The 143,143-nt window shown below is 42.5% G+C and overlaps 2 protein-coding genes across 20 annotated transcripts; one reads left to right on the forward strand and one right to left on the reverse strand.

Annotated features, from left to right (window-relative positions):
* The first annotated feature begins 32,748 nt into the window (after positions 1-32,748).
* On the forward strand, positions 32,749-103,835 carry LOC129205725 (ankyrin repeat domain-containing protein 26-like). 19 transcript variants are annotated; one of them, XM_054823812.1, is made up of 43 exons: positions 32,750-33,181; positions 36,913-37,027; positions 37,271-37,444; positions 37,557-37,663; positions 38,183-38,320; positions 39,107-39,255; positions 42,815-42,865; positions 45,708-45,741; positions 45,824-45,893; positions 47,148-47,208; positions 47,554-48,524; positions 49,236-49,371; positions 50,553-50,581; positions 50,685-50,751; positions 54,494-54,555; positions 55,539-55,650; positions 57,045-57,073; positions 57,178-57,244; positions 60,989-61,050; positions 62,034-62,145; positions 63,536-63,564; positions 63,668-63,734; positions 67,287-67,372; positions 70,844-71,106; positions 71,952-72,101; positions 73,052-73,085; positions 73,316-73,454; positions 75,340-75,553; positions 77,733-77,916; positions 78,412-78,555; positions 79,282-80,235; positions 80,960-81,112; positions 82,084-82,259; positions 82,461-82,554; positions 83,607-83,684; positions 84,858-84,992; positions 86,039-86,151; positions 87,714-87,849; positions 89,684-89,965; positions 90,673-90,908; positions 91,683-91,929; positions 99,694-99,739; positions 101,189-103,835. In XM_054823812.1, the coding sequence occupies exons 1-43, from the start codon at positions 32,979-32,981 to the stop codon at positions 101,335-101,337; spliced, it is 6,858 nt and encodes a 2,285-aa protein (XP_054679787.1). In that variant the 5' UTR covers positions 32,750-32,978; the 3' UTR covers positions 101,338-103,835. The 19 variants fall into 19 exon arrangements, 17 of the variants coding, with proteins under 17 accessions (XP_054679812.1, XP_054679869.1, XP_054679787.1 ...); XM_054823805.1 differs by having other exon boundaries at positions 32,769-33,181; positions 45,821-45,893; XM_054823822.1 differs by having other exon boundaries at positions 32,769-33,181; positions 45,821-45,893; positions 89,702-89,965; positions 101,189-101,343.
* Positions 103,836-111,182: 7,347 nt separating this feature from the next.
* LSM8 (LSM8 homolog, U6 small nuclear RNA associated) lies at positions 111,183-117,920 on the reverse strand. The gene is made up of 4 exons (XM_054812601.1): positions 117,765-117,920; positions 116,388-116,428; positions 114,826-114,953; positions 111,183-112,729 (listed from the first exon to the last, which is right to left on the reverse strand). Exons 1-4 carry the CDS (start codon positions 117,793-117,795, stop codon positions 112,639-112,641), a joined length of 291 nt encoding a protein of 96 aa, XP_054668576.1. The 5' UTR covers positions 117,796-117,920; the 3' UTR covers positions 111,183-112,638.
* Positions 117,921-143,143: the final 25,223 nt, after the last annotated feature.

The raw sequence follows: 143,143 nt of genomic DNA on the forward strand, positions 1-143,143 counted from the left end.
TGTGAAGGTCACCTTTGGTTTGGGTGCACAGCGTGTAAAACAATGTGAACCTTCTTCATGGTTGAAGGAACGTTTTTTAAGGAGTTGTTAGAGTTTGGGGTTTTTTTCAATAACACAGGTGTCAGAACCATCTGGATTGAACTAAGCAAGAAGCAGAGTTTGTTTGTAGGTGGTGCGTTTGCACTGTATATCCAAAGCAGCATCTCACCACCTTTTTTTCTCCCTTCTTTGGGCCTGCTGTAACTTGCTGTCCTTAAGCAGCTTTCTTGCAAGTGAATTGTAAGCTGCTTTCTGAGGTGGGGACCTCCTTTTGCAGTGTTCTTACAAAAACTGAAGTATAGAGGCCTCACAGTTCTGAAACAGAGATCATCTTAAATCTCCTTATGAGGGAGCTGTGGGTTCATTTTAGGAGAAGGAGGAACTTTTCTAATTCCTGTTTTCATGGAGGAGCAGACAAGTGGATACAAAGAGTGTCACAAGCCACTGAAAGGGCAGCAGGAGCAGTGTCGGTGCTTAGAACCGTGCTAATAGGAAATCAGTGGAGGGATGGGAGAGGCCGGTATAAAGGATGATGAAGTAACACGGTTTGTGTTCCTTTGCTAGTAGAAGAGAAGGTTTGAATGTATTTGAAATGATTACAGCTCTTTGAGTAGAGGGAATGTGCCGATATATGCAGCGCTTGAATTCTTCAGCAGCAGCTGACTCCTCTGTATAAGCTCACCTGACTACTCTGGATTCCTACTTTGATTTTACAGTTGCAGGAGTTGGAAGAACAGCGTCTTCAGTCTGAGCGTTGTGTTCGTGACTTGAAGACTGCCTTGGATAATAAGGAAAGAGAAGTCATAGCTTCTTCCCAGAGACTGCAGGACCTCCTGTTGGCATCTTTGGGGGCTAATACTACTGTAAAACAACTGGAAGAACACGTGCAACGGTAAGAGAGTAACACAGCGAAGCAAGGTGTCTGTCGCTTTCTGGGATTGTTCAAAACCAGCAGGATAGCCTTGTTGCATTACAGCAAGTTAAAACACAAATTTGAAAGATGCTTTTGGTTTAGATGATGTTATTTCACGCTGTTCTTTCAGAATTGGTGCTCTGGTGGATTTGCGTAATAAGACCTGTATTTCTTTTTAAGCCTTGAAATTGAAAATGCCAGATTGGAAGCCACAGTCCAGCAACAGAGCAGTAGGATTGAAGCCCTTCAGAGAGACCTGCAAGCTTCTGCCTCAGTAAGCTGATCATAAACTTCCCTTTTTTGTGAACTCCTGAGCCTAGTTACCTGTTTCTGTGGGGAAATCTTAAGATGAGATTTTCCTGGAAAGCCTAGGGAAACTCAGTTCCTGTGTGCCATATGACATCATGCTCAGCAATAAAAGCTGTGGGGAAGAAGGAGGAAGGGGGGGATGTTTGAAGATATGGCATTTGTCTTTCCAAGCAACCATTACATGTGAAGAAGCTCTGCTTTCCTGGAAATGGCTGAAAAACTGCCTGCCGATGGGAAGTAATGAATGAATTCCTTCTTTTGCGTTGCTCGCTTATGCAGCTTTAGCTTTACTTAAGAAACTGTCTTTATCTCAAACCACCAATTTTCTCATTCTTACCCTGCCAATGCTCTCCCGAATCCTGTCGGGGGGGAGCAAACAAGTGGCTATGTGGTGCTTAGCTGCCTAATGGGGTTAAACTATGACAGATGGATAGGATGGATGTTGGGGGCAGGAGGGAGATCTGTGGTTGAAAGCTGAGAGAGGAGACTGGACTTGGGAGATCTGTGTTGCTTTGTCACAGCTTGCCCTTGAGACCATGTGAAGGGTCCCTTTCCCACCTGTGAACAGGCGATGGTTCGTTCCTGCCACACGGTGGGGCAGAGGTATAGAATAATTAGGTGAGGTGATGCTGTACAGTAGCAGGCAGAGCATTTTCTTGCTCTCAGATGATTGTACAGTTGCTACAGAAGTCGTGAGGGTAGGGTATTTTCTGTGGTGGGCACTAGAGGAATTATTATTTTATAAAGTAGGTATCATTATGCACTCTGGAGGACCTTTGGAAGAAAGTTGTAGGGTGATTTTGTGTGTGTGTGTGTATGCGTGTCTTCTTATCCCCCAAAGCTGTAACCTCATCTTATCGCTTTTAGAGTGTTCATTCTTTCCTCCAGCTTCCACTCCTGTTCTTGCTTATGTTTCCCGAGGTGTGTTTTAGATTTTGGATGGGGAGCAGAGAGCTTAGGCCTGTTTCTATTTCAGTTACTGCATTCTATTTCAGAGTTGTCTTTCCGGTCACCTTAGGTTTTTCTTTTGCCACTGTTGCTTTCACAGATGCAAAAGCAGAATCTGCTGGCTTGGACATCAAAGGACTCACACAGCACGTGGGAAGAGCAATTGAAGTCAAGATACTACCTTGAAGAGCGTGCTGCTCAGAATGACAGGGAAAAGGCTCAACTTTTGCAACAGGTGAGCCCAGAAAATTCTCCAGATGCCTATCCAATATCCAGGAGAACTGTGTTCACCTTTTTGCCGAGTTCTTACATGCTTGGCTTTTTCTGTTACCCCTGCCATTCAGGTGCTGAGTATCTTGTCATTTGGGGGTCACACAGGAAGCAACAGAGAGAGACAGCTTCTCTGTTGAGAACGCTAGATGCACAAACCACACGTAGATACTGTTTTTATGCTGTGTGTGTCATGGATCTTTTCTATTTTGAAAGCACGACAGTAAAGGATGGCCAGTGAAGAAGCTGATAGTGGGGATATGCAGAGATGAAGTGCATCTGTGTGAAGAACTGAGAATAAACTTCAAACTGCAGAAGGACTGTGAGAGGTATGTGTTTTTCGTATGGTGAAGAGGTACCCCTGAGTAGAAGTCAAGCCGTATTGAACTTTACCGTAAAAATAGGTGTACATAACTGTTTGTGAGCAAATTCAAGCCTCACGTTAGTTCTTGCACGGCACTTCTGTGCATGAGCCTATAGTATTCAATAGCTGCTAAATGAAATGCAAATACAGGTTGCCCTGCAGACATCCTGGGGGGAAAGAAGTCTTTTATTCCTCTTTTCAGGTGTGTGTTGGGTTTGCATGGCAAGGTTTTGGCAGCGGGGGCGCTACAGGGGTGGCTCGTGACGATAATTAGTGAATGATCTCTCCCTGTCCTTATCTTGACCCACAAGCGTTTCATTATACCTTTTCTCCCCTGTCTAGTGAATGAGGGGAGTGAGAGAGCGGCTCTGGTGGGCACCTGGCCTCCAGCCAGGATCAACCCACCACAAGGTGAAATTTGGATCCTCTGAGTGATTTGTGGCACAGGAATGCTGTTTTTTCTCAGTCATTGCTGGTGTATCAAGCACATTAAAGATCAAGCAAGCCACATCTGCGCTGTCATCATAAGAGTATGTGAAAAAGGCCAGTTGTTCCATTGCTTCATTGTTTTCTTGACTCATTTGCTGTGTAGGTTGATTAGCCTTCCGAGCAGAGCTATGAAGAAACTGAGAGTGTATGAGGGGAGAGAAGTGGAGGCCCCCCCCCCATTGTTTATAGGAAGAAATGAAGAACAACTGCTCTGAAATGGTCACTGAAGGTGGTAGATGAAGAACAAAGGTGAGCTCTGGTTTGTTTGGAGTTTTCTTGGTGATTTTCTTTTGTTGTGGGGTGTTTTTTCCTCTTTTGAGACCTATATTACCCTTTTCCTAGACTTTTTTGGTATAGTCAATTATCTGTTCTCTTCTTGATGCTCTTTCTGTTGTAGTAGTAGTGACACTGCCGTAGTTGTCATCATGGGTAAAAATGAATGTGCAGAGCAGTATCTGCAAAGGCACGTCAAGGGCGAGCCAAGAGTTGAAGCAAGGCTGGCAGGGCCTGTGAGCTCATGGGCCAGGGAGCAGTCCCACAGGCCCTCACCCAGAAGAGCAGAACAGGTCCAGTGACAGTCAGCGGGGCCAGCCAAGAGTGCAGATCGCCAGGCCCATCCAGAGGGACAGGCAGGTCTGCAGTCCTACCAGGACATCATGTCCGCAGGTGAGGGTCAGGGCTGAGAGCCATGTGTTCCAGCACAGGCCTGGCTGCAGCTTGAGGCTGTGGCAGCATCTTCTAGGCCTGACAGATTAATTCCTTCTCTGGAAGAGAGGCAAGTAACACCATCATAACTCGGAACCACTGTATGAAGTTGGCTTTGCTCAAGATCAGCCCTTGAGCCCCGTCTTAGGCACCAGTTGAGCAGGAGGCAGCTCAGGTGTTGGTTTTTTAAACAGTGCCATTGCTTCCCAGGGCACGATACGGTGAGGTGATGCAGAAAAACTTCTCAAACTTACTGCTCACCAGTAGCTGCTGTCTCAGCCCATCTTTCCCTTGTTATGGGGACCCAGAAGCAGAGTTCCCAGAAGTGCTGTTGTGGTTGTTCTGGCTGGTCAGTAGCATGTAACCTTTTATGTACTTCTCTGCTTGTTACTCAGATGTGTTGCTAAAGCAGCCCTGTTGCAGAGCTACTTTCATTTTTAGAAGGTATTCTTGTGGAATGAGTCAACTGCCTCTCACTGTTTTCACAGCTGACGAGATGGCATCATTACCCATCAGAAGATGCTGGAGCAGAGAAGTCCCAACTCCAGAAAACAAGGAGCGGTTATACTGAGAGGAAAGGTTTCCCTTCCACCTGCTAATTTAGGGACTGGAGTTGCCAGGCAGTGAGGAAGAGCAGCCATGGCCACCACACTGGCAGGAAGATGACAGTTTTGTGCTGCTACCACCATCTAATGCCAAATATGTTGTTCCAACTTGGTATTTAATAAAATGTGTAATCCAGGATGCGTCTTTATTTTCTTCCGTTCCCCCTGCTGGTCTCGCTTCTCCCGTTCCCTTTTCATGTGGCTGTACACTCTTACTGCCTCCGCTTGCCTCTGGTACAGACAAGGACCCGTCTGATTGCTGCAAAATGGTGATGGCTGCTAGAACTGTTGTGACATTTTAGCAGAACTGCTGCATTTTGTCATAGAATTTGAGTTCTTTGGCCCTAGCTGGTATGGATGATGAGTCATATTTTTGAAGGCTTATGCAGGCTTTCTTCCTAAGCAGGCAGTTAAGACTTCTCTCTCTGACCTTGGTCTGAGTGAAAATCAGTCGCGCAGACATCTTCGCTTGTGAGAGAGAAGCAAGGCCATAAGTCCAAGCAAGAGCTCTCCTCTGCTCACTTCAGCTCTGTTCACAGCTGCAGCTCGTCCTGGAGGCCAGGCAAATGCCCAGCACACATCTCTCTCCTTTTCCTCCAGGGAGGCTTGAAGCACAGTTGTGTGGACTAGAGTTGAGGAATTGCTAATTATCAGTTCCCAGGCTCTTCCTCTGGTTTAGAGCAATCCTTCTTGTGGTCGGGGCAGAAGGTAGTGGGTGAGCTTCTGCTAGCCAGGAAACACTGGCAAATCCCACAGGTTTTGATCCCGTGGGAAGCTGACCAATTTGTAGCCCACAGAGGGAAAAGGCATTCAGATATCTCTCCAGCCTGCACCACAGCAGTCAAAGAGAAGTTCAGCTTTTGGTACTTTCTAGCATCTCTCTGCAGAGAAAGCAGGTGCAGAACATCTTGCCCTTCACTTTGAGTTGTCCCTGTGATAAACTCAGATGTGACCTGTTTTCAGCTTTGCTCCTAACCTGCCCTGTGCTGCCATGAGGCTGAGGCTGTCAGTCAGAGGGGAAAGTTCTTGGCTGGTGGAGCCGCAGAATGGAAATTCAGCATTGGCATCTGGCATAACAGGTGTTGATACCAGTTACAGTGGGGTGGGGGGTGAGGCAGTAGAGAGAAGTCCCGTCAATTTTTTCATGTTAAAGTCCATCTCCAGTGTCACTGTGGGGACTCTTGATAATCTCAGAGATGCCATGGCAGTTGGGGGAGGCTCCTGAGGCCTGGAAGACAAGAAATGTCCAGCACTGATGTGGGGATCTTCACAGCAAACTGCATTGTGCCAGCAGGAGGAGCAGAGCAAGAGGAAGATGCTGAATCTCTCAGGGATTTCGAGGCACTTTCTATGAGGGATGCAGTGGGGTCCCCCTTGGTTCACTTGCTTTTGGGCTTACTTACCTCTGAACTTGTTGACCTCTGCTGCTGCTCCTGCAGCAGTTACATTTGTAAGTGGAGACCCTTGAAATACTTGTGCTCTAGCCAGCTTTTCACGTAGGACTGGGACGAAGGCAGGTCAAGCTAATAACCTGGGTCTCATAGCAAATGGCCTTCGAGTCGGATTTCTAGTATAGTCTAGAAGCGGTGAAGATTCCCCCTGCTTCCCCTTGGTAGCATAGCGGTGCTTAGCTGAGAAAGATGGGGAGACAGAGGTCATCAGTTTTGCAGGTGCCTGCTGGTGGCAGGCAACAATTCTTGTCTTTCAATTCACTCTGAACACTGACCTAACTACGTAAGCTAAGTAAAAGCATGCCTCAGTCTCATGTTCTTACCAAGTTCTTCATGCTCGTGTAAAAACATTTCTTTAGGACTGGGTCACACAGCTGCAGCAGAAGCTTGCTGATGCTCTTAAAAAGCAATCTATGTCAGAAGCTTCACTGGATGTTACTACGCTCTACAACCGTGACCTGGAGGAAGACAATCTGTGCTTGCAAAAGGAATTGGACACGGTTGAAGCTGAGGTATGCAAAGCCTGTCACTATAAGAATAAACCAGTGGGTGGCTGTTTCTTCCTGTACACTATGAAAAAGGCCAAAACAGTATTCTGGCAGCCAGTAGGAGAGAGATCTAAGGAAGTTAACAGGGATACCCTGTCATAATTCACAAAGCCAGTGAAACCTTCAGCCAAGTGGCCTCCTTTTCCTCTTCCAGAGTGCAAGACAATATTACTTGAATCATCAAAAAGCCACCTGGTTTCTGTTGCAAGTAAGAGACAATCTTGCTCCTCAACCCCACAGCAGAAGCTCTTGTTCAGGCTCTGGGGTACTATTGCAGCAATGTCCTTTCTCTTCCCTTCTTCCTCCCCTCCCCTGGTGATAAAAGCAACCTGCCCTTTGGGGAGCTCCTCACAAACTGGAGGGGCAAGGCAGTACATTAGGAGCAGCCTTATGGCAGCTAGGTACAAACAGAGCAGTTCGTTCTCTCTCAAAACTCACCTCTGCTCTGAGGCATGATTTCCCTGGTCAGGATATTGCACTCTCTCTATATTCTCCTTATATGTAGCTTGCTAAATACATGTGAAGGTCACCTTTGGTTTGGGTGCACAGCGTGTAAAACAATGTGAACCTTCTTCATGGTTGAAGGAACGTTTTTTAAGGAGTTGTTAGAGTTTGGGGTTTTTTTCAATAACACAGGTGTCAGAACCATCTGGATTGAACTAAGCAAGAAGCAGAGTTTGTTTGTAGGTGGTGCGTTTGCACTGTATATCCAAAGCAGCATCTCACCACCTTTTTTTCTCCCTTCTTTGGGCCTGCTGTAACTTGCTGTCCTTAAGCAGCTTTCTTGCAAGTGAATTGTAAGCTGCTTTCTGAGGTGGGGACCTCCTTTTGCAGTGTTCTTACAAAAACTGAAGTATAGAGGCCTCACAGTTCTGAAACAGAGATCATCTTAAATCTCCTTATGAGGGAGCTGTGGGTTCATTTTAGGAGAAGGAGGAACTTTTCTAATTCCTGTTTTCATGGAGGAGCAGACAAGTGGATACAAAGAGTGTCACAAGCCACTGAAAGGGCAGCAGGAGCAGTGTCGGTGCTTAGAACCGTGCTAATAGGAAATCAGTGGAGGGATGGGAGAGGCCGGTATAAAGGATGATGAAGTAACACGGTTTGTGTTCCTTTGCTAGTAGAAGAGAAGGTTTGAATGTATTTGAAATGATTACAGCTCTTTGAGTAGAGGGAATGTGCCGATATATGCAGCGCTTGAATTCTTCAGCAGCAGCTGACTCCTCTGTATAAGCTCACCTGACTACTCTGGATTCCTACTTTGATTTTACAGTTGCAGGAGTTGGAAGAACAGCGTCTTCAGTCTGAGCGTTGTGTTCGTGACTTGAAGACTGCCTTGGATAATAAGGAAAGAGAAGTCATAGCTTCTTCCCAGAGACTGCAGGACCTCCTGTTGGCATCTTTGGGGGCTAATACTACTGTAAAACAACTGGAAGAACACGTGCAACGGTAAGAGAGTAACACAGCGAAGCAAGGTGTCTGTCGCTTTCTGGGATTGTTCAAAAACAGCAGGATAGCCTTGTTGCATTACAGCAAGTTAAAACACAAATTTGAAAGATGCTTTTGGTTTAGATGATGTTATTTCACGCTGTTCTTTCAGAATTGGTGCTCTGGTGGATTTGCGTAATAAGACCTGTATTTCTTTTTAAGCCTTGAAATTGAAAATGCCAGATTGGAAGCCACAGTCCAGCAACAGAGCAGTAGGATTGAAGCCCTTCAGAGAGACCTGCAAGCTTCTGCCTCAGTAAGCTGATCATAAACTTCCCTTTTTTGTGAACTCCTGAGCCTAGTTACCTGTTTCTGTGGGGAAATCTTAAGATGAGATTTTCCTGGAAAGCCTAGGGAAACTCAGTTCCTGCGTGCCATATGACATCATGCTCAGCAATAAAAGCTGTGGGGAAGAAGGAGGAAGGGGGGGATGTTTGAAGATATGGCATTTGTCTTTCCAAGCAACCATTACATGTGAAGAAGCTCTGCTTTCCTGGAAATGGCTGAAAAACTGCCTGCCGATGGGAAGTAATGAATGAATTCCTTCTTTTGCGTTGCTCGCTTATGCAGCTTTAGCTTTACTTAAGAAACTGTCTTTATCTCAAACCACCAATTTTCTCATTCTTACCCTGCCAATGCTCTCCCGAATCCTGTCGGGGGGGAGCAAACAAGTGGCTATGTGGTGCTTAGCTGCCTAATGGGGTTAAACTATGACAGATGGATAGGATGGATGTTGGGGGCAGGAGGGAGATCTGTGGTTGAAAGCTGAGAGAGGAGACTGGACTTGGGAGATCTGTGTTGCTTTGTCACAGCTTGCCCTTGAGACCATGTGAAGGGTCCCTTTCCCACCTGTGAACAGGCGATGGTTCGTTCCTGCCACACGGTGGGGCAGAGGTATAGAATAATTAGGTGAGGTGATGCTGTACAGTAGCAGGCAGAGCATTTTCTTGCTCTCAGATGATTGTACAGTTGCTACAGAAGTCGTGAGGGTAGGGTATTTTCTGTGGTGGGCACTAGAGGAATTATTATTTTATAAAGTAGGTATCATTATGCACTCTGGAGGACCTTTGGAAGAAAGTTGTAGGGTGATTTTGTGTGTGTGTGTGTATGCGTGTCTTCTTATCCCCCAAAGCTGTAACCTCATCTTATCGCTTTTAGAGTGTTCATTCTTTCCTCCAGCTTCAACTCCTGTTCTTGCTTATGTTTCCCGAGGTGTGTTTTAGATTTTGGATGGGGAGCAGAGAGCTTAGGCCTGTTTCTATTTCAGTTACTGCATTCTATTTCAGAGTTGTCTTTCCGGTCACCTTAGGTTTTTCTTTTGCCACTGTTGCTTTCACAGATGCAAAAGCAGAATCTGCTGGCTTGGACATCAAAGGACTCACACAGCACGTGGGAAGAGCAATTGAAGTCAAGATACTACCTTGAAGAGCGTGCTGCTCAGAATGACAGGGAAAAGGCTCAACTTTTGCAACAGGTGAGCCCAGAAAATTCTCCAGATGCCTATCCAATATCCAGGAGAACTGTGTTCACCTTTTTGCCGAGTTCTTACATGCTTGGCTTTTTCTGTTACCCCTGCCATTCAGGTGCTGAGTATCTTGTCATTTGGGGGTCACACAGGAAGCAACAGAGAGAGACAGCTTCTCTGTTGAGAACGCTAGATGCACAAACCACACGTAGATACTGTTTTTATGCTGTGTGTGTCATGGATCTTTTCTATTTTGAAAGCACGACAGTAAAGGATGGCCAGTGAAGAAGCTGATAGTGGGGATATGCAGAGATGAAGTGCATCTGTGTGAAGAACTGAGAATAAACTTCAAACTGCAGAAGGACTGTGAGAGGTATGTGTTTTTCGTATGGTGAAGAGGTACCCCTGAGTAGAAGTCAAGCCGTATTGAACTTTACCGTAAAAATAGGTGTACATAACTGTTTGTGAGCAAATTCAAGCCTCACGTTAGTTCTTGCACGGCACTTCTGTGCATGAGCCTATAGTATTCAATAGCTGCTAAATGAAATGCAAATACAGGTTGCCCTGCAGACATCCTGGGGGGAAAGAAGTCTTTTATTCCTCTTTTCAGGTGTGTGTTGGGTTTGCATGGCAAGGTTTTGGCAGCGGGGGCGCTACAGGGGTGGCTCGTGACGATAATTAGTGAATGATCTCTCCCTGTCCTTATCTTGACCCACAAGCGTTTCATTATACCTTTTCTCCCCTGTCTAGTGAATGAGGGGAGTGAGAGAGCGGCTCTGGTGGGCACCTGGCCTCCAGCCAGGATCAACCCACCACAAGGTGAAATTTGGATCCTCTGAGTGATTTGTGGCACAGGAATGCTGTTTTTTCTCAGTCATTGCTGGTGTATCAAGCACATTAAAGATCAAGCAAGCCACATCTGCGCTGTCATCATAAGAGTATGTGAAAAAGGCCAGTTGTTCCATTGCTTCATTGTTTTCTTGACTCATTTGCTGTGTAGGTTGATTAGCCTTCTGAGCAGAGCTATGAAGAAACTGAGAGTGTATGAGGGGAGAGAAGTGGAGGCCCCCCCCATTGTTTATAGGAAGAAATGAAGAACAACTGCTCTGAAATGGTCACTGAAGGTGGTAGATGAAGAACAAAGGTGAGCTCTGGTTTGTTTGGAGTTTTCTTGGTGATTTTCTTTTGTTGTGGGGTGTTTTTTCCTCTTTTGAGACCTATATTACCCTTTTCCTAGACTTTTTTGGTATAGTCAATTATCTGTTCTCTTCTTGATGCTCTTTCTGTTGTAGTAGTAGTGACACTGCCGTAGTTGTCATCATGGGTAAAAATGAATGTGCAGAGCAGTATCTGCAAAGGCACGTCAAGGGCGAGCCAAGAGTTGAAGCAAGGCTGGCAGGGCCTGTGAGCTCATGGGCCAGGGAGCAGTCCCACAGGCCCTCACCCAGAAGAGCAGAACAGGTCCAGTGACAGTCAGCGGGGCCAGCCAAGAGTGCAGATCGCCAGGCCCATCCAGAGGGACAGGCAGGTCTGCAGTCCTACCAGGACATCATGTCCGCAGGTGAGGGTCAGGGCTGAGAGCCATGTGTTCCAGCACAGGCCTGGCTGCAGCTTGAGGCTGTGGCAGCATCTTCTAGGCCTGACAGATTAATTCCTTCTCTGGAAGAGAGGCAAGTAACACCATCATAACTCGGAACCACTGTATGAAGTTGGCTTTGCTCAAGATCAGCCCTTGAGCCCCGTCTTAGGCACCAGTTGAGCAGGAGGCAGCTCAGGTGTTGTTTTTTTAAACAGTGCCATTGCTTCCCAGGGCACGATGCGGTGAGGTGATGCAGAAAAACTTCTCAAACTTACTGCTCACCAGTAGCTGCTGTCTCAGCCCATCTTTCCCTTGTTATGGGGACCCAGAAGCAGAGTTCCCAGAAGTGCTGTTGTGGTTGTTCTGGCTGGTCAGTAGCATGTAACCTTTTATGTACTTCTCTGCTTGTTACTCAGATGTGTTGCTAAAGCAGCCCTGTTTCAGAGCTACTTTCATTTTTAGAAGGTATTCTTGTGGAATGAGTCAACTGCCTCTCACTGTTTTCACAGCTGACGAGATGGCATCATTACCCATCAGAAGATGCTGGAGCAGAGAAGTCCCAACTCCAGAAAACAAGGAGCGGTTATACTGAGAGGAAAGGTTTCCCTTCCACCTGCTAATTTAGGGACTGGAGTTGCCAGGCAGTGAGGAAGAGCAGCCATGGCCACCACACTGGCAGGAAGATGACAGTTTTGTGCTGCTACCACCATCTAATGCCAAATATGTTGTTCCAACTTGGTATTTAATAAAATGTGTAATCCAGGATGCGTCTTTATTTTCTTCCGTTCCCCCTGCTGGTCTCGCTTCTCCCGTTCCCTTTTCATGTGGCTGTACACTCTTACTGCCTCCGCTTGCCTCTGGTACAGACAAGGACCCGTCTGATTGCTGCAAAATGGTGATGGCTGCTAGAACTGTTGTGACATTTTAGCAGAACTGCTGCATTTTGTCATAGAATTTGAGTTCTTTGGCCCTAGCTGGTATGGATGATGAGTCATATTTTTGAAGGCTTATGCAGGCTTTCTTCCTAAGCAGGCAGTTAAGACTTCTCTCTCTGACCTTGGTCTGAGTGAAAATCAGTCGCGCAGACATCTTCGCTTGTGAGAGAGAAGCAAGGCCATAAGTCCAAGCAAGAGCTCTCCTCTGCTCACTTCAGCTCTGTTCACAGCTGCAGCTCGTCCTGGAGGCCAGGCAAATGCCCAGCACACATCTCTCTCCTTTTCCTCCAGGGAGGCTTGAAGCACAGTTGTGTGGACTAGAGTTGAGGAATTGCTAATTATCAGTTCCCAGGCTCTTCCTCTGGTTTAGAGCAATCCTTCTTGTGGTCGGGGCAGAAGGTAGTGGGTGAGCTTCTGCTAGCCAGGAAACACTGGCAAATCCCACAGGTTTTGATCCCGTGGGAAGCTGACCAATTTGTAGCCCACAGAGGGAAAAGGCATTCAGATATTTCTCCAGCCTGCACCACAGCAGTCAAAGAGAAGTTCAGCTTTTGGTACTTTCTGGCATCTCTCCGCAGAGAAAGCAGGTGCAGAACATCTTGCCCTTCACTTTGAGTTGTCCCTGTGATAAACTCAGATGTGACCTGTTTTCAGCTTTGCTCCTAACCTGCCCTGTGCTGCCGTGAGGCTGAGGCTGTCAGTCAGAGGGGAAAGTTCTTGGCTGGTGGAGCCGCAGAATGGAAATTCAGCATTGGCATCTGGCATAACAGGTGTTGATACCAGTTACAGTGGGGTGGGGGGTGAGGCAGTAGAGAGAAGTCCCGTCAATTTTTTCATGTTAAAGTCCATCTCCAGTGTCACTGTGGGGACTCTTGATAATCTCAGAGATGCCATGGCAGTTGGGGGAGGCTCCTGAGGCCTGGAAGACAAGAAATGTCCAGCACTGATGTGGGGATCTTCACAGCAAACTGCATTGTGCCAGCAGGAGGAGCAGAGCAAGAGGAAGATGCTGAATCTCTCAGGGATTTCGAGGCACTTTCTATGAGGGATGCAGTGGGGTCCCCCTTGGTTCACTTGCTTTTGGGCTTACTTACCTCTGAACTTGTTGACCTCTGCTGCTGCTCCTGCAGCAGTTACATTTGTAAGTGGAGACCCTTGAAATACTTGTGCTCTAGCCAGCTTTTCACGTAGGACTGGGACGAAGGCAGGTCAAGCTAATAACCTGGGTCTCATAGCAAATGGCCTTCGAGTCGGATTTCTAGTATAGTCTAGAAGCGGTGAAGATTCCCCCTGCTTCCCCTTGGTAGCATAGCGGTGCTTAGCTGAGAAAGATGGGGAGACAGAGGTCATCAGTTTTGCAGGTGCCTGCTGGTGGCAGGCAACAATTCTTGTCTTTCAATTCACTCTGAACACTGACCTAACTACGTAAGCTAAGTAAAAGCATGCCTCAGTCTCATGTTCTTACCAAGTTCTTCATGCTCATGTAAAAACATTTCTTTAGGACTGGGTCACACAGCTGCAGCAGAAGCTTGCTGATGCTCTTAAAAAGCAATCTATGTCAGAAGCTTCACTGGATGTTACTACGCTCTACAACCGTGACCTGGAGGAAGACAATCTGTGCTTGCAAAAGGAATTGGACACGGTTGAAGCTGAGGTATGCAAAGCCTGTCACTATAAGAATAAACCTGTGGGTGGCTGTTTCTTCCTGTACACTATGAAAAAGGCCAAAACAGTATTCTGGCAGCCAGTAGGAGAGAGATCTAAGGAAGTTAACAGGGATACCCTGTCATAATTCACAAAGCCAGTGAAACCTTCAGCCAAGTGGCCTCCTTTTCCTCTTCCAGAGTGCAAGACAATATTACTTGAATCATCAAAAAGCCACCTGGTTTCTGTTGCAAGTAAGAGACAATCTTGCTCCTCAACCCCACAGCAGAAGCTCTTGTTCAGGCTCTGGGGTACTATTGCAGCAATGTCCTTTCTCTTCCCTTCTTCCTCCCCTCCCCTGGTGATAAAAGCAACCTGCCCTTTGGGGAGCTCCTCACAAACTGGAGGGGCAAGGCAGTACATTAGGAGCAGCCTTATGGCAGCTAGGTACAAACAGAGCAGTTCGTTCTCTCTCAAAACTCACCTCTGCTCTGAGGCATGATTTCCCTGGTCAGGATATTGCACTCTCTCTATATTCTCCTTATATGTAGCTTGCTAAATACATGTGAAGGTCACCTTTGGTTTGGGTGCACAGCGTGTAAAACAATGTGAACCTTCTTCATGGTTGAAGGAACGTTTTTTAAGGAGTTGTTAGAGTTTGGGGTTTTTTTCAATAACACAGGTGTCAGAACCATCTGGATTGAACTAAGCAAGAAGCAGAGTTTGTTTGTAGGTGGTGCGTTTGCACTGTATATCCAAAGCAGCATCTCACCACCTTTTTTTCTCCCTTCTTTGGGCCTGCTGTAACTTGCTGTCCTTAAGCAGCTTTCTTGCAAGTGAATTGTAAGCTGCTTTCTGAGGTGGGGACCTCCTTTTGCAGTGTTCTTACAAAAACTGAAGTATAGAGGCCTCACAGTTCTGAAACAGAGATCATCTTAAATCTCCTTATGAGGGAGCTGTGGGTTCATTTTAGGAGAAGGAGGAACTTTTCTAATTCCTGTTTTCATGGAGGAGCAGACAAGTGGATACAAAGAGTGTCACAAGCCACTGAAAGGGCAGCAGGAGCAGTGTCGGTGCTTAGAACCGTGCTAATAGGAAATCAGTGGAGGGATGGGAGAGGCCGGTATAAAGGATGATGAAGTAACACGGTTTGTGTTCCTTTGCTAGTAGAAGAGAAGGTTTGAATGTATTTGAAATGATTACAGCTCTTTGAGTAGAGGGAATGTGCCGATATATGCAGCGCTTGAATTCTTCAGCAGCAGCTGACTCCTCTGTATAAGCTCACCTGACTACTCTGGATTCCTACTTTGATTTTACAGTTGCAGGAGTTGGAAGAACAGCGTCTTCAGTCTGAGCGTTGTGTTCGTGACTTGAAGACTGCCTTGGATAATAAGGAAAGAGAAGTCATAGCTTCTTCCCAGAGACTGCAGGACCTCCTGTTGGCATCTTTGGGGGCTAATACTACTGTAAAACAACTGGAAGAACACGTGCAACGGTAAGAGAGTAACACAGCGAAGCAAGGTGTCTGTCGCTTTCTGGGATTGTTCAAAAACAGCAGGATAGCCTTGTTGCATTACAGCAAGTTAAAACACAAATTTGAAAGATGCTTTTGGTTTAGATGATGTTATTTCACGCTGTTCTTTCAGAATTGGTGCTCTGGTGGATTTGCGTAATAAGACCTGTATTTCTTTTTAAGCCTTGAAATTGAAAATGCCAGATTGGAAGCCACAGTCCAGCAACAGAGCAGTAGGATTGAAGCCCTTCAGAGAGACCTGCAAGCTTCTGCCTCAGTAAGCTGATCATAAACTTCCCTTTTTTGTGAACTCCTGAGCCTAGTTACCTGTTTCTGTGGGGAAATCTTAAGATGAGATTTTCCTGGAAAGCCTAGGGAAACTCAGTTCCTGCGTGCCATATGACATCATGCTCAGCAATAAAAGCTGTGGGGAAGAAGGAGGAAGGGGGGGATGTTTGAAGATATGGCATTTGTCTTTCCAAGCAACCATTACATGTGAAGAAGCTCTGCTTTCCTGGAAATGGCTGAAAAACTGCCTGCCGATGGGAAGTAATGAATGAATTCCTTCTTTTGCGTTGCTCGCTTATGCAGCTTTAGCTTTACTTAAGAAACTGTCTTTATCTCAAACCATCAGTTTTCTCATTCTTACCCTGCCAATGCTCTCCCGAATCCTGTCGGGGGGGAGCAAACAAGTGGCTATGTGGTGCTTAGCTGCCTAATGGGGTTAAACTATGACAGATGGATAGGATGGATGTTGGGGGCAGGAGGGAGATCTGTGGTTGAAAGCTGAGAGAGGAGACTGGACTTGGGAGATCTGTGTTGCTTTGTCACAGCTTGCCCTTGAGACCATGTGAAGGGTCCCTTTCCCACCTGTGAACAGGCGATGGTTCGTTCCTGCCACACGGTGGGGCAGAGGTATAGAATAATTAGGTGAGGTGATGCTGTACAGTAGCAGGCAGAGCATTTTCTTGCTCTCAGATGATTGTACAGTTGCTACAGAAGTCGTGAGGGTAGGGTATTTTCTGTGGTGGGCACTAGAGGAATTATTATTTTATAAAGTAGGTATCATTATGCACTCTGGAGGACCTTTGGAAGAAAGTTGTAGGGTGATTTTGTGTGTGTGTGTGTATGCGTGTCTTCTTATCCCCCAAAGCTGTAACCTCATCTTATCGCTTTTAGAGTGTTCATTCTTTCCTCCAGCTTCAACTCCTGTTCTTGCTTATGTTTCCCGAGGTGTGTTTTAGATTTTGGATGGGGAGCAGAGAGCTTAGGCCTGTTTCTATTTCAGTTACTGCATTCTATTTCAGAGTTGTCTTTCCGGTCACCTTAGGTTTTTCTTTTGCCACTGTTGCTTTCACAGATGCAAAAGCAGAATCTGCTGGCTTGGACATCAAAGGACTCACACAGCACGTGGGAAGAGCAATTGAAGTCAAGATACTACCTTGAAGAGCGTGCTGCTCAGAATGACAGGGAAAAGGCTCAACTTTTGCAACAGGTGAGCCCAGAAAATTCTCCAGATGCCTATCCAATATCCAGGAGAACTGTGTTCACCTTTTTGCCGAGTTCTTACATGCTTGGCTTTTTCTGTTACCCCTGCCATTCAGGTGCTGAGTATCTTGTCATTTGGGGGTCACACAGGAAGCAACAGAGAGAGACAGCTTCTCTGTTGAGAACGCTAGATGCACAAACCACACGTAGATACTGTTTTTATGCTGTGTGTGTCATGGATCTTTTCTATTTTGAAAGCACGACAGTAAAGGATGGCCAGTGAAGAAGCTGATAGTGGGGATATGCAGAGATGAAGTGCATCTGTGTGAAGAACTGAGAATAAACTTCAAACTGCAGAAGGACTGTGAGAGGTATGTGTTTTTCGTATGGTGAAGAGGTACCCCTGAGTAGAAGTCAAGCCGTATTGAACTTTACCGTAAAAATAGGTGTACATAACTGTTTGTGAGCAAATTCAAGCCTCACGTTAGTTCTTGCACGGCACTTCTGTGCATGAGCCTATAGTATTCAATAGCTGCTAAATGAAATGCAAATACAGGTTGCCCTGCAGACATCCTGGGGGGAAAGAAGTCTTTTATTCCTCTTTTCAGGTGTGTGTTGGGTTTGCATGGCAAGGTTTTGGCAGCGGGGGTGCTACAGGGGTGGCTCGTGACGATAATTAGTGAATGATCTCTCCCTGTCCTTATCTTGACCCACAAGCGTTTCATTATACCTTTTCTCCCCTGTCTAGTGAATGAGGGGAGTGAGAGAGCGGCTCTGGTGGGCACCTGGCCTCCAGCCAGGATCAACCCACCACAAGGTGAAATTTGGATCCTCTGAGTGATTTGTGGCACAGGAATGCTGTTTTTTCTCAGTCATTGCTGGTGTATCAAGCACATTAAAGATCAAGCAAGCCACATCTGCGCTGTCATCATAAGAGTATGTGAAAAAGGCCAGTTGTTCCATTGCTTCATTGTTTTCTTGACTCATTTGCTGTGTAGGTTGATTAGCCTTCTGAGCAGAGCTATGAAGAAACTGAGAGTGTATGAGGGGAGAGAAGTGGAGGCCCCCCCCATTGTTTATAGGAAGAAATGAAGAACAACTGCTCTGAAATGGTCACTGAAGGTGGTAGATGAAGAACAAAGGTGAGCTCTGGTTTGTTTGGAGTTTTCTTGGTGATTTTCTTTTGTTGTGGGGTGTTTTTTCCTCTTTTGAGACCTATATTACCCTTTTCCTAGACTTTTTTGGTATAGTCAATTATCTGTTCTCTTCTTGATGCTCTTTCTGTTGTAGTAGTAGTGACACTGCCGTAGTTGTCATCATGGGTAAAAATGAATGTGCAGAGCAGTATCTGCAAAGGCACGTCAAGGGCGAGCCAAGAGTTGAAGCAAGGCTGGCAGGGCCTGTGAGCTCATGGGCCAGGGAGCAGTCCCACAGGCCCTCACCCAGAAGAGCAGAACAGGTCCAGTGACAGTCAGCGGGGCCAGCCAAGAGTGCAGATCGCCAGGCCCATCCAGAGGGACAGGCAGGTCTGCAGTCCTACCAGGACATCATGTCCGCAGGTGAGGGTCAGGGCTGAGAGCCATGTGTTCCAGCACAGGCCTGGCTGCAGCTTGAGGCTGTGGCAGCATCTTCTAGGCCTGACAGATTAATTCCTTCTCTGGAAGAGAGGCAAGTAACACCATCATAACTCGGAACCACTGTATGAAGTTGTGGAATGAGTCAACTGCCTCTCACTGTTTTCACAGCTGACGAGATGGCATCATTACCCATCAGAAGATGCTGGAGCAGAGAAGTCCCAACTCCAGAAAACAAGGAGCGGTTATACTGAGAGGAAAGGTTTCCCTTCCACCTGCTAATTTAGGGACTGGAGTTGCCAGGCAGTGAGGAAGAGCAGCCATGGCCACCACACTGGCAGGAAGATGACAGTTTTGTGCTGCTACCACCATCTAATGCCAAATATGTTGTTCCAACTTGGTATTTAATAAAATGTGTAATCCAGGATGCGTCTTTATTTTCTTCCGTTCCCCCTGCTGGTCTCGCTTCTCCCGTTCCCTTTTCATGTGGCTGTACACTCTTACTGCCTCCGCTTGCCTCTGGTACAGACAAGGACCCGTCTGATTGCTGCAAAATGGTGATGGCTGCTAGAACTGTTGTGACATTTTAGCAGAACTGCTGCATTTTGTCATAGAATTTGAGTTCTTTGGCCCTAGCTGGTATGGATGATGAGTCATATTTTTGAAGGCTTATGCAGGCTTTCTTCCTAAGCAGGCAGTTAAGACTTCTCTCTCTGACCTTGGTCTGAGTGAAAATCAGTCGCGCAGACATCTTCGCTTGTGAGAGAGAAGCAAGGCCATAAGTCCAAGCAAGAGCTCTCCTCTGCTCACTTCAGCTCTGTTCACAGCTGCAGCTCGTCCTGGAGGCCAGGCAAATGCCCAGCACACATCTCTCTCCTTTTCCTCCAGGGAGGCTTGAAGCACAGTTGTGTGGACTAGAGTTGAGGAATTGCTAATTATCAGTTCCCAGGCTCTTCCTCTGGTTTAGAGCAATCCTTCTTGTGGTCGGGGCAGAAGGTAGTGGGTGAGCTTCTGCTAGCCAGGAAACACTGGCAAATCCCACAGGTTTTGATCCCGTGGGAAGCTGACCAATTTGTAGCCCACAGAGGGAAAAAGCATTCAGATATCTCTCCAGCCTGCACCACAGCAGTCAAAGAGAAGTTCAGCTTTTGGTACTTTCTAGCATCTCTCTGCAGAGAAAGCAGGTGCAGAACATCTTGCCCTTCACTTTGAGTTGTCCCTGTGATAAACTCAGATGTGACCTGTTTTCAGCTTTGCTCCTAACCTGCCCTGTGCTGCCATGAGGCTGAGGCTGTCAGTCAGAGGGGAAAGTTCTTGGCTGGTGGAGCCGCAGAATGGAAATTCAGCATTGGCATCTGGCATAACAGGTGTTGATACCAGTTACAGTGGGGTGGGGGGTGAGGCAGTAGAGAGAAGTCCCGTCAATTTTTTCATGTTAAAGTCCATCTCCAGTGTCACTGTGGGGACTCTTGATAATCTCAGAGATGCCATGGCAGTTGGGGGAGGCTCCTGAGGCCTGGAAGACAAGAAATGTCCAGCACTGATGTGGGGATCTTCACAGCAAACTGCATTGTGCCAGCAGGAGGAGCAGAGCAAGAGGAAGATGCTGAATCTCTCAGGGATTTCGAGGCACTTTCTATGAGGGATGCAGTGGGGTCCCCCTTGGTTCACTTGCTTTTGGGCTTACTTACCTCTGAACTTGTTGACCTCTGCTGCTGCTCCTGCAGCAGTTACATTTGTAAGTGGAGACCCTTGAAATACTTGTGCTCTAGCCAGCTTTTCACGTAGGACTGGGACGAAGGCAGGTCAAGCTAATAACCTGGGTCTCATAGCAAATGGCCTTCGAGTCGGATTTCTAGTATAGTCTAGAAGCGGTGAAGATTCCCCCTGCTTCCCCTTGGTAGCATAGCGGTGCTTAGCTGAGAAAGATGGGGAGACAGAGGTCATCAGTTTTGCAGGTGCCTGCTGGTGGCAGGCAACAATTCTTGTCTTTCAATTCACTCTGAACACTGACCTAACTACGTAAGCTAAGTAAAAGCATGCCTCAGTCTCATGTTCTTACCAAGTTCTTCATGCTCATGTAAAAACATTTCTTTAGGACTGGGTCACACAGCTGCAGCAGAAGCTTGCTGATGCTCTTAAAAAGCAATCTATGTCAGAAGCTTCACTGGATGTTACTATGCTCTACAACCGTGACCTGGAGGAAGACAATCTGTGCTTGCAAAAGGAATTGGACACGGTTGAAGCTGAGGTATGCAAAGCCTGTCACTATAAGAATAAACCAGTGGGTGGCTGTTTCTTCCTGTACACTATGAAAAAGGCCAAAACAGTATTCTGGCAGCCAGTAGGAGAGAGATCTAAGGAAGTTAACAGGGATACCCTGTCATAATTCACAAAGCCAGTGAAACCTTCAGCCAAGTGGCCTCCTTTTCCTCTTCCAGAGTGCAAGACAATATTACTTGAATCATCAAAAAGCCACCTGGTTTCTGTTGCAAGTAAGAGACAATCTTGCTCCTCAACCCCACAGCAGAAGCTCTTGTTCAGGCTCTGGGGTACTATTGCAGCAATGTCCTTTCTCTTCCCTTCTTCCTCCCCTCCCCTGGTGATAAAAGCAACCTGCCCTTTGGGGAGCTCCTCACAAACTGGAGGGGCAAGGCAGTACATTAGGAGCAGCCTTATGGCAGCTAGGTACAAACAGAGCAGTTCGTTCTCTCTCAAAACTCACCTCTGCTCTGAGGCATGATTTCCCTGGTCAGGATATTGCACTCTCTCTATATTCTCCTTATATGTAGCTTGCTAAATACATGTGAAGGTCACCTTTGGTTTGGGTGCACAGCGTGTAAAACAATGTGAACCTTCTTCATGGTTGAAGGAACGTTTTTTAAGGAGTTGTTAGAGTTTGGGGTTTTTTTCAATAACACAGGTGTCAGAACCATCTGGATTGAACTAAGCAAGAAGCAGAGTTTGTTTGTAGGTGGTGCGTTTGCACTGTATATCCAAAGCAGCATCTCACCACCTTTTTTTCTCCCTTCTTTGGGCCTGCTGTAACTTGCTGTCCTTAAGCAGCTTTCTTGCAAGTGAATTGTAAGCTGCTTTCTGAGGTGGGGACCTCCTTTTGCAGTGTTCTTACAAAAACTGAAGTATAGAGGCCTCACAGTTCTGAAACAGAGATCATCTTAAATCTCCTTTTGAGGGAGCTGTGGGTTCATTTTAGGAGAAGGAGGAACTTTTCTAATTCCTGTTTTCATGGAGGAGCAGACAAGTGGATACAAAGAGTGTCACAAGCCACTGAAAGGGCAGCAGGAGCAGTGTCGGTGCTTAGAACCGTGCTAATAGGAAATCAGTGGAGGGATGGGAGAGGCCGGTATAAAGGATGATGAAGTAACACGGTTTGTGTTCCTTTGCTAGTAGAAGAGAAGGTTTGAATGTATTTGAAATGATTACAGCTCTTTGAGTAGAGGGAATGTGCCGATATATGCAGCGCTTGAATTCTTCAGCAGCAGCTGACTCCTCTGTATAAGCTCACCTGACTACTCTGGATTCCTACTTTGATTTTACAGTTGCAGGAGTTGGAAGAACAGCATCTTCAGTCTGAGCGTTGTGTTCGTGACTTGAAGACTGCCTTGGATAATAAGGAAAGAGAAGTCACAGCTTCTTCCCAGAGACTGCAGGACCTCCTGTTGGCATCTTTGGGGGCTAATACTACTGTAAAACAACTGGAAGAACACGTGCAACGGTAAGAGAGTAACACAGCGAAGCAAGGTGTCTGTCGCTTTCTGGGATTGTTCAAAAACAGCAGGATAGCCTTGTTGCATTACAGCAAGTTAAAACACAAATTTGAAAGATGCTTTTGGTTTAGATGATGTTATTTCACGCTGTTCTTTCAGAATTGGTGCTCTGGTGGATTTGCGTAATAAGACCTGTATTTCTTTTTAAGCCTTGAAATTGAAAATGCCAGATTGGAAGCCACAGTCCAGCAACAGAGCAGTAGGATTGAAGCCCTTCAGAGAGACCTGCAAGCTTCTGCCTCAGTAAGCTGATCATAAACTTCCCTTTTTTGTGAACTCCTGAGCCTAGTTACCTGTTTCTGTGGGGAAATCTTAAGATGAGATTTTCCTGGAAAGCCTAGGGAAACTCAGTTCCTGTGTGCCATATGACATCATGCTCAGCAATAAAAGCTGTGGGGAAGAAGGAGGAAGGGGGGGATGTTTGAAGATATGGCATTTGTCTTTCCAAGCAACCATTACATGTGAAGAAGCTCTGCTTTCCTGGAAATGGCTGAAAAACTGCCTGCCGATGGGAAGTAATGAATGAATTCCTTCTTTTGCGTTGCTCGCTTATGCAGCTTTAGCTTTACTTAAGAAACTGTCTTTATCTCAAACCACCAATTTTCTCATTCTTACCCTGCCAATGCTCTCCCGAATCCTGTCGGGGGGGAGCAAACAAGTGGCTATGTGGTGCTTAGCTGCCTAATGGGGTTAAACTATGACAGATGGATAGGATGGATGTTGGGGGCAGGAGGGAGATCTGTGGTTGAAAGCTGAGAGAGGAGACTGGACTTGGGAGATCTGTGTTGCTTTGTCACAGCTTGCCCTTGAGACCATGTGAAGGGTCCCTTTCCCACCTGTGAACAGGCGATGGTTCATTCCTGCCACACGGTGGGGCAGAGGTATAGAATAATTAGGTGAGGTGATGCTGTACAGTAGCAGGCAGAGCATTTTCTTGCTCTCAGATGATTGTACAGTTGCTACAGAAGTCGTGAGGGTAGGGTATTTTCTGTGGTGGGCACTAGAGGAATTATTATTTTATAAAGTAGGTATCATTATGCACTCTGGAGGACCTTTGGAAGAAAGTTGTAGGGTGATTTTGTGTGTGTGTGTGTATGCGTGTCTTCTTATCCCCCAAAGCTGTAACCTCATCTTATCGCTTTTAGAGTGTTCATTCTTTCCTCCAGCTTCAACTCCTGTTCTTGCTTATGTTTCCCGAGGTGTGTTTTAGATTTTGGATGGGGAGCAGAGAGCTTAGGCCTGTTTCTATTTCAGTTACTGCATTCTATTTCAGAGTTGTCTTTCCGGTCACCTTAGGTTTTTCTTTTGCCACTGTTGCTTTCACAGATGCAAAAGCAGAATCTGCTGGCTTGGACATCAAAGGACTCACACAGCACGTGGGAAGAGCAATTGAAGTCAAGATACTACCTTGAAGAGCGTGCTGCTCAGAATGACAGGGAAAAGGCTCAACTTTTGCAACAGGTGAGCCCAGAAAATTCTCCAGATGCCTATCCAATACCCAGGAGAACTGTGTTCACCTTTTTGCCGAGTTCTTACATGCTTGGCTTTTTCTGTTACCCCTGCCATTCAGGTGCTGAGTATCTTGTCATTTGGGGGTCACACAGGAAGCAACAGAGAGAGACAGCTTCTCTGTTGAGAACGCTAGATGCACAAACCACACGTAGATACTGTTTTTATGCTGTGTGTGTCATGGATCTTTTCTATTTTGAAAGCACGACAGTAAAGGATGGCCAGTGAAGAAGCCGATAGTGGGGATATGCAGAGATGAAGTGCATCTGTGTGAAGAACTGAGAATAAACTTCAAACTGCAGAAGGACTGTGAGAGGTATGTGTTTTTCGTATGGTGAAGAGGTACCCCTGAGTAGAAGTCAAGCCGTATTGAACTTTACCGTAAAAATAGGTGTACATAACTGTTTGTGAGCAAATTCAAGCCTCACGTTAGTTCTTGCACGGCACTTCTGTGCATGAGCCTATAGTATTCAATAGCTGCTAAATGAAATGCAAATACAGGTTGCCCTGCAGACATCCTGGGGGGAAAGAAGTCTTTTATTCCTCTTTTCAGGTGTGTGTTGGGTTTGCATGGCAAGGTTTTGGCAGCGGGGGCGCTACAGGGGTGGCTCGTGACGATAATTAGTGAATGATCTCTCCCTGTCCTTATCTTGACCCACAAGCGTTTCATTATACCTTTTCTCCCCTGTCTAGTGAATGAGGGGAGTGAGAGAGCGGCTCTGGTGGGCACCTGGCCTCCAGCCAGGATCAACCCACCACAAGGTGAAATTTGGATCCTCTGAGTGATTTGTGGCACAGGAATGCTGTTTTTTCTCAGTCATTGCTGGTGTATCAAGCACATTAAAGATCAAGCAAGCCACATCTGCGCTGTCATCATAAGAGTATGTGAAAAAGGCCAGTTGTTCCATTGCTTCATTGTTTGCTTGACTCATTTGCTGTGTAGGTTGATTAGCCTTCCGAGCAGAGCTATGAAGAAACTGAGAGTGTATGAGGGGAGAGAAGTGGAGGCCCCCCCCCCATTGTTTATAGGAAGAAATGAAGAACAACTGCTCTGAAATGGTCACTGAAGGTGGTAGATGAAGAACAAAGGTGAGCTCTGGTTTGTTTGGAGTTTTCTTGGTGATTTTCTTTTGTTGTGGGGTGTTTTTTCCTCTTTTGAGACCTATATTACCCTTTTCCTAGACTTTTTTGGTATAGTCAATTATCTGTTCTCTTCTTGATGCTCTTTCTGTTGTAGTAGTAGTGACACTGCCGTAGTTGTCATCATGGGTAAAAATGAATGTGCAGAGCAGTATCTGCAAAGGCACGTCAAGGGCGAGCCAAGAGTTGAAGCAAGGCTGGCAGGGCCTGTGAGCTCATGGGCCAGGGAGCAGTCCCACAGGCCCTCACCCAGAAGAGCAGAACAGGTCCAGTGACAGTCAGCGGGGCCAGCCAAGAGTGCAGATCGCCAGGCCCATCCAGAGGGACAGGCAGGTCTGCAGTCCTACCAGGACATCATGTCCGCAGGTGAGGGTCAGGGCTGAGAGCCATGTGTTCCAGCACAGGCCTGGCTGCAGCTTGAGGCTGTGGCAGCATCTTCTAGGCCTGACAGATTAATTCCTTCTCTGGAAGAGAGGCAAGTAACACCATCATAACTCGGAACCACTGTATGAAGTTGGCTTTGCTCAAGATCAGCCCTTGAGCCCCGTCTTAGGCACCAGTTGAGCAGGAGGCAGCTCAGGTGTTGGTTTTTTAAACAGTGCCATTGCTTCCCAGGGCACGATGCGGTGAGGTGATGCAGAAAAACTTCTCAAACTTACTGCTCACCAGTAGCTGCTGTCTCAGCCCATCTTTCCCTTGTTATGGGGACCCAGAAGCAGAGTTCCCAGAAGTGCTGTTGTGGTTGTTCTGGCTGGTCAGTAGCATGTAACCTTTTATGTACTTCTCTGCTTGTTACTCAGATGTGTTGCTAAAGCAGCCCTGTTGCAGAGCTACTTTCATTTTTAGAAGGTATTCTTGTGGAATGAGTCAACTGCCTCTCACTGTTTTCACAGCTGACGAGATGGCATCATTACCCATCAGAAGATGCTGGAGCAGAGAAGTCCCAACTCCAGAAAACAAGGAGCGGTTATACTGAGAGGAAAGGTTTCCCTTCCACCTGCTAATTTAGGGACTGGAGTTGCCAGGCGGTGAGGAAGAGCAGCCATGGCCACCACACTGGCAGGAAGATGACAGTTTTGTGCTGCTAACACCATCTAATGCCAAATATGTTGTTCCAACTTGATATTTAATAAAATGTGTAATCCAGGATGCGTCTTTATTTTCTTCCGTTCCCCCTGCTGGTCTCGCTTCTCCCGTTCCCTTTTCATGTGGCTGTACACTCTTACTGCCTCCGCTTGCCTCTGGTACAGACAAGGACCCGTCTGATTGCTGCAAAATGGTGATGGCTGCTAGAACTGTTGTGACATTTTAGCAGAACTGCTGCATTTTGTCATAGAATTTGAGTTCTTTGGCCCTAGCTGGTATGGATGATGAGTCATATTTTTGAAGGCTTATGCAGGCTTTCTTCCTAAGCAGGCAGTTAAGACTTCTCTCTCTGACCTTGGTCTGAGTGAAAATCAGTCGCGCAGACATCTTCGCTTGTGAGAGAGAAGCAAGGCCATAAGTCCAAGCAAGAGCTCTCCTCTGCTCACTTCAGCTCTGTTCACAGCTGCAGCTCGTCCTGGAGGCCAGGCAAATGCCCAGCACACATCTCTCTCCTTTTCCTCCAGGGAGGCTTGAAGCACAGTTGTGTGGACTAGAGTTGAGGAATTGCTAATTATCAGTTCCCAGGCTCTTCCTCTGGTTTAGAGCAATCCTTCTTGTGGTCTGGGCAGAAGGTAGTGGGTGAGCTTCTGCTAGCCAGGAAACACTGGCAAATCCCACAGGTTTTGATCCCGTGGGAAGCTGACCAATTTGTAGCCCACAGAGGGAAAAGGCATTCAGATATCTCTCCAGCCTGCACCACAGCAGTCAAAGAGAAGTTCAGCTTTTGGTACTTTCTAGCATCTCTCTGCAGAGAAAGCAGGTGCAGAACATCTTGCCCTTCACTTTGAGTTGTCCCTGTGATAAACTCAGATGTGACCTGTTTTCAGCTTTGCTCCTAACCTGCCCTGTGCTGCCATGAGGCTGAGGCTGTCAGTCAGAGGGGAAAGTTCTTGGCTGGTGGAGCCGCAGAATGGAAATTCAGCATTGGCATCTGGCATAACAGGTGTTGATACCAGTTACAGTGGGGTGGGGGGTGAGGCAGTAGAGAGAAGTCCCATCAATTTTTTCATGTTAAAGTCCATCTCCAGTGTCACTGTGGGGACTCTTGATAATCTCAGAGATGCCATGGCAGTTGGGGGAGGCTCCTGAGGCCTGGAAGACAAGAAACATCCAGCACTGACGTGGGGATCTTCACAGCAAACTGCATTGTGCACACGAGACCTGCCCACACGCAGTACCTCTTGTAACACCAGAGCTGTGTCTAATATACCACCCAAAAACTGACCAGACAAATTTGAATAATAAAATCCTTTTATTAATAATTTTTTGCTCTTACAGCCAAAATAAAACAGGAAATATCTCCAGTGATCCTAAACTTTCAAGTGCGGGCCTGCTTTTATTTAGGCAGACCTCCTACCCAATATAATGAGCATTTTGCCCAAGTTTGGCCTACTCTTAGCTTTAATTTTTGTCTTTGGCTACATGCAACAAAGAAAAACACTGCAGAATGTATTCAACATCTGCAAGCACAAAGGCACAAAGATGAGATCAACCTTCTTAAACACAAAGTCATGGTGTTAGGCGTGATGGCACTACTCAAGAATGGCCATACATTTAGCCAAGGAAATCTTGACTTCCAACTCCTGATCACGAAGAGCCTTCTGGAACTTCTCCACTTCCCCAGCCATTTCCTGTTCATCTCACCTGTGCATCTTCTGAGCTGCTGAGATAACACCCCAGAAGCAACGGTCAGTGAGCAACCTCTAGGCTGCAGTACCAAAGTATCTGTTCCTTATGATAATACCCTTGCCACTATCAGCTTATGCCTTCTCTGCTGTGGGCCAGTACAGATGCCTGTGCTACTACATGCAGAACCAGGACTGTGGAACTGCTCCAGCAGAAAGAAATTAGTCTTTCTCAGCCAAATTAGTTTTCTACCATGCTATTCTCAGGTCAATGCAGAAGGCAGCATGAGAGATACAGCAATCAGCTAGGAGTGCTAGAAAGATGAGACAGAGGCAATGAAACCATTCTTCTATGGCTTCTTGGTATGAGAACAGGAGAGGCCTCAAGGTAGCAAAGATCTTTTTGTAATGAATTTCATTCAGGAAGGCTCAAGGGAGAAATCTTATCAGTCGAGGGGAGGGGGCAGTAAAGAAGAGCAGCAGCCTTTTGGCATCCAGTGGCAGTCAGCTGAGAGGCAATGGCCACAAACTGATATCTGAAATACAGGAAATTCCATTTAAACATAAGAAAAAACATTGTTAGTAGCAGGTATATACTCATAGGACATGATTTTTACAAAATCTTGAGAATAACCACATTAGTAGGAATGCTACTCTGTATTCCTTCGGGAATTGAAATCAATCCTCGGTGCATTACAGCCCTATTTTTAGCAGACGTTCCTTATTTTCTTATGGTTTATAAGTTTTAAGTAGTTTAATTAAAAGAAGGAAGACAAAAGTTTTCTTTTTCTTTGCAATCAACTAAAATGTAACTAAACCTAATAGATCCAATTATGATCTACTTGGACTCGAGTGTGTTATTGTGGACCCATTTCAATGGTAACTGTATACTGGTTGCACAAAAAGTGTGAGCCAGTGAATCTATGTGGTTCTGAATATGCTAGTAAGTCTCTTCTCTTGCACAGTAGCTCTTTTACTGTATTGAAAAAAAAAAATAGCATTTCTTGTTCATCACTTAGAAGAAGCCAAAAGAAATCCATTCCACATTCTCAACAGAAAGCTAGCTGTTAATCCTACTGTGTGCACGTGTGCATGGGTGTGTTGGGTTTGCATGGCAAGGTTTTGGTAGCGGGGGGGGGGGGCTACAGGGGTGGCTTCTGTGAGAAGCTGCTAGAAGCTCCCCCTGTGTCTGATAGAGCCAACGCCAGCCGGCTCCAAGACGGACCCGCTGCTGGCCAAGGCCAAGCCAATCAGTGCCTCTGTGATAACATATTTAAGAAGGGGAAAAAAAAACCAAGTTAGAGAGAGCTTTTGCAGCCGGAGAGAGGAGTGAGAAGATGTAAGAAACTCTGCAGACACCAAGGTCAGTGCAGAAGGAGGGGCAGGAGGTGCTCCAGGCACCAGAGCGGAGATCCCCCTGCGGCCCGTGGTGAAGACCATGGTGAAGCAGGCTGTCCCCCTGCAGCCCACGGAGGAAGGATGAGGGGGTGTAGAGATTCCACCTGCAGCCCGTGGAGGACCCCACGCTGGAGCAGGTGGAGGCACCTGAAGGAGGCTGTGGCCCTGTGGGAAGCCCACACTGGAGCAAGTTCCTGGCTGGACCGGTGGACCCGTGAAGAGGGGAGCCCATGCCAGGGCAGGTTTGTTGGCAGGACTTGTGACCCCGTGGGGGACCCCACGCTGGAGCAGTTTGCTCCTGAAGGTCTGCACCCCGTGAGAGGGACTCCATGCTGGAGCAGGGGAACGATGAGAGGAGTCCTCCCCCTGAGGATGAAGAAGCGGCAGAAACACCGTGTGATGAACTGACCGTAACCCCCATTCCCCGTCCCCCTGTGCCGCTGAGGGGGAGGAGGTTGAAGCTGGGAGTGAAGTTGAGCCCGGGAAGATGGGAGGGGTGGGGGGAGGTGTTTTAAGATTTGGTTTTATTTCTCATTCCTCTACTCTGTTTTGTTTAGTAATAAATTAGATGAATTCCCTCTCTAAGTTCGGTCTGTTTTGCTTGTGACGATAATTAGTGAATGATCTCTCCCTGTCCTTATCTCGACCCACAAGCTTTTCGTTGTATTTTTTCTCCCCTGTCTAGTGAAGGAGGGCAGTGATAGAGCGGCTCTGGTGGGCACCTGGCCCCCAGCCAGGGTCAACCCACCATAATGGGATACGGTGTCAATGTCAGACTGTACTGAGATCAAGTAAAACTGCCACCACAGGACTCAGCATACCCACTGCCCGTACAGCGTTTCCAGAGGTGGCACACCAGAAGCACCACCACAGCTCCTGCTCTCCACCTAGAGGGAGGAAAACCTGTTACAGTCACTGTCTGCAGGATGCATGTAACTACCCAGTTCTCTTCAAAGTCTCAGAGCAAGCAACGTGGAGAAATGCAATCTTCCCAGACAGCTTTTCTGAGTTATACCACCCCTCCTATAAATACAGCAGTTGAAAAGCAGGTGTACTAAACCAGATGATTAGAAGCATATGGTTATCAGCCCAACAAGTCTTTACTGAATTTTTTCCTTCTTGGGAAACAAAATACAAAGAACGATTTAATAGGGGGAAAATACAGATTGGAAAAAGGGAATTTTAGACTGCCATTCTTTTACTTCAGCACTGAAAAATATTTTGTGAGCTAAATTGTCCAGCTACAGTGAATCACGTCAAAGGAAAGGTGTACCTTTAGCAGACTAACTCAAATACCAAGGCTTATGCAACACTTAAGCCACATTTAAGCCCTATTTGGAAATCTTCCTGTGGTACACGGGTGTTGTGCAGGGCACCAGAACAGGAATGAAACCTTTCATGCAGACAGCAGTAGAAACAACAGTTACTAGATGATATTGAAACTGCTACAGATAAGCTACATGGAACACATTGAAAGGACAAAGCAACACAATAGGAAATACCAATACCTCAAAAAAATCCCCCCAATAAAGGAACTATTTAAAAAAATAGAAATGGATTAAAACTAAAACAAAAACTTTGGGTATCTTCAACATCACCCACGAGCCAAAGAGATTCAAGAAATAGTACAAACAAAGATCAAAAAGCTGGAAAAAATAATACAAACAGCTGTTAATTGGTTGCGAAAGATTCTAGCTATTCATTTTGCATCCTTTTTGGCTAATAATGAACAGTTCCTGTTGTGCCCACATAACTATATCTATAGGCCTCATCAGCACCCTCTTCTCTTCTAAGCGTGAAGGCAAATTGCAGCCCAAACAGCTACCAAAGTCCCTACCAGCTAAAGCTGACTCTCTCATCACAGGGGCTTGTATTAATACCATTCTGAAACATTTGACATTTCATAGGGACTGTAGGGGTCTCCTGGTCTTAGTTGGGGAGTGACCTGTAAAAACCACAAGTTTTTGTGGCTGAGCACGTGTCCACTTCAAAAAGGACTTGAGAAGAAATACTTCCTCCTGGAAAGAGCATAGAGATGCACTGTGCTTACCCTATATTGCCATCTTGTAAATAAAATCCTGCCTTTCTTCTAAGATAGAATCATAGAATTGTTTAGGTTGGAAAAGACCTTTAAGATCGTCAGGTCCAACCATTAACCTAGCACTGCCAAGGCCACCACTAAAACAAGTCCCCAAGTACCACGTCTTTGTGTGTTTTAAGTATCTGTCTGTAAGAAAACAAAAATATCCAATTAAAAATGCATTTTGCTCTTCATTTCTCCATTAAATGGTCACTGATTACAGAGATACTCTTAAAATGGCTACTCGTAGCCACTGCCCAATACTCATAAAATTTAGGGTTTGCAACCTGAATTTACTTGGCTGTGGTTTCAGAAAAAGGCGGGGTTTATATACATATATATATATATATCTTTTTTAAAATTATTATTATTTTAGCTCTTCCTTCAAGAGATCTGGTCTGAAACAACAGAACACTGCTAATACACTGAGAATCAACTAATGAAAGTGACTATATGTCAGCCACTTTGATACAAGAGAACACCGCCAGAAACAAACAGGCTTGATAAAGCTGTGAAGACTCATTCTGGAAAGGAAAATGAAGGTTTTAAGAGATGTACCATTATTAGTGACAAAGGAGAAGAAAATATTTCAAAGGGCTGAATCTCTTCCCTAAGAAGTGGCACTATATTCCTGTCGCCTTGCAATAAATATTTTCACTGCTAATCACAGTAAACGTGGCCCTCTTAATTAGATTTTGTTTGCCATCTCTCCATTTTTCACAAATTCAGATGCAAGGAGGAGTTGCTAAAGATAGGAAAAAGTCTTCTCCAAGGTCTTTCATTAATCAAATAATCTAGGATATACTGTACTATGACATTACCCCAAAATCATATGGTCTCTTACAGTAAGGTTTCACCACTCTGAACTACCTAGTAGCATCACTGTAGCAGTACAATATTGACAATGATTCCCACCTTATCTATACCAAAGGTGTGACCTGTCTTTTGATTTCCGTACCACGTTTTCTTACAATCAGTGCACGTGCATGTTTGTATTCTTTTGGGGTGGTGCCAACTCAGCCACATTGACTGGAAAGTAACTTTCTGATTCTGTCGTGAATAAGGTACGTAAGTAGACGATATCTGAAGTCCCCCTCCATCCCATTTCCTACCATATTAATCCTTGCTGGTTTTTCCTTTGGCATCCATTCACCCAAGCCTAATAACAGCACTCAAGCAGTACTGCTAAATCAACTGACACATTAGTTTCATCGGAGAATTATTTTGTCCATAACTCCTTCACGAGACTTTTTGTTCTTCACTAAATGCTTTCTCATTTTGCACAATTTGTTTTTAAAGCAAACTTGCCCAAGCTGCTCAGGGGCCAGCAGGGAATTGCTGCTGCCAGGTACACCAACAACCCCACAAGCTTCACAGCAGCGATCCCCGAGTGCCCTGTGGGGTGCACTATCCCCCCAGTCACCCGCCGGGGCACGCCAGGCCTGTCACCCAGGCGCCTCCTTCCCTGGACCCGTCACGGCAGCCTGAGGGAGAAAAAGCCTTCTCACTCACCGTTTGACACGCCCTATAATCTACTCACAGGGGCAGACCAGGAACTGACCTAAAGGCAAGCATGCTGCCCTCCCGTTTGACGTTTAAGTGTGCCGCCATCCCGCTTGGTATTGAAGCGCCCCGCTAACGCACCCCACCCTCCCGAGGCCGCGCATGCGCGGACACACCCGCACTCCCGGCGCGGTGGGCGGAGCTACCCTCTACCCTCCCGGCGCGGTTCGATCGCGCCTGCGCGAGCGGTGTTGTTGGGTGGGCGGTTGCGTCGGCGCGCGCTGCTTCTGTTGCCCGGGCAGCCTGCCGGTGGTTTGTTTCTCTCCGCGATAGCTGTACCGGGCCGAGGGCGCTGCCGGGGACTCCGCTCCCCTGTCCCTGCCTGGGGCCCGACACAGCCCGCCGGGTGCTCCACGCCGTCGCTCCCCTGAGGCGGGACCGTGCCCGCGTCCTTGCCGCGGGATGAAGAGGTTTTTTGGGTTCGGGAGGAAGAGGAAGGGGCAGCCGCCGTCCGGCAGCGCCTCCGTGCCCTGTCCCGCCGGTGCCTACGAGGTCCGGCAGAAGGACCTGGGCAAGCTGCACCGCGCGGCCGCCAGCGGCGACCTGGCCCGGGTGCGGCAGGGACTGAAGAAACACGGCATCGACGGGCGGGACAAGGCGGAGCGGTAAGGGGGGAAGCGGCGCCGGGCGGGCGCTGAGGCGGGGCGGGGGGTCCCGGCGGTGTCAGGAGCCGCAGGTGCAGCCGCAGCCCCCGGCAGCTCCCCGCCAGGAGCAGGAGAGTTGGCTCCGCAGCCAAGCTCAGCCCTCGGCTGGGTGTGGGAATCAGGCCTGTGCTGCCACAAGCCCTTGAATTCGGCCTGGCATCCAAGTGTCGTCTTACCCTTTTTGCCCCGGCCTCCTCAGTGCCCTCGTTCCCGGAGACCTATTTCTTTGCCCGGGGGCGCAGGAGTGGAAGGGAGCTGGCAGCAGCCTAAGGAAGTTGTTGGAAGTTAGGTTGGAAGATGTGAGCAGCGACTTACAGGAAAAGCTGCTGCTTCTGGCAGGTATTGTTGTGTAGGTTTTTTAATCAAGCACAGCAAATACTTGGCAATTATCTCGTAAGGAGAAGCCCTGGGCTGCAGCATAGCTCCTAGTGGTCCATTGTAAGCATAAGGGAATGGACCAAAGTGTTTGGGTCTTGTATGTGTCAACCCTTTAATGCCTTTTCTGAAAAGACTTGGAGTCAAAACCTTCGTGATATTCTGAAGAGATGCTGGTTTTATCAGAGTAGCTCAGCTTCCTAGGCTGTCTATCCTGAAGACTGGACTTTTGCCAGCCTGCTAGCTTGTTGCCGTGGAAACACCTAAACCCACCTAGATTTGTAGAAGTAAGGAAGAGCATGGTAAGCATGCACTTTAGTAATGTGGGTTGTGTGCCTGAGTGTTGCCAGTCAGTATTCTTTTATGCAGATGGAGTTGGAGGATGCAGTTTAAGGTGGACTGAGTATGTTTTGTGCATATTCCAGCTGCCTGAGTCAAGGTGCCCAATGGCATTTATGGAAATCGCTGCTGAATGTTTCTCTTTTTTTTTTTTTTTTCCCCTCCTCTTTTCTTACTACCTTTTCTTTCACTCTGGCTGATTCAGTGGGTCATCAGGTCTTAGCAGACCCTGGTATGAAATTTGTCTAGCTTTTGCATTTTAAGTTCATCTTGTTAAAAAGGTTTGTTTCCTCTGGAAAGATTTTCCTTCTGTGTGTCACGCTATTATTATCAGTGTTATAACAGAAAGCCAAGAGACAAGGCAGTGTATGTAGGCTAGAACACTGTGATGGTATGACATGACAATGCCTGCTGCTCGAAAAGCTTACTTGAGAGGGATTCAATGGAGAGTGTCTGCCTGCTTGCTGCAGCCCCTGTAGACTATGCCAGCCATGAGGGTTGCAGGACCACCTATGCCCTCTTAGTGCTTGTGGGTGTGATGTGTATTGTCACTGACCACCAGATGCAATTGTTTCAGAGCTTCATCATGTCCTCCAGGGACTGGAAGAGTTGACATCATGGGAAATAGAATTGAAGAATAGGAAATGTGGGAAGTAATGGCTAAAATGTGTGCGTTGTTCGTATTAATATCTCAGTTTTGCTCTTCAGGATTTCCAAAAGCAAAATCCTGCACCAGGGACATGGCAAGTATCACACCTACAGGCTCCTTCCATAAAGTGGGTCCTGTAGCCCATAGGACCTCTCAGAAAATGCACTGGGAACAGCATCAGTTGGCAGCAGGTAGCTTTCCAGAGGTGGTCTAGCAAAGCCTTCAGCCTTGCTGAAAGAGATGAGCAAAACTCAGCACAGATTTGGACACGCTGTAGGCACAATGCCAGCTAGTCATGAATCCTGGGTCAAAGCTAATCACTGAGAGATTTACCCTGTCAGCTGCCTGTCAGAGTGAACTCTACAGCTTTTCTTTGCTTATCTTGTAGCTGCTGGGTTGTCGGCTCAAGTTCCATTGGAAGTGTGTGCCACCAACCTGCTATTTCCCTGTGGTCTCCCAGTGGGGTTGTTCTGCAGCATCTCAGGCATGAGCAGTTCTCTTCTACCCCATGGGTGATCAGCGTAGGATTGCAGCAGCAGGAGGAGCGGAGTCTGGGCAGGGTTCCCGGGGCTGGGTGGCAGAACAGCTTTGGTGTTACTGGAAGCTTCCTGTGGGGACAGGCAACTCTGAACACTCTGATGTTCTCTGCCAGCCTGTTCCCTGAAGTGGATCTTCTATGGAGCTCAGCAGGTCTTGTTGCAAGTAGAGCAATCTCCTTTCCTGTTGGCAGACTGAGCCACTTGATTGAGGAGGGCAGCAAGAAGTATGCAGGTTTTCTGAAGTCTTCTGTTTGCAAAGCGGATAGTGACTTCTTCAGGCTTTTCATGTTTCCCAGTGCTTGGTAGTAGCAGCTTTTAGGTGATCATGGACTCCTTCATAACCAGTCCTGGTTAGCTTTCAGATAGTCTCAGTGAGTCATTTCTTCAGAGATGAAGGATCATGCATACGTATATGGAAATTTCTCAAAAAGTGGAGGTAGTTGTTCTTGAGGGACTCTTCTGTTGATGCTTCAGTCTGTTCCCTGTCTGTAGCAAGACATTACAAGTGTTTGGAAGTCTTGTGATTTTCTTGTCCTCATCCTTGTTGCCATGGAGGATGCTCATCAGCTGCCCTGTAACAAGAATATCTGTATTACAAATTGCTCTGTTTCTGCATCACATGCCACTGCATTTGTGTACCTCTCCCTTTCTGTTCCCACCTAGCCAGTGAGCCTTTTGGTTCGTGTCTCTCAGCAAGGTACTAAACCAATTGCAAGGTTAGTTGAGCTTTCCTAAGTACAGAGGAGGACCCACCCACAGTGATGCAGTTCAAACTAGTGCTGGCTTTCCCCTCAGTTCTTAAGGAACTGCAGGATTTTTATTGCATCACCTTCAGGGGAGAAAGGTCCCAGCTGTTTTCTAGCTTGTCTCCTGCTCTGTTGGCACAGGTGTCCTGCAGAGCAGCAGGCACTTTGCTTTCTGCACAGGGTGAAGTTAGTGATGCTTTGTGCCTGTGATTTAGGGGGAAACACAGGCAAGGACTTTCTGGGTGATTGTGTCTTTGGGTACAAGTATGCTGATTAATTGACATTAGGCCTAAGATGTTCTGTGGTTTGAAGGAGCCCTTTTCTGCCTGGCAAGGCTTTACTTGAAGAAAAAAGTTTAATTTTCTTATGCTTGTCATGTATTGTGGAAACACAGTATTCCCTCCTTGGAGAGCACTTCCTCTGTAGTAGGCTTTTTATGACTAGGATAGTTATCCACGTCAGGAAGGCCAAACATTTACTTTCCTGTAGTCAGGATGGCAGTGTTCTGCTGTCTCGTTTCCTACAAGTTATCAGTGGCGCTTTGGTGCAAGCATGTTCTTGGTTTTGCTGCAGTAGTAAGCAAGCTGAAGAAAAAGCAGAAATTATCAAAGTGCAGGGAAACACTAATATTCTTGTTATAAAACCCATCTCCTACCTCTGTGATACACTTCTGGCACATGAATGATCGTAGAAGAACTTAGAGGTTTACTTGCCGTAGTCCTCAGATTCCCAGGCTTTGGTCTCTGCTGTGCCATATGTGTAGTCCTGCTGGAGGCAGTGACCAGTGCCTGGACAGAGGAACCTGTTTGTGCCAATTCAGTTCTACAGTGAAGGAAATGTCACCTTACTAAGCAGACGATGCGGAGGGGTTTTTTGCCAGGCAGCCTCAGGCATTTGGTGTGCAACTGCTGTTACTGGTAATTGAACGAGAAGTCTGTCTTAAGCTTGCTTTTTGCAAAGTGAAACTTGTGGTCATATCCATTTATCACAGCTTGAAATGATTGCTTTAATTGTCTGTGCTAATTTAATATATTAAATTTTTAGGACACCTCTGCACCTCGCTTGTGCGAGTGGCCATGTGGATGTTGTTACATATCTAGTGGAAAACAAGTGTAAACTAAATCTTCTTGACAATGATAACAGATCACCGCTGATGAAGGTATGTGGCGTATGTTATGTTCTTGTAAGCGTGCCTTACTGATTATGCACTAATGATGTATCTTGCAGGATTCTTTACATAGACCTGTGTCAAAACATGCATATTGTGATTGGCATGGAATAGGGATATGTTAGCTAATCTTTGAAGGTGCTCTTATTTTCCAGCAGTGGGAAGGTGGGGAAATTGTAACGGAGTGAAATGTAAATGCTGGAAGTTCTTTCTTTTTTTGTGTGCTGTTCCCAGGCAGTACAGTGCCAGCAAGAAGAGTGTGTGGCTATTCTGCTAGAGCATGGTGCTGACCCGAATCTGGCAGATGCTGATGGCAACACTGCCCTTCACCTCGCTGTCATATCTGCTAATACATCTGTAGCAGGGCTGTTACTTGAGCATAATGCCAATATTGATGCTCACAATAAGGTAAACTTTTATATTTGTTAAGGAAATTCTTTCAAAAAGTTGCATTAATATTTCTCTTGAAGGGTTTTTCTTATTTTGATTTTTAACTTTATTTATTTATCTGTCCTTTCAGGAGGGATATACCCCGCTTTTTCTTGCTGTCTCTGAACATCATGAAGAGATAGTAGAGTTGCTCCTTAAAAAAGGAGCTGATGTGCATGCTCGAGATCAGTGTGAAAGGTGAGGGCTTTGTCAAAACTCTTCGTGGGTCTCTTTAATATTCTCCAGGTTGGATTGATGAGAGACATGAGAATGAGCTCTGAAAAAAAAACCAGGGAGCCACACAGAAGGAGCTATTTCTGTGTGACTTGTGAAAGCAGGTCTGCACTTGGCTGCTGTCATACCTCAGTGGATGCTTTCTGCACTGAGGATTGCAAGAAGGCATTGTCTCTGGTGGCCCTTCTGGCAAGAAACATGTCATTAGCTCAGCAGCATTGCCTCAATTTGAAAAAACATCTGCATAGCAGCATCGTTTGTATGTGTTATCTATGTGGAGGCTGTCTGAAGATTGAACATTTAATTGTTTTGACTCCCTTTCCCATTTTATTGTTGCTCTTAATACGTAATGAAAACTGCTTTGTCTTTTGTTCATTTTAAGATGATGGGGAAAATTATTTTACACAGACACTGTAATTATTTTTATTCCTATTTGCTCTCAAAAAAAAAAATCTATTTCATATCATCTTTTCAATGCTTCAGAACCCCGCTTATGACTGCTGCTTCTGGCGGGGAGCTTAATTTGATAAAAGTTCTTCTTCGGTATGGTGCTGATGTTTCCCATAAAGACAGTCAGGGATGGACAGCTGAGGATTATGCTGTTATTCATGGATATTCTAGGTAAATTTTTAACTTTATCATTAGAATGAGTTGTCAGTTATCAGTGTGGCTTTTTAACACCTTTTTGGTAAAGGCACCAAGGTTTAATGGTATGTTGAGACCTGTCTTGAAGCTGTGCCGAGTGACGCCTTCTGATATGTATCATTCCTATGTCTAGTGTTAATTTGGAAGTTGAGGCAAATTTCTGCCCAGAATTCTCTGTTAGATTTCAGGTTTTGTAGCTAAGCTCACATCCACCCAATGTAAACTCTACACAGTGTCTGTGTCCTACAGTTATCCAGAGGTGGAACTTGGCAAACTGAAATGCACGTAAACCCTCTCCCCAGACCAGCACCGTTGTCTTTACTGACTTCCACTACAATGACCAGGAACTACCAGACTTTTGTTTTAGAGGAGATCTAACTGATATCTCTTTTGTTTAAAATCTTAAGCAGTTTTACTCCTCTTATTCATAGCTTTGTGCCCACAAGCGCTCCTTCTCTAAGGTGGTTATATGTGCTTAAAAGCTAGGCTGAAACAAGTGTACCAAGCAGGAATTAATAACTTCGTAGGTGTGAATATGCATCTGTAGAATGAACATGACTGTAGCGAATATTGAAGTATGTAATAGTCATGCAATAAGCTCTGTGTGTATTACCCTTAACAAATACATACACGTATATGAATTCATGTGGCTATGAATATGTGTAGGATGGATAATAAGTGGCTGTTAATTATTCTATTAAATGGTATATGGAAGTATGTGGTTATTTCTACCAAATATATTTCCTTTCTTTTTTTATATAGTCTTAGTGAACAACTGGCAGAATACACAGACTGGGAAAACACAGGAGAAGCTTCTGCAGGTGGTGCACAAGGCATCACGGTACTTAGCACTCCTCACCGGACGGGAGCTGCTGGCTTTACGTTGGGTGCACCTGCTATGGACAGAGGAGGTAGGATCCTTAACCACAGAGGAGCTTACAAGGAGAATCACTATGGCCTTTTCTTTAGGTGGTTGGTATTGTTAACACTTAGTGTGTTCGCCATTGACATTTAGTGGAGGCATTGGATAGGGTAGCACAAGAAGTTTTGTGAACGTGCTTATTTGTTGCTAGCTGGAGGTGCTTCTTGTCAGGCTGTGAAGGCAGTTGTGATTTGTGTGCTACATGTCTGTCTCCTTATGGGGTTGTTGCCTTCTACCTGTCAGATTGCCTGTCTATATAGGTTTTCCTATAGAGAGAGAAGGGAACAGGGAAGGAACTAAGGTGAGAGTGGTTTTGTTTTTCAGGTGTCTACTTTTACCTATAGATGGGCATTCAGATTTTGAAAATCCAATTGCAAAAGCAGTAGGTTCATCCTGAGTACTTGTTCATCTGGGAAGCAACAGATGAGTTAGCAGGAAGATATATCTAGTTGATTTCCACTGAGTTTGTGTGGCTTTGGTTTTAATATTAATAGTTTCACCAGCACTAAGCTCCTTCCAGTGACTCATTTCCAGCATCAGTTACAATTGTTTCTGTGTAGGACCTATAGAGATGTATTTAGGAAAAATTGTCTTGGAAAAGTAACTTTGTTAGCAACATCAATGCAGTGTCTGTGTATACTGTATCTTATTGGACATAGTTTGATTTACAATAAAAATACAGCTTTTCTTCCACTTTCAGTAATTGTATGAAATAAACTTTAAAAAAAATCCCTATTACCTTGTGATACAGAAAAACCATTAAATTGTCTTGTGATCAAAAAATTAACTCCTTCAGTGAGTTTTTAAAGTCCAGTCTATACTTATGAGCTCACATTGCCCTAGAGGAATCTTAGAAAATTAATATTTTAATATAAATGAAATCGTCTTGTACTTTACATCTCAGGCCTTACAGTGGGATGTTTTATTCTTTCTGGGGCTTTTTATGGGTGTTAAAACTATGTGGCAAATAGGCGGCAGACAGTGTTCAAACACAGTTCATTACTCCTTTTTTAAATATGTCAAGAAACATGAGCAAAACGTGGGATATATTTTCCTCACTGATTTTTTCCCAGATATGGGAATTTAATTTAGAGTCAAATTTTGTTCCTTTGACTTGGGAACAGTGGCTTTGATCTAGTTGGAGACTTGTAAAGTTTCTTCATAGATTGAAGGAAGAATTTTATTTTATTTTTAATTTTTTGGAAAGGGCTTGGTACAGGTAGTTGAATCAGCAAAATGTTGCTGTTGCCCAAACAGCACTGTTTCTGCCTCCTGTGCATGTAGATAATTCCTGTGGTACCACATTGTAATGGCTGACAGGCCTGGGTTATTTTAAAATAATATGTGGCCTGAAAAATAATACTGTTATATGATTCTATAAGTGACATAGCCTCAGGGAAATATGGGTTCTTGAGCCAAATAATTTGCCTCATTCCTTGAAAATTATGATACTACAAATATAAGTCCCCAATATTATGGGAAATGGTGACTTCTTATCCTCATTTGAAGAGGCATAGTAAGTTATGTGGCTTAAGGACTTGGGAGGAGAAAGAGTATGCTCTGTTCTCAGTCTGCTTCTAGTAGGGCTCGTTTTTCTTCTGAGTAGTATGAATCCTTTTCTTGTGCTCAGTCTCTTAAAAGATGACGCCGTCATGTTGAGCGAGAGAGATTAGTAGCATATAGGGAACATTTATTGGCATTAATTCTGCAGTCTCTGGCTTGCACCCACAAAGCACAGCTCCTGCATGCTGAGAGTCCCTTTGATATGCTGCAGTAACAGGCTTTGAAGCTGCTGTTAGAGGAGAAGCTGGGATGATCTTGAGAGACCAGAGAAGCATCCACTTTGAAATTTTTTTTTTTCTTTTGCTCTTCTGTACCACTGTTCTGGGATCTTCAGTGTTGTCCTTGTTCCTTTTGCTGCTTTTGCACTAGCTGAAATGTCTTCAAATATTCTCCTCTAATGAGCAAGTCAGCATATTTAAGAAGTTGGCTCATGCTTATTTGGATGTTTACTTTTTGTCAGAACGTGAACCTTTTTATTAATCACAGACAAGTTTGCAAAAGCCTCCAAGAGAATGGATTCCAACCCTAGCATATCGAATGACAGACTTTTTAGATATGAAGTTGGAATTTCTTTGGCAAAAAATAATAATTATGCATTTTTTTTCTAAAGGCGAGGATCTGAATTTTTAGTATGTGTGCAGTGGCAACTTTTTTTTTGCTACTGCACTGCATGTTAGTGCATTGTTTCTTCAGTGTTTCCCCGAGTCCCTGCGGAAACTGTTGTTTTTTCATTGTAGAGCTCTTAAAGAAATAAGTGCTTCAGTGTGATTTACATCTCCCAAGGCCAGGAAAAGTCGTCCTGTATCACCTTTTAAGAAAACTGAGAAATGAAGAAGGGATGAGAAACCATTTTGAGGTCCTTTCTTAACTCTTTAAGTGCATGTCTTCAATAGGAGTCCTTTTGCCACATCCATTCCGTGTTATGGCCTTGTCACAAAGAAATGTGGTGTCGGGTAGCTGCGGTAACAGAACCATACCATTCATTGACTTAAAGTATAAAATTTTACTAAGTAGGATGGGTAGAGCAGGTGGATAGTGATTTATATCCTCAAACTGCTATTCCACAAGACACAGAAATGCATAGGCACACGCGTACGTGCGTGACACTCGCACCAGTCAATGCACCCATTTTGGTCCAGTTGTGGCCTGCCCTATAGCCCTGGGGGAACATGGTAGTCATTCTGACTACTTGTCCTGTCTGTGTTTTGGCTGGTGGCATAGCTTCTGTGTGGGAACAGTTCAGCATGGTCAAATCAATATACGCAGGACTCTTGTCTTCATACTGAGGTAGGAGGAGCCTATGTTTGCATCAGGCACCGACACACTGTTAAGGTGACCTGATTTAAGGCAACAAGTTTTTGGGTTGCTTTTTTTTTTTTTGCTTTTTTTTTTTTTTTTTTTAGCGAGGGATAACAAACATGCTAAAACTGACTTGAGATGGGTGAATGTAAATAATATAATGGCTCCAAGTTGCATAGTGGTGTGAGTACTGAGTGCCAAGATTTCCTTCAAAATTTCTGGACAGCGTAACTCTAAAGTTTAGGTGTTGGCACCTAAGGATTTTTGGGATGCTTAGAGGGATTTTGAGTGTGCTGTATGTATAAAGCAGTCTACAGATATGAAGGTATTGCATTTGTGGTCTGTGCTAGATAAGGACTAGTCAAGTTGAGGGAAATATAAAGTTGGCAATAGAGTACGTTTCTGATAATCTGTTTATTTCAAAATATTGGAATGTGTGTGTTTCACATGGAGCAAGTAAATTAAGTTATACTGTTTGGCACTGTCCCTTGAGAGTAGAGTTCTGTAGATTGGTTTTGTTTCTACCACTTATAACTGTAGAGCAGACTGATAGTCACGGTACGTTCTCCCATTGCTATAGCTTTGTTGAGGTACTGATGACATTTTCCAAATTTCTGGGAATTTAAATTTATTCTGATGTTATTGTTTCATCTATCCTTTCCATGCCTTTTCCTAAATGGATATAGGAATGCAACAATCTCCTAACCAGACATCAAGAACAGGAAAATCAAGGAAAGGTATTCTATACAGTAGCATTTCAAATATGAAACATGTTGTATGAAATACAAATATTAACACGTCTATGATGTTTATTGTCCTGGATGTCCCTGTTTTGATGGGTTTGGTTTTATAAATTAAATTTGAGAGCAGGCTTTGGGCACTTCTTATTTGTTTGCATGTTTTGCATGGGTCCTTTATTATTGAATTGAGTGTTTGCTTTGTGTCATTAGTGGTAGTAGTTTGTTGTTTGTTTTTTTTAAATATGGTCTTCTGTTACTCCCAAATGGAAGCGGACTTCAATTAAAGTGGAAACAAACAATCCCCAGAGACTGCTTTTCTAGATCCCATTTCTATAGTAGGGCATCAAGGTCTGTCTGAAAGGTAGCTCATGAACTTTCTCTCTTGCCTTCTAAAGGATGATGTGACCTGGTTTTGATCATTGCTCAAAGTTGCTATACAGTGAAAGCAAAAGTTCAGATAACTTACCCAGCTGGTTTGCTTAATTATAACTGTACTAATTGAAAATATAACTGAAGTCACCTGCCAAGAGTTTATAACTGCTCCACACTATCCACCCAGTTCTGAGAGAGAGGTTTTTATTCAGCTTGGGAGGTTAGCAGGTAGGTTAGACTGCTGGTACTGAGTGAGTTAACAGAAAACTGTGGCATGTAAAACTAATTAATATTTTTAAATACTTCATGTTTGTAATAGGAAACATTAAAAATCGAAGACTGTATTGGTATTTTAAGTGTTTTAGCTTGTACTCGCACTGGAAGTTTCAGCTTCTAGATTTTGTCCACATGACGTGTCTACACTGAACATGTACACTGTATTTTGTTGTCTGAAAGTCCTGTTCAGGTCAGGAGATGTACTCAAAATTCCCATATAAACCCTGTCTTGAGGACAAACAAAATTTCTGTGCTCATTTGTTATATGCTGGTAGTAGAGGAGAAGTCTTCAGGCAAGACATGCCTTTGTTTTCTTTTTTCCTTTAATGGTTTTGTCCAAGACCTTGGTTTGGTTATCATCATATGACTTTATAGAAGGTCACCAATCTCCTATTTATGAGCAACTTCATTTTGTTATGATATTTAGCAAGAATTAGTTATCGAGAACTTGAGGAACACTGAAATAGCTACTATGTGGAGGTTATATTTGTTTGTTTGTTACCTTCTGTCTTGGGAATTGAAGAGGCCTTTTATTTTATCTTAGTTGTTGATAGTAGAGAAGTTTTAGCACTCTTCAGGCTGGATTCCTAGAGTTTGGATTTCTTTAGTACATCAGCGATGTGCCTAGGATACCCTCTCATCAAGTTTGCAAATGGTCCCAAACTGAGGGGAAGAGTAGATACTCTTCAGGGCAGTGCTGCCATTCAGAGGGACCTCGACAAGCTGGGTGAACGGACTGTCAGGCCTGTCTTATGAAATTCAGCAAGGGCAAATGCAAAGTCACGCATGTGTAAAGGAACAACCACTTGCTACAAAACGTGCTGGGATTGCCTGGCTGGAGAGCTGCTTTGCTGAGAAGGCCCAGAGGGTCCATCTTGGCAGAGAGCAAGCTGAGCATGAGCCAGCAGGGTGCCCTGGCAACTGAGAAGGTCAACAGTGCCCTGGGCTGTATTAAGAGCAGCATAGCCAAGAGACTGAGGAAGGTGATGATGCACCCTACTTGGTACTCACTGGATTGTGTCCAGCTTCCTGGGTATGACTTTAAGCCCCCAGTACAAGAGAGATTGGTCTTTTTAACAGTGAGCAAGTTCAGTGGAGGGCCATCAAAGTTATCAGGGGCAGGAGTACTTGCACTTTGAGGAGGGGCTGAGGAAACTGGGCTTGTTCTGCCTCAAAGAGGTGACTTTGAAGAGGATGTAGCAGCAGCTTCCAGTACATCTGAGGATAAGACAAAGAAGCCAGGTGCTTCCCAGTGGCACGTGACAGGAGGCAGCGATGCAAGAGGCGTAAGTGGAAACAAGAGAGTTTCTGATTGGATAGGAGAAGCTTCACCATGGTAAGGACAGTAAAACAGAGGTTGTACAGCCTCCCTCCTTGGAGGTGTTCAAGACCAAACTGGATAAAGCCTTAAGCAACTTTATCTGACCTTATAGCTGAACCCGCTTTGAGGAGGAGGTTGGCTAAGAGACTTCCTGAGGTCCCTTATGACCTGATTTATCCCTGTGATCCTTTGTGCAAGTCGCCTTCATAACACTGATGAAAGCTTGGAGTGTAGTATAGAATGCCAGGTTATACCTTTTTTGTCTGTTGAATACCTTTTTTGGTGCAGTGTAGAGAACTAGTAGTAGAATCGCTGTAGAGGTGATTCTTCTACCTGAGGACAAGCTTCAGATCTTGATTATGCTGTTTGATTTTTCTTTACCTTTTCAGAATAATCTGTAACTGGGTAGAGCAGCAGATAGTGTAGTATATAGCATGATGTTAGATAAAATAGTAAAGTCTCTGCATATGATATGTACTCACGTGTGTAATATGAGTACTTCGGCGGTTCATTTACTAACTGTCTTGTTAAACCACCACCATTTTGTTAACTGTTTACTAACACAGCATATTCATGCTATGCTATTTTTTTTTTTTTTTTGGTTTAGAGATGTTTCTTAAATCTCCAGGTGTAAGAGTCCAAAGGAGATATAACTCTGGTCTTTTTTTGTTTTCTTTGTTTAGTTCGGTAGGGCTTGAAAAAGCAGTTGTTTTGGAAATGCATTCATTCATGCTGTCTTGTGTGGAATTGACTACCCAAATTTTCATTCTGTTATGACCTGTAGAGTTGTCCATGTTAAATGTTTTTGTGTGCTGGTTAATTTTTAGCATGCCGAATCTAATTTCAACATGTCAATTTATGTTTGAACAGCAATAGATGACTTTTCCCAAGGAGACTCAATCAGGTAAGACTTTAAAAATATCTAATGGTGATCTGAGGAATGATTTGAGAGACACAGTACTCATTTTGCTTTACTTTTTAAGAAGCTCTGAGAAAGAGGGGAGTGATGACAGTTGGCATACTTCTGAGGAAGAAGAACTCGATTTTACCCCCAAGGTATGGTACATTTACAAGAAAAAAAGTCCTGAGAAATAAGTGATTTGAAGGCAAGTTTTCTCTGGGATTGAAAGAAACTGCGGTTCCAGCCAATGTTGTTTCTCCTTAGAAGCAGTCTCTGGCCTGCCAACCTTTCTTCTGCTGTGAGTTTTTCCTAAAAGACCTGTAGCTGTGGCAGAGCATGCAGTAGATTTGTGGTTTGGGGCAAAAGAGCAATAGGTGACAAGATAAACAACCACATTGTTTCATTTGTTCTTGTTCGTTTGAGTCAGACTTGCAGACACTAAAAGTTTCTAAGTTACTTCTTATAACCTATTCTGTTCTTCACCAAACATTTATTGTTTCCTGTGAATTTGGTGATAGAATCCTAACTGCTAAAGACAAAGGGCATTTATTTATCAAGACCTTCTGAAATCCTTCATCACCTAGTTCTCCTTTCCTCCTTGTCAGGTTCTTCAAGAGCGCTCAGTGGATGAGTTACTCAAATGGGTTGTCTATTTTCTTCTATGAGATGGCATTCTGTGCTTGCATGTAATCTCACACTGCATGTTCTCCCTCTTTTTTGAATGCTTGAGTAGTATTCTTTTTGTCAGCTGCAAGCTCTCGCGGCTACTGTTTTTATTAATGTTCTGAAGAATTATCAACTTCCACAGTGATGTCTGGAGCATCTATTCTGTTGCACTGGGATTGTGCAGTGATGAGGAACCTGAGTGTGGTACTTCAACCCATTCTGTAATGCTGGAGATGCAAGCATGTTTAGTTTTAACATGATTTCATGTTCTTGCACTGATTTAAATAGAAACGATGCATTTTTCTGGTATGATTGTGAAATTTAGGAGTATTTTGGTAAGTGTACTTGCAGGGACTAATTTATGCATGAAGTCTAGGGATCTTAAGTTACTTGCGTTCTGTGTATTTGCAAGTAAGCATCCTGAAACAGCGATCCTAAATATAGCTGAATTTTTACTTAAGTATTACAAACATAAAAACAGATTTTTAGAGCTGTTATGCATGTAAACAGTGTTTTGGAAACAACTTGCAGAAGGGTACCTGAACAGTGTTTTGAGGTGAAATAGTCTCTGAATTGCATATGTGAGGAGTGTTTGTGTAGTTAGAGGTATAGAATGGAGCCAGCACCTGAGCACTATCAAAACGACAGCCTGATTATATTTACTGATCAAGATTTGATGTGAACAAAGGATTTGTTGTTGTTATTGTTTAATTTTTTTTTCTTAACTAAATCTTTATTTATAGAAGCTGCAGAAGCCAAACTTGACACTGCTAATGAAAGCTTCCCAGCTGTTCAGGAAAAACAGTAAGCTATTTGGAAAAAGATTGCATGATATACTGATACATAAAAGTAGACTTGCTAAGCAGGTTTTTTTGGGTTTTTTTTTTTTTTGCTATAGTAAATAAGCAAAGTAGCATTTTGAAAGCACATCACTTAATCATTTCAGAAATAAATAAGTCATATCATTAAAATAAAGATATTAATACCCTCCTAAGCCTTTGTCCCTGGTCAAGTCCTTCCTCCATCCTGCTCATCCCCTATCTGACTTGTTTTCCAGACAACTCCTCTCCTGTGCATTAATCTGGTAACATGCCTGTTGCTATTTACATAACTTCTTTTGTTCACATGTATTTTTCCTTCTGCTTTAAGATGATGGTGATGGTTCTAAAATTGAAAGTCCTAAGACACCAAAGAGCCGCCTCAAACAAAGAACCCCGTCACATGCAAACCTGAACAAAGGAGTACGTGGAGAATTGTTGAATCAAGATGTCTCAGATGGAAGCAACTTTGAGGAAGAAGAATTGGAGGAGAAGGATGATGATGAAAATGAGAATGGAGATGATGATGATGAAGATTCTGAGGAGGAGGAGGAGGATGAAGAGGATGAAGATCTGGAAGATGAAGAAACTCGGTCTAATGACATACTGGAGGAGGAGCAGGGAGAGAAATCAGAACCTAAACGGAAAATTAATCAGAAATTGGAGTATTTTAGTAATGCTAAGTTTGAAGGGCAAGCTCAGTGTGGAACTGGAGATGTCTATGATGATAAAATAAGTAAAGAACTTGATGAAGAGGTGGAGGAATCTGTTGATACTCCTGTGTCTTTTATAGCTGGGTGTTTTGAAAGGCTGCAGGAAAATGTAACTGCCATGTCTCCAAAGAGAATGAATAACGAAGTATCTTGCAAGTCAGTACCAAAACAACCTGTCTTTCAAAATGTAAATAATTTGCAAAATACACAAGAAAGCTGGGGCAGGAAAAGCATGATTCAGAAGTTTCACGAGAATGCTGACTCCTTTTTGGCAGACTCTGAAATGACAGGCTGTAAAAAAGAGCTACTTCAGCCTCTCTCACATAGTTGTGGTCTTAAAGAGAAAAAGTCGAACTTTGGTGATGACTTTGAAAGTGGTAATAATTCTTCGTCAGCAGCAAAAAACCTAAGGCTTCAAAGTCAAAGACAGAACTCTGTCGTTCTTGAACACATGGATGATGAAGATACCGAAGAAGAGCAATATGAACAAGTAGATGATAAAGTCTGTGAAGCACTGAAACAAAGTGAAAGCTTGCACTCAAATAGGTGTGAAGAAAATTTAAGAGCAGCATTTCACTCAAGCACCAGAGTAAGTATATAAGGATGATTAAATCCCATCAGGATATTTTCTAAGGGTAATATAGGTAAGAAACAAATGGTAAACTGGGTTTCTGTTAATAGTTCACATATATCCGTCTTTTGATTATCCTTTTTTGATATTAGAAAATGTCTTACACCTAGCCAAAGCAGTTTCTTAGGTATGAGAATAATATTAGGCAGTATTTTCAATATTTTTTTTTCTATTAGCTACAGTGGTTTTGCAGGAAAAAGAATAGGCGGTAGACTTTTTCTGGAATCACATTTTTCTCAGTTGTATGTAGAGATTTTATCTGTGAAGATTTACTGCCATTTAGTAAAATTCATGATGTGATGGCTGAAAGTGAGGAAACAACAGGAAGTTTGAAGAAGACTGAGAGCAGGAAGCTAGTGATTTTTCCTTGGAGCAAAGTAGGTGAAAAGAAGGAATGTGTTCCAGAATGATGTAATTAAAGTGAAGCTAGAGTTAGATTGACATGAGGAAGTGCTTCTCAGGGGCTTTGCAAAACCAAGGGTGAGACTTAAGACACTAGGCAATCTACTCATACAGATTCCCATGGAAAAACTGAAGGCTTTGCAAAACAAAGGTCAACGAAGTTTCTCTTTTTTGTCTCTCAAGACACGTATTTTTCAAGTTGTCCATGGATAGTGAAGAAAATGCTTGTTTCTGCTCTTTCGAGCTGTTTTGGTTGATCTCTTTTAGGAAGAATCACCTCAACGGGAAGAAGAGGGGAAGGAAGACACTGGTGAAGAGCTCCGAACTACAGTTGTTGAGAGTGTGAAAAATTCTATTTGTAATGATAGCCATCAAGTCCACAATGCTTCAAAAGGCAATGCTGGTGAGAGAAATGAGTTGGTAAACATGGATCCCAAGTCTTCCTCTACAAATATTAATACAGAGTGAAAGAACTAAAAGGGTGATTGACTTCTGAGCCAATTTTTCCCCTTGCCTGTGAATCCTAGTGGGCATTGGCAGAGAAGGAAAGCAGCTTAATTTTTGATAGCATTCTGTTGTGCTTTGCCTAGGAGCTAAAATGTAACTAAAAGTTCAGGTTTTGTTGCTAAGGGTTTCTGCCTGTACTTTGTGACACTGTCTCTTGAGCATAGGATGGCAGGGAAGTTTTGTGGTTGGGGTAGAACTTTTCCGAAGGATTTCTCCTTTAACAAATGGTTTGTTGGTCCTGCTCATAGTATAGGTGCAACAGAATAGCTGGAGAAGCTAATCCAATTTTAGTTTAGTAAGCTGGAAGCAAAACTTTACGAGCTCCTGGGAGCTTGTGAATCTGCTAGTTGAGTAGTTGTTGTGGAAGTCTGCTTTGTATGAGTCTACTAAGATAAGTTTAAAATTCGTGTGAAAAGGCGATAAAAGGTGATTATGGTAATCTTTCTAAGGTATTTCTATTTGCTATAAACGCAGATGACAAGCAAACAATGTTTGTTTCTTTTTTTTTTTGTCCTTGCAAGCTAAACCAGAACAATCTGATGAGAACTAGCTCGTCTTTACCTCACCGAATGACGCGTATATGAGGTTTCTGTGTCTGCACCCATGCTTTCTCTGTTCCATCAGTGGAAAGGAAAATACTCCTCACCACTAAACGCTTGTAGGATAATCACAGTCATAGTGCTGTTGGACTGGTTTATGATCATTCCTTGCAGCAGACCAGCTTTGGCTTTTGAAATAATCCTTTTAGAAAGCAGGATTTGGCTCCGCAAAAGGACTAAACATTTTAATGTTGTTCTGTTGACAAGCATGACCTTATTGCTTCACATGAATTATCCTAGTTCTGTGACTATTATTTTTTTAAAATCCAAGGTGCACAATGGGAAGTATGCATTGTCCGTTTCTTGTATACTGATACAAATGGTGTATGATGAGGTAAACTGAATGTTAGGTATAGTACTCTTGATGAAATAATGCTTGCAACTAATACTTAGGTGTACAAACTACTGATGTTGAATGGACTCAAAGATACCTTCAGTTAAATAAAATAACACTTTTCAAAACATTTTTCACCTCCAGGCCTTCCAGAGAAACCCAGCAACTCCCAGGTAAATATTTGTTCATGTCAGACTGACTACTGGTTCTGCTCCTTAAATAGTATGTAGTTACTTTGAATTTGGTTTTTTTATCATTGGCTTGTGTCTTTCCTAGCTGAAGGCTCCTGAATCTGTTTTGGAAATGAGCGAAACCTCTCCTAAAAAAAGGCAGCAGAAATCAGGTAATACTCGCTTCATGTGGTTCTGGGTTTAGCTTCGTAGTCTTTCTGGATAGAAGTATTTAGTAAAGCATTGGATTTATTTGTTTTGCAGATCTGTTGGAGGAATTTGGTTTAGGAGATGCAGAGGATATTGAAAGTATTTGTAGCAGTCTCTTTGTAGTTTTCTTTCATGGACAGACACGCTATCCTTGCAAAGTTTTTCCTAATATTAAATTAGTGGTTCTAGCAAGGTGTTCTGGGAGCAGAAGTCTATGCATATTTGTGCTCCTTCCTCTAATCTGCCATTCAACACTGTAAATACCCTTCCATTACGCAGGCTTCGTCCACCATACCTGCCCTTTCAGGCAGTCCTGAAGTTCGCTTTCCTTCCAATTTCTCAAAAAAAAAACCAAACCAAAAAACCAACCCGAAACCCCTTCTTGATATTCCTGGTTCTCTGCGTATATGCTGTGCCTGGTTCCAGGCTAGGGTTCTGCAAGCTAAGCTCTCCAGGAGCTGCAGGCGAGACGGGGTAATTCTTGGGCTCATGCTGTCGCTGTACTTAGCAGGAATTACTACTTGCCTGGCTTTTCTCTACCTGTCTGGCAATTGTTTTGAAACACGTATGAAATACATTCCTCTGAGGCTTCCCTCTCTTGTTTCATGGAAACTAACTAGTGGTTCAGAGGTAGGGGAAGGAAGGGGGGAAAGAGAGACAGGAGGAAATGACAGTGTCAGCATGTTGTCAGGAATTCTCTTTTTCTTGGGGAGCAAGGCTAAAAGTGAAGCAGCTAGTTGGCCCACTATATGTTGGAGAGAGGATACTATGAACTTAGTGGGTTTTTAGTTTCTTTGTTCTAACATTTATTGATTTGCGTCTTTGTTAGTGAGATGAAAAACAATTCCCCATTAAGGTTGTAGAGTTTCTGCAGTCAGCTATTGAAAATGTAAACCAGAGAGAGGTGAACAGGTATGTAAGCAAGTAAGTGAACTTGTAACTTCTAAGTATAGAGCACAAATAGTTGCAAGTTCTTTGGCATCCTTGTTTTTGGGGGGGGGGGAGGGGGGAAGTAACATTGTTATTTTGCTAATAAGAGATTAATACCGCTCTCCTCCTCTCTCATGTATTCACCATGGGTAAGCAACAACAGGTCCTCTTTTGCCCTTTATTCTGCAGTGATAGTGCTTTTGTAAGATGCACGGAGGTTTGTTAACAGTTGTTGAGTTAAAACATGAGGTTTAGTTTTGCCTGCATTACGCAGTAGTGTGAAATGTAGCCTCATAATGGACCTGTACGTTGTAGTATTACAAACACAGAAAAGACAGACCGCCTTTTCATAGCTCATTTCACGTCAGCTATTTTTCCTGTGTGTCTTTCTTCATTTGTGTTGTGTTGTTTTTTACCCGTGTGTTATCTTGAAGATTGGGTGTTAAGAAATGCATGTGAACATTTCTTTCAAACTTTTATGTTTGGATTTGGGTTTAAGCAATGTAGATTGCTTCAGCAAAGCATCGCGATTCCTGCAGCACAAATATCTCTCACTCTAAAAGGGCTGAATGCCATCCTTCCTACGTTTATTTGATAAATCTGGAAAACAGGTACAGTATCTTGCACAATTAACTGCTGAATGCAAGACGAAACTTTCCATTCTATTTACTTTGCTACTGACTCATAGTAATAACTTCTTAAAATCTATTTTTTGGTCAAAATTAGGTAGTGGCGTTTTCATGTCTTCTGTATAGCAGAGTAGCTGCTTTGCACTGTAATCTGCAAAAAGTCATTATGTAAGACAGTTTATGAGGAGGGAAATTTCAGAAGAGAGAGGAGAGGTAAAGGCTAATTGGAAAGAACACTAAAAGTCATCTTTCGATGCTAGCGTGAGAGCAGGTAGAGTAAAAGGTGGGGATCTGCATCTTTCAATGCACATGGATTTCTGTGTATTTATATGTTAGACATGAAGCCAGATTCCTCCAACACCACTGCCGGTATCTATTGATTACAAATTCAGTATTTTTGCTAGTCATTTATTACTAGTAGGTAATTTAACTTCCTTTGTGAATCTTTTATATACTTTTTTAATGGCAGACTTTTCAGAGGCTTCAGAGTAGGGTTCTACCAATGTTTTAACTAAAAATTTCCCCCTGTGCTAAAAGTGAAAAAGTCTAGATGATGAGGAGTCATGTCTCTTTCACAATGTTGACAGGAGTCAATAGTATTGAAAATAGACTCATGCATTACTTCTCCAGGAAAAGAAGTTTTACTTTTTTTTTCCCCTTGCCTGTGAATCCTAGTGGGCATTGGCAGAGAAGGAAAGCAGCTTTTGTTCCTTTTCATTCATTCTTGAAGAACTGAAATTGTGGCATTGGATTCCAAACGATGCTATGTGAAGCAGCTGCCATTCTTGCTTTTGTTGCTGTGTTTTCCCTGAAACGACCTGAACAAAGTGCGCAGATGAGAAAGAGAAGGGGACTAGAGTGTCTTGGGTGTGACAGTAGTATTTCCCTTTCTGGCCTGTGCTGTCAGCTTAAAAAACTGTGGTTGCTCTTGGCTGAAGCCTGGAAAAGATTTGAGACAACCTGAGAGAAAACTGTTCTGTGCCAGTGCCTCAGTTTGTCCAGTTTTAAAACGTAGAAGGCCTCTCCGGTGCCACACTTGTGTGTGCTTGAAAGCATTACCAGCTCAGACTTGAGCATTTTGGTCCCCACCTCGTGTCTTGCAGCAGGAGGAGAAGGCACTGTTTCCATTGTCTGCCTCCAGAGAGTAGCTTCGTGTGGTAGGTGTCACCACATGAGCACGTGTAGCTGCTGATCAAACGCTACACAGGGGGCCTGGCAGAACCTGCTGTATTCAAGTGTTGTGCCTGTGCATGCTCTTCTGTCTCTCTGCGTTTTACTGTAAGCATGTGTTTGGCGTAGGGTAAGTAAAGCCCAGGCTGGAACCAGTGGTTGTCCTCTTCTGAGGTGGGTGCCCTCGCTGGTCTCCAGCTCCTTCCCCCTTCTTTGCACGCGTGTCTCCCCACGAGTGACTCCTGAATCAGTTTTACCTAATGGAGCAGCTTAAAACAGAGAAGTGAAGGCAGTCTGATTTGGCCAGGAATCCACTGAGACTGAGCTTTACGTTTGTCTGGTAGAGAAGAGATTTGGATCCTGAGATAGAAGTGACTTTTGTGTGTCTGGGGTGAGTGTGTGTGCTGTGAGCCTCTACTGTATTTTTGCATGGCAGTGCTTAGGTGTTTAGCCTCTGGGAAGGTGCAGGGTGAGGACTCTCTGGCAAGGAAGATCTTTGCTGGTAGCACTGCAAAAGGAGCATTGTTTCTCGGTGATTTTAGTGATGTTAGCGTGCGGATGTTTTGGATAGTGTTTCTACGGTACCTCCTGTGCAGTGGGAAGTGGTAGTAAATGCCAAATTCTGGAGCTGTAGGCTGGAGAGCGGGTGACCTAAACTCCGTATACCACGGGACTGCAGCATACTGGAGTGTCTCACTGAATGTTACCCAAACACGTGTTGGGTATTGGCTTGTAATTGTGTCAGCTGTTGTGCATAGCCATCTCCTGGTGGAAAGGAGGCAAGAGGAGGTGGCAATGTAAAGGAAATACCATGATGTGGCTGGGTGTGAAGAAATGTTTGAGTAACGCTCACTTCTTAGTTTTTCCTCAGCGGTAGAATCACTGTGCATCCTTTGCATGCAGGGTTTGACTGATGGGGAGAAGCAGAGTGAAATATAAACGCTCAGTGTCTCACTTCTTCTTACCTCATTTGTAGGTGCCCTGCCACCAGTGGGAGCAGAGGAGGATGAAGATGATGAATCTCCCTGGGATTCTGAGGTACTTTCTGTGAAGGGCACGGGGGTGTGGGGGGTGTCCCACTGGGGGCAGGGGGAGGGTAGGAGTAAGATCCAGAAACATTTGAGAGCTTGCTTTTGACTTGGGCCCTACTGTTGACAAGGCTTATTTCCTCTTCTCCTGCTTCTGCCATGTGCTTGTAACTGGGGGCCCTTGAAATATTTCTGCTCTAGGCCAGCTGTTCAGTTAGGATCGGGATGAAGTCAGGTCAAGTTAATGACTTGGGTCTCATAGCAACTGGCCTTTGAGTTTGGTTTCTAGTATAGTATTGAAGCAGTGAAGTTTCTTGCTGCTTAAAATGCTCTGAGCTTTCCAGAGGAGCTGGCAGGATTGTTGCTTTTTCACCATACAGCTCTGTTCTGCTGACTTGGTCAGTGGCTGCCCTTAGGGTCTACGACCTAGACAGTTAGCTGCTTCTCAATAGATCCTCTCTATGTTTTGTAGGTGTACTTTGGCCCTTTTTGAAAGTCATGTTCAACAGAGATAGACGCATGCTGGCTGTGTCTGCCCTTTTAAGTTTTTTCTGTGCGTGGTAATAGGCTGGAAGAAAACAAGCAGGGTCTGTAGCTTACCCCCTCTGGCTTTTCTTGTGAGGAAAAATCAACTCTTCCGCACCCCCTTCTCAAATATACAAGACTAAATTATTTGGTTTTAGGTAGTCTTAGTTTCTGTAAGCTTTGTCTCGCTAGTGTTTGTTCAACCCAAATCACCTTTGTGATTGGGAATAGCGATGACAGAGTAGTTGAGATGAGTTTTGAGGATTTTGCCTGGGATCTGAAAACACACACAACTGCTGTGATTTTCCAATATACTCTGTCTCGATGTGTCCGTTCCAAGGACCTTCTCAAGGTTTTTGCATCTCTAATATACTTGATACAGTGCTATGCAAGTTGGCTTAGCAGGAGCTTTTTGCATAGAAATGAATTGAAAATGCATTTGTACCAATTCTCACGCGTGTGTTTTAGAGTATAGAGACGGATTCTGAAAGTATGAGAAAAGGATCGTCCGGTGTGTTGCTCTCAGCTGCAGACAGACGTGGAGCGTCCTCACAGGTTGCTTCAGGGGAACACAACAATGGTAACTTCCTGGTGGACTAAATGTTTGTTTGTAAGCATTTATAGACTAAAGTGAACTTTTATCAGTGTCTGTCTTAGGAATGCTGTTATGGTGTGGGTGTGCGCTATAGCAATGAAGTGCTTAGTATTTGTTAATGAACACCAGTTATCACAGCACTGCTGGCCAGTTTGTAAAGGAGGTTGTCTTGTTCGCGTTATGGGCATCCTTTGGACGCGTTTGTATTTTTTTGATTTCAGGTTCTCGTTGCATAGGGATGCAAGTTTACCTGTTTTAGGACTGACCTGTCGGAACACTTAAATATTCTTGGATAATGCAGCAGGAGAAAGCTATGATCTGGCTAAGCGTTTTTTTCCCTAGCTTAATTTTGGATAGCATTCTGTTGTGCTTTGCCTAGGAGCTAAAATGTAACTAAAAGTTCAGGTTTTGTTGCGAAGGGTTTCTGCCTGTACTTTGTGACACTGTCTCTTGAGCATAGGATGGCAGGGAAGTTTTGTGGTTGGGGTAGAACTTTTCCGAAGGATTTCTCCTTTAACAAATGGTTTGTTGGTCCTGCTCATAGTATAGGTGCAACAGAATAGCTGAAGAAGCTAATCCAATTTTAGTTTAGTAAGCTGGAAGCAAAACTTTACGAGCTCCTGGGAGCTTGTGAATCTGCTAGTTGAGTAGTTGTTGTGGAAGTCTGCTTTGTATGAGTCTACTAAGATAACTTTTTAAAATTCGTGTGAAAAGGCGATAAAAGGTGATTATGGTAATCTTTCTAAGGTATTTCTATTTGCTATAAACGCAGATGACAAGCAAACAACGTTTGTTTCTTTTTTTTTTTTTTTGTCCTTGCAAGCTAAACCAGAACAATCTGATGAGAACTAGCTCGTCTTTACCTCACCGAATGACGCGTATATGAGGTTTCTGTGTCTGCACCCATGCTTTCTCTGTTCCATCAGTGGAAAGGAAAATACTCCTCACCACTAAACGCTTGTAGGATAATCACAGTCATAGTGCTGTTGGACTGGTTTATGATCATTCCTTGCAGCAGACCAGCTTTGGCTTTTGAAATAATCCTTTTAGAAAGCAGGATTCGGCTCCGCAAAAGGACTAAACATTTTAATGTTGTTCTGTTGACAAGCATGACCTTATTGCTTCACATGAATTATCCTAGTTCTGTGACTATTATTTTTTTAAAATCCAAGGTGCACAATGGGAAGTATGCATTGTCCGTTTCTTGTATACTGATACAAATGGTGTATGATGAGGTAAACTGAATGTTAGGTATAGTACTCTTGATGAAATAATGCTTGCAACTAATACTTAGGTGTACAAACTACTGATGTTGAATGGACTCAAAGATACCTTCAGTTAAATAAAATAACACTTTTCAAAACATTTTTCACCTCCAGGCCTTCCAGAGAAACCCAGCAACTCCCAGGTAAATATTTGTTCATGTCAGACTGACTACTGGTTCTGCTCCTTAAATAGTATGTAGTTACTTTGAATTTGGTTTTTTTTATCATTGGCTTGTGTCTTTCCTAGCTGAAGGCTCCTGAATCTGTTTTGGAAATGAGCGAAACCTCTCCTGAAAAAAGGCAGCAGAAATCAGGTAATACTCGCTTCATGTGGTTCTGGGTTTAGCTTCGTAGTCTTTCTGGATAGAAGTATTTAGTAAAGCATTGGATTTATTTGTTTTGCAGATCTGTTGGAGGAATTTGGTTTAGGAGATGCAGAGGATATTGAAAGTATTTGTAGCAGTCTCTTTGTAGTTTTCTTTCATGGACAGACACGCTATCCTTGCAAAGTTTTTCCTAATATTAAATTAGTGGTTCTAGCAAGGTGTTCTGGGAGCAGAAGTCTATGCATATGTGTGCTCCTTCCTCTAATCTGCCATTCAACACTGTAAATACCCTTCCATTACGTAGGCTTCGTCCACCATACCTGCCCTTTCAGGCAGTCCTGAAGTTCGCTTTCCTTCCAATTTCTCAAAAAAAAAAAACAAACAAAAAAAAACCCCCCGAAACCCCTTCTTGATATTCCTGGTTCTCTGCGTATATGCTGTGCCTGGTTCCAGGCTAGGGTTCTGCAAGCTAAGCTCTCCAGGAGCTGCAGGCGAGACGGGGTAATTCTTGGGCTCATGCTGTCGCTGTACTTAGCAGGAATTACTACTTGCCTGGCTTTTCTCTACCTGTCTGGCAATTGTTTTGAAACACGTATGAAATACATTCCTCTGAGGCTTCCCTCTCTTGTTTCATGGAAACTAACTAGTGGTTCAGAGGTAGGGGAAGGAAGGGGGGAAAGAGAGACAGGAGGAAATGACAGTGTCAGCATGTTGTCAGGAATTCTCTTTTTCTTGGGGAGCAAGGCTAAAAGTGAAGCAGCTAGTTGGCCCACTATATGTTGGAGAGAGGATACTATGAACTTAGTGGGTTTTTAGTTTCTTTGTTCTAACATTTATTGATTTGCGTCTTTGTTAGTGAGATGAAAAACAATTCCCCATTAAGGTTGTAGAGTTTCTGCAGTCAGCTATTGAAAATGTAAACCAGAGAGAGGTGAACAGGTATGTAAGCAAGTAAGTGAACTTGTAACTTCTAAGTATAGAGCACAAATAGTTGCAAGTTCTTTGGCATCCTTGTTTTTGGGGGGGGGGGAGGGGGGAAGTAACATTGTTATTTTGATAATAAGAGATTAATACCGCTCTCCTCCTCTCTCATGTATTCACCATGGGTAAGCAACAACAGGTCCTCTTTTGCCCTTTATTCTGCAGTGATAGTGCTTTTGTAAGATGCATGGAGGTTTGTTAACAGTTGTTGAGTTAAAACATGAGGTTTAGTTTTGCCTGCATTACGCAGTAGTGTGAAATGTAGCCTCATAATGGACCTGTACGTTGTAGTATTACAAACACAGAAAAGACAGACCGCCTTTTCATAGCTCATTTCACGTCAGCTATTTTTCCTGTGTGTCTTTCTTCATTTGTGTTGTGTTGTTTTTTACCCGTGTGTTATCTTGAAGATTGGGTGTTAAGAAATGCATGTGAACATTTCTTTCAAACTTTTATGTTTGGATTTGGGTTTAAGCAATGTAGATTGCTTCAGCAAAGCATCGCGATTCCTGCAGCACAAATATCTCTCACTCTAAAAGGGCTGAATGCCATCCTTCCTACGTTTATTTGATAAATCTGGAAAACAGGTACAGTATCTTGCACAATTAACTGCTGAATGCAAGACGAAACTTTCCATTCTATTTACTTTGCTACTGACTCATAGTAATAACTTCTTAAAATCTATTTTTTGGTCAAAATTAGGTAGTGGCGTTTTCATGTCTTCTGTATAGCAGAGTAGCTGCTTTGCACTGTAATCTGCAAAAAGTCATTATGTAAGACAGTTTATGAGGAGGGAAATTTCAGAAGAGAGAGGAGAGGTAAAGGCTAATTGGAAAGAACACTAAAAGTCATCTTTCGATGCTAGCGTGAGAGCAGGTAGAGTAAAAGGTGGGGATCTGCATCTTTCAATGCACATGGATTTCTGTGTATTTATATGTTAGACATGAAGCCAGATTCCTCCAACACCACTGCCGGTATCTATTGATTACAAATTCAGTATTTTTGCTAGTCATTTATTACTAGTAGGTAATTTAACTTCCTTTGTGAATCTTTTATATACTTTTTTAATGGCAGACTTTTCAGAGGCTTCAGAGTAGGGTTCTACCAATGTTTTAACTAAAAATTTCCCCCTGTGCTAAAAGTGAAAAAGTCTAGATGATGAGGAGTCATGTCTCTTTCACAATGTTGACAGGAGTCAATAGTATTGAAAATAGACTCATGCATTACTTCTCCAGGAAAAGAAGTTTTACTTTTTTTTTCCCCTTGCCTGTGAATCCTAGTGGGCATTGGCAGAGAAGGAAAGCAGCTTTTGTTCCTTTTCATTCATTCTTGAAGAACTGAAATTGTGGCATTGGATTCCAAACGATGCTATGTGAAGCAGCTGCCATTCTTGCTTTTGTTGCTGTGTTTTCCCTGAAACGACCTGAACAAAGTGCGCAGATGAGAAAGAGAAGGGGACTAGAGTGTCTTGGGTGTGACAGTAGTATTTCCCTTTCTGGCCTGTGCTGTCAGCTTAAAAAACTGTGGTTGCTCTTGGCTGAAGCCTGGAAAAGATTTGAGACAACCTGAGAGAAAACTGTTCTGTGCCAGTGCCTCAATTTGTCCAGTTTTAAAACGTAGAAGGCCTCTCCGGTGCCACACTTGTGTGTGCTTGAAAGCATTACCAGCTCAGACTTGAGCATTTTGGTCCCCACCTCGTGTCTTGCAGCAGGAGGAGAAGGCACTGTTTCCATTGTCTGCCTCCAGAGAGTAGCTTCGTGTGGTAGGTGTCACCACATGAGCACGTGTAGCTGCTGATCAAACGCTACACAGGGGGCCTGGCAGAACCTGCTGTATTCAAGTGTTGTGCCTGTGCATGCTCTTCTGTCTCTCTGCGTTTTACTGTAAGCATGTGTTTGGCGTAGGGTAAGTAAAGCCCAGGCTGGAACCAGTGGTTGTCCTCTTCTGAGGTGGGTGCCCTCGCTGGTCTCCAGCTCCTTCCCCCTTCTTTGCACGCGTGTCTCCCCACGAGTGACTCCTGAATCAGTTTTACCTAATGGAGCAGCTTAAAACAGAGAAGTGAAGGCAGTCTGATTTGGCCAGGAATCCACTGAGACTGAGCTTTACGTTTGTCTGGTAGAGAAGAGATTTGGATCCTGAGATAGAAGTGACTTTTGTGTGTCTGGGGTGAGTGTGTGTGCTGTGAGCCTCTACTGTATTTTTGCATGGCAGTGCTTAGGTGTTTAGCTTCTGGGAAGGTGCAGGGTGAGGACTCTCTGGCAAGGAAGATCTTTGCTGGTAGCACTGCAAAAAGAGCATTGTTTCTCGGTGATTTTAGTGATGTTAGCGTGCGGATGTTTTGGATAGTGTTTCTACGGTACCTCCTGTGCAGTGGGAAGTGGTAGTAAATGCCAAATTCTGGAGCTGTAGGCTGGAGAGCGGGTGACCTAAACTCTGTATACCACGGGACTGCAGCATACTGGAGTGTCTCACTGAATGTTACCCAAACACGTGTTGGGTATTGGCTTGTAATTGTGTCAGCTGTTGTGCATAGCCATCTCCTGGTGGAAAGGAGGCAAGAGGAGGTGGCAATGTAAAGGAAATACCATGATGTGGCTGGGTGTGAAGAAATGTTTGAGTAACGCTCACTTCTTAGTTTTTCCTCAGCGGTAGAATCACTGTGCATCCTTTGCATGCAGGGTTTGACTGATGGGGAAAAGCAGAGTGAAATACAAACGCTCAGTGTCTCACTTCTTCTTACCTCATTTGTAGGTGCCCTGCCACCAGTGGGAGCAGAGGAGGATGAAGATGATGAATCTCCCTGGGATTCTGAGGTACTTTCTGTGAAGGGCACGGGGGTGTGGGGGGTGTCCCACTGGGGGCAGGGGGAGGGTAGGAGTAAGATCCAGAAACATTTGAGAGCTTGCTTTTGACTTGGGCCCTACTGTTGACAAGGCTTATTTCCTCTTCTCCTGCTTCTGCCATGTGCTTGTAACTGGGGGCCCTTGAAATATTTCTGCTCTAGGCCAGCTGTTCAGTTAGGATCGGGATGAAGTCAGGTCAAGTTAATGACTTGGGTCTCATAGCAACTGGCCTTTGAGTTTGGTTTCTAGTATAGTATTGAAGCAGTGAAGTTTCTTGCTGCTTAAAATGCTCTGAGCTTTCCAGAGGAGCTGGCAGGATTGTTGCTTTTTCACCATACAGCTCTGTTCTGCTGACTTGGTCAGTGGCTGCCCTTAGGGTCTACGACCTAGACAGTTAGCTGCTTCTCAATAGATCCTCTCTATGTTTTGTAGGTGTACTTTGGCCCTTTTTGAAAGTCATGTTCAACAGAGATAGACGCATGCTGGCTGTGTCTGCCCTTTTAAGTTTTTTCTGTGCGTGGTAATAGGCTGGAAGAAAACAAGCAGGGTCTGTAGCTTACCCCCTCTGGCTTTTCTTGTGAGGAAAAATCAACTCTTCCGCACCCCCTTCTCAAATATACAAGACTAAATTATTTGGTTTTAGGTAGTCTTAGTTTCTGTAAGCTTTGTCTCGCTAGTGTTTGTTCAACCCAAATCACCTTTGTGATTGGGAATAGCGATGACAGAGTAGTTGAGATGAGTTTTGAGGATTTTGCCTGGGATCTGAAAACACACACAACTGCTGTGATTTTCCAATATACTCTGTCTCGATGTGTCCGTTCCAAGGACCTTCTCAAGGTTTTTGCATCTCTAATATACTTGATACAGTGCTATGCAAGTTGGCTTAGCAGGAGCTTTTTGCATAGAAATGAATTGAAAATGCATTTGTACCAATTCTCATGCGTGTGTTTTAGAGTATAGAGACGGATTCTGAAAGTATGAGAAAAGGATCGTCCGGTGTGTTGCTCTCAGCTGCAGACAGACGTGGAGCGTCCTCACAGGTTGCTTCAGGGGAACACAACAATGGTAACTTCCTGGTGGACTAAATGTTTGTTTGTAAGCATTTATAGACTAAAGTGAACTTTTATCAGTGTCTGTCTTAGGAATGCTGTTATGGTGTGGGTGTGCGCTATAGCAATGAAGTGCTTAGTATTTGTTAATGAACACCAGTTATCACAGCACTGCTGGCCAGTTTGTAAAGGAGGTTGTCTTGTTCGCGTTATGGGCATCCTTTGGACGCGTTTGTATTTTTTTGATTTCAGGTTCTCGTTGCATAGGGATGCAAGTTTACCTGTTTTAGGACTGACCTGTCGGAACACTTAAATATTCTTGGATAATGCAGCAGGAGAAAGCTATGATCTGGCTAAGCGTTTTTTTCCCTAGCTTAATTTTGGATAGCATTCTGTTGTGCTTTGCCTAGGAGCTAAAATGTAACTAAAAGTTCAGGTTTTGTTGCTAAGGGTTTCTGCCTGTACTTTGTGACACTGTCTCTGGAGCATAGGATGGCAGGGAAGTTTTGTGGTTGGGGTAGAACTTTTCCGAAGGATTTCTCCTTTAACAAATGGTTTGTTGGTCCTGCTCATAGTATAGGTGCAACAGAATAGCTGAAGAAGCTAATCCAATTTTAGTTTAGTAAGCTGGAAGCAAAACTTTACGAGCTCCTGGGAGCTAGTGAATCTGCTAGTTGAGTAGTTGTTGTGGAAGTCTGCTTTGTATGAGTCTACTAAGATAAGTTTAAAATTCGTGTGAAAAGGCGATAAAAGGTGATTATGGTAATCTTTCTAAGGTATTTCTATTTGCTATAAACGCAGATGACAAGCAAACAATGTTTGTTTCTTTTTTTTTTTTTGTCCTTGCAAGCTAAACCAGAACAATCTGATGAGAACTAGCTCGTCTTTACCTCACCGAATGACGCGTATATGAGGTTTCTGTGTCTGCACCCATGCTTTCTCTGTTCCATCAGTGGAAAGGAAAATACTCCTCACCACTAAACGCTTGTAGGATAATCACAGTCATAGTGCTGTTGGACTGGTTTATGATCATTCCTTGCAGCAGACCAGCTTTGGCTTTTGAAATAATCCTTTTAGAAAGCAGGATTTGGCTCCGCAAAAGGACTAAACATTTTAATGTTGTTCTGTTGACAAGCATGACCTTATTGCTTCACATGAATTATCCTAGTTCTGTGACTATTATTTTTTTAAAATCCAAGGTGCACAATGGGAAGTATGCATTGTCCGTTTCTTGTATACTGATACAAATGGTGTATGATGAGGTAAACTGAATGTTAGGTATAGTACTCTTGATGAAATAATGCTTGCAACTAATACTTAGGTGTACAAACTACTGATGTTGAATGGACTCAAAGATACCTTCAGTTAAATAAAATAACACTTTTCAAAACATTTTTCACCTCCAGGCCTTCCAGAGAAACCCAGCAACTCCCAGGTAAATATTTGTTCATGTCAGACTGACTACTGGTTCTGCTCCTTAAATAGTATGTAGTTACTTTGAATTTGGTTTTTTTATCATTGGCTTGTGTCTTTCCTAGCTGAAGGCTCCTGAATCTGTTTTGGAAATGAGCGAAACCTCTCCTGAAAAAAGGCAGCAGAAATCAGGTAATACTCGCTTCATGTGGTTCTGGGTTTAGCTTCGTAGTCTTTCTGGATAGAAGTATTTAGTAAAGCATTGGATTTATTTGTTTTGCAGATCTGTTGGAGGAATTTGGTTTAGGAGATGCAGAGGATATTGAAAGTATTTGTAGCAGTCTCTTTGTAGTTTTCTTTCATGGACAGACACGCTATCCTTGCAAAGTTTTTCCTAATATTAAATTAGTGGTTCTAGCAAGGTGTTCTGGGAGCAGAAGTCTATGCATATGTGTGCTCCTTCCTCTAATCTGCCATTCAACACTGTAAATACCCTTCCATTACGTAGGCTTCGTCCACCATACCTGCCCTTTCAGGCAGTCCTGAAGTTCGCTTTCCTTCCAATTTCTCAAAAAAAAAAAACAAACAAAAAAAAACCCCCCGAAACCCCTTCTTGATATTCCTGGTTCTCTGCGTATATGCTGTGCCTGGTTCCAGGCTAGGGTTCTGCAAGCTAAGCTCTCCAGGAGCTGCAGGCGAGACGGGGTAATTCTTGGGCTCATGCTGTCATTTCAGAAGAGAGAGGAGAGGTAAAGGCTAATTGGAAAGAACACTAAAAGTCATCTTTCGATGCTAGCGTGAGAGCAGGTAGAGTAAAAGGTGGGGATTTGCATCTTTCAATGCACATGGATTTCTGTGTATTTATATGTTAGACATGAAGCCAGATTCCTCCAACACCACTGCCGGTATCTATTGATTACAAATTCAGTATTTTTGCTAGTCATTTATTACTAGTAGGTAATTTAGCTTACTTTGTGAATTTTTTTATATACTTTTTTTAATGGCAGACTTTTCAGAGGCTTCAGAGTAGGGTTCTACCAATGTTTTAACTAAAAATTTCCCCCTGTGCTAAAAGTGAAAAAGTCTAGATGATGAGGAGTCATGTCTCTTTCACAATGTTGACAGGAGTCAATAGTATTGAAAATAGACTCATGCATTACTTCTCCGGGAAAAGAAGTTTTACTTGCAGCTGCTAATGGGAGGAGCTAGGTTTTCTGAGTTTGGTTTTGAATTGTTTCTACAGTGGGTGGAAAATAATTCCTGACGAGAGTTACTGACACAATGAGTACTGGAATTTTGCAGATGGAAGAATATTGCTGCCTTTCATCTTTCCTGCCTATTTCCTTGTTCTGTGCCCATTGTACAGAAATTTCAACATTGATTAGAACCTATGGAAAAGAAATTTTATGGGATCCATAAAATCTTATCTAAAGACTGAGACTTCAGACTCAAATAGCTGCTACTGAAAATTTTACTGTTGACAATGATAGGCAAAGACTGAATAGGAGTTTGGGTTGGTTTTGATTATAGCAGTACGACACCTAATTTTAAAGTGTCTGGACTTTGAAATAGAATCTAAAACACTGAGACCTACATACTCTGAACAGAGAATGTGGACTGCATGTTTAGAAGGCCAGTACAAAACTCTGGGTGCTGGCAGGCCTGCTTTTATCCAGCTTTCAGACAGATACAGTCAACCAGAGAAGCTTATTCAGTCTGTGCTGTGCAGTATTCTTCAGGAAAGGCATCACAGGTCTCCTGCATCCACAAAATGCTTAGTCTATCTTTTTAAGCAAAATTGTGGTGTCCGTGTTACGTGGTGGGAGTGATCACACATATCAAGTTGTGTGGTAGGGAGCTGCATGCGTGTTTCAGTTTGTGACCTTGATGAACACTGATGAAGTGACAGAAGAAATGTGCTAAGTGTACCTTTATGGAAATGATTAGAAGCAGTCCCATCTGTCTGGGAGACTGACCACCCCGTGCTGCGCTTGATGTGGAGAGGCTTCTAGGAGTAGTAGAAGCTCCAAGCACACTGGTGTGTCTAGACTTCTCATTCTAGGAGATATTTTTATCACCCAAGAGGCTTATGTGCGAATTACCAACATGCTGGGTGCCTGTCTGTGCTTAGCTCTGCTTTCTTGAATTCTTTTCTTGTTTTCTGAAAGGATGTTACAAATCAGTGTGATGTCTGTGCAGATCCTTGCTTTGGATTTCATCAGGCTACAATGCTTCTGGACACCCCTTTCAGGTGGCACTCCCAGAAGTGTATGCTCAGTGAGGGAGAGACTTGCTGGTTCAAATTATCCAGCCGCATTACAATTCTAGTAAGAGGGATAAGAGCCCATGTACAAAAACTGTGCCTAACTATTGGAGGAAAGGAAGATGTTGATCTCCAAATTATGGAGGTTATTTTGTATAGGAGCTAAGTGTTTACTTATTCCAAGCATCTTGGTATTGATAATTTATGACACTCTACCTTCTATGGTGCTATCTACAAATGCTCCTTGACCACCAGCACATCTGTCCTCTCCTCTTTCTAATGCTGGTTGGAGCCTTCATCTGCACCAGCAAAGAGCTTGGTATTGGGATGTTTACGAGCATCAGTAAAGGCTAAATCTCCTCTGTGATCTTGAAAACACAAGAAGATGCCAGAAGTGAGGTTGGTCTTGTGACTCATTAATACTGGACCCTTTTGTATTTTTATGATGATACCTATTTTCTCCCTGTCTTACGCACGTTTCTTGTAGGAAGAATATTGCGTCCCTCTTTAGCAGTGAAGCTTTGTGTATAGAAACGCTATTGTGTAGAAACCGTAGAACTATGGAGCAGGAAAAGAGGTGCAGGGTAATTAAGGTGAAAAGCCTCCATCTCTGTTTTATAGATGCCACACTTGAGCTCCTGAGACTTTTTTCTTTTTGAATACTTGATACTTCAAAGTGTTCAGTGTGTCTTCCACACAAACAAATTCTGCTTCTAAATTGTATCTGGGACTATCTGGAGTCCAATTCTCAGATGTAACATAGAGATGCAAGATAGGCACCCCATAATGGGGAGCCCAGACTGAGTGACTGTTTCTGAGGAGTTAGTGACCTGTCCAGTATTACGTAGAAATTCTGAGCGAGTAAAGGGTGGAATCCAGTTTTCAACACTACAAGCGAACATCTGGATCATGGTTTCTTTCTCAACATTTCACAAGCCTGGTTTTTATTCAGTGTCCCATCTGTGTCTTCTGCAACAGATGAGGCATCAGTTTGACTGAAGTATTCAGTCCAGATCCATGTCTAGAGACAGATTTGTTTCCTGCATGGAGTAAAGCTGAGACCTTAATTTCAAGCCTATGACTTTGTTGTTCGTGATTTCCTGTGCACAGCACATAGGGAAATTTAAATTGCTGGAGGAATGTAGCTAGTTACCGCATGGCACACAGTGTGTCAGAGATATATATATATATATACAGAGAGAGAGATACCATGCACCTTTAAGAAACAGGAATGGTTTATTTGTGACAATTTATAGTGATTTTCAGCAAATTTCTTTTATACGTTAAGAAAGGAATTCACACAGATGCATCTTAAATCTGTATTATGATAATTTTCTGTCTAGGAGCTCACAAATTTGAGGGGGATGTATTATTGTGTGTTAAGATTTTTCTCACAGGTACGATGATTCAAGATGTACTCTAGGTGTAAATAAGGAGTATTGAGTCATGCTGGTTATAAAAATAGGGTTTTGTCCCTGTAGGTGAGTACTCAGGATCTACCTCTCACGTGTCATCATCAGCTGCAAAACAAGACATCAAGGATGCCATTGAAAACTATGGAGTGCAGGTATGTAAAACCAATATTTTAAATTAGAGTCCGAATTGGCAAATTGTATTATACACAAAGCTAAAGAAAACTTACCAGTCAGCAAATAATGTTAAAGGGAGAGTCCTGTAGATGAAGATTGTATTGCAGTCTGAAGTAAAGTCGGATCCAGTCGTCTTATGGTGGGGTAAAATTCTTGTCATTATGTTGGATACTTACTGATTTGCTTAAATTTTGACCAGTGTTTTTCCTTTTGTGTGGTGCTGAGAAGCAGTCCAGTCAAATGCATTTTTTTTTTTTCCCCTATGCAAAATGCACGTTCAAGTGAAGAGGGAGATTTGTCTATAACATTCTGATCTGTTTGATTAAGCATGCCTGGTCTTTGTAAGAGAAAGATCAAACAAAAAACCTTGTAATTTAGTGAACTTTTTGATGCTTTCCCTGCCTCTGTGAAATATGCACTTGTTTGGCCATGTTAGTAAGTGTTTGAAAAGGGTTTTGTTTTCAGAGGGCATTCTAGAGGGGAGTGAGGCAGGCATCCTGTTTGTGTTGGGCATATAGGACAGAGCTGGGTAGAGGGGTCTGGAGCCTTTTGTAGCACCTCAAGGGACAGTGGAGCAAATTATTTCCGCCCGACACCCAGGCACCATGAAAGAGGGACATGCTGAATTTTAACAGGCAGAGCACAGAACTTTAGCCTATTGGAAGGCGGTAGTAGTTGGGCAATGACCTTGAGACAGGAGAGGCTGAGATGGTGGCTGGCTGAGGTGCTCCTTCCCTGTTCTGAAAGGAGGAATTTTTGCAGAGGGAGAAAAGGGCCTGGCTAACGAGAAAAGAGAGGGAAGAGTTGGATAGTCCTAGCCCATTGGGGCACCAAGGCTGCAGACTCTCTTTAGAAAGCATCACGAGCTAAGGAGGCACGTGGGGAGGGACTGTGTTGCAAGGAATATGACACATGACAGGAGCAGTCAGAACTGTTGGGGAACAGAGCATGAGGTCAGGCATGTGAGGAGACTGGGTTTGGGGTTGATGCGTGGTATGGTTTTCGTACAAGCTTGCGTTCCTGTTGTTGGGATGGGGGAAGGAATTAGGTTTCCCTAATAAATGCTTTTCTTTGGAGCTTGGAATGGAATTTTGTATTTTTGAATTCTGAGTGAAGAGATAGACCTAGCTTAGCCAGTTCTCCATGTGGTGGACCGTAAAAAGCTTGTCATGTTCATTCACACTGTATTACCTTAGCTGGCAGGGGACTGTAAAATGCCAGACAGTAGAGAATGATGGAGAAAGGAGGGTGAGAAAATGTAGGCAGTTGTAATGAAAAATGGTATTAAAGCAATAAAATGTGGAAGAATGAATTGCTCTGTGACAAATGCCACCAGTTACAGAAAGCAGGCAGGCTAAAAGGTGAAAGCAACCCGAATGTCCAGACAAATCTAGTCCAAGAAAAGCTGTTGTCTCTGAAGTAAGGCCTTCTACTTTTAAGAAAATGATGATTTAGTGAGCCTTTAATTTCGTATCCCTTGATTTTTATTAGAAAAATTGCTTTCAGAATGTCTTCTTTCTGTTATAAGGATGAGTTTGCAACAGAAATTACCTAGATTAACTATAACTTCCTTTGTCTTGGTAATCTTTCTGTCTGTACCTGTTTGCTTAAGGATCAATATATTTTAGCAACTACCAACTTGATAGAAAAAACAGCATATGAAAATCAGACTGACAAAGCAGAAATTTCACATCACGAAGCCCTAGCAGAAAATGAGGAATCGCACAGTGCTGACAAGCAGATAATTCCAAAACTTTGGGAAGAAAGATACGAAAGAATTTGGGTTGAAAATGAGAAAAGGGAATTGAAAACAAATTTTAAAAACATTACAGCAGAGCTGAAGCAGCTGTTTGGTGAAATTAATGAAACTGGGAAAACTACTTCCCTTGTGGAAGAAGTGTCAGAAGATGGCTTCAGTGAAGAATTGAAGAGTTCTCGTGTTGTTTTATCTTGTGCAAGAGAATCAAGTGATAAGTTAGAAAGTAAAGGTGAATTTGGAGATATTAAAGTTATGCTAGGTGGAAAAGTCCCCCAAATGGAAATTGTAATTCCAAGTCTTGGTGTCATTCCTGGTCAAAATAACTTAAATGCAAATGTGGAAGATATCTGGAGTACTGATGAAGAAGATAGCACAAACAGTACAGGTAATACAAAGGTGCCTCTAGCAAAAGGAGAGGAAAAGAAAATGCCTACTATGGCAACAGAAGAGAATGCAAATGGAAGTAGTAGAAGTGTAGAGGGAAGGCCTGAATACTTCCCGAGACAAGGCTTAAAAGCAAGTATTTCAGATGACGTTTCTAATATTCTTCTTAAAGTAAGACCTGTTTCTACAAGTGATGAAAATGCACTTTTTGTAACACAGAGGAAACCTGGGAAAGACTCTGGATTTAATGATGATGTTCGCAGGGACTGCCTTATCGGCAATAATAAAATAGGAGAAACAGCAATTGAAAGTCTTTTTGAAAATGCTCAGCAATCATGTGGCATGCTGAAAAGGAATATCGATGAAGAACTGAAACAAGATTTGGAAAGATTTAAGAGTAAGGTAGGAATGCTGCAAATAGTGTTCCTGTCTTTGGAGAAAGAGAAGGTGCAGCTGCAAAAAGAGGTAGAAGTTCACCTGCTACTCCTTATTCTTTAGTCTTTCTCCATATCAATGGTCCTGTTCACTTTAGCTATTCATCATTAAGGGAAGATGTTTTGTGCAAATTGGTTTTTTTTGTTATAATGGAAATACATTACTTATGAATAAAGAGAGCAGTGCAGAATTGTCCTTTTCCCCATTTTTGGAATACACAGAAGGCATTATTGTTCCAGTCTAATAATAGGTGGCAGCGTAATAGGTTCCAGCGTAAGTAGTTATCACTTCATTGCCATGAAAAGAAATGCACATAATTGATCGGTTCTGATTCTGAATCAAAGAAATGAAAATAGCTTCTGAACAGGGTCTTGACTAATCTCTTCATTTGCTGTGATTTCTGCATGGTGTGTCTTCATTGTCCTTCACTAAAATTCTTGTTTGCTGTGAAACCATTTCTGCTTGTGGGTTTGGGATTGTTGTTGTTTTCAATTTTTCCCCCCATTAAGGAAGCAGTAGCTCAGCACACTTCCACTTAATTTTTTCTGTGTTTTTTTACAAATAACATTGTGCAGTCCTCCTAACTCTTTGTCCATCAGTAACACTTTCACTTTTTTGTTGTTCATGTTTTAAGATATACTACTGTTTTCTTTCCAAGGGCTATGTTTTTGTTATATCTTTCATCATGAGTGAATTCAAAGTGCTTTCAATGACTTAATATGCTTTGGAGTGTAGTTTTGTGAAGATGTTTCTCTATATGAATTAAAAAATATTATTTCAGAGGTAAACCCTGAATTACACAATTTTGGATATGGCATTTCTCTCTTCTAGAATACTGAGAAATATATGAAGCTTAACTTTGTTTTTATAGGTTGAGCTGGAAAAAAGCAAAGAAAGATGTTTCAAAACAGAGGAGGTGGCAAAACAGGAAGATCTTGATAAATTCAATACACCACCAGGCAACGTTACTAATCAGCAAATGAAACAAAAGCTTACTCTAAGGAAGAATGACTGTTTGAAAATGGAGAATGAAAACACTATAGAAGAAAAAGACAAAAAGAATTTAGAAGAAAAAGACAAAAAGAATTGTTCACCTGAGGAGAGATCAAAATTGATTAAAATGCCAATGAAAGGGTAAACTAAGGAAATAATCTCTAATTCTTATTTGTAGTACTCCTTAAGTATCTCTTAGGTTTTCTAATATTGTAGTAGTTGAAGTAGTTTCCTCCATGCTGAAATCCATACTGAGTAGTCCACTGCTTCTGAAACATTTAAGAAAAAAAAAAAATAGAAAAAACTAAGCTCATAGTGGAGGTGCAAATTTATTGCCTGCTTTAAAAAAAAAAAAAAAAGGAGGAAAGAAAAAAAAGAGAGAAACCCAATTCCTGTAGATTTCCTTGCCAATAGTGAAGCAAAATGCATCTTCAAAACCAGTTGAAGACTGGAGAAAACAGTTATTTTTGTAGGAAACGGCCATCCAGAAAATAAAAGTAGGAACTTAGATTTTACTTTGCTTTCTCCATTTTGTAGGTGATTTTAGTGATCTCTGTGTAGTTAGCGTTTTTCGTTTCATTAAGTTCAGATGCTCTTTGTCAGGAAAAGCAAAAAGGTTATATTACCAAACCAGTCTCAAATGTTTGAAGAAGGTGCAGATATTTTTGTAACCTGAAGCAGGAGGTTTTTTCTGTCTGTCCTTCAAAGAAATCTCTGCTCTAGATACTTCCTCTAATGGGGATATCTGGTATGTTCCAGCTTACCTGAATCGAGCTCAGATTCCCCGTTTTCTGCCCTCATTCCTAGGGGAAGGTTTGTTAAATACTTGAGTATCTTCCACGATCTTTGGAGTCAAATCTATGTTTTATTACAGATATTTTTCATCTCAGTTGTTTATGGACATCATCTTAAATATGTCTGTTTCGCAGAAATATTTTTCTGTAAAGCTACCCAATTGGTGACTTTTTTTCTTCTGTTTAATGTAGTAAATTTGCCCTGAATGCCAAAGTTGCAAGGAAAAATAAAAGACAGACTTCAAAGCAGAAGGCTAATCAGCAGATGAGCTCTTCCAGTGGCAATCATTTTCAAGTACTGGATGACAGCACTTTCAGTGAAACGTCTCAAGATGATGGAAGGTACTGAATATACAGAACGTTAGAAATAAAACTTACTTAAGGATAAAAATTGACCTGAAAGCTGAAAGTAAGTTTTGTAAACCTGATGTGTACCATGATTCTTGTTCTCTCATGTGACAATACAACTTGATGCTCTTTGTGGTCAAAAACACTTAGTTTTTGCTTAGAGTGCTGCTACCATACTAGCTAATTAATTGTAAGGTCAGATGTGCATAAATTCTGAATAGTTGCCTGAGCGTGTGTGCGTGCATAAATATATATGTTATATTTTTACAAAGGCAGAGGAGAGGCTTATAAAAGAGCACAACTACTTTTTCACTGCAGGCAGCTTTCTTCTGTCTTTTTTGTTTTTCCAGCTGTGTCCCCTCCCAATTTCTTGCCCACCCCACACTTAGTTGTGTGAAAGGCAAAGTGAGAAACAGAGAGTGTTGACACTGTACAAGCACTGTTCAGCAATAGCTGAAACACTGGTGTTATCAACGCTGTTTTGGTCAGAAATCGAACACACAGCACTGTGTGGGCTGCTATGAAGAAAATTAACTCTGTCCCAGCCAGACCCAGTACACTAGAGAATCCAAAATTATGGTTCTTTGACCTATAAGAGAAGGATTCTCAATACTGAAAAGAGCTAAACCTCTAGTATTAAACAGAGAATGCACATAACTGTGTATCTACATATATGTAACTGTAAGATTCCTATCATTTTGAGTGAAGTGCAGAGAACAGCTATTTCAACTATTTTTTTTTTTTTAGTATCTTGTGGAAAAAATAGCCTTCCAGTAGACATAATAACACACACTTTTTTGTCAGTCTTCAACTACATCTAACAACATTCTTATATTAAATTTTAATTTAATTCACTTCTGCAATTAAGTTTCCAGAGCAACTTTAGATATTGTTCGTAATGCAATATAAGCATTCTGGTACTGAAATATATTTCTGTTTTCCAGACTTGCAGCAAAAACAGGGACTGAAAAGAACAAGGTACTGTAAAATAAGTTTCTTGATAAAGAGTTTGTATCAGCTTTTAATCACTTAGATGGGAATAGCGTTTATGTAGTGATCAACCAGATGCACAAACTGCTGTTAGTATGCAGCTTTATCATATTTGAGCCAAATCTATGGGCTGTGAACGAGAGAATGAACCATTCGTGTATCTTAATAATCTGTAAAAACTATATAGCTGTATAAAGAAAATACTGTATTGTTTGTAGGTCAGCATACAGATGGATGTAACTGATGACCTTGATTTAACTCACTCATCTGACACAACTTCAGAGGATGTTGAATTGCCAACTTCAATCTACAGAGAGGCTATGTTGCTGTTAGAACAGCTTAGTGTGGATCCTAGGGGTATGTTTTCAAGTCATTTTATCTTTAGCTGTTACAAGTTCCTCTTAAAACATGATTTCTTTGTATGTACTACTAGGTATTTCAGTTTTACATTTTGATCTAATATTTCTTTATGATTAGAGATCCCTCTCAAAAGATGTGAAATTATCTCACCTAACCTTCGATGTCTGCCTGTATTGTCAGCAAGCATGCCTTACTTTATTGTTGGTTCTCTGTCTAGTCAGAGCTGGAGAAGCAGGTTCTTGCAAAGTACAGTTCAGCTCCATCTAATGCAGTCATCAAAAGTTAGCAAGATCTTCTTTTTCCCCTTTATAGCCCCTCAATAGCTAATGACAAATAGTACAGCGAAATAACAGCTTTGCTTACAAATATGTATGTATAAAAATCAGCTGTCATAAGATGCTTGCATATATACACATAGCATTATATAAACACAAGCATCGCTTACTACATCTGTTAAACTATGCTAAAATATCATTAGGCAAGGGTTAACCTTGGCTAAAGGCCAAACTCCCACCCAGCTGCTCTCTCACTGCTCCTCCTCAACAGGACAAAATAGGATGAAAAAGCCTGAGAGTCAATAGAAAGGCAGGGCTATCGCTTAGCTGTTACTGTCCCAGGCAAAATACTCCACTTGGGGAAACTTAACTTAGTTACAATTAAAATAAGTTTGGATAATGAGAAACAAAGGCAAAAAAAAAAAAAAGAAAGAGCACCTCCCCACAGCCCCCTTCAGGTTCAACTTCTCTCCTTCACTCCTGACTGGTGCAGGGCTTAGAGCACAAGTCTTATGAGGAGCGGCTGCAGGAACTGGGGTTGTTTAACTTGGAGGAAAGGGGTGTCAGGGGAGACCTTATTGCTCTCTGCAACTACCTGAAAGGAGGTTGTAGCCAGGAGGGTGTTGGTCTCCTCTCCCAAGTAGCAAGTGATAGGATGAGAGGAAATAGCCTCAAGTTGCACCAGGGGAGGTTTAGATTGGATAGTAGGGAAAATTTCTTCACCAAAAGGGTTATCAATCATTGGAACAGGCTGCCCAGGGAAGTGGTTGAATCACCATCCCAGGAGGTATTTAAAAGATGTGTAGACATGGCCCCTGGGGACATGGTTTAGCGGTGGGCTTGGCAGTGCTAGGTTAATGGTTGAACTTGATGTTCTTAAAGGTCTTTTCCCACCTAAATGATTCCATGATTCTGACTCCCCTACCCCTCCCCAAGCAGTGCAGGGAGACTGGGGTCTGCAGTCAGGATGTAGCAGTTTCCCTCTGCTGCTCCTTTTTCCTCAGACTTCCTCGCTCCACTGCAAGTCCTTCCATGGGCTGCAGTCCTTCAGGGGAAAATCTGCTCCAGCCTGGCCTCTCCATAGGCCACAGGTCCTTCAGGAAATAACCACATGCTCTGGCATGGAGTCCTCTGCAGTGCTGCGTTGTGGATATCTGCTCCAGCATGTCCCTCTCCAAGGGCTGCAGGGAAATACCTGCTCCACCGTGGTGTCTCCAGGGGCTGTAGGGGAGTCTCTGCTCTGGCACCTGAAGCACCTCCTCTCCCTCCTTCACTGACCTGGGTGTCCACAGGGCTGTTTGTCACATTCTTTTCCCCTCCTCTTCTGCCTGCATGGCATTTTTGCCCTTTCCTAAATACATCTCCCCTGAGGTGCCGCCACTGTGGCTGAGTGGCTCAGCTGTGCCCTGCAGTGGGTCCATTGGAACTGGCTGTGTCCAGCATGAGGCAACCCCTGGCCTCTTCTCAGAGACCTCCCCACTACCTGCAGTCTTCCCACCACCAAAACCTTGCCATCTACACCCAATACAGCAAAGCATTAAATAATTTCTACATTGGAAAGTATTTGTGCATATGTGCAGCTTTGTGTCTTTTCTATCTCAAAACAGGTTCTGCTGTTTTGTTGAAAATTCAAAACATACTTCTTGAATATGAACAGATAATAGAACGTGAAAAAAATCGGTATACAGCTGTCTGGAGAGCATTAAGGAAATTGGAAAGTGAAAAGGAGGAGTCACAATTAATGGCAGAAGAGACTAAAGATTGGAAATCCATATTGGCTCACCAAGAAGTAGAATGGAAGAGTGATATCCAAACCCTTAAGTATGTAACCTTGCATTCTGATAATGTGTTATCCTGGTAGTGTTTATGACCAGAGGATGCTGATGGTACAGGTGATAGGATGAGAAGTTTCTAGTCTTTTGGGTTTGGGTTTTTTGAAACCCATGGGCAAATTGTACTATATAGGACATAATGTCAGGGGGGGAAAAAATGCCTGGGTGTTAGCTCCATCTAAAAACTTCTGGATGTTGTTTTAACTTTTTTTTTTAATAGCAAGAAAAGAAAAGAAGAGAGTATGTATGGAAAAAATGAGATTTATAAGAGAGAGAGAGGAGTTTTTTATTTTGTCTTTGCAGCTTCTGTTGCTGTATAATATTAGGAATTTGGGTAACTCCAAAATAGAGCTTAAAGCATTTGTTTACTTGCTTGTCTTTTTATTTGAAAGGGCAAATTTGGGATTGCCCCTTTCCCCATACTCCTGAGCTAGACCTGGATGGTGTGAGGTTTTTAATCACTGTTCACATCACTTCAGAGAAGAGTGGCCAGCAGGCACCATATGAAGTTCAGCAATGAACTTGGGAAGGAAGATCCCCTTGTGGTGATGTACCATGGGATGGCCTGGCTGGGGAGCTTGTTGAGAAGGTCCTGGTGGTCTTGGCAGAGAGCAAGCTCAACTTGAGCCAGCGTGAGCTGGCAGCTGAGGAGGCCAGCAGCATTCTGGGCTGTATTAAGAGCAGTAGAGCCAGGAGATTGAGGGGAGTGATTGTCTGCCCCTACTCAGCACTTGCTGACCTGTGTCTAGAGCACTGGGTCCAATTTTTAGCCTACCAGTACAAGAGATACCTTAATCGATATGTGTGAGTTCAGCAGAGAGCTACCAATCTGCTCAGGGAGCAGGAGTACCAGCCCTGTGAGGACAGGCTGAGGGAACTAAGCTTCAAAGAGTTGCACCTCCGATTATGTGGAACACAAAGCCAGTCCCAACTTAGCCTGGATTTGACTCCAGGCACTTTTCAAGATTCTCAAATATCTATTAATTGCAAAGAATTAATATTTTCATTCTAAATAAATTCTTAAAGCCATGTTAACTTTGCACTTACAAAAGCTATGCTTTTTGTGAAATTACACTAAAGACTATATGTAAAGCTTTTTCCGTGCAATATAAACCATTCAAATATAAATGTTACTGTCAATCTTACGAATAATTTATTAGTGGTTGCTGATAGCTGTTTTGCAGAATTCCTAAAGCAGATTTTCAATTGGCAGTTCTTTCCTTATTAATACTTGCTTTTTTTTTTTTTTGTTGTTGACTGATGCAAGGATATCAGAAAAAATATCAGAAATAATTATCAAACATAAAACTGCTTTCTTGTTTGGGTACCGTGAAGACACTATGGACCATTTTTTACCATGTTGGTGCTTATTGCTGGTTGTTTCAGATAGTAAAGAAGGTGACATTCCCTAAGACTTTCATTATAAATTAGCTTCAAAATTAAATTGCTATTGTTTCTCCCAGATGTAGATCCATTTAAGTTTAAAGCTATTTTTAGTCTTGTTGAGCTTAAATCCTATGCATCTCTAAGTCTATTTTTGAACACTGACCTCGTTCTCGAGTAAGTAGAAACTGCCTCCTCTTCCTATGGTCATCAGTTGTTTTAGGCTCACAGAAGGCTTGCTAAACAATTGTTGGGTCTGTCACAGATAAGTGGTGTGCTGCTTCATCAGTATTACTTGCAAGCACTGAATCCATAATATGTAGGCAATGCTCAGCATATTAAGAACAGTGTATATTAATAATAGTAAAAGTTTTATGATGCTTTGATCTGATAAGACAACAAACTTGGCAGTGCTAGGTTAACAGTTCAACTTGATGATCTTAAAGGTCTTTTCCAACCTAAACCATTCTATGATTCTATACGTGTCTATAATATGAAGATGATTTAAGAATTATAGAAATGTGCATACTACTGTATATTTACTTATGTAAACTTACTTACAAATAAATGATAAATCACTCAACAGCTTATTTCTGTATTTTGTACAACTGATAGCATGGATAATGGAATGAAGTTAGAATTCTTTAAAAAAATTACAGTAAAAATATGAAATCTGAAAAGACTTAACATTGTTATGGTTTAAGTTGTCTCCACAAGTTCAGAATGTAGAATATCTACTTTTTATAACAGTACTCTAGTTTCTCAAATGTTCTGTTAAATCCCAGATTTACTTTGAAACAAGAAGAGGAAAAGAGACTCAGAGTAGAAACACTATATGAGAAAACAAGAGAAAAACTCAGAAGAAGAGAAGATCAATGTTGTAAAGGGATGGAGGAGAAACAGCAACTTGAGTTACACTCAAGGAATTTAGAAATGGAATTGTTAACATTGAGAAAGGTCTTGAAACAGGTATATTAAATAATGAGTTAAACGCTTGTCTTTTTTTTTGCTTCTTTTAATTGATATTGTGTTCCAGTATGCCTAAAGAATGAGGTGCTTTTAGCAGTATTTATCCAATGCCTCTTCAATTTTGAGAACAGTTGCAAACAGTTGGTTCACAAGTGGACTGCTCTTTTTTTTTTTTTTTTTTTTTTTTTGGGGGGGGGGGGGGGCGGGGGGTGTTTCCCCTTTGCAGGTTCCTGATTCCTTTTCTCCTTTTTCAAAAGTGGGGTTTCGTTTGTATTTCAGGCAAAGCCTGATATTGAGTTATATTTTATAAATTACTGTGAAACATTCTGTATCTCTTCTTATTTTTTCAGAAGGAAATTAAAATTTATTATTTATAGATGGATTATCATAACTGTGGGGAAGTAAAAGTATTTGGAAGAAAACAAGGGAGGATGGGAAGATATTGCTAGCTCTGATTTTTCTCAAGATGCAAGTAGTTTAATTGTATTGCTGTAGGTCGAAGAAGAGCGTGATGAAACACAGAGGCAGCTCTCTCAGGAAAAGAGTGCCAGAGCCCTGCAAGAAGGAATTTTGAACAACCACCTTTGGAGACAGAAGGAACTAGAAGAAGAGGCAAGAACTACAGGAAAAAATGTAGAAGTAAGCAGTTCTGGTTTTTCTAATGAATTAAATTTCGCTATGTTTGTTCTAAAGTCATAATAAATCTATATAATTTTTTTCTGCTTCTTGATGAATTATTTACAGTTTACTAATGTAACTTAACTGTGTAAATACCTTTTCTTTTTCCCTCATGTCTTTAAAAGTTCTGGAAAGCAGCATCAGTCCTGTATGTACCTGAATTGCATGTGCAAGTAGGAAACTAATAGAAAACACTCTTTACCCCATTTCTTAAGCTATCTATTATTTTTCATTTCATAGACATTTTATCATCACTTTTTAAGGTTTCTAGCAATTAAACACCTAGCTACCTTATGTAAAGGTTGACCAGGAAGAAAATTATTTGTTTGAAAGTTGTTCTTACCAGATTTATATCAGAGCTAAATTAACCTTAAAGGGAATATTCTGAAGGCATGCCCATTTTAAATAATCTTACTATTTGGTTGCTGGTTTAAGAAAAAAAAAAAAAAGATGCACTGTGTATTTGGGATGTTCATTCAGGGTTTAAGGGTATGTTACACTTCCAGCGTGTGCATACATTGTTCACGTGCATGGGTTCACAGAGTAGCTTATATATTACCTGAAGTTTCACTCTCATCTTTGAAGTCATGCTTCAGTATTAGAAATGTTAAAACACATTTGTTTGCTGAAGTGTTTTGGTAGAGTCATTTCCCAACTGGCTATTTATTCATGTTCCCTGTCATTCAGGAATCTGAGACCAAGAGAGAAAAGGATCTCCTGTACAAAAATCAGTTACTACAAGATGAGATTGCTATGCTAAGACTAGAACTTGATCAAGTACGACTTAGGCACCAAGAGGAAAAAGGAAAATATTTAGAGGAAAATGAGACCTTGAAAGAAAAGAATGAAGATCTCAAAAAGGAACTTAAACTGAACGAGGAAGCCTTAACGCAAACAGTTTTTCAGTACAATGGACAGCTGAACTTATTAAAGACAGAATCTGCAGTGCTGACTTCCAAACTTGAGCAGACAAAAGAAAGCAAAGACAGACTAGAGACAGAAATTGAATCATTTCGTTCCCGCCTGACCACTGCTGTTCAAGAACTTGAACATCATCAGTCAACAAAAAGTGATGTCGAACGAACGTTTCAGAGAGAACGTGATGAATGGCTTCGCTTGCAAGACAAGCTTCATCATGACCTCTCTGATGTGCGAGAAACCAACAAGAGCTTATCTCAGCAGCTGAGTAAAGCTGAAAGCAAAGCTAATAGTCTAGAAAATGAGCTTCACCAGTTGAAACAAATGCTCAGAGAAAAAACATTGCTTTTAGAAATGACACAAAAAGAATTAAGTCAAGCCCAATGTCAGGCAAAGGAATGTGATCGTGCTCGACAACTTGAGAAAGATCAAGTAAGCAAATTTATAATAAAGCAGGAATCCATGCAGGAGCGTTTGTCCCAGCTCCAGAGCGAAAACCTTCTACTCCGTCAGCAACTGGAAGATATGCAGAACAAGGGGATCATCAAAGAAAAAGTAGTGAATGCTGTGCAGGACCGATTTAATGATATTTTCAACAAACTCAGAGCTGATACTGAAAAGCAAGTTTACCTGGTAGAAGAGAGAAACAAGGAATTAAATGTCAAGTGTACTGATTTAAGAGACCAAGTCTTTAAATATGAGACTGACAAAGTAGAAAGAGAGGTAAAGTATACACTTAGAACAATTTATATTTTGTCAGTTCCAGAACTCCAGCAGTGCTGTCAATTGTTTTAATCTGTGAATTACTTCGTATTCTTACTACCAAAATAACCGGTTCCTTTTGGATATACTAGATATATAGTGAAACATCTGAACTGTCCAGATTATTGTAAACCTAATCTGTCAGTATGAAGGCAATTGTTATTCTAAAATGAACTCGGTAAGAACACTGCAAGAGGATGTGATTCAATGTATACTTAAAGTTTATCTCAAAACAGCTTTCAGATATATGTATTCATTCAATTATATTTGTATAACGGGGGAATAGAACAAAGAACAATCTAATACAAAGTCCTGCCTTTGGTCATCAGAGTAATATCTGCAGTCAAAATATATCTCTTAAGTCGCCACAGATTTGTTTGGGCTTTGTTAGAAAAACGTACGTGATTGCAGTGTGTGCTTGTATATTGTTCTGAGAAGAATAATACTTGAGCCTCTTTTATGTAGTAGGAAGCGGAAATCCTCATGAACAGCTGCTGATAGTTTGGAGGTGCTCAGCTGAGACAGATGGAAAGGTCCTAATCTGTGCAGATGCCTGCTGGTGGCAGGCAAAATTTCATACCTTTGAGTTCAATTGGAAGACAGCTCTAGTTGTATAATCAAATGCATTAAAGGCATATTTCATGTTCTTCCAATTTTCTTCATGCTCACTTAACTCTTTCATTAGGGCATGGTCAGACAGCTGCAGCAGGAGCTTGCTGATGCTCTTAAAAAGCAATCTATGTCAGAAGCTTCACTTGAAGTTACTACGCGTTACCGCAGTGACCTGGAGGAAGACAAATTACGCTTGCAAAAGGAATTGGAAACGGTTAAAACCAAGGTGCGTAATGTCTGTAGGTATACGAACAAATCTGAAGGTGGCTGTTGAAAGTAAGAGTGAATGTTGTCCTAAAACCCTAGAAAAAACTTGAGTAGGATAGATTTAATTATGTGCAAATGAATTGCGCAGTTTTATAAACCTGGTGCCCGTGATTGGGAGGTGTTTGACATGAGGTCACTACGTCCTCGTTTGCACAAAAGTTTGCATTCACTAAGGTGCTTTGCAAAACAAACTGATGTATCTATAGCTTATTGCATTTGGCTTGGCCAAGCAGGTTGTCTGATTTCTGAAGAACAGTAGAAACAGTGGACTGTTGACTTTGGGCTTTTTTTTATACTGTCTCTGCTTCCCCCTCCTCACCCCGCCGCCAGGTAACACATTGTCAATTCTGAATGCTTTTGTAACTTACTTTGCATATACCCACCCCTCCCACCCCCCACTTCTTTGGCCCTGCTGTAACTTGCTGTCCTTAAGCAGCTTTCTTGCAAGTGAATTGTAAGCTGCTTTCTGAGGTGGGGACCTCCTTTTGCAGCGTTCTTACAAAAACTGAAGTATAGAGGCCTCACAGTTCTGAAACAGAGATCATCTTAAATCTCCTTATGAGGGAGCTGTGGGTTCATTTTAGGAGAAGGAGGAACTTTTCTAATTCCTGTTTTCATGGAGGAGCAAACAAGTGGATACAAAGAGTGTCACAAGCCACTGAAAGGGCAGCAGGAGCAGTGTCGGTGCTTAGAACCGTGCTAATAGGAAATCAGTGGAGGGATGGGAGAGGCCAGTATAAAGGATGATGAAGTAACACGGTTTGTGTTCCTTTGCTAGTAGAAGAGAAGGTTTGAATGTATTTGAAATGATTACAGCTCTTTGAGTAGAGGGAATGTGCCGATATATGCAGCGCTTGAATTCTTCAGCAGCAGCTGACTCCTCTATATAAGCTCACCTGACTACTCTGGATTCCTACTTTGATTTTACAGTTGCAGGAGTTGGAAGAACAGCGTCTTCAGTCTGAGCATTGTGTTCGTGACTTGAAGACTGCCTTGGATAATAAGGAAAGAGAAGTCACAGCTTCTTCCCAGAAACTGCAAGACCTCCTGTTGGCATCTTCAGGGGCTAATACTACTGTAAAACAACTGGAAGAACACGTGCAACGGTAAGAGAGTAACACAGCGAAGCAAGGTGTCTGTCGCTTTCTGGGATTGTTCAAAAACAGCAGGATAGCCTTGTTGCATTACAGCAAGTTAAAACACAAATTTGAAAGATGCTTTTGGTTTAGATGATGTTATTTCACGCTGTTCTTTCAGAATTGGTGCTCTGGTGGATTTGCGTAATAAGACCTGTATTTCTTTTTAAGCCTTGAAATTGAAAATGCCAGATTGGAAGCCACAGTCCATCAACAGAGCAGTAGGATTGAAGCCCTTCAGAGAGACCTGCAAGCTTCTGCCTCAGTAAGCTGATCATAAACTTCCCTTTTTTGTGAACTCCTGAGCCTAGTTGCCTGTTTCTGTGGGGAAATCTTAAGATGAGATTTTCCTGGAAAGCTTGGGGGAACTCAGTTCCTGCATTCTGCTGAATATAGGCTGCTCCGAAAGCAGCCTGGTCCATTCCCCAGCTTTCTGCTTTTGAGAACTTTCCCATGCTACTATGGCAAGTCCTACTTAACACCCTAGAAGGTAAGGATTTGACAATAATACACTGCTGTAACTGTTGTCTGCTTTAGACCCATCGTGACATCAGATGCTGCTTCAGACACTTGTTGCAATATATATCCTTAAAGGTATTCATCAAGTTAACTCACAGAAATTGCACAGTGTCAGAGGCCCAACTGGCTTTGTCAGATGGGAACAAAAATTATAACCCTCGGAGCTTCTGCTGTGTGGAAGTGCTTTTTCTTTGGCCACTTGGTGCGTGTTTGTTTTCATGAACCGGTGAAGAGGAATGCCTGTGGTATCATTTGGAGAACTTGGTGCAAGCCTTGGAATTTCCCGGTGCCCCTACACAGTAGTTAATTTTAGCTTAGATAAGATGCTTTCATCTGTGGCCTGTATGAAGCAAATTATTTTTGTATTGTAACCAGTGAGCTAGGGTTCTTGTTACGACTGGAGTTGTTAATTAGAGCTGGAAAGATTTTTACAATAACTGTATGTGGAAGTTGAACTTTGATGTATTGATACTGACAAGAGAAGAGGGAAGGCAGTCACAGTGCTGGTGGCTTTGGTTAACAGGGCACGGCTTTGAAATGTACTGTGGATAGGAAAAGCTATTCCTGCCTATTTTCGTGGAAGATTCTTTGTATCCTGCATGGTGTTCTCTCTCCCCGAAGCAAATGGCAGATGTGATGATTGCTAACAGTTTTACCATGGCATCAAACTAAGGCCATTTTGATCATTGGTGCTGGGTGTAAGTACTATAGGAGTGAAGAGGTCTATGTAATACTTATTTTTGTTAATGAGGCGTAAACTTCAGTCTGGAAAGTCAGAGTGTCTTCATGCTTCTGTAGGTTCATAACCGCCTGGAAGACTTGATAACTGGCTTACAGACAACGCAGGCAGCTGTAGAAGACCACCACCAGCAGCAGGTACATGACTGGCTTCTGTGAATGACTGGTTTAGTCTTTTGATTTCTTTGTGTGCAGGTAATTGATGGAAAGATCTGCTGGGCTGTGTAGGCATAGTTCAGCTGACAAATACCCTCCTGGTTTTAGGGCAAGGCACCCTCAATGGAAAAGGCTGTAAATTTTCTCATTCCCCTGTTGCTGTGTCTTGTATCTGTGTGGTGGTGTGCAAGATACTTGTGTGCATCAGCATGATCTGTTCGATGAATTCTCTCCCCCGTCGCACCGTGGAGGGGGTGAGCAAGTAGCTGTGTGGTGTTTAGCTGCCTACTGGAGTTAAACCATGGCAGCTGATGGATAGGATGTATGCTGTGGGCAGGAGGGAAATCTGTGGTTTAAAGCTGAGAGAGGAGACTGGACTTGGGAGATCAGTGGTACCTTTGCAGCTTTGTCACAGCTTGCCCTTGAGAACGTGTTACTTACTTCTGTCATAAGACCTAGCATTTCACCTACTCTTTTAAAGACAGTTGAGAAGGTTGTATACCCTGAGGATTTTTTTATCTCGGCTTTGTGCTAAGGTTTTCATGGCTTTCTGGAGATCAGTAGACATCTTTTTTTCTTTTTTTTCTTCTTGCAGAATGCCTCTAAAAACATCTAGCCAACTTGCATTCTTTATACTTGAACTGAATTAGCAAGTTCTGTTGCACTCAAGTGCAGCTGTTAGACAAATCTTTGTCCCTTTTGGGCAGAAGCCTTAATAGCATTGCCTATCTGAAAACTATTTCCTCCGCTCAGATGATTGTACAGTTGCTACAGAAGTCGTGAGGGTAGGATATTTTCTGTGGTGGGCACTAGAGGAGTTATTATATTATAAAGTAGGTATCATTATGAACTTTAGAGGACCTGTAGAAGAAAACTGTAGGGTGATTTTGTGCATGCCTCTGTGTGTCGTCTTATCCTCCACAGTTGTAACATCATCTCGTCACTTCTAGAGTGTTCATTCTTTCCACCGGCTTCAACTGCTGTTCTTGGTTATGTTTCCTGAGGTGTGTTTTACGCTCTGCATTAACCTTAACCGTAGATCTTGGATGGGAGGAGGAGAGCTTAGGCCTGTTTCTATTGCAATTACCGCTTTCTAGTGTAGCGTTGTCTTTCTGGTCACCTTAGATTTTTCTTTTGCCACTGTTGCTTTCATAGATGCAAAAGCAGAATGTTCTGGCTTGGACATCAAAGGACGCACACAGCATGTGGGAAGAACAATTGAAGTCAAGATACCACCTTGAAGAGCGTGTTGCTCAGCTTGACAGGGAAAAGGCTGAACTCTTGGAACAGGTGAGCCCAGAAAATTCTCCAGACACTTATCCAATAGCCAGAAGAACTGTCCTCGCTTTTTTGTTGAGTTCTTACACACTTGGCTTTTTCTGTATCCCTGCTGTTCAGGCTCTGAATATCTTGTGATTTGGGGATCATCCAGGAAGCAAATAAAAGTTAGCTAGGTATTTTTGTCTAAATTCTGGAGTGGTTCTGTTGGGAAGAGTTCCCAGTGTTGTTTGCTATCAGTTGAGCACGTGGAGTAAGTCTGCAGTTCCTCAGTTCTTTCCTTGGATTCCTTCTGGTAGTCTTCTGAACGTGTGGTTTCTGGGCAGGGTTAAAATACTTCGTGTTTCCAGTGCATTGTACGGAGAAGCTGCTGCGTGTTTTCAGGGTAGCAGGAGCTGAAAAAACTTGCAGAAAAACTTATTGAAGGAATTATGGCCAACTGAACTAGATCTTGGGAAACAAGAAATGGCTGCCGGTTTCCAAGGGGCAGTCTTTGCCTTTTCTGTAGAGGAAAAATGGAAGTACAAAGTCTGCCAGCTCTCCTCTAGTTTGGCTGAGAAAACGCCAAGAGCAAGAACAATGTGTGAAGAAGTAAATACCCCCAAAAACAAGATGGCAGAGGACAATAGAACATTAAAGAATTCCAAAAGATTGAATTTCTTTTGCAAGCCCTTGCCTGTTGGTCGTTGAAGATACCATGAAAGCTTTAGATTGACCTGTGCTCTCCCAGGATGTGCATACCTATGTAATCCCTGCTATGAGCAGAGGAACTGCTGAAAGTGTTCCCCATGATCTTTTTCACCTTTTTGTCTTCAAGTATTAGAAGAGGATGGCCTCTGCTTCAATGGGGGCATCTGTTTCTGTTGTTAGATACTGGCCTGTTTGATGTGAAACCTGAAGTGATTAAATGTTCTCAGGAATTTTGTCCCTTGGCATTGTGTGGAACTCGACTAACACATAGACATACTGCAGCTTCCCTGGAGAATGCTCGATGCACATACTGCATGTAGATACTGTTCCTGTGCTCTCTGTGTCATACATCTCTTCTATTTTGAAAGTGTGAGAGTGAAAGAAAGCAAGCGAAGAAGCTGGCAGAGTTGAAACGCCCAGTTGAACTGCGTCTAGACCAAGAAATGAAAAGAAACATTGAACTGCAAAAAGACTGTAAGAGGTATGGATTTTTAGTATGGTGTAAGAGATATCCCTGAATAGAAGTAAGGCTTTATTGAACTATAATGTAAAACCAGGTGTCTACCTCGACCTCAGTAAGATTTTTGACACTGTCTTCCGTAACATCCTCATAGGTAAGCTTAGGAAGTGTGGGTTAGATGAGTGGACAGTGAGGTGGATGGAGAACTGGCTGAATGGCAGAGCTCAGAGGGTTGTGATAAGTGGCACAGAGCCTAGTTGGAGGCCTGTGGCTAGCGGTGTGCCCCAGGGGTCAGTACTGGGTCCGGTCTTATTCAACATATTCATCAATGAGGAGGACGAGGGGACAGAGTGTACCCTCAGCAAGTTTGCTGACGATACAAAACTGGGCAGAGTGGCCAATGCACCAGAAGGCTGTGCTGCCATTCAGCGAGACCTGGACAGGCTGGAGAGTTGGGCAGAGAGGAACCAAATGAAATTCAACAAGGGCAAGTGTAGGGTCCTGCACCTAGGGAGGAATAACCCCAAGCACTAGTACAGGCTAGGGGTTGACCTGCTGGGAAGCAGCTCTGCAGAGAAGGACCTGGGAGTCCTGGTGGACAACAAGTTAAGCATGAGCCAGCAATGTGCCCTCGTGGCCAAGGCAGCCAGTGGTATCCTGGGGTGCATTAAGAAGAGCGTGGCCAGCAGGTCGAGGAAGGTTATCCTCCCGCTCCACTCTGCCCTGGTGAGGCCACATCTGGAATAATGTGTCCAGTTCTGGGCTCCCCAGTTCAAGAACTACGGGGAGCTACTGGAGAGAGTCCAGCGGAGGGCTGCGAGAATGATGAGGGGACTGGAGCATCCCTCTGATGTGGAAAGGCTGAGAGAGCTGGGTCTGTTTAGCCTGGAGAAGAGAAGACTGAGAGGGGATCTCATCAATGCTTATAAATATCTAAAGGGTGGATGTCAAGAGGACGGGGCCAGACTCTTGCCAGTGGTGCTCAGCGACAGGACAAGGGGCAACAGGCACAAACTGGAACACAGGAAGTTCCATCTGAACATGAGGAAAAACTTGTTTACTCTGAGGGTGACAGAGCACTGGCACAGGCTGCCCAGAGAGGTTGTGGAGTCTCCTTCTCTGGAGATATTCAAAACCCGCCTGGACATGGTCCTATGCAACCTGCTGTAGGTGATCCTGCTCTAGCAGGGGGGTTGGACTGGATGATCCCCAGAGGTCCCTTCCAACCCCTACCGTTCTGTGATTCTATGATAACTGTGAGCAAATTCAAGCCCTGTGTTAGTTGTTTGCAAGGCACTTCTGTGCATGAGCCTATAGTTTTCAACAGCTGCTAAAAGAAATGCAAATGCGGGTTGCCCTGCAGTTTTCCTGGGAGGGAAGGAAGTCCTCTATTTGACTTTTCAAGTGAAATTTGGACTTTCTGGGTGATCTGTGGCACCAGCATGCTGGTTTTTCTCAGTCATTCCTGATGTGTCAAGCATGTTAAAGATCAAGCAAGCCACATCTGCGCTGTTTACGTGAGAGTATTTGAAAAAGGCCACTTGTTCTTGACTTTTTTTTTTCTTGACTAATTTGCTGTGCAGGTTGAAGAGGCTTCTGAACAGAGCTATGAATAAACTAAGGATGTACAAGGAGAGAGAGTCCCAGCTTCATTTTCAGGGAGAAATGAAGAACAGGTATTCTGAAATGGTCAATGAAGTTGGTAGATTAAGAGCAAAGGTGAGCTCTGGTTTGTTTGGAGTTTTTTTGGTGGTGGTGGTTTTTTTTTCTTTTGAAACCTGTGTTATTCTTTCCCCATACTTCTTTTCATGTTACTGTCTTTTTTTTTTTTTTCTTGGCTGTGTTTTGAGTTGATTGACTTTTCTTGATGGTCCTTCTACTGTTATAGTAGTAGATGACTATAATACTGACGTAATTGTTATGGGTAGAGATGAAAATATTACGTTGAAAGCAGTATGTGCAAGGGCACATCAAGGGCAAGCTGTCCTGTAGAGAAGAGCTCACAGGCCAGGGAGCAGTCCCACAGGCCCTCACCCAGAAGAGCAGAACAGGTCCAGTGACAGTCAGCGGGGCCAGCCAAGAGTGCAGATCGCCAGGCCCATCCATAGGGACAGGCAGGTCTGCAGTCCTACCAGGACATCATGTCCGCAGGTGAGGGTCAGGGCTGAGAGCCATGTGTTCCAGCACAGGCCTGGCTGCAGCTTGAGGCTGTGGCAGCATCTTCTAGGTCTGACAGATTAATTCCTTCTCTGGAAGAGAGGCAAGTAACACCATCATAACTCGGAACCACTGTATGAAGTTGGCTTTGCTCAAGATCAGCCCTTGAGCCCCGTCTTAGGCACCAGTTGAGCAGGAGGCAGCTCAGGTGTTGGTTTTTTAAACAGTGCCATTGCTTCCCAGGGCACGATGCGGTGAGGTGATGCAGAAAAACTTCTCAAACTTACTGCTCACCAGTAGCTGCTGTCTCAGCCCATCTTTCCCTTGTTATGGGGACCCAGAAGCAGAGTTCCCAGAAGTGCTGTTGTGGTTGTTCTGGCTGGTCAGTAGCATGTAACCTTTTATGTACTTCTCTGCTTGTTACTCAGATGTGTTGCTAAAGCAGCCCTGTTTCAGAGCTATGTTTGTGTTTAAAAGTATTGTAGAGTGAGTCAGCTGCCTTTGTAGTGGCTCATTCTCAGTCCAAAAGTTAGTTCCATTTTTGTGTTTCTGTTGGAAATGTTATTTTGAGTGATGGGAAAGTGTATTACACTTAGGTGGTTTTAAGTAAGTCTTAAAGTTTCTACTTTCTCTTTGAGACTCTTTCAAGTATTTACTATGCTAGTTTCTTCCACTTTTTTAAACAAAAGACAGGACATCGTGGTTTATGTTCAATAGGTATAGAAAAGGTATGTTTCTGGAGGGGGAAGCAGAGAATGGAGCTGTAGTTGACCTTTGGGACCTCTTGAAAGTCTTATTTCTTGCAGATTTTTGAAAATAAACCGCAGCTTTGACCTAAAGAATATGTCTTCCTCCACCACTGCTGTAAAAGCTGTGTTCTGAACCACTACTTACAAATCTTTCGGTGTAATGGAGAAAAAACAGGCTCTCTCTTTCTTGTCTTGCCAGTTCTGTAATGAAGCTTTGACTGTGGTGACAGCATGTAAAAATTCCTCTAAACATCTTGTTTCTGATGAACCCAGAAGGTAGCTAGGTATGGGTGTGTTTGATTTTTTTTTTTTTTTTCCCCATGGGCACGTCATGGAAGAATAGCCCTAGTGCTTTTCAGCCTAGCCCTATGGGTGAAATGCTGCTAGTTTGCTACCTCTTAGTCTGTGACCTACTGCAGAAGAACTGAGAAGAGATGGGAACCTGAGGAATCCTATCAGAAATTATGTGAAAGCTGTTCTTGTTTTAAAAGAAGAGCCTGGTTTCACTTTGGTTTTAATACTGAGTCAGCAGATGACAAATACAGTCTTGATGGCCAACCCCTTTATGGATTTTCAGAATTAACTAATTGTAGATTCTTGTGAGTTCCTTTTTTTTTTCTTTTTTTCTTTTTTTTCTCTATCTACAGGTTGGTGAACATTCCCAGCAGCTGGAAATAGAGTCTAAAAAATGCATGCAACTAGAAGCACAAAATCAGGATTTGCGAGAAGAACTGTCCACCATGCATGGGAACCATGAAGAACTGGAGAAGAGCAAATGCCAGCTGAAAGAAGAGGTGGCTAACCTCAAACATCATTTGGAGACTAACATGGTGGATCATAGCCAAATAGAACAATATAAAAGGGAGATGGAAGAACGAACCAGACAAGAAATAAGACAAAGACTACAAGAAGTGAATCTGTTTTTGCAGGTAAGTGAATTTCTCACTTGTGTCTTTAGTCTCTATTATATACTTTTGTTGTGATCATCATTTTTTAGTATTTTATTTTTGGTGCCTGATTCTGTGTGTTAGGGCTGTACTTCTTTCCTGAAGGGCAGTGGGAGAAGGGAATACAGTTGGGCAACAGTGCTTTCGTATGTGTGTAACGTGCCTGCAGGTCCCTGAATCAAAAGCTTGCCCAAGGCAGATTTCCATTTTGCAGTTCTCGGAGGGGTATTGCTGTCCACTGGCCTTGTTCTTGCTGTTCATCCTTGAATGAGTAGCACAACTTACAGTTGTCATGGCCAGACATACAGGTCCTGCTTTGTTAATTGTACAGGGGAAAGTGCTCAGAAAAGAAGTCACCGAAGGTGATGGGGGTGGGGGGGCTGTTGGAGTTGAGGGATCCTCATCATTTCCTTGAGGAATCCTTTTCTATATGCCCTGTCCTACAGAGATAGCATTCTTTCATTAGTACCTTTGATGAATAATAGTGCTAAGAGGGGGGTTCTTTCTGAATGAAAACAATTATTTAAGATGGTAGTTCCAGAGTTCTGCGTTGATTTGCTGATGGTAGTGAGGAGACACAGTTGCCTCACTGAGTGAAGTTGGGCCCTTGAAATTGGGTATGTGCAGTTGACTGGCGGGGAGAGTTCTCTTTTTCTTTGCGGTGGTTGAAATTGCATTATCTGCTTCAGACGCAGGCAGCCTCCCAGGACAGACTAGAACAAATCAGAGCCAATCATCATGCTTCACTGAGAAACCAGCTAAAACACAGAATTAGAGATCTCGAATGTGAATTGGACAGGATAAAAAGTACCCAGAAAGACAGTATTTTTCAAAAAGAATCCACACAGGCAGAAGTGGAAAGGTACAAAGGGCTGTATCTGGAGGAAGTAAAAATTAGAAGATGCCTAGCCAATAAACTGCAAAGGTAAGTCCATGCGGTTTTTGGAGTGGTAATAAGATACTACTTCTTCCTCATGCATTTTCCTCCTAAAATCCCTCTTCTACATCTGGTCAGTATTATGTATGTAAGCATAAAATGGTGTATTTGTGAGGAAAGTACCTTAAGACCCTTCCCCTTCATTAGAACTGTCTTCATTTCTCTTCAGTGTTCCAGCAGTAACACCACTGATCATGGCATTAATAGCGTATTTTTTTAAGTTGTTTTTTAACAGGCAGCCTTTTTGCCAATCTCTAATAATCTCTTCCTCTTACTCTGTGTATAGCAGAAAAGATAAATTTCATGTCCTTTACTGCTTGAATAAAGATAGGCCCTTCAGAGAACAGAATTTGATTCTGTGAAGCAAAAAAAAAAAAATCTTTTTTGGCTTCCATTTCAGCAGTAAGTCAGCAGTGTCTGAGGTTTGAGCTTTCCTTGGGAAAGGGAGGGTAGCCCAGAGTTCTTATGCAGGTGACCTGCCTTTCAGAAGAAGCTATGTAAACACATGGCATTCACAGATTGCTCTGAAGCCCTAATGCTGAGAAGTCCTAAGTGTTGGTAACTCTTGCTGCTCCTTGCAGGTAGTACGACATCTTAAAAAATAGGCTCTCCAGAAAAACCCTCAGATCGAATGTTCTTGTTTTGGATGCTCTTAAGCCCTTTCGCTTTCAGAAGTCAAATAATAGTCAAAGACTTGGAAGGTAACTTTGTGAAAAGTGTTGCTAAGAAAGATAATTCTTTGTACACCTCTGAATGTTTCAGGGCTAATGAGAGACTAGCAGAAGCCAACGCTAAGCTTCTTCAGGAGCGCCATAGAAGCAAATCTTTAATCGCAAGCAGCATTGTCAGTGGAGGTCTGGCTGCAAGTCCTGTTCTGTATTCAGCTGAACTGGGACACCTTGGCAACAATTTGGCACTGAACAGAAGTGTAAGTCTAGGAGGAAGCTTCCTAAGCCCAACTGGGAACGCATTAGCATCGAGAAACAGAGTTGAAGCCTATGTGGCTAAGGTAAGCATTTTGAAATACTGTTCTCAACTACTGCTAAAGCAGTAAGCAAGGCTGTGCTTTTTAGCCTAAAGTTAGAATCCATTTATAGTTCCAAACCATATGGTCTAATATGCCAAAACAGCTACTAATCATCCAAACAGTACACAACTTTGTGGTGGGGTTGAAGACTTCTGGTCGTCAGGGTTGTACAGATTTCCAAGAGTGTTCACAGACCAAAAAATACTGACCACTAAATAATGAACTATGTAACTACATTCTTTTACAAGAGAAACTGTGGTAGAGAATACTGTGGCATAGGAAGTTCCCACCTAAGCTCTTCATTAGATTTTGAATGTATAGTATGCATGACCTATTTAAAATGGCTAACTTCATGCTGAGTGCAAAATCCCATCAGGCATCTTGGAGACACCTTTTCCTTCTTCATTAGATCTTCATTCTAGCAGTTTCTTCGCTGGAACTTGTTTTAGTACATTAATACCAACAAAGGGATGCTTCAAAAATATGATGATATGAATGGGATCATGTAACTTCTCACTTTCAGTGAGAAATTTCAGTGCGGAGGCATTTGGTTTTGTAGTTCCTGCTATGTGTTATTACATGAAAAGGTAAAGTTAACTACTCCTTGGGAAGTCTTCACAACTTTCTAATTTTGCAGCAATGCTGCAACCTCTGCAATACCTCTGGTCAAAGTATGCTCTGTAATTAGCAGTCAGCATGATAGTACGTCCCTCACAGAATGGTGAACATCATATCACGAGATTTGGAAACTAGATGTCAATAGCTGTAATCAGTTTCTCACCTAGCATAGGATTGAGGCATGGACAAGCTTCTCTGTTCAGTCAGTGTTCTGTCCCTCGCATATTCCGTTGTTGAAGAAACGTGAGAAGTATTCACTCGCTGCTAAGTCCATCTTGGTTCAATGGTCCCATCCACATTGGGAGGAACCCATTTAAACAGTGTTTACATGCTGCACCTGGTTTAAAAAAAAAAAAAAAAAAAAAACAAACCAAAAACCTGGGCAAAGCAGTGTAGCTAATGTGTAGCAGTGGCAGTTACAGAGATAACTTTTCTGTATGCCTGTGAATGTGTTTTTTTCAGGTCAGAGAGGTAGACACACATTACAGGAAGAACTCAGGAGGCAATTGGTACTGTACCATCTGCAGGGGCTGTTCTGCCTGCAGCTTGTGGAAAGGAGGCAAATTCAGGGACCTGCTGCAAAAGTGAAAGACAGAGAAGGCCAGGACAAGGGAACAAGAGGATAGGGAGCAGGGAACAAGTGAGGAGAAAAAAAGGACAGAGATGGGAGCTAGATGTTGAAGGAAAGGCAAAGGAGGGAAACCATCCCACTTCTAGGAAAAAAGCTGCCCTAGTTTAAAAGAACAGTTAACAGTTGTGCCTTTTTTGAAGAAGAAGAAATAGGGCAAAAAAGGGAAAGAAAGAGTACTCAGTACCTCTTAACTGAATTGCAGCAACATTCTTCAGGTAGTCCTTTCCATTTTAATTTTCCAGAAGAAACTGGAACTCTCTGGGCATCTCAAAGTTTTGTCAGTATCAAGATAGATGCCTTTACTGGTTTACTAGCTTCCCTTAAATATATTACAGAAATTAAATATTTTAAAAGGCTATTTCATAACTCATTGTTTTATCCAGTTGCTAATATATGCACATATATATTTCAAATCATTACATAGGCTGCTTCAATGTTTTGTGAAAAATGGTTTGCAAATTTACTTGTGAAAAACATTCGAGCTGATTCCAAGAAGAGTGTGCATTAGATCTGAGAATGGTGATACTGTTCTCACTCAGTGTCCTGAGTTCAACAGCAACCGTAAGGTTTCTTTTCAGAGCATGTCTCTTACATTTTGTGATGGATTGCCATGCTGGGAATGCTTTTAGGTTTTGGTACTGTGTTTTGGAGGCTTTGCTTCGAAGATTTAAAAAACAGAATCAAAAAACCCATCAGCCTTGAGCAGACTCGCAAGGAAGTTGAACAATCATGTATGACATTTCCCCAGTCTCCCATTACTGACGTCAGGTGGGATTTTCTGTTTGTTAGTTTGGGGGCTTTCCTATATACCTAAATTTCTCCTCCTTAGTGCAGTTTTGTTAGTAGGACTTAGTCCCCTGAAGTTTTCTCTGATCTTGTTTACAACCTACAGAGACTTTTACTTTGTTGTCAACAGAGGAGCTGAGGATAATTGCTCTTGCTATACACAGTTTGTCTTCTTGGGATTAGCCTTTAATTCGAATATAGTATTAAATTCTAAAATGTTCTTCTCTGAACGAAGGTGAGTAAAACTATTGCTAAACCTTCAGAGAACTTACCCATTTCTTGCCATTTCGACCGGGTTCTCTTAAGAAAAAGCTGGAAACCTCAGCATGCGTGTTGTCCCTCAATCAAAGCAAAAGGCTGCTCTCTGGGACTTAGAATTACCGGTGTGAATTTATCTTCCCTGTTACTAACTCCAGCTGCACATCTTTTTGTGATATTTCTTCCTGTAACCACTAGTTAGGGAACAACTGAGACAAATTGTAATGGCACTGTCTGTAGCCTCAAGTCACTCAATGTTCAATCTATTCAGGAAAGTCTTAAAACCCGCTCTTCTCTTGCAGAATCCTTCAGAAAAAAGGAACAGAGTTCGCAGAGGTGCAGTAGTTGCTAGAGGATGGGCATCTAAGTGGATATGTCACTTAGAACTGCTAGCTTAAGTTTCCTCAACTGTGTGCAGTATGTCATTAAGGGTGTTTGAAGTCATACTGTATCTCTGAGGAACTGAAAGTACAGGATTCCTGACGTGCATCAAAAAAAGGTGGATTGATTTGGAAAATAAGGCTTTAAGGACAGTCAGGCAGTAACAAAAGGGAAAAACTTGCGTGTATCCCTCTGCGTACAGTAATGGGTGGTGAATTGCAATCAGTTTCCAAAAGCAGAATTACCAGATGCACAGTCTGTGTTGTCATGTCTGCAGGAGTCCTGTGTCATTCAGTAGACAAGTTGGAGCACGAGGGAAGAATTCAGAGATGACAGTTTTAGTCTATTTTGAAGTACTTAGCCAGTTATGCTGTTACCAGATTATTTAAAGACAGAAGAGTTTCTCTGACTCTAAGCCTTTTCTTCACTATTTGCTTCAATTATGCCTCAGATTTTTTCCAGTAACTCCACAGACTTTTTTCTCTTCTACAGAATTTGTCTTGCCTTTAAATTCAAGCTGAGCAGTGCCATCTTGGCTGGAGATTACAAGTGTTCCTACCACTAAAGCTCATAATGACAGGGAGTTAAGGAGCTTAAATTGCAGTGTGCCTCAGGTAGTCCTCTTGCACTTTTTTTTTTTTTTTTTTTAAGTCAAAGCTCTCTGTGCAGATTTGGTGTTCACAGTCACTTCCTCAAGGTGAGAAAGGCTATTTGAAGTAGAGGATTCTTAAGAGGGGGATGTTTATGTAAATTTGGTTTATGGACAAGCTTTTAAATAGTTTCATGGGCAAGGAGGTGAAAATACTTCATACTGCTAGTATTCAAAATGCTGGCATTAATTCTTCATCCATGCAACTGTTGGAAAAAACATTGGTAAATGGTGCCGATGCCAATAAGAGGAAGAAGTGCTCCTCTGGCAAGTGGACACAGTTACCTTTTAGACATAACTAAGGAATTTGGAGCTTAAAAGCTTGAAAGATTTCATGGTTTTCCTAAACCACTACTTGACATGAGAGGCAAATATCAGTGATTATGCATATAGCCTTGCATTTTAAAGATGGACATGTTGCAAGCTCAGCAAAAAATGAGCATTTTATTCTTAAAAAAACAGAAATAAATGTGTTCCATTACAGTGTAGCCCCTTTCTGCTTATCAAATATATATGCTACAGAAATTAATAACCTTGAAATGGAAGTGCAAAAGTATCTTGAAAAATATAAAAAAGTTCATATTGACACAAGTAATTAACCAGAAAAATACCAATCATCTGCAAACGTCTTTGGGGTTTTTGGTTGGTTGTATTTTTATTAGAGCTCCAGTAATGAATAAGTTACAAGTACTTGAAAAATTCTGTGCATGTAATTAAAAACAACAACTGTAGCAACTAGCAGTTTGTTATGTTCTGGCAGGAGGTTGGCCAAAATTTGTTTCATAGTAGGACTTGTGTCATAAGAAGGATGTGCATGTGTATTGCCTGTCCTTTACAGGAGTCAAGAGATCTTTGATCTTTTGGTGATCTGGTCTACTGACTCCCAAACTGCTCATGAATTGGCATGTTACCATTCAGAACTAAGTTGAGTCAAGTGGATGAAACACAAACGTGAGGTAACGCTAGTGTCTGTGTACCATAATTTGGGAGCTGCTGCTTTAGTCTGTAGACTAAGGCATGGAATGTCTGCTGTAAGGAGGTTTTGGGACTGGAATGCCATTGTTAGGATTTCAACTTGACATTTGTTAAACCTAACAGGTATGTGAAAGGCTGGTGAAAATGAATGTGGGTATCTTGACATAGAAAATGATGGTGAATTCTGCTAGCTGCAACCAATATGAATTGGTGGATTTAAGAAATCAATTTGCCTATGTAACACGAAAAAGGGAATGTCTGCTTCCTACTCTCTCACTTTTTGTTTCTTTCCTGATTTCATTTTCCATCTACACTCTTGTATTGTAGCAGTCTTTGTATTGCTAGCTTTTTTACTTGCTTCATTTATGTAGTAGGCCGTATTTCTCACTAAAGACCTTTGAACTTCAGGCCATTTTTCTTTCTTCTTCATCTCCTTAATCAAAAAACCTGTTCTTTTCTCTCTTCTCTGCAGCCAAATCCATGACAAGGTTTGTAGTCAGTATTGTTTAATGTTGGGTGGTATTTTATACTGGAAATGTTTTGTCTATTTATGCTGTTAGATTTTGGTTAAAGCTTACTGATGCATTCCTGTTTTCCTAATACTGCAAATATTTCAAACTTGTTAGTTTGTCTGAGTGACAGAATGACTGCTGCAGAGTACTTTCATGCTTACGTATTTGTAATGTTATGGCTTCTGTGGGAGTTAACCGTCTATAAGATGACAATGTATGGATTTCATCTGTTACAGTTTAAAGAAGTTCCATTATAGGAGTAGGCTGGTTTACCCTCCTTGCCAGTTCTGATGTTCAAAAAGTTCTTGCTAGTATTGTCAGCACTTGCATCTGGAATACCAGTACTGTTCTGAAGTTGAGTTCCTAGACTCTGATTATCAGCTCATGGAGTCTTACAGGATCCAACTTACTTTGTGCTCAAGCAACCCATGTGGGTAAGCAGTAAGTCAATACCACTTTTTGAAAAAGAATTATTGAGAAGGGGACTGTTGCAAGGGAACCCAGTATGTTGCTGCCTGAAGAGATGTGCAGTGAGATGAGAAGTACTTCAGCGTGGGACTTAGTACAGAAGAGATAACAATCACTGTTCTGCTTTCAAGTTCTGTGACTGTAGTCTGGCAGAAGTTTTTCTGGAATCTGAAACTGTCATCCTTGCTGTTCAGGAGATTTGGGATAGTCAGCTGTGATGCCTTTTCCCAGGGGGTTTGGAGGAATGAGAACAGTGGAGACAGATTACAGCCCTCAGGGGTGTATTTTGCCTGGCTCTTCATTCCCTTTTCAGAAATCAGTGCGTTGGCTTCATTTCCACCTATTCCTCTTTCCTTGGACATGGATGAGAATCGCAATGTAATGGAAAGAATAAGAGCAAAACAAGATCCTTTTTCTTGTCGTGATTCATCCACGCATGTTGCAGAGTGTCCCGTGGGCCTTCTGGTCATTGTGAAGGCTCCAGAAACCAGGAAGAGTGGTTTATTCTAACACCTCACCTACAGCTGCTTTGCTTAGGATTGGTCCTGGGTTTGGGTTGTGTTTTGGTCTAAGCATTAGTTTTCCTGCTTTTTTCTGTTACCGATCTCTCACGTCATGTGTTAGGGGCCCCCTTTTCCCTAGGATGTTGCTGCTGCTTGTTACCTGCTTGAAAACAAATAGAGGTTTGGGGATTTGATGGGTCCTTTTTCATTGTCCTTTCAGCTCCCTGCTCTCTTTTTCTAGCTGTGAAGGCACAGACTATTCCAACAAAGTACCACTGAGTGGTTCTTCCCCTGGAGGAGCTGTTGAATTTGGTCGCAACTATCCCTGTAGTCCTGGAGAGAGGGCCCTTCCCTCAACTTTGCTGGTTTATGGCTCCACTTCTTTAGTCCTTGGAGTTACTGCCTGTTACTGCTTTTCCCTTACTGAGGCTCTTGCTCTCTATGGCCTGTTGAGTACATTGTACAGTGTTTCAGTTCTTCTCTTCATTAGTATGTTGCTAGGTGAGCCTGCTCATTTCATAAAATAAATACTTATTCTTTCAGGGATTTGGTACTAAAATCAGAGAATCGCAGAATGAGTGAGGGTGGAAGGGGTCTCTGAAGATTGTCTAGTCCAACCCCACCCCTGCTCAAAGCAGGGTCAACCATAGCAAGTTGCTCAGGGTTATGTCTAGCCAGGTTTTTGTACATCTCCAAGGATGGACATTCCACAGCCTTTTCTGGGCAACTTGTTTCAGAGTTTGACCATGCTTACATTAAAAAAAAAAAAAAAAAAATTCCTTATGTTAAAATGAAATTTTCTCTATTTCGATTTGTGCCCATTCCTCTTGTTCTTTTACATAGCACCACTGAGAAGAGTCTGGCTCCCTCTTCTTTACTGCCCCCACCAAGTATTTATAGATAAGGTCCCCCTGAGCTTTCTCTACTCCAGTAAAGAAATGGTCACAGTCAGCCTCTCCACATAGCTCACATGGGCCAAGCCCTTCAGCATCTTAATGGCCATCATAGGCCTGGAAGCTGTATGGTATCTATTTTGAAAATCACTTATGTGTCACGGACTTGGTGGAAAAAATGGAGGAGTCACAAATATTATCAAATGTAAACAACAGTGTATAGCACTTGGACTATGACTCTTCAAAAGGTCTGTTTCTTCTTATGAAGACTTTGAAGTCAGAATCATAAGTGAGAATAACTGAATTGGTAGCAATAACCACCTTCTAGGGGAGAAGGGGATAAGTGATCCTTTGTAGTGATCCAAGCTGATTTTGCTTACATAATAAAACCCACAGCACTTGCTGTGTAGAAGCTGTAGCTGTCGCTATCTTTTCTTCATACAAGATTGCAAGAAAAAATTGTGTGTTCTTATATTTTTATGTGTGTGTCACAGTATTTGCAATAACAATAAAGAAAAATCTTGGTGCGATCTGTAGGAACTCTTTCAGTTTTCCATCTTACAGTGGAGAATAGAAGAATAGTGGTGCATGCTTTTTTCTAGACAATGGAATATGTCAATCCTGCAGCAGCTGCTGTTGCATCTCCTCTCTTATGAAGTTGCAGAAGCCAGCCTCAACTGAATTAGTCCCTATGGATGGCATTTGTGCTTATCTCAGCATTTAGCTGACATTCTGCTCATGTATTTGATGATAGACTTCAGCCATACCTTCATTGTAATAACTCCACTGTGCTTTCTTCCTGTGTATTTTTCAAATGCCCAGTTGTAATCCAGCTGGTGGGTTACAGATTGTTCTGTGCTACAGTTAATGTCACTCAGCGATGAGAATGAGCCTGGCTGACCAGAAGTTTGTCTTCATTAAAAATCAAACCCCAAACCAAGATTTCTCTATTTGGGATGATATTTTTAGGTTTTATCACATTATGTGTGGGCTTTAGGAATGTTACAGAAGTTTAATACTACAAAAATGGAACTGTTAAAATACTAACTGTGTGTTTACTGTATAATTCTAGGTACGGCAGGAACTGGATGAAAAAATCACTAAAGAACTTGAACAGGGTAATGTGTCATTATGTTGGGAGTGTTTTTAAGGAAGATGACAGTTCCTAACTCTTGAAAATAATGGCTTGAAAGTTGAGCTCTAAGTGCCTAAGTCCTAGGAGTTTTTTCTGCTAGCTTTCCAGTTTAGACTTGGATGCAGTTGCCTGAAAAAAAACAAGTGCAAAAAAATGAACCCATTTTCCTCACACAGATACACGTGAATTAAGCTGAAGTCACCTTTCACTACAGTTAATCCTCAAGCACAAACATCAAATATAAAAGAAGCCCTGAGACAAGATTTTTATAGACTTCAGCCATCACTTTTCCTTCCATGTACAACTGCATTCAGCACCAAACCATACCATACACATTCTCTGCTACTAGTTCTTGACTTTTTTGCTACACCTCCTATTCATTGCTTGTCTTTGTAGCTTATATGTTGCAGTCTTTTCTGAATAAGCAAGAAGAAAATAATCAATGACAAAATATAACCTTTCTTTAGGAAAAGATCATTCAGCAGTGTTTAGGCAAACATGAGATGAGTTGATTGCTTGTAATACATAGCATAAAACATGTTCTGTAATATGAGGCCAGGTGTCCAAAGATGAATTCAACCTATTTCATGATAATTGTTCCTCCAGAGTCACTGTGACTGGTGCTATTTCAAAGCAGGTAGCCCCTGAGAGCATTTCCTTCTGTTCCTGTATGCTTTTAATCATATCGAGCATGTTCAGCTGTTGCTTCATAGCTCTTTCCACATGTCTGAACAGACACAAAGCCATTGCATTGCAACCGTGTGCATTTTGAATGTAATTCGCATCTGCTAGGAGTCACCAAGTGTGTTTTGGTTTGGGGACCTTATCTGAAAAAGGTGGCTGGAGAAAGGTGGCAAAGGTGGTTTTGCTTTCATTGAGTATGTGTTTTCATGGAGCAAAGACTGTGTTGCCAGGGCAATTTACAAAGACTCCCCTCAGAGAAGGCGCCAGGCTGGGAGACTTGTCCTGGCCTGACTGCAGTGCAAAGGTGTTCACGTTTTCATGGGCAGATTCATTTAAAGTTTGTCACAGCAAATGCAGAGGCAGGTTTTTAGGTGTAGTGTTCCAATGCATCACTAGTTTGAACATTTAAGGAAAGTAGACACTTGAGGTTGAAGAGGTCTGCAGGGGGCTAAATTTAGCTCTGGTGTAAGCAAGAGTCATTTGTGGATTCCCTGACGATGTTCAGCGTGTAGCCTCTGGACTTTCTTTCACTACCTTTAGAACTACTATTGACTGATTAAAAAAAAAATGTGGAAGAATGTGTTTCTTCCTTTGTGCCTAGCCCTTTCATTGTAACGTTCCTTTGGAAGTTTTAAAATCTTATTCTGGATTGTAGTGTCTGCAGTTAGCCGTAATGATTTTACAATGACTTGTGTGGCCCTGTCTACTGTAGAAGTAACACCAGGAATCTTGTCTCTTTTTTCCCCAGCCACTGCTGAACTTGAAGCTGGATCTGCTGGAGCTTCTCCCATGGTATCCATTGATGGTTCTTCAAAAAATGTCCATGTTGACCAGGATCCCCTTTGCAGGGCAATACAGGAGTATCGTGATGTTTTAACCAAAAATTACATGATTTGAACAAAATGCTAGGGAAAGCCTCTGGAAATCATTTTGTTTACATAGTGCTGTGTCATGGTTTAGGCCCAGCCGGTAGCTGGGTGCCACGCGGCCGCTCACTCACCCCTCCCCCAGCGGGATGGGAGAGGAGAAGTGTAACAAAAGGCTTGGGTCGAGATAAGGACAGGGAGAGATCACTCACTAATTACCGTCACGAGCAAAACAGACTGAATGTAGAGAGGAGATTCATCTAATTTATTACTAGGCAAAACAGAGTAGAGCAATGAGAAAATACAATCAAGTCTTAAAACACCTCCCCCCACCCCTCCCATCTTCCCGGGCTCAACTTCGCTCCCAGCTTCAACCTCCTCCTCCTCAGCGGCACAAGGGGGCAGGGAATGGGGGTTGTGGTCAGTTCAGCACACATTGTCTCTGCTGCTTCTTCATCCTCAGGGGGAGGACTCCTCTCAACATTCCCCTGCTCCAGCATGGAGTCCCTCTCACGGGGTGCAGGCCTTCAGGAGCAAACTGCTCCAGCGTGGGGTCCCCCACGGGGTCACAAGTCCTGCCAGCAAACCTGCCCTGGCGCGGGCTCCCCTCTTCACGGGTCCACCGGTCCGGCCAGGAACTTGCTCCAGCGTGGGCTTCCCACAGGGCCACAGCCTCCTTCAGGTGCCTCCACCTGCTCCGGCATGGGGTCCTCCACGGGCTGCAGGTGGAATCTCTACACCCCCTCATCTTTCCTCCGTGGGCTGCAGGGGGACAGCCTGCTTCACCATGGCCTTCACCACGGGCTGCAGGGGGATCTCCGCTCTGGTGCCTGGAGCACCTCCTGCCCCTCCATCTGCACTGACCTTGGTGTCTGCAGAGTTTCTTACATCTTCTCACTCCTCTCTCCGGCTGCAAAAGCTCTCTCTAACTTGTTTTTTTTTTTCCCCTTCTTAAATATGTTATCACAGAGGCACTGATTGGCTTGGCCTTGGCCAGCGGCGGGCCCGTCTTGGAGCCGGCTGGCATTGGCTCTATCAGACACAGGGGGAGCTTCTAGCAGCTTCTCACAGAAGCCACCTCTGTAGCCCCTCCCGCCACCAAAACCTCGCCACACAAAACCCAACACATGCTGTCTAGGGTTTCCTGTTCCATGGTTCAGTTGTGAAAACTTGTATGTTGTAGTCTGAATAGAAATTCTATTAAATGGATGTCAAGCACATTGCACTTACCTGTTGGTTTATTGATGCATAGTTGTTTTATTTTGCACTCACAATAAGAACCATATCTATTTTTTCTGACTAGCAGATTGACTAATCTTGATTCTTGAGCATGACAAAACTGTCAAAATGTTTCTTATTAAGGCAGATGCATTATTTTGCTTCACTTGTGTTCTGTGTCTTAACAAAAGCATTCCCTTTGTTCTGTTTAATTCTTTCACTCTGTGTTTTTAATGTTTCCAGTGTTTGTTTTAATGCTTAGGATGTTATTTGATGTGCTTTGAGCCTGCTGCTTCAGTCCTGAGGCAGTGAATATTTCCACTGATAAAGTGAAAGTTTTACCGGTGTTCAAGCTGGAGAATAGGGCACTTTACATTGCTGTCACTTTATGCACATTAGCTTTAAAAATACTGTGAGTGTATAGTAGTGCCAAGAAAGTTGTTATGAGGTCTTTTCGGTACGTTTGCTTTGTATCACAGAACCACAGAATGGGTGAGGTTGGAAGGGACCTTGGGAGGTCATCTGGCCCAACTTTCCTGCTCAGGGAGGACCACCCAGAGCTAGTTGCCCAGGACCATGTTGGCTTTTGAATATCTCCAAGGACAGAGACTCCACAGCCTCCATGGGCAGCCTCTGCCAGTGCTCGGTCACCCGCACAGTAAAACAGTATTTCCTGATGTTCAGAGGGAACCTTCTGTTTTTCAGTTGGTGCCCATTGCCTGTCATGGTATTCATGTTGATTTTTGTATTAAAAATTGCTGCAGGATTAGACACTTGCGGTTCCTGTGTCAACAGCTGTGGTGCACCTGAAACACTTCATACGGGGGGGAAAAAAGGAATGTTAATATATCAACCTTCAGACTCCTCAGTATTTTCCAAAACCTGTGTGATAGGATAGCCGATCTTTTTGTTGCTGCTAGCAGCTGATAATACTAGCTGTAACCCAGATGTTGGCCACTCTTATGGGACACTTGTGTCAATAAAACAAGCAGTTTCACTTTTCAGGGAGTTGCCTTTTGTTACTGAAAAGCTGCACTTGTCATTTTGTGTCTGCAAAAGTCCCTAGCAATCAGAAGATAATAGAGCAAAGTCCCAATTCTGGAAAAGGAAGAATGGTTGTACTGAGATGAAAAACTTAGGGGGTTTACCCACTAATTCAAGGACTTGGGTGAACAGGCAGTGAGGAACGCAATGAATGCTGCTGTGACACTCTGTTCCTTTTTAGATGAATACATTTTTGTGAAACTAATACACTGTATTTAATTCCAGATACTCTGTTCCAACTTGATATTTAATAAACTTTGTAGTCTAGTACATGTCTTGGTTTTATTGTTCCCCTTCTTGACTTGACCCCCTTCCCTGCCCACAGAACTCTCCAGAGCTCTCCTCTGCTCACTTCAGCTCTGTTCACAGCTGCAGCTCGTCCTGGAGGCCAGGCAAATGCCCAGCACACATCTCTCTCCTTTTCCTCCAGGGAGGCTTGAAGCACAGTTGTGTGGACTAGAGTTGAGGAATTGCTAATTATCAGTTCCCAGGCTCTTCCTCTGGTTTAGAGCAATCCTTCTTGTGGTCTAGGGCAGAAGGTAGTGGGTGAGCTTCTGCTAGCCAGGAAACACTGGCAAATCCCACAGGTTTTGATCCCGTGGGAAGCTGACCAATTTGTAGCCCACAGAGGGAAAAGGCATTCAGATATTTCTCCAGCCTGCACCACAGCAGTCAAAGAGAAGTTCAGCTTTTGGTACTTTCTGGCATCTCTCTGCAGAGAAAGCAGGTGCAGAACATCTTGCCCTTCACTTTGAGTTGTCCCTGTGATAAACTCAGATGTGACCTGTTTTCAGCTTTGCTCCTAACCTGCCCTGTGCTGCCATGAGGCTGAGGCTGTCAGTCAGAGGGGAAAGTTCTTGGCTGGTGGAGCCGCAGAATGGAAATTCAGCATTGGCATCTGGCATAACAGGTGTTGATACCAGTTACAGTGGGGTGGGGGGTGAGGCAGTAGAGAGAAGTCCCGTCAATTTTTTCATGTTAAAGTCCATCTCCAGTGTCACTGTGGGGACTCTTGATAATCTCAGAGATGCCATGGCAGTTGGGGGAGGCTCCTGAGGCCTGGAAGACAGGAAATGCCTATCCTGTCTTCAAGAAGTGCAAGACAGAGGGGCTGGGGAACTACAGGCTGGTCAGCTCATCTTGCTGCATGGGAAGGGATGGAGCACATCCTCCTGGAGGCCATTTCCAAAGATACTGAGGAAAGTAGGTGATAGGGAGGAGTCAGCATGGTTTGCAAAGGCAGAAATCATGCCATGACGATCTGGTAGCCTTATACGATGACATAATTCAGTGGACAGAGGGAGAGCAGTGCATGTTGCTTACTTGACTTCAGCAAGGCTTTCTCTGGCTTGTACTGTAATAGTCAAGTTCAGCTTTTGGAACTTCCTGATCTCTTTCCAAAAAGAAAGCAAGTGTGTTTCTTAATTTCTTTGCTAAGGCATGTTAGAAACCCTTGCTAGATTTTTAAAATCAGTTGTACAGAATATACAGTTCTGTTTCAGAAAAATCTTATTATGTTAGTTGCTTTTTCCTCAAGAGCAAACAGTGTAAGAAGTTGTCCAGGTTTTGCTCTCTACAAAATGTTGCATTGAATTGTGGCCACAAAACATTAGTTTTTCATTGTTATTCATTGGCAGAGTAGTGGCTTGAATGAGCAATTAAAGTTGGTTGAGTAGTGCTGCTGTAACACTAATGTGTCCACCCAGTGAACCTTGACTTCTGAGATATTCAGGCATCTGCTTACAATTCATTGCTGACCTCTGCAGCGCTAACCGCTTTGCTGATGCATGACAGAGGGAGCATAGACCTGGTCTCTTATAACCATGTGTCCTGTTTTCCCCTTTCCTTTACCTCAGAGGCACCTCTAACCACCCTTACCCTGGACATAGAGATAACTACCTGTTACTAAAACCAAACTAACTACACATTCTATTTGGTTATAAAAGCCAATGGCAACTGCTTCTTTACTGATGGCGCCCAGTGAGAAGTGAAAGTTATTGCACAGTGTCAGGCAGTCCTCTTCCAGGTGATACACAGATTCATTTTCCATACTTTGGGAAATAATATCCACCTATGTGTTTACAGTATGCTAGTCTTCCTCTGCATTGGTAATGTCTTTGAGCATTCTCCTTTGTAATGCAACACAGTCTCCAGTCTGGGGAGTCTGTCCCCAGGTCAGGATCAGCAGCAGGATGAGGCCTCCTTCGCATTTATAAACATGGACAGTACTGCCAGTCACCTCCTTGCTGATGAACTGCCAACTGCCATAGCCCTACAGAAAAGTCACTTTTTATCTCCAGTTGTATTAGCAAAATCCTGTCCGTACAACTACATTCCCTGTTGCAAGAATGAGTAGACAATTACCCAACTCAAATGCTCCTATTTAATGGCTTTCATTGTTGCTCTGGGTACATCTGTGTGTTGAAGCATGGCACTAGCAGTAGGGTAGCCTGGGCATTTCCCTTTCAGCTGAGGGCAATTCTGCTAGCATCTGTGCTTTGCTGTTGATGCGCAGAAAAAGTATGATTAGAACCAACCCCAAAAACACTGACATACACAATGTGGTTGTACAGCATCATACATATCTTATCCACAAATAAAATGGTACAACTCCCAGATTGATGGTAGTCTTTCTTATTGCAGTGGCTGGACTGCTGAAAAATGGTCAAATCAGAAGTTAGAGCATAAAAACTCAAAGTTACTTGAAGTATGTTATAAACCATGCAAGATATTAAACTAGTCTCTAGATAAAACAGGAAGCTGTCCCCTTTACCCACATAACAGCCATCGCTGGAATTATAATAGCTAACTCTTCCAAGTATTTGAATTCTGTTCCATTTCTCATCACAGACTGCTTCCACTCGGATCCTGACAATTTAAATTCAATGTGAGCTGATGACTTTTCAGGGAAGCAGTCTTGAAAATGAGAAATGCAATCCTACCCCTTTACAGTTACACAAAAGAATCTCAGGCCTGCCTTTTCAAAGACCTTCAGCATTTGCACTTCCTAGACTGAATCTGCACTTATGCCCGACTCTTGTATCCAGGATGAGTTAGGACAAGCAGTAGAAGAAACACGGCAAAAAGCAAGAAGGCTGTTTCCGGTTGGCATTGATGAGCACGCACTTTCACGCACTTTGCACTTGAAGTTCAATCATGGAAATCATTCTGCACGCTCCTACTGCTAATGATCTGATTGTTAGGAGAAAGGCGGGCCCCAGTTCTATTGACTGTTTACACCTTAATGTGCCCTGTTTTTGAAATCTGTTTCCAAACTAACTGAGGTTCTATTGTGTCATATTTCCTCTGCAGCATCACACATTTTCAATTAGCATCAGCTCCTTAGCCATAATCACTTCCTGCCTTGGCTTCTGTTCAGCACTGCAACTCACTGCAAAACGGAACTCCCGTAAATCTAGTCTGTATACATTAAATGGTATAGATGAAGTGGTATTTAGGTGGCAGTTGGCAAGAACTAGTTTTATTCATTGGAAATGCTATAAACTGAGTTTGAAATGGTTGTAAATAGCTAAGGTTTTTATTGCTGCATGTTTTTTTCCTGGTCTTTTGCATGCATGTTGCTCTGAATACAATTTTGACAATCTATCCCCTGGATCTGAGGATGCTACATCACCTGCATGTTCCATCAGTGCAAATACTGCAAATCCTTGCCATACACCATGAGCAACTCTGGCTGGACAGCTTGCAGAAACATGACAGTGTTCATCAGCATGCAGGTTTCCATCTGCATCATAAGCAGAGCTGAAGTCTGAAATTACACAAGTGAGAATTCCCAAAGATTTAAGCACAAAAATCGAAAGCAAGAACCATAATTAAAAAATAATATTTTAGGATAGGAAGTTTCCATATGAAATTCTAGTGCCCTAAAATATTTCTGAGAATGTTCTCTTACAATTTCTCAGTATTGCTTATAATATGACATGCACAATAATTGTATCTGTGTTAAAGATAATTTCACTGTAATGAGCACTGCTGTAAAACCTAATTTTGTTCAACAGGTTTCTATCCTGCTTACTTCTATTTTTTAATGTATTTAACTACTTCAAATCCAGCTTGATTTCTCCACCTCTGTAATTTCCACTCCAGTTTCTATGCAGAGCACTGTAATCATCACTGCTGGAAAAATGGACACTGAATCAAAGATAAGATAAATCTAGAGTATAAAACAAAAAGAAGATGGAGAGACAACCATTAAAGATGTTTTAGTGGACAAAACCAGTACATGCACATGCCCTTGTGCTCCCTCGAGTAACAATCTAGAAGCACAAGTAGCAGGCAAGAAGTTCAGCATGGAGTGGAATTTCTTGGCATTCAGTGGCACCAATACTGATGTAAGGCTGAACGGCAGCAGCACATTGTTCAACGCAATTTCCAGAGTTCCTGGAATGTGCTGCAAGGCTCCAGGAAGGAAGGTATTACCGCCTAGATAAGGTCAGGCTTTTAGTGCTAGCAAGTAGTTCTTGGCAAAAGCCTGAACACTATCTTGTTTTCAGCTTTGATTTCCACCTTCATCAGCGGAGCTTTTATTTTCTTCAGGGAAAATGCTGCTACTGGTAGACATGTCAGCATTTCTGCCATTACTGTAAAAATTACTGTAAGAAAAAAGGCTGCTGAAAAGGACCCCGAGACAGAATTTAGCACACTAGAAGAGGCTGTCGGGAACAGGATTTCCAGGACAAATGCCTGGCTCTTTAGTATCTTCTGTCCTATGGTTTTAACCTAAGCCTGGTGGTACAGGTTTTCCCTCCCTCACCTCAAGGCTTGGTCTGTACAGATACCACCTTCTGGCACACTCAGGTTTCATGGGTTTTTGTTTGTGAACACCCGGCACATGAAATATGTCTTATTATTTAAGCAACAGGGAAGCTAAGGCTGATTGATATGACAAAGCTTTTCTGGATCTTTACTGGGACCAAGGAACTCTCTTCTGCTTAAAAAAAAAAAAAAAAAATCCACAGACTTATTTTCATGATTCTAATCAATAAACTGGAGTCTTCCCAACTGGAAAGCAGAAATAAGAACACAATTAGTAAAAATTAGTAGATGTGCATATATAGGTGCCAAAATGTTACCATAGACCAAATATAACCAGCAAGCACAAACCACCATGATGTTTCACTGCCATGACTCACATTCATAGTTTCCAAGTCTCTTCAACTGACGTTTCTACCTCCTTGAGAAGTGTCTTCATGGTCATTGTCATTTAATTCCTAAAGGAACAACAGCTCATGGCTTGGTATTTGTCACATGAACTGTGGAATAAATTAAATACTTTCTCACCAATGCACCAAGAACACATCCCTGCTATTTAGGATCATTTAGGATCATTTCTGTATGAATGGGCAGAATTAAATTCTCAGTGCTGAGTGCAGCTTCACACAGCAGAGGCTAGGAGGTGGAATTATGTGACTGCAGGTACAAAACACCTACTCAAGCATACAGATCTGGTACATTTGCTATGAAAGTATTTTGGTGATGGCCGAGAGGTAAATCTGTCATACAAACCACTTGTGTTTTATCTTCAGCTTTAGCACAGTGTGTTAGATATGTCTCAGTTGCTTTATTTATAAAATGGATTGAATGATAAACATTACCTCCAGTGACTAAGCATAACAGACTATCATTGATAGCAAAGGTTGAGTCATACGGAGATTCTCCACTGTTGGAATAAATCCTCCAAACAGAATCCATGCTCTTTCAATCCAGTAACCTGCCTGTAGGCCATGTAATATGTGAAGAACGTAGATGGCAAATATGTGAAGTGGATATGGAGGCACTTCACGTGAACTGCAGTTAGGGTAGTTGCCCTTGGACCACAGAAGATGGCTCCTGTGCTGCTTAATTTAATTAATCTCTTTATAAGCCAGCTGTCATTCCATCGGAGGCATCCTTTTCCAGTACTAGTCAAGACTTGTCCTTTCACTCCAAAGACTTGTCCTTTCACTCCAAGATCTCTATTAAACAAACAAAAGGAGGAAGTGACCAACCTAGGGCAATGCAGGAAACTTAATGGAATATGACAATTACCTCCAATTCAGCGTTACTTCCTTTTGTCCTTAGCATCACCTTTCTCTGCCCTGCTTATTTTTGTAAAATTGGTTTATCACTCTGCAAGGACACATTGGATTTAACTGAACATCACCTGCTATTTATCAGCTCTTTAATCTAGACTCTTTGCAGGAAAAGACTGTTTCAAGAACACTATGGACTATGACCCCCTTTTCCTCTCTCAGCAGGGCTCTTCACGTACCCTGAAGAACCAGCTGACAGTCATATAGCCACAGTGGTCAGTGCCTTCAAGTCTGAGAAGGGAGTTGTTTTTTGGGGTTTTTTTGAGAGTATTTTTCCCTCCAGCAAGAATAAAGCAAAGGCTGTTTGCAGACAATACTACTCCTCATCTCCTAGGAGACATTTGCTTTGCTGTATCTGTACAATTAGTGGGAAACAGCAAGGAGAACCTTCAGCCTAGCCAGCTGGCACACTCCAATTGGCTCAACACAATAATGATTTGTGGTGCTCTTTTTCCATTCCAGTCCTCTTTCATACCTCCTCAGCATCTAAGGAGGTAACTTTTTATCTCAAAATTCAGCTCTACTTCAGACAGAACTTTGCCTCTGAGCAGGCTCTGCGTTGGCAGGGCTGAGTTACTGCCCACAATCCCAGTCAGACCTGTGGGCTGGCCATCCTTTGCCTATCTCATTGCAGAAGGATCAGTTTGGCAATGCACTGCCTATCAACCCGTTTGGGCTATGCGCAGCCAGTTTTTGTTAGGATGCTTTTCTGAAAGGGAGTTTAAACTTATCTTTCTCAATCCCTTGGAGAACGCCCTAAGTTTATGTCGGCCTGCGAGTGGAGACACATTTTAACTTCTTTAAGCTGTAACCCCCCACACACTCTGCACACACAATTTCACAGGTCCAGAAAGGTCCATGCAAGAGCCGAGGTCACTCACCTGAAGAGAAGACAGGATTTGCAATCTTGTTTTAAACACCTAATTGTGTGAGACTATTATTTTCTAGATCATATTTTTCCTGCTTCAGCAATTCCTGACCTACTCAGAATTCTCATCTGGTCACTCCAGGATTTTACTGATTAGCTTCACCACCTTGGTTCCACAGCATTTCACAGCATCTGAAATCATCACTTTAAGGACAGAGAAAGACGTTTACAACTGGCATCAGCAGCTCATCATATTTTAAGTCCTCAACCAAACACAGGACCAAGGAGTTGCATTGCAAATGATGTGCTCAATGCAGATAGTCTCCACATGCATTAACATTCCATAAGTAAGTTTCAAACATAATTCCTCAGCTGTAAAGCAGCAGATTTCCTTAGTTACTTCAGTGCTTCTACAAGTATTCAACCCATGTATTTCAACTATAACTCTAATACATCCAAGGCAAAGTGGTGCATTTAAAATCAGCTCATCCTGGTTCTACTCTCTTTGCCTCTACGTTTTTTTCTGCTGAGCCCTAAAGTAGCTAATTTACATAATCTGCTTTATTTGTCATTTACCAATACAATTCACTTTCCATACTTTCTTTTGTGCTGATTATCAGTGTTTCAGTAGCAAAAGGGCTTTTCACTACACACGGTTTTGTTGACTGTTTAATGAAACTGGTCAATTCTTTTGACATAATGAATTATAGCCAGACTTTACTTACTTCCAGTAATCACAGAAAAACCCTGACTTGCCTTATTCGATGTAAGCTCAGCAACTCCCTGCAGAAATGTGGACAGAAAACTACAAGACATTCCTTTACTAGGTCACAAGATGGATAAAGGAGAAAAGGGTTTGCTGGGCTTCACATGCTCCACCAAGAACAATCTCAGAAAACAAGCTGGAAGCTACAACAATTGAGAGCCAGATTTCATGAAGAAAAATATATTCAGTTCAATGTATTTGGTTTCCGAACAGTGAACTTGCAGTACATTTATATGGGGGGGGGGGGGGGGGGGGGGGGGAATATTGGGCCTGTTAGCACACTAGAGGATAAGGAAATCAACATTGTCCAATAGTACCAACTTCCTCTTGCTACCACCCTACCAGTATTTCTGCTGGGCAGTGAATTGTATGTGGCCTAAAACACAATATACTGCACAGAGCTAGTCCCACTTAACTTGGCTGTTGCTGATGTAACCATAATAGACCTCTTCTTATACATGTAATCCTTATATTTAATTTAATGGCAAATTTCATTCAAAAGAAATAATTTCTCTAGCTAAAGTTTCTGTGTCTTCTGAACTACACTCTAGCAACTCAATGGTTACACTTCAGCAAACACACAATTCTTTCTATAGATCTTACCCAAATTTTGAGCAACACAACTCCCCTGCTGAGAGGAGAAGATAGAGAATGAGTTGGTCTGGAATTTAATGGGCTTCAAATAAATGTGTGTATTTGGGTTAGGTTCTGTATTCTGCTCAAATGTCTGTCTTCCTCCAATTTAATTTGTCTGCAAGCATTAAGGCACTAAGAACTCCTGCACCTCTAGTATAGTCCTGGGGACTAGAGAACAATGTTTGATAAAGCACAAAAACCCTATTGCATGCATAAGTCATTAATTTGCCTGTAAAAGCTTTTAACATTCTTGCTTTCTACACTACAACAAAAAAAACCCAAACCTCACCAAAACCAGTTTTCTACTTACAGCCAGAACTACATTTAGAGATGGTTAAACTGACTGTTACATAATCTACCTCCACATAATCCTGAGTTAACACAAAAAGCCTTGGTTTACCTTTAGGAATGAAATCTTATTTTAAAAACAAGGTATATATACACAGCATCAGAACTGTAAGTGGTATTTTTGGCATTTCCCAGTATGTATTTTACAGTGAAATTATGCAGCATGAAAGCCCAAAGGGAATTCAATAAAAGCGTCTTTAGTAAAATGTAGAAACTTTAATTTACATGCAAAACTACAACATATTCATAATAAAAAACCAGTGACTAAACAAATTAAACACAATTTGTAAAAATCATCCACGTTGTTAAATAGGTCTGTACAACCAAAGATTTACAAAGTCCCTGTGCATTTTCATCTTTTCAATGCACAACTGAGTTTAAAGGTTCTGCTCGAATATTCCCCAAGTCAAGAGCTGAATCTGTCTCTTCATCAATTTCACCAATGACAGCACTGCAATAAAAAACAGGTTATCATTTCTTGAAACCCTCTGGTGCAAATCTAGAAAGCCACAAAATTAACTTGCTAGTGAAGACACACACACCCCCTCATTTTTTTTTCTACATAATTGTAGACCTCTATTCTTTAAACTTCAAATTTTGACGGCTATAAGTAGAGTCTAAAAGAAGACTCATTTGGGTTTTTTTAAAGATAGAGATTATAAGAACCAAATACTACTGGTCTGTTTTAGGCAGTAGGTTAGCCTCTGAAACAAGAACTGGAAACCTTTTACAGAGAGAATCGCCTTTCAAGAGTAAGGCCTACCTGTAGCAATTTCTATGTGTCTACAGCATTAGATAAGCAAGACAATTTCCTTCAACACAGCCCAGTGAAATTTTATTAATTTATCCAAGGGAGAATATATAGTATTTTACCTATGCTATGTTAAGACTTACCTGGACTAAAACACTAGTGGACTCAGTAAAACTGTCTTGAAGAGAAAAGAAGGTGAAGGCAATAGATGTTCTCAGGGTGAGAACTATCCCAGAAGAAACATAAGAACAGAGTCTAATCTACCTGGCATATCCTTCTATTCACCAGTTCAGAGACTTATGAGCTAGTGGCTGTATTCATGGAAAGACTTAACAGCCACCAGAAACTATGTTATATTAATCCATCCAATAGCTTTCTGAGCAAATTTATCTTTCTGGTCTTTGTAAAACTTAATTGTGGCACTCGTTGCTGCAGGATGTAGCAGTGTGCAATGAAATACCCTTATATGTAACTTGTTGTCGGAGTATCTTCCTTTTTGCAAGAACTGAAAAAGCTAGATGAAATTAAATGAAGCAGTTATGTCCCCATTTCCTTATACCAATCCACAGCAACAAATTACCTCTATAGCTGTTCTCAAAACATTCTTTTATAGAAAGTATTCTAATTTTTGTAAACTTGACAAACTCGGAAACATATTTATTAGAAGGAATAATTCTGTATTCATGCAACTTTTAACATTCTGAGAGACAGCATCCTTATAGGAAGAAAAGTATTAAACAATTACTTGGCTTTTTGAAAAGTTACTGTTAGAGTAGCATGCTTAGCCCTACCTTTGCACGTTTGTCAGTTTGTTTTTGCTGAAAAGCTTAAGTGATGAAAGTCTTCCAAAATGATCTTTCTCAATTATGTTAGATAAACGCACCTACATATAAATCTAAGTCTTAACATTTCTTTGTACAGAAATATCCATTAGAATTAGAAGATTGAAATTCCTGTCCCAGCTCACATGTTGGTCACTGTGACATGCTCTTTTTCTGGTTGTGCTAAAAAATAATCTCATGTTTTGCCATCAGTTTCAGAATGCTGCTGCAAAAATCACCTTCCTAGCAGGCCCACTTATCAGGCCTTCTTTCTACTTTTCTTGTAAGCCTTCTGTCTATTTGGCACATCAGCTACTTTTCTCTGCATTTAATGAGCTTTTACTATCATTTTGTCATGGCATTTTACATCAAATATGAACTCACACCTTTGTTACTACATTGGCTTCGCTGTCCAGTTGTTACAGTGTCAAGCCAGAACCTTCAAGCATTTTCCAGATTATAAAGTGTTCTCTGTGAAAACTTAATCTAAAAAAATCCTGTTAAAAGTTAACTTTGTATACCGGATTGCTGACATGATGCACACAAATTCTATCTCATCTTTTGTTCATTCTTCTATCTCTTCCTCCGTCGAGGGATCCTGCTGTTCGCAGATCAGAATAAAGAACATCTACACAATGTCTAGACTCAAGAAAGGGAAATGCTGAGCTTTCTACTTTATACTGACCTTCCTAGATTGTTATCAGTGTATGAGCTGGTTAATTTACAGCTCAGTAAATCTAGACCAACAATATCTTAACTTTATAATGCAATCACTTCTGTAACAGAGGCATAGATATTTGCTATTTAATATGCCTCAGCTTTGACAGTACAATCAGTGCTACCCACAGATAGAAATATGCAACATGTCTGGGGCTATAAAGGTGTATATAGATGTATATGAGATTATATATATATACACACACACACACACAAGATTTTTATTAATTGGTTTAAACAAGTATATGCTATACTTACACATTATCGCCTCTTACAATGTACAGTCCCAGCACTACTTGCTCAACTCCTTGTGAGGAACTGAACACTCGTTCATGGCTTTCATCCAAAATCAAGTTAATGGTCTGATCAAAACCTTTGAGGGTTCCCTGAAAAGCACACACAAAAATACATCACTCCAAATACCTTTTACCTTTATCATCTTTGCTCTCAAGGATATCTTAAACAAGGTGGCAATACTAAGATACTAGAGAACAGATGCTCTATTTATGTTTTATTGTTATGCTTAAACACAAACAGCTGGAGAATGAAACTCTAAAAACAATTGATTGATTGAAGAAAAGTATCTGTATTTACTACTGAGTGTTCATGCTAACAGCTACAGTAATCCTGAGCATTAAAAGAAGTAAAGTTTCCCTTGTATCAATGGTGGCCCTCTAGACAACTTATTCTATTTCCATACTATTTGAGTCTTCCATGTATGGAAGTTTCCAGAAATCAAATAATTAAATAAAAGAACAGAAAAATTAGATTATTGTGGTCAACAGTATTGAAATCATCCCTAACATGTAATTTTAAGTGGTGTCTCTTGGAAGGAGATTAACTTGATTCCACAAAATTACTCAAAACCAATTCGAAAACACATCAAAGGAAGAATTTCTGTAACACTTCAATATGCATTTGAAAAAATGCTAACATAATTGGTTTGTGTAATTTACCATCAGTAATTGATTAAGAAATTTAAACTGATGTGCAACACCATCATTCAAACAGTAATAATACCCATTTATATGATCTAACCATGTAACAAAGTCACGTATACTAATTCCATTCCAATATTTTTGGTAGAAATTATCATGTATGACAACACAAAGTTTACCTGACTGACTCTAACCAGACAGAAGATTTGGTGAAGCTAGTATTTTTCTGCTAAAAGTACCTTTTTCTCTTTTCAGAGGTTGCACAAAGCTAAGTACAGACAGACAGGAAAATATAATCCCCATGCAAAGATCATACTATTAAGTTAAACTCAAAACACAAGAAAATAAATGAGCGGGGGAAAAAGGAGGAACACAAGGAAAAAACCAAACACAGAAGCAATAAACTCAGTTATACAGTGTAACATATAAGGGTTTGACAGTCCTCAACTTTTCAGGCTTAAACAGAATCCCATAAAAACTCTTAAATAATTATCAGCTGTTTCTTCTATAAACATATGGAAGAAATGGTTTTAGCACAAAGTTAAAGAGCTCACTGAATAAAGACGATTTTTTTTAAGATAGACACCAAATTGCTGAACAGAAAAAGAAATGCATTTTCTTGTGCCTTCCTATAGAAAAGACGATTTGACAAAAAGTGAAAGCATTTGCATGCACAAGTTTATCAAAGGACAAAGCTGACAGGCAACAACGAATAACTGTTTAAATCATACAATACAAAATAATGGCCATAAAGCTTAAAAAACACCCCAATTGTAAATGTGTGAACATATAAGTGATAACATCCTAGCACGGTTTCTTTACTGCCATGATGAAAAGTCTTTATGAGGGCAAAATAAGATGTTGAAAAAATACAAGTCTCACCACAATCATTCTTCCATCAGAAGTAATTACTGCAACAGTACCTAATAGTTCATTAAGGAAATGCTTAGCTATCTCAAATAGAACATTAGCATTTTCTGAATCATTCATATGTAATATAAGTTTTAAGAGCCATTAAGAGCCTATTAGCATTTCAGGTTTTTTTTAAAAAGCAACATGGTTGATAGTAACATTTCACAATACAGTATTTTTTATGACAATCTGTTTTAAAGTTTCACTGTACCCAACCATGAAGAGTTATGAAAGCTGGAGAGGGACTGCTTATAAGGGCATGTAATGACAAAAGGGGTAATGGCCTTAAACTGAAAGAGGGTAGATTTAGAGTAGATATAAGGAAGAAATTCTTTACTGTTAGAGTGGTGAGGCACTGGAACAGGTTGCCCAGAGAAGTTGTGGAGGCCCCGTCCCTGGAAGTGTTCAAGGCCACATTGGACGGGGCTTTGGGCAATGTGGTCTAGTGCATGTGGCAGGGGAGTTAGAACTAGATGACCTTTAAGGTGCCTTCTAACCCAAACCATTCTATGATACACAAACATGAACACCATTAAAAGCAGACTAAAGATCAGAGTTCACCTCTCTTGCCGTTACTAATTGCGCTACCCCAAAACTGAAACAACAGTTTTATAAACACTTCAAGCTACCTCCTTAAAAACAGCTTAGCAGTGAGGATCCCAAGTCTGGCATTGTACATATAGTCACTCTGAAGGTCCGACTATATCAATTTGATGATCACGTATCCACCATCCTGAATGATTTTAGTAGAATGATTTTTAGTACCTTACTGCTTGTGAATAAAACTGAAAATGCCTATAGGTTATGAGTATAAAAAAATAGCAAGAAAAGGGTTCCAAGAACACCAACTCACAGTTTTTGAGCAAATGATGTAAAGCTGGTAACTAAACACATTAACACCCCTTTAAGGAGCCAGGCTCATTGTGAATCTCGTTCCTCATCACAAATCAGGTTTGCAGCACTAGAGGCTATAGTGGACCCTATTCTCTGGGTCTTCCGTAACCTCCATTCTCCCTGCTAAGCCAGTCTCACGTAAAGAGAAACCGAGAGTCAATCAGGAAGGACCAAAGCAACGCAACGGCCCGCGGGAGCGCGATGCAGGAGACCCGTGGCCCCGGACGACACGCTTTTCACAAGCCCGTCAGCAGCCTGCCTAGGGCTGGGCATTTCCGCGCAGCTCGCCGGGCCCGGAGGCAGCCAGCCCCGCGCCATGCTGCAGCCGCCAGCCCCTCGGGGTAAGCCCCACACCCGGCCTCCCCTCATCCCCGCAGGCGCGAAGGAGAGAGCAGGCCCGTTCCCGCCGCCCCTCGCGCTGCCCCGGGGCATTTCCGCTCGCCAGAAGGATACGGTTGATGTAATTCTCCAAGGCAGAGGTCATGACGACGGCTCCCGCGCTTTGCCTCACACCAGCGCCGGCAACCACCTCCCGCGAGACGACGGCGGCGGCTGCAACGACGGCGACGAGACTCCCAACGCCACCTCCGGCGCGCGCCGCTGACGCGCGGCCCGGCGCGCAGGCGTAGGAGCCTGCGGAGAGGCGGGGAAGCGTCGCTCCAACTGCCGCGCACGCGCGGCGCAAACAGGTTTCAAACGGCGCGAGATCGGCAGCGCGGAGAAGCGCCCTTGCGAGTGGGCTGTACCAAGTAGCGATCGCCGAGGGCCGCGCGGGGGGGGTTACAGTGCCCCCTCCGCGGCACATGGCACCATCCGTAGAGAGGCTTGTTGGGTGGGAGGGCAGGAGGCGCAGGCGCAGTATGGTGTGTCGTTTTCTCTCATGTAGGACCATCGGCCGCCATTGCTGTGGGGGGTTTGGTTGGTTGGGAGTGTTTGAAGGGTTGTTCCCGTGCCCAGCTTGGGAGTTGGTCTTCAGGGCCTCGCTGCCTGAGTGTATCGTTGCTCTTGCTACCACGGGAGCCACCTATCCGTCTCTCGGTTTCCTGCGGGCTGCCGGTGTGAGGTGGGCGGGAAGGAGGCCTGGCTGCTGCCCCTCTGCACTGACTCGGAGAGCCTTGCAGCAGGGCTGTGGGATAGGTGCCCGGAGCCAGCCTCGCGGTGCTCTTTATTGAAGTCCCACGCAGAGGTGCTTTCAGGAGGTGATGGTGGATGCCTGGGTGTGGTTAAGACATGAGGCTTGTGGAAGGTGGTTTTGTTGTGCCGAGGTCCCACAGTGAAATGTGTGTGGCAGCAAGCTACCTGCTTGGGCCCAGGCTGCAGCCTACAGGTGGAGAGCTATGCTGCTTCTTTAAAGAGAAATGCAGTGGTCAAGCTCTCTGCAATTCAAGCACAACTATACATCTTTTTAAAAAAGATGTGCAGTGTCAAGTAAGTGGTGATTCTTATGCAGAAATTTGGATTTTATGTTTACAGGAATCTCACCATAATCTGTAAATGTGGGAATCATTGATAGGGATGTCCTGATGAACTCCTGCTTTTTCATTTTTTTATAACTGTACATGTCACTAGTATTCTTCCCTTTCTGTTCTGGTGGCCCATTGTTTCTTCTGATTCGTCCCTAATTGTTACTGCTTTCCATACTTTCTGGTCAGTGTATGTGATGCACACAGTGTTTCATCAGTCTCCTCAGAGTCCTGTGAGATAGAAGAGTGTATGAAATTGCTGGGTTCAGTGGCAGCGCTGGGAGACAATTTTCAGGAATGAAGGGAGCCTGACTGGTATTTAATACAAGAAGAAATACCTCAGGGAGATTAAGTTCAGACATTCAGTAACAGAACCAAGTTACCCTATAGAACTAATCCTGGTGCTTAGCCATGTTTGTCCATGGGAAATTATGTCAGTATGCAACAGGCTTTCAGAAGCATACAGCAATATATTGTACATACAGATATACTCTGCATTGCACTATATTCAAAGTCAGGAATGCATCCCTCTAATGGTATTTAATAATATAGCAGTCTGTAGGTGATACCTAACATCTTACACAGGCATGACCTCTTACAAACAGTTTATCTACCAAGCTTCTCGGAGCTCAAAGGTCAATGCTTTTGTTGTTTCAGCTGTTGTTTCAGCACCACTGGTTGAATAGTCTTCATGGAGTTCCATTAAAATAAATTTTCTTCCACCTGTTTTTTTTTTTTAACAATATCAGCTTTGTATTGTACTGGATGCCAACCTTTTCAGATGTAACACTGTATGGGAAATATTCTTCCAAAGTATATAAACAAACAGTGGGACATTTCCAGTGCAGCATATTGTGAAATGAAATGTTACATAAAGTCTGGATTAAAAAAATATTTATTGTAAGTTCATGACCTTCAGTAGATAGAAGATTAGCTTGAGACTTGGAATATGGAATTCCCCTTTTTGTCAGCTTTTGGATGACACTAAGAAAATGTAACTTCTGGAAAGTTTTCCAATCTCTCTGAAAAAAGTGATTGTGATGGACTTAATAAAATGTTTAAAATAATATTAGATCTGTACATAATCAGGAGATTAGATTTGCAGAAGCACTGAGTAGGCATTTGCAGGAGAAAGCTCTCACAAATAATACTTTGAAAAAATGTGAGGAAATAAATTTTCAATTTTTTTTTTATTATTATCTTGATTTCCAGGGCTTTCACCTGTAAATTTCATAAATCATCAGATACTGAAATATTGAGAATGTATTTTTTAATAACTGGAAGGTACAGTCGGGTTTAAGACAAACTGAAAATTCAAAGTTGTCTACTCCCAGTTTTGTAGGAGAAACACTGAATAACTTGACACAGATGAGGTACCAGCCTTTGTTCTCTTTAAGCGACAGAATCCTATAAAAATAAGTCTCAGTTCATGTAGGAGAAGAGCGACACAAATGAGGCCAAACTGATGTTGCTTAAAACATCTTGGTTCTGCGTTTCCTGACTTCTGCATGTCTGCCTTAAAACTGTAGAAGTATGCTATGGTTTTTTTTTTAATTTTGCTATATAGACGCTACTTAGAGTTTAAATCGTCCCTGTCAGTACTAGTCCAACTTCCTTTTATTTCAATAGACTCCAGGGACAAATTGGCAAGAGGTACAAACTGGAACTTGGTGTCCAGCCCATGGTTTAATTCCTGCGGGGAATACCATTTCTGTACAGCAGAATGCTGCTGTTTCATCCTGATATCCTCCTAGTATGCTGATTGTTTCCTTTCACATTATAGCCATCACAACTACAGAAAAAGCAAATGGAATGTTTTAAGGTAAATTAGCCAGAAAAAATGGATAGACATTTCCTGGCACCTCTGAAGGTAACTACACCAAAGTAGTCTCTCAGGAATTTGTCTAATGGCTCAGTCTTTATCAAAAACATGACAAGAGATGTCAGAGAACATAAAATACTCTTGGAACTGAGCATTACATAATGCCCATCCTCTTAAGCTATTATAAAAAGTTTAACAACTGCCATTGAACCTTATACCAGGATTGGAAGTAATTATTGTATATTCCATGTAAGAGGCTGAGGATTTTTTTTTGTGTGTGTGTGGTTTGACATTTTCCTTTTCATACTCTTCCGTCTCCCTATAAAGATAGACATTTTAAAAGGCCAAGAATATAAGATCATTGGGATACAAGTATGTAGGATAAAATCTTAAAATACTTGTACAGTGGCATTACATCAACATCTGATCACCTGAGAATCTCTGATCTACTTGTTTGTTTTAGCAGTGTCTGTGAAAAGCAGCGACAGACTATTTTTCTTATCTTAAAAATAAGGACTAAGACACAAAGAGTAAGGCTTAGGTCTGGGCTCCTGAATTTAGGTACCCAGGTTTTGCTAAACTAGGTGTTTAACAGCAGTTAGCACTCTCAATATAAACAAATTTTGAAAAGAGAATTCCTGACTTCATCTATGCAGGTGCTCTCTGCCTTTTTCTGAGCACAAGCAGCTGTGCCCCTCTCACAGCCCTAATCGAGGTTCAGCCTTCTGTTTGAAGTCCGCGCTACTATTATTGTCCCCTTACGTAATAAACCTCTACATAGGAGGTTTTTTCTTCTTTTTGAAAAAAAATTAGATATTGCCTGCCTCTCCCCCTCCGTAGCAAGGTTTGGTAGCCTAAGTTGCAGCCTGGGGCCATGATTTGCCCTTTTGTTGAAGCTGTGCCACACGCAGAGAAAACATCGATTCATTAGGCTAGAGAGCACTGAGTCTAAAACTGTGGTTAAGCCACTTGTCCAGTAGAGGGAAATCTTAGCTTCTGGTTGTTACTACAAGGTCTCTACAGAAATCCAGTGGCATTTTAGATGAAATGAATAAGCAGCCTTGAGCATCGGTACTCTGTAGCTGGTCAAGACCACTTGAGTCCTAACTTTAGATGTAGAATTTCAATATCTTAGGTCTAAGCATGTCACCGTGGTCTTCTTTACAGACAAAAATAATTAATTTTCTACCATGGATGCACTGTCCTCTACAGATGTCTGTGTTTCTCCAATACCTATAAAGTGAGCCTAGGGTGACTAACTCAGACATGGACATTTCACAGGTTCATACTTTTATTGGTCCAAACAAATTTTATTAGTGGTGACCATAGTTGCCAACATTGGTTTTAGGATCAGAAACCTGCAGCTAGGTACCCTTTTGCCTCTTTCTTCCCTTCAGTTGCTGCAGAGCTGCTCGTTAGGACACTCTAAATAACAATATGAGAATACACTAAACCAAATATGAGCATAATGCTCATTAAACTCTCAATTAATTGAAGAAACAAAACACCTTTGTAAAAAGGCTTTCCCTCTGTCTTACATTGTCTAGATATAGCTTATTTGTTAATTACATTTACTCCTGTAATTAAAATCAGTTTATTTCTGCAATTGATTCTCCATACATTAAGGTTGCTGTGGCAAGTGATTTCTGTATGTTACGCTTTCCACAGAATATATAACCAACTAATCGTGCCCTGGAGTGTCTCTGCACACTTTCCTGCTTCCTTACAGTCTGCCAGGGCAGGAAGGAAACCCTGCAATGGTAGTCGTATGGTGTATGTGCAAGCAGTTACTGTGCATAAACTTGTTATCTAGCCGAGAGCTAGTGGAATGGATGAGTGAATGGTCTGTTGCTGCTGTGACTGTATCTCACAGTTTTACATCTCCCAAAACACGCTAGCTTCTGGTGGCTTTGCATTCATTGTTTATGAAGAAGTAGCCAGGTTTTATAGCCCAGCCATGCTAACCAGTAGTGCTGTGCCGTGGCATGTCAAGCCATCTCCCTGTCAGATCAGATGGAGAAGGGTGCAAGACCTACTCCTTAGGCTTCCCTGAAAGCTGAAATTCTAATACCATCGCCTGACTGTTGGAACAGGAGCTTTAAGAAATTTCTTTTAACAAAACCCCCCAAATTGGTAATGTCTGTCAGCTTGCTCAACAAGAATTGCATCCCCTGGTTGCTGCTGAAGAAAAAATAGCACCTGAGGTAGGGAATAATGGAGTGGTATGTACTGAAGAAGAATCAGACAGTATATACTCCAGAAGAGAACTAAGTACCCCCAAATCCCACACATTTAATTTACTTAATCCTCCTAACAGCCTTTCTCATACTTTCTGTGACTCAAAGATTTACACCTCTGATTTTTACCTACATTCCCAGAACTTCACTCCATAAAAGAGCCTAGCCCATTAGCTTGTCTTTATACACACCTAAGCTGGCTAAACATGATTGATTTCTGTTTATGTGTTCAGGAAAAACAGAAACATCCCTTCACCTCTGCTTTGTTCCTCTGAGTCTGTAGAGACTCTAGGGATCCATTATCAGCAATGCAAGGACACGGATGTTATCTGGTAGCTGGAGAAAAGTAGAAGGATCTTGCTCACCTCGTGCATGACTAGCTGCAATCTAAGTTGAGATGTGTTTCATGTAATATATTATTATATCAAATGACAGGAGTTTGCAGTGAAACAACTGGAAAGTATTATAAATGGTTAACAGTCTGAAAATTGCTCGTAGACTCTGAATATAAGTTATAATGCATTAGAAACAAATCTGTAGCATGAGTAGTCCCAAAGTGCTTTTTATTTGTCTTTAGAAACTCAGTGTTAAGAAACACCTGATCTAAATTTTGTTTGTTATGATGGCAACTACTGCTATCATGGGAAACATTACAAAAAAACCTAATTTTACTCAAAGAGCTCCTTTATATGAGAAACTATATTTTTCCAGCATTTTTTGCTAAAATATGCAAAATAGGATAGCAATCTTAATGACTACATCACTACTTAATGTGTTGGCGTAAAAAATAACTTTGTGTGTTTGTGTTTGCAGGAAAACAAACTGTTTTCCATTTTCCTCTTTTTTTTTTTTACCAGATGAAACTGAAAACAACTGTAGAAGTTGAGTACCATTATCCTTTTAGATAATAATTTTAGGGGATGTTACAAACTATTGGTAGGAAAAATGCCATTGCTAATGGATCGTGTACCTACAACTACAGAATTACGAAGCAAATGGATTGTTGTTTTCAGTTGCTCTAAGTATTAGTATTAAGACAGTTCTGTTGTACATAAAATGAATAATAAGCTGTAAGAAACTGACATTTACTAGCATGTCAGGTTCATCATTTTTTACAGTCGTAGTGGAAATCGCATTTGCTAAATTGCTCTCACGAAGCAGGCTTTTCATTCTGATAGATTCCCTACTTCTCAAAGTATAATTCATCTTCCTGTAAAAGCACTGATCCTAATCTTTAGCCTATGTTAAGATGACTAGATCTTCCAGTTTTAAATATAAGGTCCTTTATCTTAATACTCTGCAGGGATGCCCATTTGACCCCATTCCACTTCTTGTTTCATTTGCTCTGTAGCACATGATCACCGTGTAAAAGGAATAGCACATGGTCAAAGGGCTCTGTTCAGAGGTGACTTACACACTGCCTGCTGCCAGATATAATGTAGATTGCACTAAAAAATCAATATAATTCTGCTTTGTAACTTATATGGCATCATTATTTTGTGAAATAGGTTATTCATTGTACCACAGAGCCATCTTTTGGCACCAGAACCTTTAAACCAATTACGGAAGTGGAGAAAGAATGTACTGTGGATTTATTTGGTCCTGCCCAGAAGAGGTGCCAAAATCCTTCTTGTTAGAAACACGTCAATGAAAAATAATCAACAGGAGAGGAAGATAAATAGGAGAATCTACCTTTCCTTTAACAGGCACTGAACTGTGTTTCGTGTAATAAAAGGCATAAGACCAAAGGGCAGGGAGGAGGACATTTTTTTTTTACCAGTAGGCTATGCTGTGAAAGGCAAAACTTGAAGTGCAAGCAAACAGAATTGCACCAACAGCAATGAAGAGAGGGGGCACATGAGGATGGCAGATGCTATGCTTTCTTCACAGCCTTGAAGTGAGCTGTCTGATTTGTCATTATTTCTAGCCTAGGATTTTGCAAGCTACTGCTCCAACTGGATATTTTCTCTTACAACCTTCAGAATCTCCTTGGTAATTGCAATTGGCATCCTTGCTCACCACCAGAGTATGTGCTAGCTCTTTCACTTGGTACTTTCAGGTGCTCTCTTCACATCCTCTGGTTAGTGTTTCTGCTGGCACTTGAGATTCTTTCTAGTGATGAGTCTTTTTAGCTGTTAGTGTTCAGATACTGAGGTCAGTCAACTTATGGAGAGAAGAAATAGCTTCATGACCTTGCTTGTCCCAGCTGTTTTAGCTCATGATTCCCTCAGGCAGGCAACTGGCAACCAATGCTGGGCTCAGTGTTGAGGCCTTTGGTGTGAAGAAGATAAAAGTATATGCTGCACCCTGGAATCTGGGCTGAAGCCAGCACAAGGGTATCTGGAGGGGAAGGGAGGGATCGTGATTACAGAGATTAATAGGGGTGAGAATGATTGGCAGCAGAAAAAAGTATTTCTGTTGACTTACTGTTTGCACTGCTGGTCTAAATTGGGGAACACCTTTGTAAACAAAAAACCTTGGGGCTTTGGGTCATGACAGGATGTATTCCTTGTTTGAAGAGGTATCCCCTTGGGTGAAGCTTTTTGTTTGAGGCAGATCTACTTCACAGCAAGAAGTTGCATTGTGCTCACAGATTTGTTTCCTTTTAATCTCAGGCAAACTTTGTTCTCCCTCTGATTAACATGATCATGTGTCCAAGGCCTAATTGCCACTCTGGAGTGATGTATGGCACAGATAAACTCATGCCCTGAAATTTCTGGGCTGTTTGGATGGGTACATCTAATGCCTAAAAGTGCAAGTTAGTTTTGTAACTCTGTAGTGCTCCAGTAGTCGGGAGGGAAAATGATAAAAAGCCTTGAGAAATGTCCTTCTATTGGAGTGCATGCTTACCTGTCTGTGTTGTAGAAGGGTGACCATCACTCCGCAGTATCTCACATGAGAGAAGAGCAGTTTCTCAGAGAGCACAGTGCTAACCATTAGTAACTGCTGCTTTTTCATTATCAACCACTGTGCTATTGCATTATTGATTAATGCTGTTGAAAGCCACTCCTGCTGGTCCCTTATGTTCGTACTGAAAACCACTTAACATATCAGCCACATCTAACTGAATAGCAAGAGGAATGAGTGAAAGGTCCTTCATAAGCACTCCCTCCGTTTCAGTCATTGGCAAAAGTATGTATGTCACTGAATATTGAAACCATCCTGAAGGCATCAAATTTCCAAATATAATGCTATATTTTTTTATGTTTTACTCAATTTGTGCTTGATATACCGCTACTACTAATGTTCTGGAGACTTGCATGCTTCACTTATTGTGAAGTAAATAAGACTAAAAGTATTCTGTACATCTTAGTTAAGCATTGCCATATCTTGAATGATTGGTAAATATTATTTTAATTATTAACTAAATCTGTAAGTTTAATCACATAGAGATTCACCAAAATAGCAGAATTTGTTTTGAAGTCAGTGGTGGAACTGTAAGTAGAAGTTAGCTAATTTTCAAAAGTTGGTATTACAATGACACCAGAAGGCATCAGTCAATATGAGGGTTTGATTATGCCAAACTCCCTGCATAAGCATATGAAGAGACAAAAAGTCTTGGCTACAAGGAATTGACACAGTGAATAGCCATGAGAAAGTGCAGAAGAAAGGAGGCATTAATGTCTCCGTTTTACAGACAGGATGCAAAAAAACCTGATTTGCCTAAGGCAGCTGTGTACCACCAGTAGAAACCAAATTCAGATTTCTGAACTATAGGCAGTTTCTCATGGTTTATTTTACAACACCCTTTTGGTCCTTGAGGAAGGTTCCCCTGCTTCCCACCTGAGCATGTAATTTGATGCAGAGCATGTATGAGCATTCCTTACCATGCCCTTTCTGTTCCCCTTTCCAGAAACTCCAGTACTTTGCTAATCACTGTCCTCTTTCAGCCTCAGGAGAAGTGCCAGAGCGGGATCTGGACTGCAGTATGCCACATGTGAGGTAAAGCACTGTTATCGTCTGCCTCACCTGCTTGTCTGTCTTTAAATTTAAAAAAAAAAAAAGAAAAATAGGGAATTAAATAAATCTGAAAGGAGATCATTAGAATGGAAATAATATTCATTGCCATTCCTGATGACACTAACATGATATATTAGAGTGTTTATATATCTCTCAAAAAATGGTCTGTCTTCTTTTATGTCAGATAAGTGATGAGGCAGGTGTGTCTCCTAGGCAAAACAGGCCACTGCAAATTGAAGCACAGTGTCAAGAAAAGACCTTCATTGTGCAAGTCTCTGCTGCCCTGAAGCTAATGTGCACAATCTGTTTTCGCAAGTGCTTTCATATTTTTGTTCTTTATTATGAACATATACAGCACATAAGTGTTTTTAGTATTGGCTGATTCTGGTATTTTGTAGTCACGATTGTGGTATTTAAACAGGAGGTGATCTGTTCTGCACATGGAAAAGGGGTTGTGTTATACAGGAAATAATTAAAAAAAGCGTTGCTATTTTTTGGCAAGAGGGTGTTACGATTATTTTTCAAAGAATATACCCAAAGTTCATTATGTTCATGTACAAACCCATGGTGATTTAAATCTGATTTCTAGTCTGTACCTAGGGAGCATTATCATTGTGTTAGAAATGCATATATGATATTAAATTGGAAAACGCTTATATGTATATGGTCTCATCTATTTCTGTTTTAGCTACTACATAATATTGCTCCCCAATTTGAGCCTAAGATCTGTGATTACTTAGATGAAATGAACAACGTCACTTGAATGGCAACTATTGTAAACAATTGAGATCTTTTTATAAAACTTCATCATATTGTTAATATCCAAAATGCATTTGGTGTGATAAAGCAGCCCATTGCCCTTGGTTAAGAGAATTCCTTTCAAAGAGTTTGCCTGGCAGTGATTTTTGAAACGCATTTCAAGACTTTCTGAAAATCTTGAAATACAAGTGTGACATGATTGTATTATGAAAATGTGTTTGGTGAGGGACACATAATTATCTTCAATTTCCAGATGAAGCAGAACTGGTAACTTATCTCCAGTCACTGCTAGCAAATTTGTTTAGATGCTTATTGAATGCAGGCTTTTTTTATCTGCTGCACCACTCTTGCACAGAGAGAGGTTATTTTTACAGGAGGAGTTGTGTCCAGGATACATGTATCTAGCTGAAAGTTGTCTCAAGGTAGGAAAAACCCCTGAACCATGCATCCCTCACATCTCAGGGATATAATCTTTCCAGGAAAATGCTCAGCTTTAGAAACTGTACATCACAGTACCGTGTGTGTATATATTGGAACACACAATGCCAAGTATAATGCCAGGTTTTCTGAAGCAAGTCCATTTTTTAGTTTAAAGAATTGTTGTGCTGAATTGGTGATTAATCAGTAATGTTCCAGCTGCACAAAGCCTCAGTTCAGAAGAGTACAATTGGTGCTCTGGGTTTAGACATTGTCCAGTGAGGGGCCTCTGTGCGGTGCAAGGATTCCAAAGGCAAATGTTTGAACATATAAATAAAAAGAGCGTGGAGGAAGCTGGCAACGAGATTATGCCAGCTAATGCTCTAATAAACAGATTTTTAACAATGCTAGTGCATTGGATTTAGGGGATGGGTGGGTTACAACCCCATTCTATTGTTTCATATTGGATATTTTTTTCTCATGCAAGTCTTTACGTTTTTTCGTCCACATGGTTACCAAGGAATGCAAAGCAAGCTATCACCGTGTGTCAGATGCAAGCAAGATCTAAGAGCTCTAGAGCAGTTGAGAACATGGATACAGTATCTTGGGCGTCAGGATGATGCTATACTGGCAGAGGAATCTGTAAGGGGAAGAGGCTTCCATTTCCTGCTGTCAAGATCCAGGTCTGCTGTTCTATACAGAGAGAAAGTGCAGTCTCCAAGATGGGAGTGTGTCTCTAGCACCTCACAGACTGAGGGAGTCACTGCCTAGGAGTATAGAACACGTTATCAGTTGCAAGGGAAAAGCATTTTGGGATTGTGCAAAACATCGTAGGATGTTACAGGCTGAGAGAGTTGGGATTGTTCAGCCTGGAGAAGAGAAGGCTCCGGGGAGATCTAATTGCAGCCTTCCAGTACCTGAAGGGGCCTACAGGAAAGATGGTGAGGGACTGTTTATCAGGGAGTGTAGTGACAGGACGAGGGGTAATGGGTTTAAGCTGAAGGAGGGTCGATTTAGATGAGATGTTAGAAAGAAATTCTTTACTGTGAGAGTGGTGAGGCACTGGAACAGGTTGTCCAGAGAGGCTGTGGAGGCCCCATCCCTGGAAGTGTTCAAGGCCAGGTTGGATGAGGCTTTGGGCAACCTGGTCTAGTGGAGGGTGTCCCTGCCCACAGCAGGGGGGTTGGAACTAGATGATCTTTGAGGTCCCTTCCAACCCAAATCATTCTATGATTCTATGTTTAGGAGAGGAACCACAAGCAGAGAAAGGGAGGGATAGAGGTGGTTTAGGGAGGAAAAATCGGGAGAAAACAGAGGGATAAGGGGCTAAAAGGGGGCAGTTACATGTAAACAGGTGGCTGGTCAGTAGGCTTGTCTGGCCATGCCCTGCACTTGATCAGCACAGTCTGTCCTGTCTTCTCATTAAACTCCATTTTTCTTTTCCTGGGTGCAGGGCTCTCTTCTGTGTGTATGGAGGTCTGAGAGGCCAGCAACTGGAGTGGGACCACGGGATCACAGGGGCCCCCGTCTGTGGCATTAGCAACTGGAGTGGGTGAGGGTACATAAGTCAGTGTGATTGCTCCTGAATATCAACCTGGGCTCGCAAAGCAGTTGCAGAGACCTGGGAGACAGGTGTGTGCATGTGTCTCTCAGAGTGAGCCGACTGGAGGAGCTGGCTGTGGGTGGGAGTGGGGGTCCCAGCCATATGGCAGAGAGACTGGAGGGGCTGGGGTTCATTGAGAGATCAGACCCCTGGGGAGGGGTGGGGGGTGTCTCTATGCATGAGGCAACTGAGGACCCATGGTCAGCCTCTGGAGGGACTGAGTGTCTAAGCCCAGGTACCAGAGGCATCTAAAGGCAATTCTTCACATTTTTCTTGGCAGCTTACCATCTATGCAGGGTAGGCCTCATTCTGATCCTATAAAATCAGGGTGTTTCAATTTACCCCTTATTTCTTCTCAGCCTCCATAGCGACATGTTTCTGTGCTCTATATTTGTAGTGATGATGTGGAGAGCAAGATGCAGAGACTGCACATGATGTGCAAGTAGATAAAGAATTTTGATCTTCCTGCTTTTTACAGCCATTTGTTCTCACTCTATGCAAGTACAGAGTGGTGAAAAACCAGACCCTTTGTGTCTGGAATGCTTAGCACCCCTTTTGTATATCTTTTCTATAAAATAGACCTCCTTTCTGCATCCAGTTCACTTGCTGTAGTTGTTTACCCAGGAAATCTCTGGACTGAGAATGTCTGTAATGCTCTGGGTCAGGCAGACAGGTGTGTGAATTGTAACTAAGCAGTCTGGATGAGGAGAGGAAGTACTGACAGGCTTCTTCCTCATGCTCCTGAGGAAAACCCCCTTCATAAAGAGTTGTATGAAATATACATTACCTATTGACATGTCTTTCAAATAAGTCTGTCACAGTATCCCTCAGGGATTGCTTCAGGGTTCTGTCACACCAAACCTCACCACTTCACATGATTAATTACTGCCAAGTCCAGTCTCAAGCAAGAGCCAGTAATGCACGGGTATATTTGTGTAAGGTGTGGCAAAGCTTATAGGCATAGGTATATGCTTGTGTGTAATACAAGTTTCAGTATATGGTAAGACTTCATGGTGAAATTTGAACAGTCCCTTACCACGTGAAAGAGAACATTTTTCCTTAATCTGAGCTGATTTTTTAACATTTAGTGAAGTCTAGGGAGCAGCCCTCAATAGCAGGTGCTGCTTGTGGGAGGAGAGGGATGCCTGCACCTGGCCTCTACAGGCATACCAGCTGTTTGAGGAGGTGAAAGTAGTGAAGATTTTGGGGGAGTGAGTCTTGACATTGTCTCCTGAATAAATTAAGAATCAATATGTCTCTTGAGGGGGAGCAGGAGTCAGGGTAGAGGTGAAAAAGCAAAAGAGGCTGTAGAGGTGAGAATTAATCCAAACAGATGCTAATGGGGGGAGGAAGCATGCGTTCCCTGGCTGAGGTCTTCTTTAGGTTTGCTTCCACAGAGTATGAAGGAAACTACAGGCCAGTCATCCCCATCTCTATCCCTGGAAAGGTGATGGAACAGCTCATTCTGGATGTCATCTCTAAGCATGTGGAGGAAAAGAAGGTTATCAGGAGTGGTCAGCATGGATTCACCGAGGGGAAATCATGCTTGACCAATCTGACAGCCTTCTATGATGGCATGACTGGCTGGGTGAATGAGGGGAGAGCAGTAGAAGTTGTCTACCTCGACTTCAGTAAGGTTTTTGACATCATCTCCCATAACATCCTCATAGGTAAGCTTAGGAAGTGCGGGTTAGATGAGTGGACAGTGAGGTGGATGGAGAACTGGCTGAATGGCAGAGCTCAGAGGGTTGTGATAAGTGGCACAGAGCCTAGTTGGAGGCCTGTGGCTAGCGGTGTGCCCCAGGGGTCAGTACTGGGTCCGGTCTTATTCAACATATTCATCAATGAGGAGGACGAGGGGACAGAGTGTACCCTCAGCAAGTTTGCTGACGATACAAAACTGGGCAGAGTGGCCAATGCACCAGAAGGCTGTGCTGCCATTCAGCGAGACCTGGACAGGCTGGAGAGTTGGGCAGAGAGGAACCAAATGAAATTCAACAAGGGCAAGTGTAGGGTCCTGCACCTAGGGAGGAATAACCCCAAGCACTAGTACAGGCTAGGGGTTGACCTGCTGGGAAGCAGCTCTGCAGAGAAGGACCTGGGAGTCCTGGTGGACAACAAGTTAAGCGTGAGCCAGCAATGTGGCCTCGTGGCCAAGGCAGCCAGTGGTATCCTGGGGTGCATTAAGAAGAGCGTGGCCAGCAGGTCAAGGGAGGTTATCCTCCCGCTCCACTCTGCCCTGGTGAGGCCACATCTGGAATAATGTGTCCAGTTCTGGGCTCCCCAGTTCAAGAAGGACAGGGAGCTACTGGAGAGAGTCCAGCGGAGGGCTGCGAGAATGATGAGGGGACTGGAGCATCCCTCTGATGTGGAAAGGCTGAGAGAGCTGGGTCTGTTTAGCCTGGAGAAGAGAAGACTGAGAGGGGATCTCATCAATGCTTATAAATATCTAAAGGGTGGATGTCAAGAGGACGGGGCCAGACTCTTGCCAGTGGTGCTCAGCGACAGGACAAGGGGCAACAGGCACAAACTGGAACACAGGAAGTTCCATCTGAACATGAGGAAAAACTTGTTTACTCTGAGGGTGACAGAGCACTGGCACAGGCTGCCCAGAGAGGTTGTGGAGTCTCCTTCTCTGGAGATATTCAAAACCCGCCTGGACATGGTCCTGTGCAATCTGCTTTAGGTTGATCCTGCTTTAGCAAGGGAGTTGGACTGGATGATCTCCAGAGGTCCTGTGAGGGACCATGTCTTGAGTGAACTGTCTCAAAGCTTGCTCGCAACCCTGGTAAGCTCTTCACAAGACTCCCCACTGGATTGACCAAGCCCAGTTGCCATGGACAGACCAACAGGGGTCAAAGAATGATCACATTGCTTCGGGGGTGGGGTGGGGGTATGCCTGGGCAGGGGTGACCACCCCAACCTGTTGAGAGCATGCACAAGTATGCATTACGTGCTGTCATCTAGGGAACAGCCTCCCCGCATACCCTATAAAAGACTACTTGGTCAAATGGTGAGGGGCCTCTCACCGCCGGAATACACAAAGACTACAGACCAATGGGACGGTGCTGGATCCATGGTGGTGACTATCTTTCGCGGCTCTATCCTGACTGCTTGCTAAATTTCCTCCTTTTCTATTCTCTCTTTCCCTTTCCTATCGCTACCATCTTGATAAATACTTTGTTCAATAAAGTCCTCCAGTTAGCGGCATATGACCTCATTTGTGTCTTAATGTCGCTCTGGGTATAACAATGAATCTTCCCGGCCCGGGCCTTCCCAGATCGGAACAGGTCCCTTCCAGCCCCTCCAGTTCTGTGATTCTGTGACTTGAATAAGGACCGCATTCTGAGCTCCATGGTCAAGGCACTGGTTTGGAATAATAGAGTATAGGAAGCTTTCCACATGCGATCTAACAATAGACAAATGCAAACATAGTCATCTTTTATTTCTGTTCAGCCATTTTGCTAACTGCTGTTTCTATTCAGGAACTTTAATTGAGAAATATAGTGCCCTATGCACCATTTCCTACCAGCAGATGGGTCCTACCGGAGGATGGTATGGATCTTAGGAGCTGTGAAAAATTAAGTAGGATGATTGGACCCTGTAGGAATCTAACACTCCCTCTCACTCCCCGCTCCCCACCAAGTTCAATAAATCAGTGCACAAAAACTGTTTGGAAAACAACCAATTCAATACAAAACTTAATTTGTGTTCTTGTAATCATATCAATGCTAAGCAACACCTACAGAGAAGCAAACTGTGTGGTGGTGGAGCTGTTGTGTCCTTTCAGAAACATTTAATAGAGTTCCATTTAAAAAAGAGAAAAAAAAAGTCTTTGATAACAAGTCTAGTCTAGAAACTTTCCACAGCAGCTTTCCATGATGTTTCCAGAGTCATTTATGATGACAAATTGTTCTTATCACAGAAACTGTTCCTGCTATAGTGTGCTAGTTTTGGCTGGGATGGAGTTAATTTTCTTCATAGTAGCTAGTACAGGGCTGTGTTTTGGATCTGTGCTGAAAACAGTGCTGATAACCCAGGGATGTTTTCGTTCCTGCTGAGCAGTGCTGACACAGAGCCAAGGCCTTTTCTGCCTCTCACCCCACCCCACCAGTGAGGAGGCTGGGGGTGCACAAGGAGTTGGGAGGGGACACAGCCGGGACAGCTGACCCCAAGTGACCCAAGGGATATTCCATACCATATGACATCATGCTCAGCATATAATGCTGAGGAAGAGGAAGGAAGAAGGGGGGACCTTCAGAGTGATGGCATTTGTCTTCCCAAGTCACCGTTACACGTGATGGAGCCCTGCTTTCCTGGAGATGGCTGAACGCCTGCCTGCCCATGGGAAGTGGTGAATGAATTCCTTGTCTTCCTTTGCTTGTGTGCGTGGCTTTTGCTTTACTTATTAAACTTTCTTTATCTCAACCCACGAGTTTTCTCATTTTCAGTCCTCTGATTCTGTCCCCCATCCCACCTAGAAGGAGTGAGCAAGCAGCTGTATGATGCTTAGCTGCTGGCTGGGGCAAAACCATGACACATAGGTATAAAGTTACTCAGTGTTATGCCATGGTGAAAAACCACACAGGAACCCATTACAGAGTTGTACAGAACCAAAAAAACACTGAACTTCAAAGATGTGATTCTGTCATAGGTATTAACCCATTTGGCCTGAGATGGTTACATAAAATTGTGTAATGTCTTTTGATTTGTTATGTCTTTGACAGTTTATGCTTTTTGAAACTGTATGCCAACCAGAATATCACCATCTTGAAGTTCATTTGAGTGGGAGCTGGGTATGATCCATCACCCTTCTCATGTGTTCTGGCCAAAGCCTGTCCTAGAGAAGACAGTGAAATGTGTGCACGTTGACTAGCACGTCACCGCAGCAGGCACAGCTCCGGTGCTAGACTGGAATCCTTATCGTGTGTGCATCAGTAATTCCTTTCTCTCCAGTGGAGTTTCACTGCTGCTGTGAGGAACATCCACAACAATTCCTAGGTGTTGGAAAACAACCAGAAATTTGTTTTTTATAGATGAAACAATACTTTTAAACGGCAGTGCTCTATCTCAGATTCACAAAGTCTTCAACAGGAAGCTTGATATATAAACCCAAGTTTTATTGTTTTAATCTTTATAATTTTAATATAGCCTTACTTATAAAATGGATTTCATTCATGTGACCACTGTGTAGGAATGTTTTACAGGCACTGTTAATTCCTTATCCATGATTACAACTATGCCTAAGAATAAAATGGAAGTAGATGTTATGGTATTAATTTATCCATTTTTGGAAAACATCAAAGTCACATAACCTTATGTCTAATGATTTCATTTAATTATACAGTTCTACATTTTCGTCTTCAAAGAAATCTACAAACAATGACTAATTAATCCTTGCAGCAGCCCTTTGAAATAGGTAGATAGACATAATTAATCCCATCTAACCGATTCCATGCCCAAGGCAATACATTGAATCAATATCTAAGCCAAGATTAGAGCTCAGTCTTACTCTGTGGTCATTTCACTAAACTAGCTGTTCCCAAGTTTCCTTAGATTGGGCTCGCTCCTACCTTCCTGTGATACTTTGAACGGGCGTATGCCTTGGCCTGCACCAAGCCTTTATTCTCTATCTTCCATCTCTCTGCCAAAATGCTTCCTTTCCCTCTTCCCTTCAAAAATTACTTCCACTCCAGTCAATCCAGGTGTGGCAGGTCTGACTTTTCCCCTCTAAAATCCTGTACCCGTCTTTCACTTGCTTATGCCTGTCACTGCCTGCCTGCCTTTTTGCACCCACAGTCCTCCTCCCACAAGTTCCCTGTCCTCCAGGTGCCATTGCCCCCCGCAGAGCCCTGCTTCTGTGCTTGGGTGCACATTGGCATCCCCAGGGGAATCGCTTCTCTCTTCCCCTATTCCTGGCTCCCCCCAGCTCATTACTGGGTAGCTGGGAGGAAGCTCTGCTGAGGGGGCTGATGTAAGCTGCTTTGTATCTTCTAGTTGGCTCACTCTTGTATGGTGAACAAAGAGTAAATTGAAGGTAAGTTTTGCACCATTAAATAGCAGACACTCTTCTCATAGACCACGGCCCATACCAAGGTGCAGCCTACAGTCCATGTGTCTGTTGTCGTAGGTGGAGATTCATGAAATGTTTTGCAGCATATTGAGAGTTACAAAAGCACTTTGTAGGATCAAGGGCAGGCGTCGTTGTTCAGGTAATATTGAAGGCTAAGGAAGTTCGTGAGTGTGGAACCAAAGAGAAGCTCATGTTTTAACAAAGAATATTACTTGCCTTGAAAATGGTCTAGTGATAATACAGATTGGAGTGAGGCAGTTCTGACCACCACAGTGAGCAGCAGGGATTGCAAAGCGACAACAGTTGTCTGGGGCAGACTGTGATAAAGTCCTAATTTGATAGAAGAAACTAATTCCGCATATCATGTAGTGTTAGACGGGGTACAAGAAAAGAGAAAAAAAAAAAAAAAAAACCAAAAAAACCAAACAATGGAAGAGGAGGTTCCCACCTCATGTCATCAAAGTATGGCAGCAGAACCTGAGAAACAGTGCCAGAACCTAGACTTTCCACCATGGTGGTGTTTAAGATCTGGTCAAATCTTACTTGGCTATAGGTTTTCTTATCTAGTAGGAAATAGAGTTAATGTGATGTATCCTGTAGTTGTTGATAACAAAGTCACATCTGTATTTGTGCTTTGATGTAATATGTCAAACCAGAAAAGTTATTCACCCTGACCATAGGGATTCTGCTCCCCAACAAATTAATGGACCAGAAATATTCCTGCAGACAGCTGATCTGACTGCCCTCGGTTGACATGCCACACTAGCTGACATGCCACACTTCCTTTGTACTCATCATTTCCTTTACTTCATAGAAAATGTTACATCTTCGTGTGACTGCAGGAGAGAGAAAAGAAGAGGATACATAGAGGTCATGAAATTCTCCAGCAACCTTGCAGAGTATCTAAGGATATACTCCAAACCTGGCGCACCACTGCAAAAACTCTGATTTATCTCAACATTCCCAAAAGTCTAATTTTCTATTGGTGAGATTACATAGCTATGTCTGCTGCTGGTTTCCATTTTCTTTAGAAAAATGTTTCATGCTCTGCCCTATACTTTCAGGCTTTCTGCAACTGACTAAAATGGTGGATGTCTTCCTAAAATAAATAGCCTACTTCAAGGACAAATTGATTGGGCTTGACTAGATAGAATTATATGTGGTGCAGAAGGTCAGATGGATGATCGTAATTGTCCTGCTTGGCTTTAGAACATTGAATTTACCTGAGTACTAAGATTCTCCATTCAGCACGATTCAAGAGAGTAAAATCCAGAGCTCTATAAAATAGGAATTGTACATTCAACCAAATGGAGAATGGCTGAGTGTAGACATATGGCAGATTCATTTTTTCAGGCTGTTGATAATATCAAAGAACATGTAGTAACAGAACAAATCAGCATGTTGGTGGAGGTTCCCCCGCCACCCACAGTGAATGATATTTTGGGGCATAGATAGGAGTCAGTTACAATAACACATCCCTTTCAATCTGAGTAATTTCTACTGAAATCCAAGATGACTACTGTCAAAAGGAGATGTACAGAGGCATAGCATTCTTTCTGCTTTAAAATAATTATATACTGCAAATACATGCAAGAGAAGGCAAATCACTTCAGGACTCTCTTAGAAGAAGTAACTTAGTGGAAATATGAATGTCAGTTTCCTGACATAGTTTAAATGGTAAATGACAGATAACCTAGGATCACCCAAACTAGATGGCAAAGCTTCATTGTATGATACTATCTGACAATGAAATCCTGCATCTTGACAATTGAATTAAAACATTTATTTCACAGCCACATCGAAGGTCTCTGTTGTGATATTTTCTCTTGCACTTACATGACTCTACAAATGTTTAACATATGTAGAGCCAATGTAGCAGTGAAGATTTGGTGCATAACATCTTGAAGGAAATTTTCTTCTAGTGTAGGAATATATTTTTTTGATCTCTGGAATTGAGAGCCCGAGGGCAGCCGATGAGCACAAGGCAAAAGCCTAGCCCCACTGAAGTGTTACCAGGTACTACCCCTGTAGTGAACAGAATCCTCTTAAGATGATGAGTGCTGAGATGTAGTCAGTGGTCCTTGTCTCTCTCAAACAGAGAGGGAAAAATGAAATGCCTTCTTTCCACTATGCAAATTTTGCAGGCAGTTTACTGTGTTTAATGAACTGTTATAACATATGCAGATGAACACTTCCCACCCGCTCTCCACAGATCTGGCACACGGTAATTGCTTGTCCTATATTTCTGTGCTTTATAGTGGCTTCCTCTGCTCATAGAAACACAGCCCACGAAATTGAAACAAAGGTCCCGAAAGGCTTCAGTTTGCCAAAGGTTAAATCTGTCCCCTCCTCTCAGGCCAGGACATGACAGACTGACTGATGGTATCTTCTCAGCTTTAAACAAAGCCAAAAGCTAGGTGATAAGCAGGAAAGTCTGCTGCCCTTTCTGTCCCACAGCTCAGACCACACAAGACCATTACTTCCTTTCTATGTAGGCTTTCACCTTTAGAGCCAGGGAGCTCACCACGGAGCTTTGAGCTCCATCTGACCCCAGTGACTATGTCAGGGTTTTACTTGAATTGAGGTAGCTGTGCAGAACCACTGCAGGTTGCAAAATGATTTCTGTTTCACTCTGGAGAAGTTATCAGATAATGATAAATATATTTCGAAATTTTCCTCTGGGTCCAATCCTGAATTTTGCAACATTACAAAGGAAAGCCTTATTGAAAAGATACTTCTTTTTATTGCCTTTAGAAATGTTTGCAAACAGGCTTTTTTCAATGGACATGATCATTAAGATGAAACCTAATGTAATTTTCTCACAGAGCATAATAGTAATAGCATGAATTGTCTTTATGAATTTTTGGAAGTATGAATATTGCAGTCCTCACTGTGCTGTTTAGAAGTGAAAGTTTTGGCACAAATGTAGCCCCAAGTCTGGTATCGTTTACTTTGCCAGGGAAGCAGTGTCTGTTTCTTGTCATGCATTTTCAGTGAGGTACCTCTGACAGAGTCTTCTTCCATGGACTACTTAAAAATGCTGAAACGTGAAAGGCAGAGCCTCAGGTTTCTTCTCCTGTGGAAATACAAATGGGTGGAAAACTGGTGGAGATTGCATGTTGAATTGTCTCCTGAACAGAATTGTCCATAAATGATTCCACGGAGAAGGCTGGTTTTGACTCAGAGTAGATGATTCTTCTCCATGAATCTCTATGATACACACAAGGCTTGGGTGACCCACATAGAGGTCCTGTACAGCAGTGCTCTTGTGCCCTCTCCTTGTTTCTGCCCCAAATCTCTGGCAGATTTCTCAGTCTGCACCTTTGCAGATGAATCTGATCGAAATCCAGGTTTCCTGGGAAGCTCTTCCCTCTCCCGTTGCAGTGTTGGGATTTACCTGGTGAACTGGATAGGAGAGCGGATCTAGCTGAAAATAAATCACCTCCTCATGTTGGGTTCCAGCTAGATCAGCTCCCCAAACCTCTGCCTGATGATGCTAGTCCAGTGTAAAATTAGGTAGAAACACATGATAAGTCTCAAGAAAGAGATTTGAGTCTTAGGTTGCTATAGGATTTTACCCTTAGTTTTCAGTGTCTTTTCTGCTAGTGCCTAAGAAGAGCAACATGCCTTTCTCTTGCCCTGTCCCCAGCCTCTTTTGTTTTGACCCAGAGAACAGTGCAAGTAAACACCAAAATACTTTGCAAGACAAGAAGCAAGTGACATATTGCGGAAGTTCCATAAGAAGCAGATGAGATCAACGCAGCATCCATTTAATCTGCTATGAATCAGCTTCAGCACAACCTGCCTGGAAGTGCTTTGGCAGATATCTGGCCTTCTTTCACCTGTGGGCATGGGAAGACCTGTGTCGTCTTCACTCCACTGGAAGTTTTGAATCTCAGCATCATCTCTGCATCCTATGAACAAGACAGAGAGATGACTGCAGAAAATCACAGGCAGAAATTCCTGCAGTCATGATGGTTTTTAACCTTTGTTCCCAGTCCCTGTAAAACTGGGTGATACTTAGTGATCAAACAAATCTGACATCATAGCCTCTGTGTGGGAAATAAAATATCAGAACATTAGTATATTCTTATCTGGGATGAAGGACATTGAAATGTTGGAGAAGTAGTTGAAAAAAAAATGGAGTATTGTTTACAAACAAAATAAATCAAGCTACCTGAGTTGCCTGACCTTCAATTGCAAACCTTCCTTTGAAGTTTTCAGAGCATTGTAATAGCCTTATTTTGCCTGCTGTGCTAGGGGAAATTAGAATGGTTGGTGATTTTTATACCTATTTGCTTCTTCAGCTGCAACATGAGTCAATTTATGTTTTTTCATAAATTTAAAATACTCTAGTCCATCTGGTTTTTATTCAGTGGTGGCTTTAAAGAAATACCACTGGAGAGCAAGATGACAGCTGTAGGCCATCTGAATTTTAGGGCTTTGGTCCTGCAGATGTTGAGGTTGATGAGAAATTATTGACTCCAGTGGTGCTGAAACAAGTCTTAAAAATCCATCCTCTTCCACAAATACTTAAAAATTCCACCAAAATCTTTAAATATAAAAAAGAAGCTGTTTAATTTAAGCTAACATGCTATGAATAACTGTTAAATGTAATTAACAAAAATTATATATAGTCAATCAATTTTATAAAACAAGAAGATACAAATATTACATCACCTGTCCTTCTGAAATTGTCTGGATTTCCCTAATATAAACAGCAGATCTTACCAATTCTGTGATAGTTAAATAAAATATTTCAACACACACACATGTCCATGCCTACACATGCACACAAATTTACCTCTATGTTAACAATATAGATGGAGTGCTGGGAAAATGTGGAAGAGCTGAATTTGATTCCTAATACTGTTTTATTGTTCCCTAGAGCTTCAAAAAAATGCTTTAAAAAAAAACCCTAATGCAGTCGTACAGCCAGAGGCTTTGAGCTTGTCAGATGCCATAAACAAAGCCACAGTGGTCCTGGTCAGTACTTGAATGAAAGGCCTCAGAGGCAAGAAAGGAGCCTGTGGGATGCATGTATTTTCTGCTTTTAATCCTGCTTCTATTTCAGTCTCCCACAGAAGTTCTTGTATTTCAGTTTGTTCTCATCATGAAACCTTTGTTTTCTTTTCTCCTTATGTTTTAAAAAGAAAATTGTATACAAACAGTGGGAAAAATCCTAAATTACCAGCTCATTTTTTATTCTAAACATTACTTGCATAAGGCTTCAAAGGAAATAATAAGCAGTGTTTGAAATAAGGTCTTTAGCATTTAGCTCATTGTTTAAAGGATACCATGGATAACATTTCAATTACCAAGTTACTGTGGCCTCAACCTGGAACTGTTTCCCTTTAATTTTGTCCTACAAGTGCACATAGCTGTGATAGCACTTTTTGTTACATTTTCAGTATTCTTTGCTTTACAAATCCCTAGACACACTTCGTCAGGCATACAGCACGTTGATACATTAAAGGGGTTTCCTCCTGCAAGAAGTGGGCATTAAGCCTTGGAATAATAGGACACTGTTAACAGCGTGTAGGGAAAAGATCCCAATATGCCGGCTGTTGAAATCAATCTGAACTTCTCCAGCCTGTTGAGAGTCCAAATTTGCCATGTCTTCACATGATTGTACCTCAGGGTTGACCCAGGAACCAGGACAAGAGGGAGCCAGCTCTTGAGCTTGGAGGAAAAAAAAACTCAGCTCAACTTGCACCTCGGAGCAAGTACAAGCATGTACTTTCCAAGAGTGATGAGGTCCTGGTGAACTCTCCTGGATCAGGTCAGTCTTACATATATTACTAAAGATGTTCATGGAGAGGAAATCTGAATTTCAACAAGTTTTGGAGGCTTCACCTCAATGAAATATCCAAAAGCTTTGAGCTCTTCTTACATGTCAGGGCAGGCCTGTAAATCATGCCGGTCCCTACACCAACACCCTCTAAATCTCCATCCTGGTGTGTCAGGCCCATAAACTAGGCTTTGGTGTCTGACAGGTCCTTGGGTGCAGATCCTGTTGGCCACCAGCTGAGAGGGCTGTCCCTACTCTGCACAACTTAGGTCTCAGAGGAGCTCCAGGACTGAGCCTTCAGGGCCAGCCAGCTCCTGCACAACACAGACATAGCGACACCACCTCCCAGGGAGGTTGCATGAAGCCCCATTCCTATCAAAGTGACATCCCTGGGGCTTGGGAAAACATAATGATGGGCTGTTTAAGTGGGAGTGAAGTCAGACATTTTCTTTTAGGACAAGGTGGCCTGCGGAGATGTTATTTGTCCTGTTTGTCTTTTCTCTTGCTGTTGGTCCCCGAGCTAATCCAGCTGCTGGTAACAGTGGAGCCATCAGAGGTGCAAGCAAGAGATGCAGTCAAGACCATCGTGCTTGTGATCCAGGAGGGGGATCCCACTCAAGAGACTCCAGTTTGTGAAATCCTGAGAGCCCCTCAGTTACGTGTGGCGATTGCAGTGCCCCGTGGGGTAACGCTGGCGTTTGAGACCAGACAGCTTTTATAAGCTAGCACAAAACACAGATGAGCCCATTGTTTTGGTAGGCTCCTGCAGGACTGACTCATTTATTTGATGGATGGTTGCACAGCTAATATTTTCTTAGGAGCTGGATCTGTAATGGGCAGGGTACAGCACAGTTATATGGCTTGACTCTGTAGCTGATGAAATTTCCCAAGTGATTTGGGCAAAAGTGTTTCTTTAGTTGCAGTGATTTTGAAGTAGTCTGTATAAAAGTTTCAAGCACCACTGTTAATCTTGCATATTTTAATAGCTATGTGCCCAGTCCATTAGGGTGCTACGTAAGATAGTAGTAACTAATGATGATTATTATAGCTAATTGGGTAAAGTATAGCTAGTTACATTTTTCAAAAAAAGTTGAAGACCAATACCTATATGCAGACAGATGCACACACATACTCTGTGAAAGTTTTTCAGTGACTTTTTTATTATTTTATTTTACAAGTAATAGTTAATTCTTTTTTTGGTCCAGTTTCTCCATTTATCCTGTATCCAATGATCTATGACTTGCTAAATAGGAGCATCGCTGGAGTTCCTGACAACAGTGCACCAGGGTAGATGTGCTCAGGAGAGCAACCCAAGAAGATGATGGAGATGGGGAGATAATGAAACTCAAAGGACACCTGCTTACATTTCCACACATAAAATTTTAAGATTCAGGGGAAATGTTTTGTCTTTCAGGTTTTTATATTTCATAGAAAAATCAAATAGAGCATGAAAAGCAGATCTTGGAAAATTAACCAAAGCCCTAATTTTCTGCAAAAAGACTGCTTCAGCAGGAATATTTTCATCAAGCTGTTAAAAGCATCCCCCCCCCCCGCCCCGACTGAACATAGTGCTCTGCTCTAAACTGTAAAAATGAGTATGGATTCTTAGACATTTGCATATATACTAAAGAGACAAGTCAGGTTCCAGCAGAAGTTTGTCTTTATGCAACATGTCAGCCCCTTGAACTCCACTGAAAGCTCTTCCTC

This window comes from Grus americana, chromosome 1, assembly GCF_028858705.1.
Source record: "Grus americana isolate bGruAme1 chromosome 1, bGruAme1.mat, whole genome shotgun sequence".
Lineage (NCBI taxonomy): Eukaryota > Metazoa > Chordata > Aves > Gruiformes > Gruidae > Grus > Grus americana.

Bases quoted from the DNA above. Each gene is read 5' to 3' on its own strand.
- LOC129205725 (XM_054823805.1), top strand. From the start codon at position 32,979: ATGAAGAGGTTTTTTGGGTTCGGGAGGAAGAGGAAGGGGCAGCCGCCG. The intron at 42,866-45,707 runs GTATTCTATACA...ATGTTTGAACAG, and splicing joins AACAGGAAAATCAAGGAAAG to CAATAGATGACTTTTCCCAA. The intron at 86,152-87,713 runs GTATGGATTTTT...TTTGCTGTGCAG, and splicing joins CTGCAAAAAGACTGTAAGAG to GTTGAAGAGGCTTCTGAACA.
- LSM8 (XM_054812601.1), bottom strand. From the start codon at position 117,795: ATGACCTCTGCCTTGGAGAATTACATCAACC. The intron at 114,954-116,387 runs GTGAGACTTGTA...TGTGCTTTTCAG, and splicing joins CTGATGGAAGAATGATTGTG to GGAACCCTCAAAGGTTTTGA. The intron at 112,730-114,825 runs GTAAGTATAGCA...TTTTTATTGCAG, and splicing joins ATTGTAAGAGGCGATAATGT to TGCTGTCATTGGTGAAATTG.